Source organism: Alligator mississippiensis, chromosome 4, assembly GCF_030867095.1.
Source record: "Alligator mississippiensis isolate rAllMis1 chromosome 4, rAllMis1, whole genome shotgun sequence".
In the NCBI taxonomy this organism is placed as follows: Eukaryota; Metazoa; Chordata; order Crocodylia; family Alligatoridae; genus Alligator; species Alligator mississippiensis.
Genome location: NC_081827.1, coordinates 156,702,560 through 156,822,149, shown reverse-complemented (window position 1 = coordinate 156,822,149; position 119,590 = coordinate 156,702,560). Strand labels below are relative to the sequence as shown.

The 119,590-nt window shown below is 46.6% G+C and overlaps 3 protein-coding genes and 2 long non-coding RNA genes across 7 annotated transcripts; 1 reads left to right on the top strand and 4 right to left on the bottom strand.

Annotated features, from left to right (window-relative positions):
* Positions 1–2,826: 2,826 nt before the first annotated feature.
* Positions 2,827–27,330, bottom strand: METTL2A (methyltransferase 2A, tRNA N3-cytidine). 2 transcript variants are annotated; one of them, XM_006276997.4, is made up of 9 exons: positions 27,171–27,324; positions 23,948–24,039; positions 13,695–14,068; positions 11,993–12,042; positions 11,415–11,475; positions 9,856–9,995; positions 7,200–7,306; positions 5,367–5,432; positions 2,827–3,985 (listed from the first exon to the last, which is right to left on the bottom strand). In XM_006276997.4, exons 1-9 carry the CDS (start codon positions 27,269–27,271, stop codon positions 3,813–3,815), a joined length of 1,164 nt encoding a protein of 387 aa, XP_006277059.1. In that variant the 5' UTR covers positions 27,272–27,324; the 3' UTR covers positions 2,827–3,812. The 2 variants fall into 2 exon arrangements, 1 of the variants encoding a protein (XP_006277059.1); XR_002094516.2 differs by having other exon boundaries at positions 3,896–3,985; positions 7,169–7,306; positions 27,171–27,330.
* Positions 27,331–28,161: 831 nt separating this feature from the next.
* Positions 28,162–76,479, bottom strand: EFCAB3 (EF-hand calcium binding domain 3). Of its 2 annotated transcripts, XM_059726834.1 has the most exons (22): positions 76,410–76,479; positions 75,750–75,854; positions 75,030–75,101; positions 73,072–73,164; positions 71,559–71,630; positions 70,737–70,841; positions 69,853–69,957; positions 69,148–69,219; positions 68,005–68,109; positions 57,202–57,306; positions 56,578–56,652; positions 55,614–55,718; positions 55,019–55,090; positions 45,421–45,523; positions 43,754–43,827; positions 43,075–43,218; positions 40,390–40,461; positions 39,582–39,708; positions 39,145–39,356; positions 33,660–33,844; positions 29,317–29,439; positions 28,162–28,644 (listed from the first exon to the last, which is right to left on the bottom strand). In XM_059726834.1, the coding sequence occupies exons 1-22, from the start codon at positions 76,450–76,452 to the stop codon at positions 28,357–28,359; spliced, it is 2,457 nt and encodes an 818-aa protein (XP_059582817.1). In that variant the 5' UTR covers positions 76,453–76,479; the 3' UTR covers positions 28,162–28,356. The 2 variants fall into 2 exon arrangements, with proteins under 2 accessions (XP_059582817.1, XP_059582818.1); XM_059726835.1 differs by lacking the exons at positions 70,737–70,841; positions 71,559–71,630; positions 73,072–73,164; ... (1 more) ...; positions 75,750–75,854; positions 76,410–76,479 and adding an exon at positions 70,145–70,211.
* Positions 45,500–48,491, top strand: LOC132250295 (uncharacterized). The gene is made up of 2 exons (XR_009461972.1): positions 45,500–45,568; positions 46,793–48,491. It is a non-coding gene; the product is annotated as an uncharacterized LOC132250295 (long non-coding RNA).
* A 20,343-nt stretch (positions 76,480–96,822) lies between the features above and the next one.
* Positions 96,823–100,520, bottom strand: LOC132249882 (uncharacterized). Its single transcript, XR_009461362.1, has 3 exons — positions 100,443–100,520; positions 97,927–98,031; positions 96,823–96,884 (listed from the first exon to the last, which is right to left on the bottom strand). It is a non-coding gene; the product is annotated as an uncharacterized LOC132249882 (long non-coding RNA).
* Positions 100,521–100,942: 422 nt separating this feature from the next.
* LOC132250078 (uncharacterized) lies at positions 100,943–108,016 on the bottom strand. Its single transcript, XM_059726250.1, has 4 exons — positions 107,956–108,016; positions 102,154–102,225; positions 101,280–101,423; positions 100,943–101,001 (listed from the first exon to the last, which is right to left on the bottom strand). Exons 1-4 carry the CDS (start codon positions 108,014–108,016, stop codon positions 100,943–100,945), a joined length of 336 nt encoding a protein of 111 aa, XP_059582233.1.
* Positions 108,017–119,590: the final 11,574 nt, after the last annotated feature.

Genomic DNA, 119,590 nt, shown 5'->3' with positions numbered 1-119,590 from the left:
GACTTGTTGGCTTTTGGAGCATGGGGCCCATCTTTGGTCCTTGCTGGGCACTGTCTTCTCCTCTAGGTTTTCCCCAGATGTTCAACTGCAGAATGCTTGAAAGCAGTTACTGACTTCAATCCATCTCTTTTGGATTCTGAGGACTCTTTCTGGTAGTGACATCCTGCCACTTCTCTTCCATGCTCTTTAGCCTCTTCTGTGCCAGCTTCTCATAACTCCTATCCAAGAAGTCTTCATTTTTCTTGAGAGCACACACCATGGATGCCTGTGTCCAACTCTTCAATCTTTTCTTCCAAGATAAACATTAACTTACACTTAGTACAGATGGAGTAGCCTCTACTTTTTGGGAGGAACACAAACATGGTGCATCCCATGCAAGTAATGATTGCTGATCCAGTCTAAGTTTATGCTTCCTATACTCCCTGGAGGACACCTAGGTTGTAGAAAACAAAGAAACAAAAAAAATAATAAATCACCCCCTTCCCCTGGCTCTCTCCTCAGGCAAACTTTATCTGTTTGCAAAGGACTGCTTTTTATAAGTCTGTCTGGCTCTACCCCTCATTTAGCTAGACCAGCTGCACCTGAAGCAAAGTACTCTACACAGAGCTGCAAGCACATATTATCAGGCAATCACTAATTACAAAACAGGCAGTAATCTACATAGGGTGCTGCACAAAGCTATCACTGGTGGCTGTACAGACATGGTTTAACAGATAAACCCAGGTTTCAAATAGGAATCCATAGTGTTAAAAACATTCTAACTCGTGATCTTCCCGAGTTCTCTGCAACAGAAAATTTGCTCTTATTTTTATGAACTCAAAAAGACAAGTGAAAACTAAGAACAGGCATTTTTTGAAGGATGCCTTGAGTCTAGAGAGTTTGAGAACCATTGCACTAATCAACACCACAGAGGAAGCTAATAGAGGGAGTTTGCCTGGGGGGCTGAGACAACAGAAGAATAGTAGCACTGTGGTGGGATTATGTGGGAAAGGCTTTGCTGGGAGCTGGTAGTTGGACAACCTGAAATTTTGGGCATCTGATTTGTGGTATTTGTAGTGCCTTCTTTCTTGCGCCTGTGCCAAGCAGCCACTTCTGCCTCCATGTTGTTCACTGAGCCACTAGTTCCTCTGTACTAGCAAAGGACAGCCTTCTGTAAAACCAAACACACAAAAAACTCCAAGAACCTACTTCCAGACCTGGAGCTGAATTACTTATATTTAAAAGACTGGAATATTGAACATCCTCTGTAGGCTACAGCTTTATAATAAAGCTAGTCTGTGGCATCATCCTTCCCTTTGGAAAACAACCCCAAGAGAGAAAGTTGTGCTCTTTTCTGCGTTTTAAAATCTCTCTGAATGGAAGAAATTCCACTTGCTTACCTTCACCCTTTGTCTTTGAAAGAACAGGAATTTTGAACCTAGCCTTCTCTCTACCATGAGTGTGGTTTTGGAAGCTCTTTCAGTTCCTAAGAAAAGGGGCAGGGTTGTAGCACATCTAATGAGGGCTATTTTCCAAGCTGTTTATTTGGGTATGACAAATACATCTATGAAAATCCTCAACTTAAAAATAAATAAAATGGCCTCCCTCTCTTACTTTACCAGCACATAGGGAGACTTCAGGGTCACCCTTACAACTACAAGGGCATACTCATTCATGGAACCTTTCACTCAGCAGAATTGCAGATCATGTGGGGGCTGCGTCATGCATTAACACTACCAGTTGCTATAGAGGGTAAAAGGTCAGATGTCATCCCATTTCCAGACACTGGTTCTTGTTAGATCACTGACAGCTAAATGAAAACACACCTTCATGAGCTGCTGTCTTCCTCCTGGGCAGTACTAATAGCTTATGACCATATTACTGTTAAACTACACATATTTAATAGATTTCATAGACATTAGGGCTAGAAGGAACCTTGTCAGATCATCTGGTCCAGCCCCATGCCCAAGGGGCAGGAAGTCAACTGGGGGCAGAAGACCCCAGCAAGATAATTGTCCAAGTGCATCTTGAATGTGTCAAGTAGGTGCTTGCACCACTTCTGGGGGGAGTCTATTCCAGACTCTGGAAACTCAGATGGTAAAGTTATTTCTAATGTTCAGTCTAAAATGGTCTTCCAGAAGTTTGTGACCGTTGGACCTTGTGGGAGAGCCCTGGTGAACAGATGTTCTCCCAGGTCCTGATGAACACCCTGATATACTTATTGGCTGCCACCAAGTCCCCCCTGAGCCTACACTTAGCCAAGCGGAAGGGTCCTGTGCCTCAGCCTCTCCTTCTATGGCCTGCTCTCTTGACCTCTGATCATGTGTGTGGTTCTCCTTATATGTCATGGAACACAGGTACCTGTGATCCCACTGTGTACCACAATGTGGCTTCAGCCCCTGTCCTTTTCTCCTTCCAACTCCACATGCATAAGGCACAGAGTAGGCACTGCAGAGAAAGTAGGTTGTGGGGGCCAACAGAGATGAAAAAGGGAAGAAACAACTGGTACTCACATGTGCTCCAGACTTCCTCTCCAGATCCCCCTCCCAAAGCTACTCAAACCATTTTTTCTTTTTAAGCGTAGCTCCCTTTTGCTGAGTTTTAGAAACTAGCTTTAAATTCCTGCCTCCTGACCTTCCCCAAAGTATTAGTATGAAAACCAGCCCCTAGAAGCAATGGCTGTTCTGTCCTATGGTCTCACAGCAGATGGGAAGCATGTCTCTCACACTGCACTCTCTCTGTCCTGCACTCAAAGATACTCAAACTGATCCCTGCAGAGAAACTGCACTGAAGTCCACTTGCTTCTGTGGAAGGCTTAAATAGTATTGTTGAACTTGGTTGAGAAGCTTTACCACAAATTAAGTCTTTTATTACAATTCTAATACATACTGTACCACACCATTTATTAAAACAGATTAGAGAGAGTACAAACATTTGCTCCCAAAAGATGGCATACATTTTTTGCTAGCTTTAACACCTTGTGGAAAGTTTCCATTATGAAGTTAAATAAAAGATATAATTCACCAACTGATTGTCTTAAAGGGTGGAAGGTGAACCTCTGAGCTGGTTTACATTCAAAGATGTGAATTTACAGTGTTCCAGCTACTCTGCACTCACTGCTTATGTGGACATTCCTAGTGCACACAAAGTATGAATTTACTTACTCCCCTTTCAAAGGTGACTAAGAGCAGCCACGTGGGCAGTTAATGTGGAGTGGCTAGTGCACTGTAAATCCACACCATGCATGATAACTTCCTTGTATAGATAGGCCCTAAATTAGCCACTGCACAGGGCTAGAATGTATCTGCATGCCCGAGGCCGACTTACATCTTAAAACTTAATAGACAACTCCTCTTGTTGTAGCTGATCTACAGTTTATGTGACTTTGGTCTCGGACACATGGAGCAGCATAATGACAAAAAGGTGATGTGGGGCAAGAGCCTGGGAGACAGGCAGTAGACATGCCCCCCACTGTCTTGTGAACTTCTGAATTGGCAGAAACGAACCATATTCCCTTGTTTCAAGGCAGAGATTAGTTCTGCACAGGCTCTATAAAAGACACTCTATGACCACTATTTGGGTAAAATTGTGTCACCAATAATTTTTAAAAAGTCCAGCAGCTAGATATTTAAAACACTTATCCTTTGCCTACTTTTAGAGCATCCATCTCTAGCACACAACTTCCATCTTGCCCATACAATGTGTATACTTTAGACATGTTGTACATGGTACAAAGAACTAAAATCCAGTCAGTTGCAACAGTCTTTCCAAGCTATGTTGCTGCACAGGAGACCAGCAAACCTAGACACAGGGCACATGACAGGTGATCTTCCTTAATGAATGTGCCCATTTGGCTCATGTCCTGGGGAAAGGGGCTTGCGGTATTTGCACTGGATCCACACTCGATACATTGCCACTTGCTTCCCACGATTCACTTGCAGGCGCCGATCAACCAGATTCTGGACTTTTTCCAGCCCGGCCGTTGTGAAGAGAACATCCAATTCATCTATGAAGAGTGGGAGAAGGTGGTTAAGAAAGCAAAATGTTTTCAATTGACACTTATTTTCATTATGGCCTAAATTGCTCTAAGTGGGGGCCTGCAGGAATCTTTAATGGTTAAAGACAAGCCAGGGAAAACACAGTGTTTTTATCCCCTTAGTAAACAGACAGCACCATGTGAGACAAGGCTTCAGCAACATAAGGAATTAATTCATGCTCCCTATACTGTCTGATACCCTATATTTAAATGGATGAGAACATAGGACTTTTAAGGTTAGGGATAGTTGAACAAGAGCATGTTTTTAAAGGGGTTTGATTAAGATGCTAAGTACCTTCAAATGTTCCCAAAGTCCATGGGAGTAGAAGATGTTCAGCACCTTCTATTCAGAGGACCAGGCCTATGCTTTCGAAGCCAGAGGTTTAAGCCCACGATCTTGTATATTTGATAGGAATGCTATTCATGATGGTTCATTTATAAAAAAATCCCAGAAAAGCTGCACTTGTGGAACAGGTCAATCTGGGCATCAAGTGTTTTCAAGGCCGGAAAAGTATTTCAAGCCAAACAACAAGGAGGATACATTCTAGATCAGGGTGCCCCAATACACTCACTGCATGCAAAGTCAGAGACTTGGGGAGCTCTGAGAGTGTGCAATTTTGTGTTCTACAGCAAAGGGCCTTCTGCTCTTATCAGAAGCCTGCCATGTCATAGCATCTGCCAATTGCTTTCTCCCTTTTATAATAAGCATTTTATGTTTATTCAGCAGCAAAAAATAAGCCCTGCAGTGTTAAATTTTATGGCTCATTCAAGTAGAACCTAAAGTGATCTTTATATATTTGAATAACTTCTACCATTGCAGGATTGGAGGTGGTCACTTTAGTAACTTGGCTGTGTTTGTTGAAGGATAGAAAAAAAAACACCTCCACCAATCACAAGGCAGCAGGCAGTGTTGTTCTGCTCGAGCCACTGAAGCTTAGTGATTGGAGTAGTGTCTAGTATCTTCATGTTGGGAAAGGCAGAAGATAAGGTTCTAAAAAGGATGGCTCCTCTGGCTCCCCCTTGCCAACCCATCTGCATGCGACTGTGGATGCAGCTCCTCCTCCCCAGGGCTCCTCAAATTCAGCCCCTCCAAGTGCAGCAATCATACTGGTTCTACTGAGTAAAGGAAATGGGGAAGGATCCTCCCATTAGAAGGAGGAATGTCAAGTCTTACAAAGATCAGCAAGGACCAGGCCCAGATTTCCATGCAACTAACAAACTTTTAATGCTTCAGACCTGTTCAGCAAGGGTGCAGTATTGACAGCTGCCTGTTTCAGGGGGTTGCAGAAATTCAGGATGTGTGGAAACAAGGAAGGTAATGAGATCAGGAACATGGTGTATGATCTCCTACCTTGTGTGAAGAAGTAAACTCTGGTTCCATCTCCTCTCACATAGAAGTTGTCAGACAGACACCGACCTGGGGGGCAAGAGAATTTTAGAGTTTTACTAAACTAAGTCATTTTAAAATCGGCAACAATGACGACTGCCAATCAACTGCATAAGGAGACAGAAGGCAAATTCCAGCCTCTACCTCCCTTCCCCTCCTCAAGTGCACACTCCACAGGAGGGGACTTGATCAGTATCACGGCGGGGTCCTGCAGGAGGGCCGTGATCTCCTTGAGGCCCCCACTCCGTGTCAAGTCGGCCCAAGGGCACCCTCTATTCTCGCCCACCACGTCTTTGCTCTTAAGTTAAGTTGGGAGGATGCCTTATACCCTCTTGGACACGTAGACTCCTGGACCCCTCATGGATCTTGTCCAGCACAAATGGGTGCTTTGGGGCACCCTAGCCTTATGGGCTACGCATGGCTCCAACCTCCCCTGATACCACGCCCCAAGCCTCGCAGATGGGATAGATGTTGGTTTGTCTTTCTCTGTACACTGATGCCCCCTCCTGGGGCTCTCCTTGCCCACTCCGGGCTTTTGCTGTGCCATCGCCCTCTCTCGGGGCCTTCTCTGCGCTGTTGCCCCCTGTCTGGGCCTTTTCAATAGTGCCCCCTTGTGAGGCCTGCTATGCCCTTACTGGGGCTTCTCGATAATGCCCCTCCTTTCTGGGGCTCTCTCTGTGCCCCCACTCAGGCTTCTAAAATGCCACCCCCTTCTTTGGGGCTTTCCACGCCCACACCTGGGCTTCTAAAGTATTGCCCCCTTCCTGGGGCTTGTCACGCCCACACCGGGCTTCTCCATGCTGTCGCCCTCTCTCGGGGTCTTCTCAATAGTGCCCCCTCTCTGGGGCTCGTCATACCCACACTTGGGCTTCTAAAATATTGCCCCCTTCCTGGGGCCGTCACGCCTGCACTGGGGCCTCTCAATTGTTGCCCCGCTCTGGGGCTTGCTACACCCACACAGGGGTTCTTAAAAAAAGGCTGCCCCTTCTTGGGGCTCGTTGTGCCCAACTTGGGCTTCTCAAAGTTGCCCCTCTCTAGGGCTTGCTACGCCCGCACTGGGGCTTCTCCCAAGTGCCCCTCTCTATGGCTCGCTACGCCCGCACTGGGGCTTCTTAAAAAGGCTGCCCCTTCCAGGGGCTCGTTGTGCCCAACTTGGGCTTCTCAAACGCCCCCTCCTGGGGCTGGGGTCTAAGCCCCCGTAAGCTGCGCCCTCACTGGCACCGGGGTCCACCCGCCGCTGTGGGTTCCCCCTGAGTACGCTGTGCCCACTCTGGCGCTAGGGCCCCCACACCACTGTGGGTCCCTATAAGTATGCTACGCCCACTCGGGTGCTGGGGTCCTCACCCTCTGTTGTGAGTCCCCAGTGAGGCCTCCTCCAACCCCTATAGCCTCACCCAAACCACCAGTCTAATAAATAACAACACCAAAGCAAAACCACAAGCCCCTAGGCTGTAACACAAATTGAAGCCGCCTGGCTATAACTTAACACCACGGCTCAAGCCTCCCAAGCTGCCTTCTGTAACTCTGCTCCTAGTGTCATGGCTGAGAGAGCCAGGCCCTGCCTCCTACCGGCAGCTGACTCTCCTTAGTTGCCCCGGCAACCCACAGCTGTACTACCTAATCACCACTAGGGCTCCTTATGCACTGCCAGAGCTTTTCCTCTGGCAGTTTTCCCCTCTCTAGGAGCGGGGCAGCAAGGTGCGCCGTGACAATCAGGCTGTCTCAGACAAAGAAGTCTCCTTTGTAGAGACGCATCTACTACTTACGTAGAAATACTCCACAGGAGATGAGAAATACCTTTCTTAAATCGGAGCTGGGCCAGGTCATAACGACCATAATCTCGTAGCAATATCATTCCTCCAGGTTTCAGAAGCCGGCTCAGTCTGTTAATAATGCACTGCATCCTGGGAAAAGGCAAGCAGTAAAATTCACCTGTCTTTGGTAATGCTTCCTCCATCCCCCATGAGTTTTCCAAAGATGCAGGTTCAGTTTTGTTATGTTTATTGTTTTAGTAAAAAACTCTCATTTGAAATGGTTCAGTAGATTTAAGGTTTGCAAAGGGGTCTATAGTAGGCATATTAAGACCACAGTGGCTTTGTTTTAAGCTAGGGGTCAGCAACATTTTCCAGCATTTAAAACTATTTGACTACATAATGCTGACCAAGAACATTAAGAGAAATTAAATTAGGTCTAGAGTATAGATTATAGTGAAGCTAAGGGATTAAGTTACATAAAACAGACTAGGCTGAAAGTGTAGAAGGAGTGTTAAAGACACTGAAAAGTTTAGAATTGATGTGGCATGTCCTTGATAAGTAATAATAAGTAACTACTACTACAGCTGAAGTTTTAAACACGTTTTTCACTCCAGGTGCAAGATTCTTTTAAAATGACTGATGCATTTTGACACTTAATATAAGTGTCAAGGCCTCCAACTTGAAAGGCACCCTAGCACTATCAGAGTTTATGCTCAACTGTTCACTGCTTGAAATGCCTAATTAACTATATTTTGTTGAGGCGATGTACTGCTCCTTATGATTTGCTATCCTTTGATTTTGCTATAAAACAATAAACTTTTAATATTAAGTTAGAACTATTTAATAAAAAGATTTCCAGAGATGTTTCTTTTCTTTTTTTTTTTTTTTAGGGTCTGAGACAAAGTTTTCTTAGAGCCACTTCAGGTGGAACCTGGTAAATTAGCAGTGTGAATACTCAATTAAAATTATAGAGAAAAAAACCAGAGTGTCTGAAACTGCAATTGTGTTCAGCTGTAGCTGCTTCGAACGTCAGGTCTAAGCTGCAGCCAAAATTTACTAAAATGTAGATTAATAATGCAAAGCAGTTTCCTAGCCTTTTTAAACAGAATTTTCCCATTTTGGGAAACACACCATGCATATATCCATTGAGCTTTGCCACATGCCATTAAAGGGCAAATTATCTTAGTTATACAGCTTCTACATGACCCCATCCCCAGCTCTATCTGGTCCCAGCTCCATATTTGCCAGACAATTAAATGGCGCGAACGCAGATTTACATCCTCCCAGATCCAGATGCAGAGGGTTGTGCAGCCTGACCTCGATCCATTTGACTAGGGCAGGGTGGAGCAGCCCCAATTTGAATGCAGGAGAGGGTGGGGAAGAGCAGTCCGATGCCATGCACAGATTTGGGGGGGGGGGAGAGAAACACACAGATGGACATCCCCCCCAAGCCCTCCCGGGGTGTGCGCAGCGGTGGGAGCTGCCTCCCCATCCTTGCACCCCCCCCAGACGAGCTGCGGCTCCATCCAGCACCCCACCTCAGCTGTGCAGCACCTGGCCTTGCCCTAGCCCTACTCCCTCCCCCCTCACTGTGGGGGCCTTGATCTGCCCCTCCCTGTCTCTTCCCACAAGAGACTTACTACCCGGACCCTGCTCTCCATGCTCCTGGGCTGTGCTCCTGGCCACCTGTGTGCTGCGCTGCAGCTGCATGCATACATGGGGCATTTAATCAGCATCATTATTGGCCACATCAACCAAAAAAAGCCGACTGCCAATACTGGCAATTTTCCTTATATCGGTGTCAATCCAATATGGGACCGATGTATCGGTGTACCCGTAGTTGCATCTCTTCTTTACCATGAGAAGCACTATACACTTGTATTAAAAAACGTAAGATCTTTTTGCCACCTGAACACTTCTTTGAGATTGAAGCAGTGTAGTACTTGGCTATGGCGGGGGGAGGGGGAGGAAAGAGGGAGAGAAGAGGGAGAATGGGGACAGAACCAAATAAATTTAGGTCTAAAATGTAGGCCGTATACTTTCATAGTTCCTAAGGGCTGGAAGGGAGCTTACAGATCATTGGGTCCAACCTCCTTCCCCCCTCCCCCCCAATACTCTTTACTTTAAAACGTCCTTCTTTACAAGAGGAATCAGTTAATTTGCTGTACATCTTTACTGAGCATGTTCCCTGGAGCATGACCATTGCAATTTGGCGAACCAGGGAACCCAGGACTGAAGTCCAGCCTGCATCCAGGCACGGAGGAAAACCAGTAGTAAAGGCTAGGTAGGTGGAACCTGGGAAAATGTATATGAAAAACAAAAGCTTTGCAAAGTCTAACATGAACTTTTCATAATATAAGTTATCAGCAAAACTCCTGATCTGGATCCAGACATTCCTCAGAAGTGTCTGGAACCCAAATCTTGGGGAACTGGTCACAGGTGCCAAAAGCACAAAATGACTGCCCATAGAGCAACGATTGTTGAACCTGAATGAAATGCAAAAAGAAGCACGTAGGCTGAGTCCTTGAATTCAACATTGATTTCTTTCTCCTACTTTTTTTCATCTGACAGTATTGCTTGACTATCCCCCAAGAAGCAGTGGACTTCATATATGGTCTTTTCTTCCCTCCAATCAACGATACATTTACTCTATCTATTCAAGCAGAGAACTACTGGCATAACAACAGAGACTGACTTACTTGTCTGGGAGAACAGCTGAGAGGACAAAAATGAGAAGGACGACATCAAGACTTTCCTCCGGCATTGGGTAAGGACTTTGATCATTGCACAGATCATGAACAAAGGCAAAACAGCGTGAAGAATCATACTCCGCATTGTTCTGTAATTAAAGGTGACAGGGACACATGCTGTAAGACCCAAATACTAACATTATGGCTATGTGGTCTCCATTTTGCTCTTACACATTACAGCTGAAAAAGCCAAAGGCAGTGAAATAAGCTGTGTGCCTAGAGCTACTAAAATATTTAAGTGATGTGAGGTAGGGGGAAAACTATGAAATATTAATAAGCACATGTGAGACCTCTGTTAGAGCAGTGATTTTTAACCTTTCATTTGCAGGCCCCTAAAAATTTTCAAGTGGAGGTTTGAATTGTAACTGTGGGTATTCACATATTTTTGATTCATTGTAGTAATCTTTTTCACAGACTCCTCAGACAGTCTGCAGACCCCAGGTTGAAAACCACTGCATTAGAGCCTTGACCTGCTATAGTTTGTTTTTCACTACTGCCTATAAAATAACAGTGCTAAAACTCAGGGACCAGTGATGGGTATAAGGACACATTCTCTCTTAAAATGACCAGGGCTAGGAAAGAGCAATTTATACCATTAAACTAGAACTCTTTACAAGATACAAAAGGTTGAGGCTAGTACTTACTCCACTGAAATCAAAAGCAAAAAACTGATCAAATCTCAGTAGGGGAGGACTGAATATTTCAGTCAAAAACACCAAACCTGAATTTCTGAAGTTATGTTCTGAAAACTGTATTTAGGTCCCCAAATAAAAGCAGCCTGTTTTTCAGAGGTGCTGAGCAACCACAGAAGCCACAGAAATGCACAGTCTAGTCAGCTTTATTTAGCAGCTGTTAGGTACGGCTGAGAATTAAATGACGCAGTGAAACAACTGCTCCTTGCTGCTGTCCTTTTTTTTCTTTATCAGTACCTATCATTGCACATGGACTGATAAATTCAATACTTTGTTTCCAAACTCTGTTCTAAACAAAGATCGTCAGGATTATCTACCATTCCACTGCTAATCCTTAACCCCCTCCCATTCTAGCCAACTAAGTCAGCATCCACACTAACATCTCTCCAGTTGCCTGTGCAAAAGCAATTAAATGCCATTTCCAGAACTGTGGTGATATCAATGATACAAGTGAATCAAAAGACCATTAAGAGCCGGAGACTGGAAGAAATGGGACTTCAAATGGTTTCAGACTTCAACAGCACCTGGTGTACAGCATTTGGTCTAGAAATGTGATGCCAGCAACAGGGGAAAGGAAAAACAAGCTGACACCCAGAACCAATGCAAATACTGTTTTTTGTTCTGCCTCCCTTCAGTCCCTGAGGTACCAGTGATCTGTTCCTCTGGTTTACTTGCACTAGAGACAAGAGCCAAGCATGAACAAGGTGCTAAAGAGCTGAACTGGTGAAGGCAGTGCCAAGAGTAGATCTCTGCAAATGCTACGAAGAGTTTCAACTGTGATTTCAGCTAGGATTTATGCAATATTATTAAGTTTACCTGGACAAGATCCACGGCTGTGGTGGAAAAATCACAACAGTAAACAAAGAGTCCTGGGTCACTGAAATAAATACAAAAGAAACAGGAAGGTTATTTTCCCCAAAAGGTGCTCAGCATAACTTCTAAGCTAGGAGGATGATTCACGGACAGATCACAGCTTTGGAATGTCGAAAATATGGAATCCTGGGTTTTATTCCCAGGGGCTTTTACAATATTTGGTACATCATTTTCCCCCTGCATGTCTTAGTTTCCTGTGCATACATTGTTGGGAGTTTAGAAGGGAGGAGACAGATTAGGAAACTTGTGTGTAAAATCCTTTGACAACCACAGCTGAAAGGAGGTAAAAGATATCACTGCACTCAGTTTTCTGCAGTCCCTCAGCAGCCTTTTAACTACCAAAAGTTATCGATAGAAACTACCACTGGATGCATTGTTTGTGTTTGGGCTCCTTCGTTGTGAGGTGAATCTGCATATTAAGAAGAGGCCACACACAAAATCCTTTCTAGTAATCTTTCAGTGGTCTGCTTGCGATGCAGCAAAAAAACCCAAACCCACCAATCCCCGTAGAAGCTGCTTACTTGTTGGTTTGTAAAATTGGGAAGACAGTATTTCCAGCACCACAGCCAACCTGTAGAAAAAGAAGCCAGTTATACATCTTTGTTGGCTCCCTTCACCTAGTTTACTATCCATTCTTTGTGAATGTTTCAAGGGATCCCCCAAGTTGTGGCCACTAAAGGAGGACTCCAGTGACCCTTGTGGACCAGATACAGACAGCACCAAACACCTGACACTCCCATTAGTAATAAGACAGTAAGATGCCGGGCCCCTTTCAAGATCGGGCCTTATATTTTGGCTTCCATAGGAAACCACCAAAGTAACTACCCAATTGTAGTAGAAGGCAGACAATCTTGTGTGAACTGTTGCTATTGCTGAAAGCGGTTATTGCTGGAATCCAAAGCATAACAATCAGTATGAGTCACTCAACAGCTTCAAAGGCCAGGGGTTACTCAGTTTAATTTCCAAACAAAGACAAAGAGGGAGGGTGAGAGAGAAGGAAGTTTGCTTTGCTCTCATTATAGCTGCACCTTCTTAATTCAGTCTCCTTTTCTGGACGCGTCTCCCTTAAACGTAAGCCTGCCATGCCGCTGCCTCTTACTACCTTTACTTCTTCTCTGAAGAAAAGAAGATGGGCCGCAAAATGTATTTTAGAGCTTTTATCCTTGTATGTTTAGGAAATTGGTGGAACAACTGAAGTAAGTGGAATGGAATGTACCAGTGGAGGTCTGAATGAAAGGGGGTACAGTAAATATCCAGGCGGGATATGCTAACATGATCTAATTGCATGGACGATTTGGCAAGTTGTTCATTACAGGGCTTTGGGTGCTGGGATCCTGCAGGGAGAGAGAAAGGTTTCAACACAGCAGATCACTTTTACACTTATGTGCAAAAACTAACCACAGGTAGGTGTTGGTCAACTGTACACAGTACAAGACTTGGGGCACAAAATCAGTAAACTTGGCTCTAGCATAGCAATCCTGTGAAATCCTACAGCCTATTGTGGGACCTCCTTATGCATCGTTCTGAGAGCTCACAATTGGCCAAGAGCAATTCAGCATCAGTGCGGAGGCCTATAGCATTCCAAACGAGCTACAGATTTTTTTTTTGCAATTATTTCTTCCAGAGTTTTATGCCCCTCAAATCAGTCACAGGATCATGGACAGAGGGAAGCTTTATGAACAAGGCAATGAACTAGCTTTCTACCCAAGTAAAGGGTATTTTAAAGAGCTGTTGCTTTCGTACTGGATAGTGATAACATGCCATTTTGAATCTCAGATACCCGACTGGGGCACAGAAATAATAAAAGCCCAAGAGGTTCAGTTCAGTTCAACATACCTTTTTTGTTTTTTGTATCTAACAACTTTGTTGAGTTGCTCCATCAAATTCCCCCTCATTCTTTCAACTCCGTTTGCCATGCTACATGAGTCCACTCCCTTCTTTCAGGCTCACTACTGATACCAAGTCTTTTCTTTTGCACCTTTCTGAACCTTCCCATCCTATCAGGTTTCAGCTATAAACACAGAGCTCTCCCTTCTTACCTATGCTAACTCTTCTCTCTCATTAGTTCTGTACAGAGTTTGGGAAGAGATGTGTTTAAAAGATGGTGTAACAAAGTTGTAGTGATGACCTGACAGTTTGAAACAGGAAATCCTGGCAAATAGAATCCAAAATAAAATTTAACGCAAATGGGAAATAGGTTCTTCTTTCATTCTTTGCTTTTACCTCTAGTATACAGTAAGTTGCCGATGATCCTGGAAAGCCACCATCACTTAGGCTGAGCCCACTCAGCTTCTGTGTTGCCTTCCATTCTGTGCAGGATTCATGGACATTACTACTACTTTTCAGCGAGCCGATTGGATGACCTTGTGCTCTGGTTTCCCATGAACAGAGTCCATTTTCACAGCTTTCCCGCCCCAAGTTTCTGGATCTTTCAGTTTTACCATCTCTTTGTACAGAACTCACAGCTTGACTCAGGTTGTGCTTTGGTGCCAGCTCAGGAAATTCAGTGAAGAGCCAGTGTCTGTCCTTGAAGAAACCATTTTCATGGATTTTATAAAAATCATTCCAGTATTTACTAGCACTCAGCTCATATTCTTCTGTAAATGAAAATGCAGAAAGACTGATAGTCATCAAAGCAAAGTTCTTAGTTTGCCATTAGTTTAAACAGGGGTTGCAACCTACATTCTGGATTTAGCAAACTGTGCAGAAAATTGGATTATCTATTGACTTTGGTTTTCTTGCATGAAAAATGATCGTTCTTCTCCTGAACTACAATACCATGCTACCACATTAATAACAACAAAGTGGGAAGAGGTGGAATTGTCCGTCTTGTAGCTGAATTTCAACAGAGAGGGAGAGAGAGAGAGGGAGAGAAATGACCTATCTGCAAAAGGCTGGAGGGAGGCCATTTTAGTCTTATTTCTGTCTCTGTCAGTAATACACTTTTGGAACTAGGTGAACTCAGGGCTTTGCTCTGAGAAGTGCCATTTGTAGAGCACTCAAATCACTGAAGTTATGTTTTACAGAAATATTATTATAATAAACTGTCAGCACAGGACTGCTCCCTGCAGTTATTTTCCACTCTTCTGTGCATTTTAGAGCATCAGACATTGATGAGAATACCAAAGATGGCTAAGAGAAACAACTGCTTCCCATACCTCCAGGTACTGGGGGAGGGGTTGGACAGATGCACTGAAAGAACAAGACCTGGGCAGCAAGCATCACCACTTTTAGACTTTGTGGATACATTTGAAAAGCAAGCCATCTCTTTGAAGGAAGGCAAATTATAAAATATGGAGCAAGAACTGAAAAGACTCCCTCTTCAGGGGTGTGGGATTGAGGTGATCAAGCTGTAATGTGCTCAGAACCAGCTGTGGAATTTTAACCACATGACTTCAGAGACTTCATACATGTAATGCAGCTCTAGGGGCAGCTTGGGGAAGTAACTTCACATGCAGAGTTGGCTGGCTACTTCCAAGAATGGACAGTCCTTCACAAATGAGGTTTTGGCAAAAGCAGTTCTAACTTTCTGTTGCAGGGAAAGACAACTTAACTACAGTGTTCTTAGGTTTGTTGACCAATTACAAGTGCTATGGTCCAGGGCCAGAGTTCCCAACAATCTGACAGCCCTTACTCATCTCTGGACAGTGAAAATTTATTACTGAATCTAGAAGATTCACATAGACTTAAGATTACCCATACTCTTACATAGCTGTCACTTAAATTCTCTACCATTCACCAATAAGAGTAGGATTAAGCGGAGAAAAGGTGGGCAGACATTAACACTGATAAGCCAAACCACAGCAGAAACAATACAAATGGAATCTCTCCAAGAAGTATACGGCTGTTTAAGAGAGATCTGAAAGAGGGTAATAAAAGGAGACTGGAAAAGTCTGTAGAAATATACAGCCTACAGCCTCTGTCTAAAAGGAAGCTCAGTCAAAGGAAAAAATGGTTTTGGCAAAGAACTGAAAGTCAGTTCTGGGAGTATTTTTAGTAGGATTTATCCCCGGAGCACAAAGAGCTAAATTTAAAATAATCTTTACCTTTATCTCAGTTACAAGGATTTGTTCCTTGTAAAAAGCCATGTCCTCAAAACCTAAGTCAAAAGAGATTTTAATATCTGATGTTAGACTATAAGCATAGTTCTTTGTGCTGCGATCCCATCAAGCCCTCAAACGAAATAGGATCAAGTCAGTTTAATATCATATTTACTTGAATACAAGATGACCCCCCTCAACAATTAAGATTCTATACATGGTAAATATATAAAATGTTATAATTTTCCAGATATAGAATCTAAGTATTGGAGAGTTGTTTGAATCCCCTCCCTGGACCTCCCTGCCTGTTACAGCAGGGAAAGCAGTGCTGGGGCAGGGGTGGGGGAGAGTGTCAGGTGGCCCCCTTGCCCTCTGCCCCACCCACCTCTTCCTTCTGTAGCCTCCCTGTATGCCTGCCACCTGTACCCCACCCCCAACAGCTCTGCCCCTACCCCTACTTCCCCAGTCTCTGTCTTCCCCCGCCACAAACCCTCCCAACCTCTGCCCCTTCCTTCCCCTATTCTCATTTCTGCCTTTCCCCCTCCCCCATTTGCTGTCAGATGCTGCTCAGGCTGCTCAGTCTTTGTCTGCAGGGTTGGCACTATTAAGTGGCTCAGCAGGCGAAGTAGTTTCTATGTGCTCCATGCATGAGAGAGATCTCAACAGTTGCGAGCCAAGCGATGCCTGACAGTAAGGGAGGTGGGGGAGAAGGGGGGCAGAGGCTGCAGAGAAGAAGCAGAGGGATGGAGGGCAGTAGGTTATTGTGGGTCTGACTATCCCTGACCTGGGCTCAGAGCTAGAGTCAAAGCTGTAGCAGCCCTGTTCCACTTTGTATGGTAATGCAAGATGAGGGGCCTTCTGCACCATTTTGATTGTGGGAAAAGCCTCGTCTTCTATTTGAGTAAATACGGTACTTGCATGAGAAAGATTCAAGGAATACTCATGTGCCAGAGAAGTGGTATTGTTCATTTGATCACTGGTTGCCTTCCTCAGTGTCACAGCAGGGACACAGTCCTGCTGGAACTGGAAGTGCCATCTTTCAGATGATAAAATACAAGGTCCTAATCCTTACTGGTGAGTGATCTCACCGTATACTTGTACAAGTACAAGATGCTAATACTAGATCTCATCAAGATTCAAACTCAGTTATTTACATTCCGATTCCTGCCCTGCCCTGTAGTGCAGTTTTGCTTTATTATACTGAACAGCTGCTATGTTCTACTCCAGATGTGCGGTAGCTCTCTCTAAGCTTTAACTACCTCAAAGGGATGGTTTGTGGCCTAATGCATCTAAAACACTAACAGCTTCGGTTTAAGAAGTACAAAAAGTATTAGTAGCAACAAAGCGCAAGAAATCAAGGACAGCTGACAAGTACCACTCAGAAAACAGACTAAGTTTACAATGGACTATAGTAATCTGCTAGTCTGGCTTCCTACACAACAGAAATCTGAAGAATCTTTCCAATAATTCCTGCCCCAAGATCAGATATCTTAAAAATAGCTTGTTTAGCCATCATTCTAACACATGGGGACATTGAGGCATGAAATGTATTTCTGGAAAAGAAAGAAGGGGTAAGAAGCTCCAATTGTTCTGCTCTCCCTCAAAGTCCAGCCTACAATCCCCACTGCAGGCTCCAGAGAAACCTCCTGGATTAAATCTGTCCCTAAGCAAAAATAACTGTTCAGAGAAGAAAGGGATGGGAAGTGTAGGGATGAGATTCCCTGGAGCCAATCATAGGAAGTTAGGGTTGCAAGGGATCTCAGGAGGTTACCTACTCCAATACACTGCTCAAAGCAGGACCGCCTCCAACTATATCATCCCAGCCAAGGCTTTGTCTCACTGGGATGTAATGTCCAAGGATGGAGATTTCACAGCCTCTTTGGGTAGCCTGTTCTAGTGCTTTGCTACCCTCCTAGAAAGAAATTTTTGCTCATATCTAACCTAAACTTCCCTTGTTGCAACTTGAGACCATTGCTCTTTGTTCTGCAAATTCCATCACTGAGGACAGCTTAGCTTTATCCTCTTGACCATCACTTGGTAGAGCTCACCATCCAGCGAAGGGTGGGAAAAATATCCAGTGAGGCTAAAGTGTTAGACTTCAGAAGGGCCAACTTTAGTAAACTCAGAAGGCTAGTTAGTGAGGTGGCAGAACTCAAGAGCATTGAGCAAATGGGAATTCAAGAGGGTTGGAGGTTTGTCAAGGGAGTGATCCTTGGGGCACAAAAGGAGTCTATCTCCTTAAGCAGGAGAGGGGATAAGGAGATAAAAAAGCCCCCTTGGCTGAACAGGGAACTCCAGGAAAGGCTGGGGGCAAAGAAAGAGATTTATAGGCAGTGGAAGCAGGGGCAGTCACCAAGGAGGAATACACTTCCCTGGCATGCTATTGCAGGGAATCAGTTAGGCAGGCCAAGGCAGGACTGGACTTTAGGCTGCTACAACAATTAAGGACAATAAAAAGTCCTTCTAGAGATACATAGCGAGCAAAAGAAAGGTGCAGAGTAACATAGGGCCCCTGCAGGACAAATCAGGATAGTTGGTGGTTCATGCAAGGAAAAAGGCAGAGCTCTTCAATGAGTTCTTCGCTTCAATATTCCTTAATACTGATCAAGACAATTCCCCCACCTTGAGCATAGACCGACGTCCAAAAGGCACCAGACCGCCAAAGGTTAGTGCTGACTTAGTTAAGGCGCACTTGGAGGGGCTAGATGAGCACAAGTCAGCTGACCCAGATGACCTCCATCCATGGGTGTTCAAGGAATTGGCCAGTGTCATAGCTGAGCCGCTGGCACAGCTGTTTGAGCACTCATGGAGCTCCAGCCAGGACCCTGAGGATTGGAAAAGGGCCAATGTGGTGCCCGTTTTTAAGAAGGGGAGAAGGGATGAGCCAGGTAACTTCAGGTCAGTCAGTCTTACCTCTATCCTTGGGAAAATACTGGGGGAAAAATAAATAAATAATTGAAAAATCAAAGACTGCATTTGTGAAGGCCCAGCAGGGGAAATGATGCTGAAAGGAAACAAACCAGCATGGGTTCATCACAGGTAGATCCTGCCTAACAAACCTTATAGCCTTTAATGACCAAGTCACACACTGCCTTGACACAGGAGCTGAGGCTGATGTCATCTACCTGGACTTTAAGAAGGCCTTTGACAGTTTCGCACCCTATTCTCATAGGGAAGCTAGCAGGCTGTGGAGTGGATGCTTACACAGGTCAGGTGGGATCACACCCAGAGAGTGGTGGTGGACTTGTTCTCGGCCTAGAAGGTGGTGGGCAGTGGAGTCCTACAGGGTTCGGTCCTTGGACCAGTGTTATTTAATATCTTCATCAGCGATTTGGACGATGAGGGTGTGGAGAGCACCCTCTCCAAGTTCGCAGATGATACCAAGTTATGGGACAAAGTTAACACACCGGAGGGCAGGGAGCAGATACAGGCTGACCTGGACAGGTTGGACCAATGGGCAGAACGAAATTGGATGCAATTCAACGAAGATAAATGCAAGGTACTCCACCTAGGGTGGAGGAATCCCCAGCACACCTATAGGTTGGGGGATGACCTCCTCAACAGCTGACAGATATCTTGGAGTCACAGCTGACTCCAAGATGAACATGAGCCGGCAGTGCAATGAAGCCATCAGCAAAGCCAATCACACCTTGTCGTGCATTAGCAGATCCATGACCAACAGATCAAGGAAGGTTATGCTCCCCCTCTATGCAGCATTGGTCAGGCCGCAGCTGGAGTACTGTGTCCAGTTGTGGGCACCGCAATTCAAGAGGGACACGGAGAATCTGGAGAGGGTTCTGAGGAGGGCCACTCACATTAGTGGCCTCTGTGAAAGACCCTACGAGGGGAGGTTGAAGGATCTGGATCTCTTCAGCCTTCACAAGAGACAGCTGAGGGGAGACCTTGTAGCTGCCTCTGTAAGTTTAATCAAGGGAGGACAATAGGGAATTGGAGATGCACTATTTACCAGAGCACCCCAGGGAGTAACTAGCAATAATGGGTGTAAACTAGTGGAGAGTAGATTCAGGTTAGACATTAGGAAGAAATTTTTTACAGTAAGAGTGGCCAGAATCTGGAATGGGCTTCCAAGAGAGGTGGTACTATCACCTAACTTGGATGTCTTCAAGAGGAGGCTTGATAGACACCAGACTGGGGTCATCTGACCTTGGTCCTCTTTCCTGCCAGGGGCAGGGGGTTGAACACGATGATCCTTTGTGGTCCCTTTCGACTCTACAATCTATGAATCTTTGGAACCACTCTTCAGGTAGTTAAAGACTACTATTAAATCCTTCCTCAGTCTTCTCTTCTCTAGACTAAATAAGCCCAGATCCCTCCACTTCAGTCATGTGCCCCAGTCCTCTAACCATTTTCTTTGTCTTCCACTGGCCTCTCTCCAATTTCTCCACGTTTTCTGTAGTGGGGGCTCAAAACTGGACATAGTACTCCAGATGTGGCCTCACCAGTGCGGAAGAGAAAAAAAAAAAATCACTTCCCTCAATTTGTTGGCAATGCTCCTACTAATGCAGCACAGTATGCTGTTAGTGTTGTTTGCAACAAGGGCACACTGTTGGCTCATATTAAGCTAATTTTCCACTGTTATCCCCCAGGGCCTTTTCTGGGGAGCTACTGTTTAGCTAGTCAGTCCCCAGCCTGGACCAGTCCATGGGACTGTTCCACCCTAAGTGCAGGACTTTGCACTTGTCCTTATTGAACCTCATGAGATTTCTTTTGGTCCAATCTTTCAAATTGCCTAGGTCCCTCTGAATCCTAGCCTTACCCTCCAGTGCATCTATTAATCCCCCCATCTTGGTGCCATCTGTAAACTTGCTAAGAGTGCTCTCTATCCCATATTCCAATCCCTGGGGCATGGTACTTGAGACTTGCTGCCAACTAGACTTTGAGCCACCGATTACTACCCTTTGAGCCTGACAATCCAGCCAGTTTCCTACCCACCTTACAACCCATTCACCCAACCCATACACTTCCTTAGCTTGCTTGTGAGAAGGTTGTGGGAGACTGTAGCAAAAGCCTTTCTAAAGTCAAGGTCTCCCTACATCCACAGAGCCAGTCATCCTGCCATACAAGACAAGCAGGTCAGTCAGGCATGACTTGCCCTTGGTGAATCCATGCCAACTGTTCCTAACCACCTTCTTCTCCAAGTACTTAGAAATAGATTCCTTCAGGATCTGCTCCATGATTTTCCCAGAGACTGAGAAGAGGCTGGCTGGCTTGTAGCTCCCCATGATCCTCCCTCTTCCCTTTCTTAAAGATGGGCACTGTATTTGCCCTTTTCCAATTGTCCAGGAATAATCCTGATCACCATGGGTTTTCAAAGATAATGGCCAGTGGCTCTATAATCACACTGGCTAACTCCCTCAGGTACATTGCATCAGGCCCCACTGACTTCTAAATAGTCCCTAACCTGTTCTTTTGCCACTGTTGGCTGCTCACCTTCTCCCCAAACTGTGCTGCTAGGTGCAAGTCATCTGGGACCTGATCCTGCCTATGAAGACTGAGGTAAAAAAAGGCATCTAGTACTTCAGCCTTTTCTGCCTCATCTATCACTAAATTACCTCCCCTATTCAGTAAGTGACCCACATTTCCCTGATCTTCCTCTTGCTGCTGACATACTTGTAGAAACCCTTACCCTTCATGTCCCTTGCTAGCTGCAACTCCAGTTTTGCTTCGGCTTTCCTGATTTCACTCCAGCATGCCAAGTAATACTCTTATATTCCTCCCTACTCATTTCTTGTAAGCTTCCTTTTTGTGTTGTAGCTCACTGAAGAGTTCCCTGCAAAACCAAGCTGAGCATGTATGGCAGAAGACCATCTTCCTGCCCATCAGCTTGGTTTTATTCTTGCACCCTTAGTAAGGTTTCTTTAAAGTACAACCAGCTCTCCTGGATTCCTTTCCCTCTCAGCCTGGCCTCTTGGAGGAGCCTGCCCATCAGTGCCCTGAGCGAGTCAGTCTGCTTTCCTGAAATACAGGGTCCTTACTCTGCAGCTCTCCTTCCTTCCTTTCCTCAGGATCCTGGGTATCATTTCAATCAATTAATTATTAGCTTCCAGGAGGAGGACAAGAAGTCATGCCACTTCTATGTCCACAGCTAGTTTATACATGAATGCAACTTACCCTTTCCTTTAAAGCAACTTGCAAAGTCCTATCTGCTTCACAGTATACTGCAGCTCTAGTGACCAACAGCCTGTCTGCATTGTATTACTCTGTACTGTAAGTACTCGTGATTTAAAATACAAACTTTCAAGAGAGTGGCTTTGAACTAATATTATGGATAGTTCGTACTACATATAAGTAGGTGCCAAAGCACAGCTCAAAAGTGTGTTTATGGAGTACCTGTGTTAAAACTTCTAGTAGTTTCACAAAAAGGTAATGCATTAATTCTGGATGGACTAAGTATATGGGTACTATATACAAATTGCGACAGCCATGTTTAATTTCAAGGTTATTGTTTTCTAACTTGCTCTTCACTTCTATGTGCTCAGGGAGTTCAGGGCCTGAGAGTAAGGAGAAGGGAAGGGGCTGCCAGGGAAAAAGTTGGGGGGGAAGCAGAGCCAAGAATTGGCCCCTCCCCCACCTGCAGCTGGCATTTTCTGGTGCAGCTGCTCATAGCTTGTGTGGGACTGCTCTGGGTCTCTGCGACATCACCGCTGCCTCTAGGCTGCCCCATGGGGCAGTGGTGACAGCACAGAACAGATGCAGGGCAGCTCCCTGCAGGCACCAAGCGACTGCACCAGGAAGTGCCGGCAGTGGAAGGGAGAGGGGCCACTTGGCCTCCATGCTGAGCTGCAGTTTCTCTCCTGTGCTGCCACCGCTGTGTCTGGGCCACAGCGCCAGCTCTGGGCTCGCCTATCCAGGCTGAGCAGCAGCAGCAACTGGGTAGAAACTGCTGCTTGGCACGGGAGAAAGCAGCCTCTCCTCCTTGCTGGGCAGTTTTTGGCCCGAAGCATGCGTCGCACCGCCCTATGGCTCTGTCACCACCACCTCTGGGCTGCCCAGTGTGGCAGCAGTGACAGTGTAGAGCAGTCACAGGCAGCTCACAGGTAAGGTGGAGGGGCAACTTTCCCCCCATGATGAGCAGCAGTTTCTGCCCAGCTGCCGCTGCTGCTCAGCCTGGACAGGCGGGCTCAAAACTGGCATGGGGCGTGCGGCATCTCAGTCGCATGCACTGGTCCTTGCCGCTACTGCTGCATGCCCAGGGCAGCAGGACATGCCACAGCTGGACGATACAGAGTGCACTGTGGCTGTGTGGTGTTGTTGGTGGCAGGGATGCACCGCAGAGCACTTGAGCTCTGGGCTGTTGTGGGGCGGGTGCTGATCAGCTCGAGGGGCTGCGCGCAGGGAGTTCCCATGCACACCCCACATACCCGGAAACCCTTCCTGCAAACCCCACAGATACACCCTCCCCCACAATCACACACCTCACAAATACCATTCCCACACATCCCCACAACCCCTCCCACACCCCTGCACATCCCACACAATATACAAGAGTAAGACTGCATTTTGAGCTATTATGCAATCACTTCTACACATACGGCACAAACGCACACAAATCCAGAGAAAAATATATTTTTTAATTAAATTAAAATATATTATTATGGGTGTTTGATTTTTAGTGTATAATTTTTCCCCCCGTTCTAAGATGGCAAACCCTCTACCCCAAAGGAGTACTTCCCAGGGTAAGGGGAGGGACTTCTGGTGACAAAGATCAGAGGGCAGGACTTCAGTTCCAAAAATTGCGACCAGTGGATGAGACACCTGTCAAGGGGTGGGGCTACCCATGCAGCCCTCAACAGCTTGCCAAAACTCGGTAAGCGGCCCTCCGCCCAAAATAATTGCCCATCCCTGGTCTAGAAGATTCCATTAAGTATCTCTGTGATGCTTAGTTTCAGTTCTCAAACTATGGATTTGTCTCTCCAGAGATAATATCCTTGTTAACAGCAGTATACGGAGATGAGAGAGAACAGACCCGATTACCCATCAGCCCTATTGTCTCTCTGCAAGTTTGTGTACACAGAGCCAAGCCCTTACTTTTCTCTAAAAGTGCAAAATTTCAATAAGTTAAATGAATAAAGGATATCAAACAACAAGAATGCACTTTTTGCAGAAAACAATTATTAAATTGAGGCTTCCTGGCAAATGATTTAAATCACGATTTAAATTAAGTTTAATTTAAATACAATCTACTCTGGTGTAGATCTACTTCTACTATCTAATGGACTAAGATACCAGACAAGTCTGAAATACATCTGGGAGGGATGTATTAAGACACGTAGCTTTTTTAGCCTTGGGCACTTGATAATGTGCTCTTGGATGAATTTTTTTGAAAATAAATTAAGCTGTGTTTTCAGCTAGAATTGTCAGCGGTTGTATTGCTGAGTCAAGATTTTTAAAAACAAGAGCTTAATTTATAAGTACCTTGTTTATCTGGTGGCACGAACTGAATGCTATTATCTTGAACTTTTCTCCTTGCACTGGCTTCTTGCTCCTCGGACCACTCTACATTATCCCTGTTGGGAAAAATCAGATGAGCTACCAGGCCAGGAAAGTTAAGCTAAACCAAAAATAGAGAAAGCCACAAGCTATGTGGAAACATTTCAACACCAAGCAAAGTTAGAGAGAGAAACATCCTTAATTAGTCAACAAAGGGAGCATGAGATGGCTCACTCAGGTGCAATAAAGCTTTTATTTATTTATTTTTAAAGGTCACCAGTTGAAATATGGGCCTGCTCAGTAGTAATCTATCATTTATCACTTGTTGCAGATCCAGGTTCTACACTGTTTTTGTAAAAACATCCAGTTTCAATGGATGGAACTCCACAATATAAAATTATCATCACATTTGACATCATCAGGCCTCCTTGTGGACAAAGCAGGAGTACTAAGGATTGACTGGACTCTGTCATGTATTAAAACTGTATTTTTTTTAATCAAATCCACAAGATACCAGCTGGCTGGAAAGCACAAGTTGAAACTTCTGCCATTTACGCAGATACCAAAATAGGTTCTTCCACTGGGTATTTGGACCAAGAGCCCCAAAAACTTTGATGTTTATTTCACAACCTCAGGAAAATGGCATGGTAATATCATACATAGATTTAATGTTAAACAATACGCATTTCAATAGGCTAGAGCAGTGGCTTTCAATCTCTCTTCATTTGCGAACCCCTAAAACATTTTGAATGGAAGTGTGGACCCTTTTGGAAATTTCAAATGGAGGTATGGATGCCTCTGAATTCTAAGTGTGGGTATTCACATACTTTTGATTGATTATAGTAATCTTTTTCTGACCCCTGTGACAGTCTGCAGACTTCTAGGGGCCCATGGACCACAGGTTGAAAACCATTGTGCTTGAGATAATACCAGGGAACAGGGAAGCTTTAAGGCATTAAGAACACACTAACTCAGGGGTGGGCAAAATATGGCCTGCCAGGCCATTGTATAGGGCCCACAGGGCCGCTAAAAATTTTAGTAAATTAATATTTATTTGCTCCTTGCTGCCTGTCAAAGATGACAGGAGCCAGGGGCAGTAGGACCCAGGGAGGGCCTGCAGCAGGACCCAGCAGCCCAGGCCCACCCCACCCATTTCCCTGATTCCTACCCCGCTCCAGCATCATGTGGCTCCCAGATGCATCACCGGGCCAGGAGCACAGGACCATGCTAGGTGGGGGTGTGTGTGTGTGTGTGTGTGTGTGTGTGTGTGTGTGTGTGTGTGTGTTCGTCCCACATGCACCATGCACCCCCTCACACTGCCATACATGCAGACTCCAACCCCCCCTGCTCATGCACCTCAGCCACCCTTCCCCCCAAGAACCCCATACCCGTACTCCCCACATATCCACCCACATGCTTCCTCATCCCACATGCCTATACCCACACCCCCACAATATACAAGAGTAAGACTTCATTTTAAGCTAGTGTGCACTGCAAATGCATGTAAATCAGGTCAACATATTTTTTTTAAATCAAATTAATGAATGTTGTAGATGTTCGCTTTTTAGAATATAATTTGGTATTTTTCTGGTTCTGAGATGGCAAAACCCCTTGCGGAAAGGAGTACTTCCAGAGGCAAGGGGAGGGACTTCTGGTAGCAAAGGTCAGGGTTTAGGGGGTAGGACTTCCAGTCAGAAGATGACCAGGGGGCAAGGCACCTGTCAAGGGGTAGGGCTACCCATGTGACCAACAGCTTGCCAAAAGTGGCCCTCTGCCCAAAATAATTGCCCACCCCTGTACTAACTGCTCTGATGTGTATATAAAGCTGGGCAAGCATTAAATGGGCCATATTTGCTTGCTTGGTTGCTTCTGAATTAAGAACTTTGAAAGATGAAGATACGGGCTATTCTGGCTTCAGCTTGGATTTAAAAAAATATTTACATTTAACTATGACTTAAAAAACCAAAATGGTAATTTTCTAGGAGTCCCTTAATTTTGTCAGAAAGAAGTATTGAGGATTTACTTTTAAAAGGTATCTTTGATATCAAATAATTCCTAGCTGCTTATATAAACTACACACAGAAATTACTTCACCCACCACAACTTAGAAAGGTCTGGGATGGAACTCAGAAGCTTTAAAGCTAAGTTGAAAGGTATTAATTTCAGTCCTTGTTTTTTAAAAGTGCCAGGTACCTACAGTCCCCGCTAAGTCCACCTTAAATTGTGGACACTTAACATTTCTGGAAAATAACAAAACAAACCCCAGAGCCTCCTGCTGTTCCCAAGAGATGCTTGTATTGTTCAACAGCATTCACTTTAGAGTAGTTTTGATGTCCTGCTGACATGATCCCTAGATAGTTCATGCATCAGCTGCCAGGGCACTTGAAACATCCAAAACATTCTAGAAGCACCAAATGTTTTAAATGCTCTACAACCATTTATTTGCCATGACAAACAACAGTTCAGGATGAAGAACAATGCATTTGATAGGGAAAAAAAACAGGAGGAATTTGGGAGTCAGAACGTTAACAGCAGAAAATAAAATCCAGAAAGCACATTGAGCGCAGTATCTCAGCCCTTTACTAGAAACGCTGTAGGACTTCAGTGCTACACATCCCGAGACCAAATACTCCTAGACTACAATGGGCACTGACATCGTCACAAGCTGGAGGCAAGCGCTCCATCGCTGAGCCCTCTACGACCAATATTGAACCCCAAGAGACAGTCCTTTCTATCGTACTCCTGCAGCACAGGAGCGCCTCAGTCTTGAGCAAGGGCGCTGGGTCATCTAGTGCCACCAGCTAAGGTGACCCCTTGTTCCCAATTGGGTGGGACAGCCCTGAAATGGGAACTTCAAGACCCTGCCCCGGGCTCTGTGACTCCCAGACAGCATTTGTCCTGGATTCCCAGCATCGTGCGGGGATCCAGGTTTTCAGAAAAACATGGGAAGCGGGCGTGGGGCAGTCACGCGCGGGTCCTCCGGGGGCGGGGGGAAAAGGCGGCTACCTGCGCATGCGCGCACTCCTAGGGGGAGGTCACGTGCCCCCAGGGGCGGGGCCCCAGAGTTTCTTGCCTGCCCACCCGCCGGCTCGGGGGCGGCACCAGGCGCGCCACTTCCCCACCCCAGTCCAGGGGGCGCCCAGCAAACAGGCCTCTCCGCTCGCGCCAACCAGACCGGCCCGGCCCAGGGCGGGGGCAGCGCGCTCACCAGGCGTTGTGTTGGAAGAGGCGACTCTGATCGGTCAGGAGGCGGGTCCCGAACTGCTGCCGCTTTCCCGGAGCCGCCCCCGGCTCGCAGGGCACCGCCATACCCGGCCGCGAGACCCGGAACCGGAAGCTAGCGCGATCTCCCCACGCCCCCTCCCCGGGCGAGACGGGCACTGGCCGCTACCGCCGCGGGGTCACGTGGCCGGGGGCGGGGCGAGCGAAGAGAAAGGGAAAGGGGAACCGGAAGGAAGGGGGCGGGGCGCTGGGCACGTGGTGGTCGCTGCCGGCTCCTCTCGCGGGCCAGTCCTGGAGACTGGGCGGGTGCGGAAGGAGCCGCCAGTTACAAGGCAGCTGCAGTCCCAGAGCCGGGCTCCTCCCTGCCCTCCCGGTCTGTGGGGACCTCGGAGCTGGCGGTGGCTGCAGATGAAGTGCGGGCCGCACGTGAGCGGGAAGGAGCCGGGTTGCGCCGCGCCCGGGGCAGCGGGATCCCGAGGTCAGGGCGCGCGGCCGCGCCACACACCAGCTCCGCTGTAATGCCGCACAGCTCCGCCCGTCTCGCGCTGCGGGAAATCCGAGCCGCGCCGCGCCGCGTAGGGGAGGGGAGGGGAGAGACCCCAAAGCAGCCTGCGAGGCGGAGCACCGGGATGCCCGGCGCCTCCAGCCCCCAGAGCTGAGGCTCCTATGCTTGGAGCTGGCTGTAGAGAAGGAACCGAGGTGGGCAGCGGAAAGCTAGGTGCCACTTCCGATTTCTTACCCTACTCGGCAGCATTGGTGAGGCATAGAGGGTGCACCCCCTCACAGAAGCACTGCCAACAGCACCTGCAAGCAGCGGCCACTCAGCATGCCCCCGCCACTGACACCACCAGCAGCATCTGTGGGCGGTCGCTGATTGCTGCTGGCGGCGTCTGCCGTGGTCACCAACCGCTGCGGCCACCTGCAGGAGCTCCCCGCTCCCCGCCAACCCTGCCTGTAGGCAGTCACTGTGCCCCCCCCCCCAGCCTCCAGGGGCACCTGTCATTTGTGCTTGCCAGTATCCAATCCAAAGGGGAAACCTTTCCCTCTCCCAGCCTTCGGGGCTGTGAGCTTAACAGCCCAAGACACATACAAAAAACTGAGTGTGGTGAGAGAGAGAGAGAGGAGTCAACAGCAATGTTAAGAACATGTGGCAGCCTGGTCTTTTTTTTTTCTCACTGCTTTTCTCTTCCTTTCCCATCCTTAATGCCAGCTTCTGTGGAGAAGGCTGAGGAGTGTTGCCTGTGGTACAGCTTGTTATCATACTTTCGAAGGTCATTGGGTGTCACCAGTTCCTGGCAGATGTTCCATGACCAGGAGTAGGTGGAGAAAGTGTGATAGAAGCTGTCGTTTCCTGCCTCTAACCCAGTCTCTCTGCCATGTACTTTCTGCCACAGTTTCAATATCCTGTTCCTCTCCTGGAGTGCTATCCCTTGCCTGTACGTATCAGTTACCTGCTTCACCTATGGAGAGAAGACAGAAATTGAAAGAGGCTGCAACACTGCATTTATTCACATTTTATTCACCTTACCTCTCCCTGACATAAGACATGCATACTTTTTTCAGAAGGTGGAACGAAGAAGACAAATGTCTTGCCAGCAGTTTGAACACCCAACCTCTGCAGTAGGGAGAAAAGCAGCCTGTTGCTGCTCTGTTAACCCCCTAACATCTGGCTGGTTGTGCACAATTCCTAGCAGCAGCAGCAGTTTGGGAGTGTTCCTTCAGCATGTGCAGGGTTATTTTCCCTCTCCCCCCTCTTCCCCCCCCAAACACACACATTTACACCCTTAGGTGGCTGCTGGGACAGACTTGTTGGTATTCACTCCAGTACCCCACTAGTGAGAGACAAGGTGTCCCACTTCCAGCTTCCTGAATGAACAATCTCCTTTATCTGGACTGAAACCAGCACACTAGAGGCAAAAGGGATGCCATGACCTACCCCCAATCCCTAGAGCTAGCCAGTGCATGGAAGAAGAGAATGCTGAATTAAAGAGTTTTTGCAGGAGCCTGAGCCTAGCTGAGTCTGAAAATAGCACATGGGAAAGAGGGCCCACAGCATAGTGCTCATCAGGCATAGATTGAAAAGGCAAGGGGTGCTGGAAGTCCTCAGGAGAGGCGTTTGGTTTCACACTCACATTTGTTCGTATCTCGTTCAGGTTTTCCATAGTCAACCAGCGTTCCTTGTCCAGCAACTGAGGGCTCAGACTAAGGGAGGTCCGCCGTTCTTGGAAGTCATCAGGAGGTTTGAAAGCAGTTGCCTAATTAAAAAAAAACAGAAGTAGGTGTTTATCTACCCTTGGTCCTAATGCTTTTAGGAACAACAAAGCCCTCTCTAATGCACCTAGGCAATTGTTTATTGTTGTGTATTTGGGGAAATCCTTAAGTGAAGCATGAGATTTGACTAGTCCTATTTTAGCAATGCATGTTCTCAATTACACTGGTGTCAATCCAGACCGATTCTACTGAAGTCAGTGGAGTTGCTCTCAATTCATGCTGGAATAATCAAGATAGGATTTGGCCCTAAGCACTTTCAATGCTGACGTATGCCAGAAATACTTTTAATAAAACACAGACTGATGGCTCTGAAAGTGTCATTCCATGTTATTAAACATAGCCAGGGGTTCTCATAAAAAACAGTTTGGGTGAGTATTGTAGGGGAGAATAGAGAATTAGATATGCTTGTGGAATGGCCTGTATGGTCTCAGAGAGAGGTAGTTAGCCATGTTAGTCTGAAGATGGTCAGAAGGAAGGGAAGATATGCATCTTTATGACTAACTAAATAAGATTTATATTGAGAGCATAAGCTTTCATGAACTCAAGTTCATTCCTTCATTATTGTATGGCCTCAGTTATTTGATGCTGAGATTGGGACCTGAAGAGCCTAGGGCTGTTCTCTTCTCCAGCATTTAAGGAAAGGCTTATTTCTCCAGATATCCCACCCAGACAGCTGCAGAGGCAGTTCTGCTATGTTTTCTCCCAGAATCTTCTGGGAGCAGTGACCATAAGATGAAGAAGATCAGAATCCTGAGGAAAGTAAGGTAGGAGAGCAGCAGAGTAGGGACCCTAGACTTCAGAAAAGCGAACTTCAACTTGCTTAGGGAACTGATGGTAGGATCCCCTGGGAGGCCAAATTGAGGAGGAAAGAAGTCCAGGAAAACTGATTGTATTTTAAAGAAACCTTACTGAGGGCGCAGGAATGAACCAACTTGATGTGCAGGAAGATTAGCAAGTATGGCAGAAGACCAGCTTGGCTTAGCAGAGAACTCTTCAGTGAGTTAAAACACAAAAAGGAAGCTTGCAAAAAGTGGAAATGGGCAAATGACTAGGGAGGAATATAAGAGTATTGCTTTGCATGCAGGAATGAAATCAGGAAGGCCAAAGCAAAACTGGAGTTGCAGCTAGTGAGGGACATGAAGGATAAGGGTTTCGACAAGTATGCTAGCAACAAGAGGAAGACTAGGGAAAATGTGGGTCCCTTACTGAATGAGGATGGCAACCTAGTGACAGATGACTTGGAAAAGCCTGAAGTACTCAATGCCTTTTTTACCATTGTCTTCACAAGCAAGGTCAGCTACCAGACTACTGCACCTGGCAGCACAGTATGAGGTGGAGGTGAGCAACCAACAGTGGTGAAAGCAGGTTAGGTATTATTTAGAAAAAGATGGACATGTACAGGTCCATGGGGCTGGACACAATGCACCCGAGAGAGCTGAGGGAGTTGGCTGATGTGACTGCATACAAACTTTCTGTTTTTCTCACCAGCAAACAGCTCACTGGCCATCCTCTTTGAAAACTTGTGGCAATCAGAAGAGGTCCTGGATGATTTGAAAACAGCAAATATAGTGCTCATATTTAAGAATGAGGAGGAGGATCTGGGGAACTACAAACCAGTCAGCCTCACCACAGTCCCTGGAAAGCCTGTGCAGCAGGTCCTCAAGAAATCCATTTCCAAGTACTTGGAGGAGAAGAAGGTGACTAGAAATGGTCAGCCTGGATTCACCAAGGGGAAATCATTCCTGACCAACCTGATTGCCTTCTCTGACAAGATATCTGGTGCTCTGGATGTGGGGAGAGCAGTGGACGTGATATACCTTGTCTTCAGCAAGGCTTTAGATACAGTGTCCCACAACATTCTTGCAAGCAAGCCAAGGAAATATAGGTTGGATGAATGGACTGTAAGGTAGATAAAAACTAGCTGGATTGCCAGGCTCAAAGTATAGTAATCAATGGCTTGATGTCTAGTTGGCAGCTAGAATGAAGTAGAGTGTCCCAGGGGTTGGTCTTGGTGCCTGTTTTGTTCAGTATCTTTGACCTGGAAGATGAGATGAAGTGTACCCTCAGCAAGTTTGCAGATGACACCAAGTGGGTGGGAGTATTAGATACACTGGATGGTAGGCCTAGGATTCAGAGAGACCTTGACAAGTTGGAGGATTGGACCAAAAGAAATCTCATGAGGTTCGATTAAGACAAGTGAAAAGTCCTGCACTTAGGTTGGAACAATCCCATGCACCAGTACAGACTGGGGACCAACTGGCTAAGCAGCAGCTCTTTAGAAAGGAACCTGGGGATTACATTGGACAATAAGCTGAATATGAGCCAACAGTGTGTCCTTGTTGCAAAGAAGGCTAATGGCATACTGGACTGTATTAGTATGAATGTTGCCAGAAGATTGCGGGAGGTGATTATTCCCTTCTATTCAGCACTGGTGAAGACACATCTGGAGTGTTTTGTCCAGTTTTGGGCCCCCCACTACAGAAAGGATGTAGACAAATAGGAGAGAGTCCAGTGGAAGGCAGTGAAAATCCAAATGGGGCTAGGGCACATGACTTATCAGGAGAGGCTGAAGAAACCGGGCTTATTTAGTCTGGAGAGGAGGAGACTGGGAACACTTTCTCACTAGGAGGGCAGTAAAACACTGGAACAGGTTACCCAGAGAGGTTGTGAAATCTCCATCTTTGGAGGTTTTCAAGACCTAGCTAGATCAAGCCTTTGCTGGGATGATATAGTTAGGGATGGTCCTGCAGGTGGTTAAACTAGATGACCTTCTGAGGTTCCTTCCAACCCGAATTTTCTATGATTCTATTATTTTGCTTTCAGGCTGCTAGGACTAAATCCATCCAGTTTATTTAGTCCCTTAAGAAGTAGAGAAGCAAGCAAGACTCTGGTTCCCTATAAGAGGAGCTACCATTGTTATGTGGAACAGTCACTCAGAGGCACTGTGTATCTGGCTTTTTGGCCTTGTAAAGGGGAGAACAATTCTAGGCATTTTGGCTGTGGTGAATGCCAGGTGTGCAAACCACAAAGATGCCCCATGACATGTTAATCTTGAATGGACTTACAGCCATGCCTGGTGTATCTACATGTTCATTAATGTGTTTTTGCTAATGTGCGTTATATTTAGTACCTCCATTGTAAGGTACTAGAAAAAAGTGTATTAGCCTATTTTAATGCCCATTAGTAAAAATGTACTATTTGTGACATTTTAAAATTGGCTAATGTGCATTAAAGCGCACATGTAGACACATCCAGTAAGTCCATTGCAATAAGCACACATTAAACTATAGAGTATCCAAGGTCTGTTTAAAGCTAAGGTGACTCTTTATAGATAAGCATGATAAAGACATGCTAGTGTATGTAGTGAACAGAACTCATGGGAGTGGTGTGGTCAGCCTCATATCTGGCCATCTTTGGTTCTGCTTGATGACTAGCTACTCACTCAGAGATGCCTGACAGGCCAGTACTAAGCTTGGAGAAAGAGTCTTTCTCACATTTCTGGATTTACCAGAAGCCCCCTTAAGGGCTCTGACACTGTGGTCTTGTACTAATGAGTATGCATTGAATAACTGCAAAAACATCTTTTGGACACAGAGGCTTTCTCTTACAGGGAACCAGATAGCATTTTTCCAGTTACCTCCTTCAGAAATTAGTCTAAAAAATTTAAAGGGAAGCTAAACTGGTGTAATTTGATTCCTTTTCAGCACATTTAGTTGTCTACCACATTGCTATAGGCTTCTGTAGACACACACAGACTTACTCCTGTTTCATATCATTGAATCTGGCTCATGAAGTGTAATGCATTCTAAAGTTGGTGAGAAAAATGGGAAGTTGTAATGGGAAATTGTAAGAGTGTGTGTTAAAGCAGCCCCCAACCTACTGCCACTTACATGAGCTTCCAGCTCCCTAGATAAGATGCACTAAAGTAGACCTTTAGATATGAGTAGGGATGTCTAAAAGAATGTGGCTAGGATTTTCGAAGAAGTGTAAGGCTCCTTTGAAAATCTGATCGTCTGAGCCTAACAGAATCTAAGTTACACCACCTTCCATATCACCTTGCAATAGGTCTCAGGTGCCTACATGCCAGTTGCATGCCAGGCATGTTGACTGCACAGATTTCAGTGGGAATGTATCTGTGCCACAAGGATTCAGACTTATTTTTGTGCCTCAAAGGTCATTCCATAGTTAAACTGCTTCTGCTCACCTCATGCACCCAGTTTCTTTTATGAAAGAAGTGGTTCTCAAAGGATGGTATCCTTTTTTTCCTCCTCTGCATCTCCAGCTTCTGCAAGTCTTTTTTTGGCCTGGTCTTTGTCACACCATCTCGATTGGGAAGCAATGGGAAGATGGGTACTTGTGCATAAGGGCTGTTTGAAGTGGAAGTACATGCTAACAAAAGGAAGAAAAAGACTGGGTGTTAGTAATTGAGCACTGCCGTCTGCTGTTTAGCTCTTAGCTCTTCTTACTTTATGACCAGTCCAACCAACTCTGGACTGTGCAAGTCCTGAGATCGCTACTACTCACCTTCCTCCTCTCTTTGTACCTTGCTCTCCTTAAGACAGAAGTGTGTACTGGCAGAGCAGACAAGCCAGCTTGCAATGGTACTAGAGATGTTGGTTCAAGCTTTTTGCTAAAGGCGGCCCCATGCCAACCCAGCTGTACACAGTTATGTAGTCATTTGGGCTAATGAGTCAAAGATGGCTAGATGTAATTGTAGCTATGTCACTTGTGTGCTGTTGGCTACAAAAAATGGCCTGCCCTCAGCAGGCCGGGCTAATAGGTCATCCAGGCTCAGGCAGTCGGGTCAGTAGTATCTGAGTTGGGGCGCACAACTTTAGAGACCTCAGGGCCTAATTTTCAGATGCATTTGAACCCCTACTATTCCCTCTGAAGCCAAAGCAAGTTGGGGATTCTTAGCTTCTCTAAATAATCAGGCCTCCCTATGTCTAAAGTTAGGAATCCATAAATGGAGGCACCACAAATTAGAGAATGCTTCTGAAAATGTCTTAATCAATGAGTTGTTATAAGAACTAAACAGATAGTCTTTTGTAGCCTGTGAGCTGCTGTACTTTGATTTGCCACAAAGAGGAGCTAAACATTATTTAAGGCTGGCTTGGCTAATCTGATTGTTTTAGACCAGGGCAGGGCTCTCCAACTAGCAGCCTGTGGGATGCATGCTGTCCCCAAGAGCGGGTCCCTATGTGCAGGAGTGTGCGCTTGTAGAGGCACAAATAGTAGCACAAATTTGTGCTGCTGCTTTGTGCCTCATCGCATGCCTCTGCATGTGAGTTTTGGCGTGCAGCAAATTGTCCTGGATAGGGGCTGGGGAGGCTGGGTCCAGTACCTGTGCTGGCCTCAACAGTCTTACCTGGTGGTGTGCTGGAGCAGCAGGGGCAGCATGGAGGCTTGGCCAACAGCCAGAACATTGCTCTGGGTGGCCTGGTCTCCATTTGTTCTGGTGCACACTTTTTTTGCATGCATTGTACCACTTCTTATTCTGGTGGGTATTTTGCTACTGGGATTTCTCAGTAGCAAATTTTGCCACCACACTGCAAGTTTGCAGCATGGTATATGTTTTCATGTTCCCCATGTATGGCTTGTGGCACTGTGGCAGGGCACTGTGGGTGCCTGCCACTTTAAGGGCCTGGAGCTGGCAGCTGCCAGGTGCCTGCTCAGGGCGGCCATTTTGGATCTGGGGCTGCCCATATGGGCATTTTGCTGCTGGAGGGCAGGCAACAGCACTGCCTGGCCAGAGGGCTGCTGGGATCAACTGGAGGTAAGGGAGGAGCTGTAGGGGATGGTCAGGAGTTTCCTGGTCCTGGGCATGACTTAAAACTGCACCCTGCTGGGAGTGGGTGGCCTGGTGGGGCTCCCAGTGGTGCAGGAGCTCCCAGGAAATGCCAGGCCAGTTACCACCCTGGTGAAAGGCAGGTTGGGGTGCCTTAACCCCTAGCCCCCACAACTGGGTGGGTCACCCCTTCGTAGGGCCTGGAGGGTGGACCCCCGGAGAGAGAAAAGGCCATAGACTCAGGCCTGTCTGGACTTCCCCTGACTGGCCCATGCTGGGGCCAGGACCAGAAGGGCGGGGGGCCACTGCGAGGAACACCCAAGAGCTGTGCGCCTGGGGTTTCAGCTGGCCTGGAGGTGGGCCAGGGCTAGTAGCCAAAGGTCCTGGGGGGACCACACCTGTAAAGGGAAGCGGTTCAGGGAGCTATGCTGCCCAGGATGAAGGCGGATGAGGCCGCCTGAGGGGAGGAATTCAGGCGGGGGTCAATCAGGAGGATTCTGGGGCCTGGGGGGGGCGGTGATTATGATAACATCTGGATGCCATCTGCTAGGCTTAGGCTGCGGTGTAGGGGAAGAATGGAGCCACAGATACTGCCCCCTGGCATCGGTGCAGGAAATAGGCAGCCTCCCATTTATTAACATCTATGAATTAATTCCAACAAGGTGTGGCAGGCAAGAAGGTGGGTGGTTAGCCCAGAAACAAGTGGGCAGGCCACAGGGGAAGTGGCCCCGAGAAGGCCCCCTGTTACAGGCACCATAAAGGGGTTTGTGGTGCCACGAACTGCAAGGCCCTGCAAATGGGTATACCAACCCCAAGGGATTAAGTTGCAGCCCCTGGGCTCCTGGTCCAGGCACTGCTCCCCTTTGCGATCCTGCTTTGATGCTGGAGTCCCTGAACTCCCCTCAATCTTGGAAGTAGGGCAGAGCAGGGTGGTGTGGCTCATGGGGCTGCAGGAGCGCATGGTCAGAGAGCTGCTGGGGACCACATTTGGCATCTGCACCACCATGGTCAAGTGGGAGTCACTTGCCATGCAGCAGGTGAGAGCCACGTGGCAAGACTGCAGCGCACATCACATCTGCGCGCGCAGGGGGCCCACATGGTGTGGCATGTCCATGCATCGGGGCCATGGGCATGGCAGAGGCTCAAGTGATGTTTCAGAGCTTTTGCTCGTGGTGCTTTGGGTGCTTGTGGTGTGATGGGGGAGTTGAGGCTTATGTGACATGTCAGGCCCAATACAAGGTGGTGGTGGTAGTCAGGGAGACTCATGTGGCACAGCGTGGGACCTGTGTGACATATAGCCCTGGGGGTGTGCAGCTTGTGTGGCATGGCTGGGAGGCCAGCAGTCCGCAGCCACTTTGAAGTCGGGCAGCCCTGCTTTAGAGTGGCAGTTCTCAACGGTTATAAACTCAAGTCACCCCTGGTAAGACTTGAGGCACCCCTTGGAAAATCTAGCTCTTATCTATTGCTTGTTTTTTGACTATGGAACAGTAATAGAGCAATTGTTGAGGGGCAAACAACTTGAGAATGTTTTTGACACTATAGCTTCCTATATTGACACTTTTCCTATCTTGCAGCACCTGAGGCTACAGTGGCACCCTGGTGGAGAATTACTGCTGTAGACCTTAATGGAGTGATAGTGCAATCCCTTAGATTAAAATTATTTTTTGCCACATGGTAGTGCAGAACACTGCCTCATGTTCAAGTCTGGCAGTTCATAACTGTTAGTTTGACTTGGACCCAGTCTAGCTAGGAAGGTGGTTGTTCCCTTTAACTCCATTCAAACATTTGTGTTAATATACAGGACAAGGGCACAAACAGCACGACTGCAGACCCTACACTCTGGATTGAAAGTGGCATTATCAATGGTGCCATGTCAAAACGGCTGGATTAACCTATGCAGATTGGACCCAACTGACATTACAAGGTCACTGGTTCTCATAATGCTCACTGGACTGTTTGTGCAGCCTCTTCTCAAAACATCTTATTGTGACTTTTCAGAAACCCCACCCCCAGCTATATATGTTCATTGCTGCCCTGCCCAGACACCTACATAGCAGTGTGAAGAAATCTGGTTCCCTGCACTTCTGGTCTAGGTCTGACTCAAGCCTGGAAGAACAGAATGGTCTAATAGAGTCGGGTCTTGGACTGGTACATGGCAATACTATACACTTATGCAAACTGTTATCACTCTTTAGCACCTTGGCTTTCTTGCTTGATATAGTTTTCTGTTTGGCACAGCCAATGAATGGTATTTTGGGGAGACTGCCATTTATTTTTCACCCAGTTTAAAGAAGAGGCAAACCTAACAATGGTAGTGCTCCATGTTGGTGGAGCTTAGAGTGCCCCAACCCTGTTTCTGATGCAGATCCTGACTAGATAAGTTGTCTGGAGTTGGGAAATCCAATTCAGTAGTTGGTTCTGAAAATTTGGGCTGAAATGACATACCTGAGATCACAGTGAGTCTGTGGCACAACCTGGAAAAGAATCCAGTGTCCTGCACTTGAAATATATGTTTATGCTCCCTCCTATTATTCACACATCTTGATATGTGAGTGTTAACAGTGGCTATTTTGGGTACAGGTAGATACTTTGAGTGGGTTTACCAACTGCTAGCTGTGAAAATTTTTTGCTAACCAGGGGCTTCATTCACAGCCTGCTGGAGTTTAAGGAAAGACCTCCCTGTAACAAGGGACTCAGGTCCTATTACTGTAAAAGGGCTGAAGGGTCAGCAAAATCTGAGGCCCCTTTAAGAATAGGAGTTTTGCGGCCCAGAGGGGTAGCAACTCAAAAAAGGAGAAGGTAGCACCAAAAAGGGACCAGGAGCTCAGATCCCCAAGACTAACTGGAAAGGAATCTTTGGTCTGTAGACTGCAAGGGCAGGAAAAGTGTAGTACTTACAGTAGTAGGCAGTCCTGGCAGGGCAGCTGCTTGGGCAGCAGAGCTGCCAGCTTCTGGGAAGAACAGACTGCCAGGCAGTGAGCTTCATGGAGGCTGCACTCCTGACCAAAAGTGAACTGCAACCAGTATCAAGACTGCTTAATGATAAGCAACTAACTCAGGACCATAGACCAATGCTTGTAGAATTGGCTGAGAGTGATAAGGCTCTAGCTGAAATAATGGAAACCCTTGGGCCAAGGCTGAGCACCAGGGGTCAGCTGACTGATGGGGGACAAGCTGGCCAATATATAGGCTTGTCCCAAGGCAGAAGGGAGTCACTGTGCAGGAGGGGCAAGGGAGCCTCCCTCTTGTTAAGTGTGTGTGCCTGGAAGAATTAAAATTTTGGTTATTTTGCTTATTTTTATTTAATGGGGTTATATTTTTGTTAAGAATCAGTTTGACCAGAGTGGTTGAAAATGGGTGGTTTGGAGGCAGCACAGCAGAGTGCCCCAGAGCCTGCTGAAATGGTTAACCCTGTGAGGGTCAGGGGCTGGGAGAGGGATAGGCCGAGGCCAGAAAGCCAGACCAAAACTAGTGGGCGAGGGCTAAAGACTACAACCAGAGAAATGTGGGCTAAAGCTGAGGGGTCTGAAGCCTAGACAGACTGGACAGAGCCCGAGCAGCAGAAACTGGTGAGCCAGAAGATTATGAACAAGTACCGAATAACACATGCAAGGCATAAGTATTGCTGGGGTCATGGCTGGAGGGCACAATTAGTTTCCCCAATCAGTGATTGGTGCCCCAGAGCACAGGCAAACAGTGAGGTGGGTACATGGAGAAACTGGAGAGGAAAAGGTTAGCATGGCCACAGCAGTCAGTGGACTTGAGTCAGGCAGGGGAAGAAGACTTCACCTTTACTTCACTATTTGAATAGCTGTGAGATTGGACCTTGCCTCTTTGGCATTGCCAGCAAAGCCTTGTTCAGGTACATAACAAAAGTGACTGAGCTTTGAGCAGTCCTTACCTCTGAGGGTTTCAACACAGCTTTCCAGCTGCTTGTTGTTCATGACGGGAATGTGGGCAACCTTTGTAAAGGCACATGTGGGGGATGCAGCACCTTTTTGATGACCCTGGTGTTTTTTGAGTTTGTGGAGCCTTTTATCATGACATATAAAGCTGTCCATGACCATCCAAGCTTTCTTGCTAGTGCAGTCCAGGAACTTGTTTCTGTAGTAACTAGAAAAGAAAAGATGTTACCAGACAAGACAGCAGTGCCCTTGAGTCTCATTTCCACCTTACTCCATAAAAGATGTCCAACAAAGGAGGGAAAAATAGAGCAGGTATCCTTTTTCTGTTTCCAGAAAGGCTGACAGGTGGACAGAGCTGTATGGGGCACAGATATGCCTATGACACTAGAAATGACCCTCTCTCCAGATTTTGAGGGAACTTTTACCCACTCACCTGACAATCTCAAGCATGGTCCTCCTGGACAAAGCTGACTTTTCCATCAGCTTTGACAGGACTTCAAACATCAAGATTCCTGTGGCATCAACTAAATTGAAGCTGTCCAGACTGCCTTTCTCAGGAGCTGTGTGGGAGAAGCATATGGGTCAGAGCATTCAGTCTACCGAGCCAGCTCCCACCTTTGATCCCAGGCAGTAAGGATCTAAGCCAGCTCTAATATCACCAGTGACCTCCAGAATGGTTTTGTCTGAGCAGAGTGTGGTGCAGGGGCATATTTCCCCAGCTGGAAGCACTGCTGTGAATGCTAGCTGTGTTTTTAGAAAAGGATACTTCTCACTGAGCTTTCCCATCTCCCAAGGAAGCATTGTCTTTCATTATTTCCGCATCCTGCCTTGGAATTGGCAGGATTTGGCCCCTGGTATTTTGTATACTGAGCCCAGCCCTAATTAATCACATGCATCCTGATGATCTCAATTTTGGTCATACTGCCTCTTCATTGTGCTTCCTCCTACTCAACCTAGCAGTCATAGGAGTGGTATTAGGGCCTCCTCTTTTCTCTGTGCCTTTGGGTTCATAGGCAGGAGTGTAGCAGCTTCCTCCTCCCCTGAGCTGGACTGATGAAGACTTGGAAAATCTGTATAGCTGTTCCTACCCAGGGGAGTTGTCCATGTGCACATTTTTCAGGGAACCCCAGACACTGATGTTCTGTTAATTTCAAATTGTTCCATGATTTCTTGTCCTGAGCTAGCATAGGCAGGAAGCTGATGGCCAGTTTCATTAACTTTGCAGGGTCTGTCTCGCTCACCTACAGCCTGGATGAAACGCTTGGTGTCACTAATAATGGTCAGGAAGTCCAAGAAGTTCACCTTCCCATCCCCTGCAATGTAAACAATATATCCTATTAACAGCACGCCTTTCAGCCTGGGAATGGGGAAAACTGATCCTTTCACTGACACTGGAGAGGGGTTTGTTCATAAGATCTATGCTAAGCATAAGTGCACAATTTCCCCCAATCCGTTGGTTACAGACATGTGTGGCCAACATAGTTCTCAAGTCAAATCCCCTGTTTGCACTGCTCAGAGGAGTTCATTATTAGTGCCAGCACTAGTGTGTAGCCAGCCTGCCTCTGACCTCAGTGTCCTCAGGGCTTGAAGGTTGGGGTGTGGAAGAAAGAATCACAGAAAGGGGCAGGGGGAGGGGGGCTAATTACAAGGGAATAAATCCCTAATGAATCCCAGTTTGAAATTTTGATCAACCCAAGAACATTGCATTTGGTGCTGAATTGTGGCTTCAAGCCACTTGCTGTATTGACAAAGATGAGGAGGAGCCCATCTGTATGAGTGAGAAAGAGTTATTACACTTTAGTGGCCTAGAGAGTTTTCAGAGGGACTTATCTCTGTGATGTGGACCTCCTTGATAAAGTGCTTTGAGATCTACTGATAATAAGTGTTATATCAGAACTAGAAGTTGTCACTGTTATGGCTGGCTGAGAGAGGATCCCTTTAACATGAGCAGGAAGACTGTCTTTGCAAGGGAGGGGACTGTGGTCTCCTTAACTAAGCTCCTGCCTCTGGCAGACATGAGATCTCACTTTTGATATAGCAGTGTTAATACAGTTTCTCTCTCCTTGCTCTGAACTGTCATATTCTGTCACAAGGTGCACAAAGATAGATGATCTTAGTGTTAAGGCACTAATCAGGGACTCTGATTTCAGCTTTATTTCAGAATTGATTTAAAGCTTTTTGGCATGTCACTTGATTTCTCTTTCCCAGTTAAAAATAATCATTCCTTCCACTACTCTGTCTTGCCTATTTAGATTATCAGCTCCAGAGGACTCTCTCCTGGTATGTATAGGTATGAGCCCTGCACTCCAGTATTGAACCCTTGTGAATGAGATCTCTAGGCACTTCTGCAGTATGACAGATGATACTGATTTTTAGCCTAGCCTGGGTGTATCTACACAAGATACTTTACAGCGCAGTAAACTAATCTATTGCACAGTAAAGCATCACTAGCTAACTGCATAGGAGCTAAACTGCGCAGTAGATTAGTCCAGGGGTTGTCAACCAGGGGTACATGTGGGTGGGCAGGGACAGAGCGTCACCACCCACCACCTCATGCCACCACCTTCCAGGAGTAGGGCTGGGGGAGTGGTGGGATGAGGGCTGCAGCGTCCCTCTATGGACTGTACAAGTGCCACCTGGTTGGCCAGACACGTTGGGGAGGGAGGGGTGGGGGGCCGCGCAGGGAAGCTCGCACCATCGCCACCACCCCACGCTGCTGCTGCTCTGCATCTGGCTATGCACCACCCACCCATCTCCATGTTCAACTGCGCACCACCTCCCCACCTCCGCTCCGTGTCTAGCTGCTGGGGGTACACTTATTAAAAAAAGGTTGAAAACTCTGGGATTAGTCTAATGTGCAGTTTTCTACTACCTGTGAAAACAGGTTGTATATTTACCACACAGTACCTAATGCACAGTTATTGCTCCCAGTCAGCTCAGGTAGCAGGGGGTGGGAGAACAATACCCTCCCCCCAGCAGCTGCCAGGGTGGGCTCCATTTGTGGAGCCTGGCTGGGACAATGTTCCCCGACCCTGGCTCCACGATCAGAGCTGGGACTGGGACATTGCTCCCTGCCCCCAGCAGTTGCGTGCTGTTGGGATGGGCTCCAATCTCAAGAGCCCAGCTGGGACAATGTTCCCCTGCCCCAAACCAGGGGTGGGAGCTGCCTGCTGCCAGGGTGGGAGGACATTGTCCTGGCTGGGCTATGTAACTGGAGCCCACCACAGCAGCAGGCAGCTACCGGTGGCAGGCAGCAATCTCAGCCCTGGCTGCCATTGTGGAGCTTGGGCCAGGAAATGCCTGCTGCCAGGCTCTCTGATTGGAGCCCACCTCAGAAGCAGGCAACTGCAGTGGGCAGGAAGGAATCTCCCAGCCCTGGCTAACATTGTGGAGCTAGGGCTGAGAGCTGCCTGCCTGAGGAGAATGCCCTGTCCAGCCCAGAGCTGGCTGGGACCTGACCCAGAATGGGACAGTTCCCAAGCTGCACGGGAAAGTCCCGCTAGGCACAGGGCTTGTCCCCATATGCACAGAGTGGGAGAGCTCTGCAGCAGCAGCTGTCTCCTGGCCCTGTGCACATCAGGACCCCTCCTGATGTGTATGGCGGCCAGGAGACAGCTGCTGCTGCAGCCAGCAGAGCATTCCTGGCTTCCTGCGCAGGGGGACTGTCCCCACGCTCCCTGCCAACCCCCAGACTAGCAGTCAGGGGGAGTCTGGAACTCCCTCTGGCTGCTGCAGATCTGCAAATCTGCTCCCAGGAAGGAGCACATGTACATATGCTCCCTCGTAGGTTTACTGCACAGTATTTTTACTGTGCAGTAAGTCTAGTTGAGTTAATAGCACGTGTAGATGCACCCACTGTGTATATGCTGGTAGATTGAGACAACAATTTTTCCACTGTGGAACAAGTGAATATCATGTACACTTACTGTCCACATCAGCATATGCCAGCTCATCATAGGCTTCTTGTTCAGTTAAATTAAGCCCAAGCTTCTTTGTAGTCATCTCCAACTCATGTAGGTCAATGGTGCCATCTGAGTCCTTTGTGAAGAAATTGTAGGCATCGTAGAATGCTGTAGGCAGACAGTTAAAGCACCACAAGATCAACAGATAAGGCTAAAGGGCTTCATGGCCTATGCTCTTTTTCGAAGCAGTTGACCCTAACAACTAGAAGTGGCCTGGAATGACTATTAACTACTGTTAACTACTGTTAATAGTAGTTCCAGGCCACTTCTAGCTGCTAGGGTCATTCACTTTCAAGTTAGAATTATGAATCTGAGGAAGGAAAGTGCAACCCTAAGTTTAAGACTCAGGGATCAGGTGGTCTTGGTTCAATTCTGGTTGTACCACAGGTGTCCTGTGTAACCCCAGGAAAGTCCCTTATTCCCTCTGTGACTCAGGTCCTATTTGTAAATGGGGATAATGATATTTTCTTTCTCTTTCTGGTTTCTGTGAATTGTAAGATCCTTGGAGTAGGGATGATCTTTCACTTCTTGCATGAACAAGCATGTTGAGACCATGAAGTACTGCCATGATAGAAAATGTCATAGTTATCTCACAGGCTAAAAAACAAACCTTACACAGGAGGTGATAACTAGGTAAAATTACCTTCTAGTTGGTTCCTGGTCATATTCTTTGCTGCTTTGCACTTACTCCTGTCTAGGAGGATGGCTGATAATTCTCTGCCATGTGACAGTAAAAAAGGAAGATGGACAATTAAAAGCTACAAACTGACATTGGCCCACGGATACACAGCTCCCACTGATGGATCAAGAATTTAGGGGAGGATAAAAAGCAGAATGCAAACTCTTGTCTCAGTTGTGCTGATATGGTCTAAGAACAAGATTACATGTAACAATTAGACCATGTTAAGGACACTTAAAACTTGAAGATAGTGCACTAAGGCTTGTTAACAAGTGCTAAGTGGCTGTGTGTCTTAAAGTTACACCAGTTCTGGCAAAGATTATCTTTGAGCTGTGTTACCTAGCTTCTGGATTTTCACCTGAGAGAAAACTGCCAATCTGCAGAGTCCTCCAGTATCCCAAGAGGCATTACTCCCAGGTGGACTAGATATCATCCAGGACTCTATGGGATTGACAGCTGGAAGCCGCAGGTGAGTGGAGAGGGAGGGTGAAGGGGTTGGGGGTGGGGCAGGAGTAGAAAGGGGAAGAGGAAGGGGAACAGGGGGAGGGGAGTTGCTGCTGGGCTGTGACCCCTTTTGGCCCTAGATCGCAACCTGACCACCTTAATTCCCTATTCTGCCACCCATATTCCTGCTCTGCTGCCCCAATCACCCCTACCATCCTCCAGTTTGACCTTCCACCCCTGGATTGCCACCCTGCTGCCCTGATCAGCCTGAGTGTGCCAGAGGCATTGGTGGGGAGGAAGGGTCCCCTTCCCTGCCTGCTCCCAGATTTTCTGCAGACTGCGTTGCTCCTCCACACCCAGATCCAGTCCTAGTGGATCCTGCAGCTGAAGTGGGGCAGGAGAGGTGAGGAGCTGCTGGATAGCTGCAGAGCTCTGGGGGCTGGATCCAGGTACACAGGGGAGGTGTGGGCAGCAAGGAGCAGGCAGGGAGGGGAAACCCAAGCTGCAACCACCACTACTGCCATCTTTGGGTTGATTGTGGTGGCAGAGTGGCAATCCAGGGATGGAGGAGCTGATCAGGGGGGCGATCCAGGGGCAGAGGAAGTGATCGAAGTGGTGTGGAGGGCCTTTCTCCTTCTTCCCAGCCTATACTGCAGCTAGAGAGCCAGTGAGTGTGGCTAGCATGGAGCAGACTTGCAGTCCCTACCCATGCCCCTGCTCACCAGCCCTTTTGCAGGCAAAACTGAGCAGTACATGCTACACATATTAACCCTTAGGCTAGGGACAGAAATTGCACATAAACCAGTGTAAGTGACCGGAAACCTGTTCAAAACTGTAACACAACAGAAGTTCAGTACACATAAACTGCTTTCAAAATGGCCCAAACTGGTTTAAGATGAGCCTGGATGGATGTAGTATCAGACTTAACTGATTTAAATTAAATCAGTTTATTGAACTTTTGCCCCAAATCCCCTCCAGATTCAAGTTAACTCACTGTCCCCAAGCATCCCAAGATGCTTTGCATCTCCCCTGTAAATTCCCCCCACAGGGTGGGTGGCCTAGCTTTGTCCCAAGCTGTCTGCTCCAGTGGAGCAGGGATGTGTGCTTTAGGATGCCCCCAGCTGGGCCACTGCAGGCATGTGGCTGCATTTCCAAAATCAAAAGTGAATGTCTGACTCCATACTCACCCACGTATCTTTTTTGGCAGGGGTTTCAGCATCATTTTCTTTGGCATGGATTTCAACGTCATATCTGTTTTGGGGGTCTGGTCAAAGTTTGGCCCAGGTTTCTCTGGCATGAAAGACAAATGTGCAGTGGGTTAAAAATGATCTGTTGGTAAGTAAATATATACAAACAAGCAAGTAAGCATCTGTTTTTTGGGAAGATGGTATACGCTAGGAAGGTGAGGTCTTTTCTGCTGCCAGATGCCAGGTCTCCATTAGGAGGTTCTGTTGTTGTAGCTGGCCTTGTGTACCACTATGGTGGAGGCAGCCCAGTAACACAGACAGCCTCAGATAGTCCCCCTGTTCTTTTCTGGCTGCCTCACCTCCTGGATTGATACCTTCATTTGACTTGCAACTAGGAGCACAAGGATCCTCCAGGACCAGCAACTCTCAGGGTGCTCCTGGTGCTCCAGAGCTGTGACCAGATCCAGCTCTTACTGACCCTCATGATAAGAAGTCCAGCCTGCCATGATGTAGCCAAAGTAATGGCCTGGGCACTGCCCCAGCTGGCTTGAGTATGGTCCTAGCCCAGGGCAGGGCAATTATTTGGGCTGGAGAGCCACTTAGGGTGTTTTGGTGAGCTGTTGCAAGGGGAGGGTGCTGACCTGACCCAGTTCAGCAAGGAGATGGTGCTGATCCAATGCAGAGGGAAAGGCGGGGGGAGAGACAATTGATCCTATCCAGCCTGGGCTTGTCAGCCTCGTGACCATTTCTGGGACTGCCAGACAGAACAGGCAGGTGGGTGAGGGGTCACCATAGAAACTGGCTTGGGACCCATGCAGGTAGGGTGCATTCAGCTGGGCAGATGGGATGGGGCTGCAGGCAGGCAGGGAGTAGCATCTGTGTGCGGGATGGGTGGGTGAAGCTGGAGCCGGGATCACAGGGCAAAGACAATGCAGGGCCTTTGATAGATACAACCATCAGAAGGATTAAGGGCTCTTGAATACAGAAGGGATAATCCCACACACCCACCTGGTCTACTACCTAAGCAACCATCTAGGAGGCCATGTGACTCAGGTCTGCCCTGCAGACATGGTAATGATTATGTGCCACACCCCTGGGCTTCCAGGTCTGGATGGACCACCCACCCATGGTACCACGGAGGTCTTTACCCAGACAGAGACTATGGTCCCAGTCTCCACACAGACAGAATCCTTGACTCCAGGCTGCAAGGTCTGCCTGGCATATCTGCTGGGGACTGAGAGCTGGGGCACTGGCACCCCCACTTGTGGGATATGCTTGCTGGTGGAGACTGGAGGGCCGGGAGCTTCAGGGGGAGGTGAACAGGGTACAAGTTATCAGGGAACACAAGGCAGAAATCAACGTGTATTGCCAGGCCCTGCACCCAGAGAAGGACACTGTGGAAACCAGGCAGAAGAACGGGCTTGCGCAAGATGACCCAACCAACAGTGGGTGTAAGTTGGTCACTTCAGGCCCGAAGCCATGAGGCGCATCAGTTGCTCCATCAATAGCCCTGCACAATTGCTATGAAGCCGTCACAACATGGATGGATGGGGCATCTGTGTCTTCTGCACTGCAAACAGGATGGGAGCAGCTGCCCCCACTAAGGAAGCAACTAAGGGTGATTGTCATGGGAGACTCCCTCCTGCGGGGCACAGAAGGAGCCATTTGTCATCCAGACCCTCTTGCTTGAGAGGTCTGCTGCCTTTCAGGAGCCAGGATCCAAGATGTTACGGAAAGGATCCCTAAGCTGGTCCATCATATGGACCACTACCACATGTTCTTTGTCGATGTGGGCACCAACAATATGGGAAGAAACAGCTCTGGGGGAATCACGGGTGACTACAGGACCATGGGGGCAAGCTCAAGGAACTAGGAGCACAAGTGGTCTTCTCAATCATTCCACTCAGGGGCTGAGGCCAATGAAGGGAGGAGTGCATTGAAGAGGTCAACCAAAGACTTTGCAGATGGTGTCACTGCATAGGCTTTGGATTCCTTGACCCTGACATGCAGAGCAATGGTATTCAAGAGATGGTATTCACCTCACAGGCAGAGGGAGGAAGCTCTTTTCTACTGTAGCAGAAAGCCCCCTTTTCCTCTTGCCTGCATTTGCTCTCCCCTCTTTGGATATGTTTCTCTTTTTCTACCTTTTCTTCCTTCCTCTCTCTTTCACTTTAAGATAAGGAATTGTGTTTTAAAATTTGTATGTGTGCATTTTGTATCTCCCCTTGTAGTTTGGTATTTTTATCTATTTGTGTGCCATGGCATTTGTAGCTTATATTTTATAGTCCTCACCTTTCAACTTTCAACTGAATATGTTTAGTTTCATAAGTAAATTATACATTGTAACAATGTTAACAAAGGCAGGAATCAAACTGCCCTTCCCTGTATCAGGCTGGCCTCTGAAAGAGTGAGTGAATCAGTGATTGAATGTGTAACATAGTAGCAGGCAGCAATTATCACCTGGAAGCTGCAGATCAACCAAGGGAAGAACTCAATAGAAGACAATGTAACAACGGGGAAATCTCTAAATGTCACTGATCAAGGACTAGAAGCCCTGGTCTGAGTTAATCAACGCCAGAGACCAACTTTTGGGCTGAATATCTCCAGATCGACCACTTGCAGAGCCCTATTCTAAATTCATCAACGGACTCCCAAACCTGCACGTACATGCGGACGACCCCTGGGGCTGACAGATGTTGTCCAGTAGCCACCAAGGGGGGGGGGGGGAAGTCCCACGAGGGTCAATGACCCTTGGATTGGGCAAACCTGAAAACTAGGGAGTCACCAAAGTCTGCCAGGGACAGATAAAAGGCAGTGAAAAGTGACCCTCAGTGGCGCCCTCCTGATCTCCATCTCAACCAGACCTGTCCAGCCAGAAGGACCAGCTGGCGATCCCCTTCTGGAAGATAACACCACGCTGAAAGAAGCCTCAACAACAGACTCCAGCGCTTGTAGGATAGGTATACCTGACTCTGTAGCCTGCTACTATGTGTGTGTATGTGTGTGGGGACCAGCCCCAAGGTTTATGATTACAGTGTTTCAATCTGCCTAATAAACTAGAATTTTAAGGATCCCGAGTTGGACATTTGTAGCCAACACTACGAGAATTGCTGACTTGCTTAGGAGGGCTTTAAACTGGGCATGTCTGAGGGAGACCGGAGAGGTTCCACTGTTACACATGAATCCACTGCTGTACATGAATCCTCTTCTCATAATGACTTGTGAGAGGGCATCAACGTATTGGACACCCACGTGAGCACCAACACCCTAAGATACACACATAGTGCCAGAAAAACTGAGGCAAACAGCGGGGAACTTAGGTGCCATTATGGGAATGCCAGAAGCATGGGCAACAAACAGGAGGAACTGGCTCTCTTCCTGGCAGATGAGGAATTTGACATCATTGGGCTGATGGAGACCTGGTGGGATGAGATATATGATTGGGCAGTGGATATCGAGGACAATAGGCTTTACAGGAAGGATTCAGTTAGGAAGAAGGGAGGAGGAGTGGCCCTCTACATGAAGAGCATTACCTCTCCCTGCAGGTCAGGTTTGATAGTGGGGAGAGGTCCTTCGAAACCCTCTGGGTCAAGATACAAGGGTGTTCAGGAGAGGAAGACCTGATGGTGGGAGAATACTACAGACCTCATTCCCAAGAACAGGAGAATGATCAGGCATTTTCCAGGTAGCCAGAACTAAAGACCTGATTGTCATGGGTAACTTCAACTACCCTGACATCTGTGGGGAGAACCATTTGGCTGGCTCCAGCAAGTCAGCCAATTTCTTGGCAGCTATCAGTGACCTGTTCCTGTCACAGGTTGTCGAAGGACTGACTAGGGGTAAAGCCACTCTGGACTTAGTACTTACCAAAGGAGAGGACATGGGAGGGGACCTGAGGATTGGAGGCACTCTGGGTGACACTGATCATGATCTGATTAGGCTCAACATCCATCAGAAGGCCAGGATCCCAATTAGTAGAACAGAAGTCCTAGATTTCAGAAGGGCAGAGTCTGACAAACTCAGGAGGTTAGGCCCCCTGCGACCAGTGACTGGATGATTTGGGAGTTCAGGAGAGATGGTGGCTCTTCAAGGGAGCAATTCTCACTGCCCAAAAAGAGGTCATTCCCACATGATCAAGGAGTGGGAAAGAAGCCAAGAGACCTGCTTGGCTCAACAGCAACATTAGAGAACTTTTGAAAAAGGTTCAGCAACCAGAGAAGAGTTCACTTATATTTATCAGTGTCTGCAGGTATGAGATACAGAAAGCCAAGCCAGGCATAGAGATCAAACTGGCATCTGAAATAAAGGACATCAAAAAGTCCTTCTACAGGTACATGGGGACCAAGAAAAAAATTGAGTTCCACTGTGGGACTCCTACTGAATATGGAGGGACAGCTCACAGCTGACCCCCATGAAAAGGCAGAATTCCTAAATGAATACTTTACATTGGAATTCCAGAAGGCTAATAGGAGCTGTGCACCCATTCAGGGGCCTAGAGAACATGGAGAAGCCTACAGACAACATCAAATCAGTCCTGAACAGGTGAGGGTCCTCTTAGAACAATTGGATGTTTTCAAGTCTAGTGGGCCAGATGACCTACATCCAAGAGTCCTGAAAGAACTGGCTGAACTCATAGCAGGGCCTTTGGTGAAGATATTCGAAAAGTCATGGAACTCAGGGTGGTCCTGGATGACTGGAAGAGGGCCAATGTGGTGCCCATCTTTAAGAAAAGGAGGAGGGATGACCCTGCAAACTACAGACTGGTTAGTCTGACTTCGGTCCTTGGAAAAACTTTTGAGAAAATTGCTAAAGAGGCCATCAATCACAAGGTTGTAACTGACAGGGTATTAAGAAACAACCAGCATGGCTTTGTGGAGGGTAGAACATGCCTGAGAAACCTGGTGTACTTTTACAACAAGGTAACTAACCAGCTGGACAAGGGTCATGAGGTAGACATCATTTACTTAGATTTTAGTAAGGCCTTTGATTCTGTCTCCCATGACAATAAAACTGGAGGGTAATGGCCTGGACCAGCCTACAGTGGGTGGATAACTGGCTTAGAGGCCGGTCCTAGAGTTGTAATCGATGGGACGGCCTCATCCTAGAGGACTATCTCCAGTGGTGTTCCACAGGGATCAGTGCTTGGACCCGTGCTTTTTAACATATTTATTAATGACTTGGATGAGGGGGTGAAATGCTTTATGATGAGGGTTGTCAACTGGGGGTATGTGTACCCCTAGGGGTACTTTGAGAGGTCCCAGGGGGTACACGAGTATGGGCAGGGATGAAGCGTTGTCACCCTGTGCTGTTGCCTCATGGGAGCAGGGCCAGGGCAGGGTGAGAGGAGGGCTGCACAGACGCCATGCTGCTGCTGCTCCGCTGCTCACCCCCCCTCTGCTCTGTGTCTGCCTGCTTGCCACCCCCCCAGTCCGGCTCTGCATCTGGCCACTCACCACCTGCCTCTTCCCTCCCCCCCCCCCCCCCGAAGGGGTGCATTTATTAAAAAGTGGGTCACCGGGGGTACACTTATTAAGTTGAAAACCCTTGCTCTGTGATTAAGTTTGTGGACAATACTAAGTGGTGGAGAAATGTGGGCACACCAGAGGATAGGGCAAGGATCCAGGACAACCTAGACAGATTGGTTCTGTGGGCTGATCAGAGTCAGATGAGGTTCAGCAGGGAAAATTGCCAGGTCTTTCATCTGGGTAGGAAGAACCTTCACCTTAACTATTGGATAGGTGGCAGCCCACTGGCTAACACTACATCTGAATGGGCCCTGGGGGTTACAATCGACCAGAAAATGAATATGAATATGAGCCAACAGTGTGATGAAGCCACCAGCAGGGTGAATTGAACTCTGGTGTGCATCAGTCGATGTGTTACCAACAGATGCAAGGAGGTGCTTCTCCTTCTCTACTCAAGTGTTGATGAGGCCACAACTGGAGTACTGTGCCCAGTTTTGGGCACTGCACTTCAAGAAGGATGCGGACAAACTTGAGAGGGTGCAGAGAATGGCCACCCGCATGATTGGGGGCCTGGAGGATGGGCCCTATGAGGAGAGACTGCGGGAGCTGGGCTTGTTCAGGCTGGGTAAGAGGAGGCTGTGAGGAGACTTGATAGCCACCTACAAATATGTCAGGGGGGAACACCAAGATCTGGGGGAGCAACTCTTCAGGAAGGCAGCCCTTGGAAGGATGAGGACCAATGGTTACAAACTAACAGAGGAAAGATTTAGGCTGGACAGAAGGAAGAACTTCTCCATAAGGGTAACTAGAATCTGGAACATACTCCTAGCAGCTGTGGTACAGTCACCATCTTTGGAGGTATTCAAGAGGAGGCTGGATAAGCACCTCATTGAGCTAGTTTGAGCTTTTTAATCTCCTGCCTATGGCAGGGGACCAGACTTGATGATCTTACAGGTCCCTTACAGTCCATTGACTCTATGAAAGGATATCAGTCATTGCATCTCAGGATTCTTTTTCAAATGGATCAAATGCCCTTTAGTCACAGGTGTAGTGTCTGATGTTTTTGAGCAGATGCACTGGCAACAATGTTTGGGCCATAGAAACATATATGCCATACTCTGCACACTACATTGTGATATGCCCAACACTCACTGTTAACTGTAGAATGCCACTGGACCTCCTGCAGCAACTTATTAGTTAAATGTATCCCCTTGTTGGCTAGAATAGAGTCCAGGTCATTGATATCCATCTTTTCCTCTTAATAATCAAGCAAAATTAAATGTACCAATGCTGTGTACGTTACAAAAACTATATAAAATTATATGCATGGTGCTGTATATACCCATTCTGGAGACACCTTTTATCAGCATGGCATGTGGCATTATCTATCTACTTCCAGAGACAACAGTGATGAGGGCCATGTGTCAGATAGTCTATTTCAGGTACATACCTATAACAGATAGGCTAAGGACAAGGTTGAGAAAGAGGGACCATCTTTAGCTGCTATAAATTGGCAATGCCCCATGGAAGCTAATACATTAATGTTGATTTACATTAGATGAAGATCTGGCATCAGCTGACAGACAAACAGACTGAATTTCTTCAACAAGGAGAAATGCAAAGTGCTGCACCTAGGGAGGAAAAATGTCCAGCATACCTAAAGCCTAGGAAATGACCTGCTTGGTGGCATGGAAGCAGAAAGGGATCTTGGAGTCCTAGTGGACTCCAAGATGAACATGAGTCGTCAGTGTGACAAAGTCATCAGAAAAGCTAATGGCACTTTATCGTGCATCAGCAGATGCATGACGAATAGGTCCAAGGAGGTGATACTTCCCCTCTATCGGGTGCTGGTCAGACCGCAGTTGGAGTACTGCGTGCAATTTTGGGCACCGCACTTCAAGAGGGATGTGGAGAACCTGGAGAGGGTCCAGAGAAGGGCCACTCGTATGGTTAAGGGCTTGCAGGCCAAGCCCTATGAGGAGAGACTAGGGCACCTGGACCTCTTCAGCCTCCACAAGAGAAGGTTGAGAGGCAACCTTGTGGCTGCCTATAAGTTCATCATGGGGGCACAGAAGGGAATTGGTGAGGTTTTATTCACCAAGGCACCCTTGGGGGTTACAAGAAATAATGGCCACAAGCTAGCAGAGAGCAGATTTAGATTGGACATTAGGAAGAACTTCACAGTTCGAGTGGCCAAGGTCTGGAACAGGCTCCCAAGGGAGGTGGTGCTCTCCCCTACCCTGGGGGTCTTCAAGAGGAGGTTAGATAAGCATCTAGCTGGGGTCATCTAAACCCAGCACTCTTTCCTGCTTATGCAGGGGGTCAGACTCGACGATCTATTGAGGTCCCTTCCAACCCTAACATCTATGAATCTAATGGGGTCAGGAAGGAATTCATCCCCTAGGTCAGATTGAAAGAGACTGAAGGGGGGTTTGTTTTTCTCTATAGCACAGGACACAGTCCTTTTTTTAGTCTCTTTTGAGCATGTATTAACAAACTACTTCCTTGCCAATGCAATGCCAGGGCATTAGCACTTCCCTCGTCTCCCCTGCAACCTCTGGCATGTTATGGGGTGTTTTTGGTGTTCTTGTGCCTTGTTGCTGTGTGTGAGGGTCATACAATCGTTTTGGGGATTTCTTGGGTATATGACTACCTGTAAATGCATGGTATTGGACTTGATAGCCTAGGAGGCCCTTTCTCATCTTAGGTTCTTATGTTCCCAGTAAAGCTCTTGCTCACCTTTTACTGAGGACCGGGTCTGAGTTGGTCTCACTCCTTGAATGAATTCACTCAAATTCATGTTCCCCTCAGCTAAAATGGAACACATAGCAGTGGCTGGGAAGAACAAGACTATGAAACTAAAGAGCAGAGGGAGACCAGGGAGACACTCACTATCAATAGTCACAAACTTCAGGGCTTCCTGCATCTCCTCACTGGTTAAATAGATCCCCATGTCAGCCAGAATGGAGTCCAGGTTACGGATATTGACTCTGTCTTCTTAAGTAGAAAGGAAATGTTGGGGTTTGACCTCTACACCTTCCCTATTCCCCTAATCAGCACCCCAGAAAGGGAAATGGTAAGGACTGTTTAGACTTTCTGGCATAACACCTTTGATATGTAATTGTTATCTAAAGCCTGCCATTCAAGCAGCAACATCACAAAAGCTGCAAATCCTCCTCTCAAGGATGCTGATGCAAAACACTAATGTCTCGACCAAAGCTAGAACTTATAAACTAGTTTCCTTTTAGGCTTATCTCTGTGATGCACTTACTTTGCCCCCCACTGCTAAATTATTGGAGAACTTCACAATTTTTAGTGTAGTCATCCTCATAATGTTAGGGCAGTGCTATTCTCTCCATTTCACTGACGGGTAAGCAGAGAGAAACCAAGATGTAGGTAGGCACCTAAATGCCTACAATGTAATTTTGAGGACTTCCTAAAGTAGTTGAAAAGTGGAGCTGCTGCCCACAGAAGGAGTGACTTAAAGTTATATGACCACAGTCCATATAGAAGTATCTAAAATCAGTGGCATGGTTTTTAAAAACTCTGAACAAACAGCAGCTCCTGATGAACTTAAGGGGAGTTTCTGAGTGCTGAGCACTTTGGAAAATCAGTCCGTTTCACTGGGGTGCTTAAATGAAGTGTGTGGGGGGTGTACACCAGGGAAGAAGAACTATTTAACCTAAAAAACAATGTTAGTACAAAGAACAGTGAGTATAAACTGGTCATGAATAAATTTAAGCTGGAAATCAGAAGACAGTGTGTAACTGTTAATCAGGTTCTGGAATAGCCACCCAGTGGAAGTAATAGAGACAAAAAAAATCAGTTTTTAAGACGTTCAATTAGTTTGCAAAAGGGATTCTCAGCCATGGTGCCTATAACAGCAGGACACTGGCCTAGATGAATGGGAAGTTCCTTCCACTGCTATGTCCCATGTTCCATTAGCTGCAGAGGCAACTAAATGCCAGTTCTGGACCAAAACACATCGTAGGGGACCAGCTGGGGATAACAGACCTGTTCTTAGCAAGTAAAGGACAAAAAATGTGCATCTCCACCTTCCTGAGAGCACCGGGGGGGGGGGGGGGGGGGCACATCATATACAATGGCTGCAGAGAGTCTTTGTTCTCACATACTTTTGATTTGGGATGGTCTCTGTGTACTCATCATGCTGTTCATAAATGTGCTCAAGCTGATTTTGTCATCTCCTGCAAGGGAAAGCACCAGTCAGAGGCAAGGGCTAGGAACAGGCGTGAAGCAGGGGCAGCAGCTGCTGGAGTTAGACTGCTGGGTTCTGTTGCTCTGGTGTCACAAAGCTAGAATCCCTTGTGCACAAAGGAAGAGGCCAGTAGGGGCAATGGTTCAGTGCTGACTCCACAGCACAGATTCCTGTTTTGAAGGAGGGGAGGGGAGGTGGCAATTGGAAGGAGTCTTTAGGTTTTGGTAATTTCTAGTTGCTACCAAGAATATATAAGCAACTGGCTGCAAATGAAAGCAGCCTTTGGGTCTACAAAGGAAGATAAGCTGAGGTGAAGTAAACAGATTACAGTCAGGATTTTAGGTATGCCCAGGCAGTAACACCAGGGAGAAGCTCCCTCACTACACTGCTCCTCCCCACACCCATGTTGGCAGCACGTACCTTTCCTGTTCACCTGGTCTCACACCCTGGGGCTCTGACAAACCTTGGGTTTCCCCAATGAAGACAGTCATAAGGGCAGTGGAAAGGCTCACCGTCCACAGTGATGTGCTTCAGTTCCTTCTGTATCTCCTCACTGGTTAGATGGATCCCCATGCTGGCCAGGATGGTGTCTAGGTTACTGACATCGACCCTGTCCTCTATTGAAAGAAGCACTGTATTGGAAACCATTACAGTTTTAATTTTCTTTTTCCATTTATATGTTTAAGTATCATCCTAAACAACCAAGCAAGGCAATAATCCCCCAGGTGCAGCCAGGATGCAAAGGAGCTCTTGGAACACAGAGAGAAAAATGAAAACAAGAATATTAAAGACATTATGTCTTTCTGTAGTCAAACTAACCTGAAGATCTGGAAGCACTTCAAACACACAAGTAAAATAAAACTTCCATGCCCCCTATGAGGCCGGGCAGTATTAGCATGGTTTTATAACAGGGGAAACTGAGGGAGAGAGGGATAAGGTAATTGGTTTAAAGTCACCATATATGTGGACTGCAGCAAGGAGGAGAACAGAAGCCTGCTGTCTTGATTCTATATGATTGTGAACTGATTCCTGTGTTCTATTCTGAAGAAACCCTTGCGTCCTTAATTAATGGTTCTCTCTTAGCCCAACTTCTCCAGATTTGTATCCTTCAGAGTTTATTAGTCAGAAGAAATATTGTTACATACAAAAAACCTCTGGGGACAAGAATGGCATGAAAGCCCAAGTGCTGAAAACATTAAGGCATGTGCTTAACTTTACCCTAATGACTTCAAGGAGAATGCCTATGAGTGAAGTGAAGCATGTGCATTCTTGCAGGACCAGGGCTTTCAAAGTCAGAGAGTTAGAGCTAGGAAATATGAAATTAAAGATGCCAAAATTAAAGATCCTTCCTTCTTTCTCTTTGTGCGGCTTCAGTACCAGAGAGCTTTAATTATATAAAACCACACTGTTGCTTCCAGAGGACTCCTGGCTCATTCAGTGTACTAAGGATCTCCCATCAGTCTGTGTTATACTCACTCTCTCCTTCAACAGGTGGCAATTTCTGGACATCCCTCAATCCCTTCATCAGTTCACTCAAATTCACCTTTCCATCTGTTGTAAGGCAAAGCACAGCCAAAGTCAGGGAAATGATAGACAGACTAATGGACAGAGAGGGGGAAAGGAACTAAGCTCAGTGCTAAAACTAAGCAGAGTTGCCGGGAAAGGAGATGTTTTTTCTAAATGATGCAGCCATCGCATCCTTGAAAGGTGTCAGTGTGGAGAACATGAAATTAAAAGGGCCAGAGCCTGTTTCCCTTTAAAATGGGGTGAACTGAAGTCACTGTATGTTGCTTTTGTTATGAGTGCAAGTATATTTTCAGACCATTTAAAGATTTCCCCACCACCACCCCTGCACTACCAAGAAACGTTAAGTAAAATATAATTAGTTATTTAGTCCAGTGGCATCAGTGCTGTTATGCCAAGTTTACACCAGTTTAGATGGTAGCAGAAGACAAGCCTATGATGTTATTTAAAATGGATCAATTGTCTCTTATACCTGACTGTCATCTGACAAGCATAAAACACAAGCATAAGCAGGAATTTCAATGCTGTTTTCAATCACCACTCCCACTTTACCAAAAGAGGACTGGAAACACCAACCATCAACTGGCGTATGTTTCAGGGCCTCCTGCAGCTCCTCATTGGTCACATAGATCCCCATGCTGCTCAGGATGGAGTCCAGGTGCTGGATGCCGACCTTATCTCCTAGGTCAGGTGGGGAAGGCATTAGTCAGTGGGGAGATTTTCCCAGGTAAGAGGAGAGTGAAGATGGAGCAAGGGGCTTGGGGTGTGACATGTGCACAGAGTTTACAATCCCCTTCCCTAAACCCCCTCCTTGAACCACTTGTATCTTAATTGCCACTTCACAGAGTTTAGTCAAGTTTCAGGCCAGCAGGGACCATTAGGTCATCTAGTCTAAATTGTTTGTCGAAGGCCATTTAGTTTCTTTCAGACACTCCTATATTACTCCACAAATCTTGAGTCAGCCCTAGGATCATAGGAAAGCAGGGCTGGAAGGGACCTCATTAGGTCATCTAGCCCAACCCCCCTGCTCAAGGAAGGATTATCCCAGCCAACCATTTGTCTGACCTGCTTTTTAAACTTTCCAAGGATGGAGATCCCACAACTTCTCTAGGCAGCTTGTTCCAATGCCTAACCACCCTCACAGGGTATTGTTACACAGTAACTTAAAGATGCATTAAGGGCTCTTAAAGCAGGAGTGTCTACACATGACAGCAGGAAACCACATGCTAAGGGCCCTCTGAATAGTTTAAAGATAATCCCCTTTCATCAAGGATTATCTCTAACTGGTTTTGGGCAGTTTGTGTTGCAGTCACGTATGACTGCTCCACAGGTCCATAATCAGTTAGGAGTGATTCTCCAGCATCCCAGGAGGCACTGCTCCCAGCCACTCTATCTTTTCCAAGTGACAGTGGGTGCAGTGGCACCTAAATGTAAGTGTAACCTGGGTGGCAGCCCAATAGTTGCCACCCCTGCCCAATATCAGGGATGGTGTGGTGAGAGTGGGGCAGGGCTTCCGGCCAGCACCAATTTACTTTCCAGCCGGCCCCTGCTCCCCACAGAGCAGCCCGTGGTCCCAAGAAGGTCTAACACTTAACTGATTTAACTATTTACACTTTATTTACAAAACAAGAATAAAAGGAAAGGTTATTTACAAGTGAACTTAAATGGCATAACCAGGATCACAAAACAAACCAGAATGCATTAGTCAACCTTTGACTAAAGAACCACAGGTAGGGTAACTGGCAGCTTTCAGCCACTGCTGAGATGCTACAGCAAGGAAGCAAGGTGCTCGCTCCCAGCAACTCCAACAGGCTTCCCAATAAGCGACAGACTGCAAGTGTAAGCTCTTCTGTTCTGCAGCGATCAAATTGTACCAAACCCCAACCCCTCAAAGAGGCTGAAGGGTGACCCACTGTGGCAACCAAAAAGGCAAGCAACAAGCAACAGAGTAGGCTCCTGCAGCAATCGGCATGACCCAAGCACAAAGCTCAGGGACTCCATCCGATGACAATCAGCTGCAGAATAAGGGACAGGACTGAGTCCCCTCTGGGGCAGTCAGTGGCAGAGGGTCAGCAGCACAGGCGGCTCCCAGGGGTCACTGCTCTAAACCCCTGCTCCAGATGACTGGCCAGGCACCCCACACGCCTTGTGGCTCGCCAATCCCGCTTCAAGTGCCAGCCTGCACCCCGAGCTCCCAGGGACCCTTGTCTTGGCACTCCGCTGTTCTTCAGGATCCCAGTGCCTTGCCTGCTGCTGTCCCGCTTCCCCAGGGAAGGGAAGGGGTTTCCTCAACTCACTAGATTAGCTCCCTGCTTCGGATAAGGATGCCGCCTGCGCTCCTGGTAGCTGCTGCTTCTCTGCAGTGGAGTGGGGACTGACTGCAACCCCTAGCCCCTGGGACACCGGGCACATCCAGCACACTGCAATGGGGCCTTGGGGCACCAGCTCTCGGCCCCAAGTCCTGGCCGCTGCTCCCTTCATTGTCCTCAGTCCCTCAGGACTTCCTCTCCCCTCTCCCTCTTTCCCTGGGGCTCCTCTCCTGACCCCCTGGCTCTCCTGGCTTACCTATGACCCTGTGGCCCGTCACTTGTAGCTGCTGATGCTGTCTCAGGGTAGCAAGCAGGGAAAGGGAACCTGCTTGCCTGGCTGCCACCACAGAGCCACTGCTGCTCTCCTGGCAGAGCTCAGCCTAGAGTGGCAGCAGCAGGCAAATTCCCCTTCCCTGCTTGCTCACCTGGGACAGTGCTGGGAGCTGCAGGGCATGGAGTGGGCATCTGGGATGTGTGCTTGATCTGGGGGGGTGGGATGCTGGTGGGGTTGTGCAGAGCTGGCTTTAGGGAAAATGGTGCTCTGGGCAAACTTGTATATTGGCACCTCCCCCCAAGTCAGTGGCACTGATACAGGCAGAGGCAGGAAGGCAGGGGCATGGGGTGCAGGCTGGCAGAGAGATGGAGTGGCACAGTGCATCAGGCAGGTGGGCGGATAGGCACTACTGTTGTTGTGCATGAGCAAGGTGGGCAGACTGGAGCAGGCCCCACACCACCCGCACATTCCCAGCCTGACTCTTCCTGAGTAGTGGCTGGAGGTGGGGAGCAGGCTGGACTGGGCACCACTCTTCCTGCCTGGGGAGGGGATCGGCCAGGATAGAATGGAGGGAGATTGCTGCTGTGAGTGTGGGCTGCTCACACAGGTGTGGACACGTGTGTGTGTGTGTGTGTGGTGCCCCTCCGACCACAGCACCCTGGGAGCATTGCCTACCCCTAAGGTCAGCTCTAGGGTGGCAGCAGCAGCTGGGCAGGCAGGTTTCCCTTCCCTGCTTGTTCCCCTGGGGACAATGCCAGCAGCCACAGGTAAACTGAGGATGAGCTGCCTTTACACCCTTGTTGGGGCTTTGACCTGCTTGGCCTCTGTCCCTTTCCTCTCACTGGTCCCCTTAGCTAGGCTTATGATGCCAAACCTCACTTCTAGGTTCCAGCCCCTGTCTTGCCATTCTGGCCTCTGTTTTTACCCTTCTTGGGCTGCAGACCCCTGGCCCTGGCTTTCACCTCTCTCGGGCTGTGGTTTCACCCTCCTCAGGTTGATGGACCCTGGCCCTAGCTCTGCCACTCATAGGGCTGAGGTCTGGCCCTCCTGGTCTCAGGCTGATTGCCCTGAGCCCCTGCCCCAGGCAGGGCTCAAACTCACCACATGCCACCCAGGCAGCACTGGGATGTTCTACCTCCCCTTATAATCTCTTTGATCCACCGGTATAACTTAACCAAATAGTAATCCCTCTGGCTGCAACACAAACCTTCCCTTCTGGGCAAACAAATGCTATGAAAGGAAAAGCCCTTTTTCCAGTCATCTGAGGACCTTGCCTGACCTCCACAAGCTCTCAGAAAGGATAGCTCATGGCTCTGAGATTACCTCAGCCATTTCCTTCAATACTCTCAGGTCCATCCCATCTGGCCCTGCTGACTTGAAACCATCTAGCTTCTCTAAGAAAACCCTAACCTGTTCTGAAATTAGTCTAGGCTTTTTGTCTCCTTCCTCATTTCTGCTGACAATTGCACTTGTCATCTGGTAGCTGTCCTTGTTTATGAAAATTGAAATAAAAAAGGCATTAAATACTTCAGCCTCCTCTGCATCACCTATGAGCAGACTGCCTTCCACATTCTGTAAGGGACCTACGGGATCTCCGATTTTCCTTTTGCTTTTGATATACCTATAGAATCCCTTTTTATTGCCTTTTATGTACCTTGCCAGCTGCATCTCAAATTGTGCCTTGGCCTTCCTAATTTTCTCCCTGTGTACCTGTGCAATACTCTTATTCTCTTCCCTAGTACTATGAACAAGTTTCCACTTTTTATAGTATTCCTTTTTGCATTTCATCTCCTTGAAGAGATCATTATCTAGCCAGGCTGATCTCCTGTTGTACTGCGCATTCTTCCATTGCATCATGATAGCTTGCTCCTGTGCTGTTAAGAGAGCCTCCTTAAAGGACAGTCAGCCCTCCTGGACTCCTTTACCCCTCAGAATTGCGTCCCAAGGAATCCTGCCTACCAGGGCCCTGAGTTTGTTAAAGTCTGCTTTTCCTGCTGAAGTCCATTGTCCTTATTCTGCTGTGTTCCTTCCTTCTTCCCTTTAGGATCTTGAACTATTATTTTGTGGACACTGCCACCACAGTTACCTTCCACCTTCACATTCTCAACCAATTCCTTCCTGTTTGTGAGCAGAAAGTCAATGATCCTCTTGAAACCAAAATTTTGGGACTTTCTCAGCCTTACATCAATACCTATAGTCTTTTATCACACAACTGCCCAACCAGACCACAGCTCTACTGAGCATGCTCAGTGGTTTGGCGTATGCTTGTATTTTCAAAGCTGAATCCCCGATTGCAAGGATGTGGTTGCATACGTACCATTTAGGCCAAGAGAAATAGGATTTATCCCTTGATCTTTTTAGGCCTTTGTCAGCAAGGTTTAAGCCTTCAGCATCATATCTTTTCCAGCTATATGTATCTGTCTATAGCAGGGGTGGGCAAAGTATGACTCATGGGCCAGAGGCCCACAGCAGACTTCATTTCCCAGCAGCCCCTGCCTGTATTGCTGCAGCTGGTTTCCATGGAAACCCCAGCAGGGCAGGGCCAGGGGTCCCACAGAGACCAGCAGTGCTGGCAGCGCCTGCAGCTGGGCAGGGGGCTGCTCCGGGGCTGGGATCTTGTGGCAGTGACACTGTGGTCTGGAGCTGGGGTCCACTGCGCTCCACTGCCCACATGCCTGGGACAGGGGCGTGCAGGCAGTGGGTCGTGGCTCTGCCCCAGCTCTGTACCACACTGTCACCACTGCAAAATCCTAGGCTCGGCCATGGAATAGCTCCCCACCCAGCTGCGTACCATGCCAGCACTGCTGGGGCTGGTCTTCACAGAAACCCTGGCCCGGGCTGTCACGGTGCCACCACTGCTGGGGTCTACATGGAAACCAGCTACAGTGACGTGGGCAGGGGCTGGAAATGGAGTCTGACTGTTGGCCAGATCTGCCATTTTGCCCACCCCTGGTCTATAGTCATGAAAAAATCCCTTGTCTTCAGTTAGCTGTTAAATTGAGCTCTTAAAGCCTGGCATGATAAGTCTTGTTCTCCTGCCCCTGACTCATTACTCTGGTCTCTGTGAAGTGTGGACACAAGAACTAGACACAGAATTCTAGCGGCAGTGTTACTCATGCTGTGTAAGGAGGCAGGATCACTTCCTTACTTTGACTTGGGATTTTTTGGTTGTATGAACAGGGAAACAGCATTAGCTCTTTTGCTGTCGGATTGCCCTGGCAGCTTAAGTTGAAGCAATTATCTTTTACAGTCCCTGAGTCCTTCAGAGTCCCTACTCTCCTAAAAGACTGTTGTCCATTGTGTAAGTGCATCTTACATTTTCAGTGCCCAGATATATTACCTTGAATTTGGCTGTATTAAAAATGCATTTTATTGAATTTTGAGCACTTAAGTGGGTGATTCAGATCACTCTAAAAGTGACCTTGTCCTCTTTGTGTTTTACCACCTCATCAATTGCCATGTCATTGTCAAGCTTCATTAGCAAACTTTGAAATTATCATTTCTGTGGTTGATAAAAATGTTAGTGTTGGACCAAGAACCTGTCCCTGGGGTACTTTGCTAGAAACCTGTCCCTGGGGTAATTTGCTAGGGCCTCCAATGGCTTCCTTACTTTCCTGTACACTAATGCTAGGAGTTTGGGGAATAAACAGGAGGAACTGGTCCTCCTGCTAAAAAAAACCCAACTACAATCTCAGGGATAATGGAAACCTGGTGGGACTCCTCCTATGACTGGACTACAGGTATAAATGGCTATACCCTGTACAGGAGAGATCCTGCTGAAAAAAGGGGAGGGTGTGTAGCTCTCTATGTGAAGGAGAACTATATGTCCCTACAAGCTGAGATTAGCACCCAAGGAGGATGCCTGGAGACCCTTTGGGTTAGAATATGAAGGGAACATGGCAAAGGGAATACAATGGTAGGACCTCCAAATCAGGAACAAGAGTTTGACCAGGAATTTGCCAGGGAACTGGCTGAGGCTGCATGCTCTCAGTGCATGGTTGTCATGGGAGACTTCAACTACCCAGACATCTCATGGGAAGAACACTCAGCCAAATCCTATTGATCTCAAAGCTTCCTCACATGCATTGATGAGCTCTACCTGTCTCAAGAAGTTTATGGGCTGACAAGAGGTAAGGAGCTACTGGACCTAGTACCAGCCAGAGGGGATGATCTAATCAGTGACCTAAGAATTGAAGGGAAGCTGGGTGACAGTGACCACAAGTTGATCACTTTCACTATCCATCGCAGAGCTGGCAAGTCAGCCAGTAATGTAGTAATTCTCAACTTAAGGAAAGCTGATTTTCATAAGCTCATGAGGTTTGTTCTTGAGGCCATGAGAGGGGATTATTTGACAGGCAGGGGAGTTCATGATGAGTGGTTGCTCCTTAAGGAAGTGATCCTAAAAGCACAAGGGAAGTCCTTCCCAACCCATAGGAAAGGTGGTAAAAGGGCTCAGAAACCCGCTTGGCTCAACAGGGAACTCATGGACCTCCTACATCTAAAAAGACAGGTTTATAAAGGATGGAAGACAGGAAAACCACTAAGGCGGAGTATTCTGCACTGGTCCGCACCTGCAGGGAGTGAACTAGAAAAGCCCAGGCTGCAACTGAACTCCAACTGGCTACATGAATCAAGGGCAATAAAACGACCTTCTTCAGATATGTGGGGAGTCAGAAAAAAAACAAGGGCAACATTGGACCCCTGCTAAACCAAATGGGGCAGCTAATAACTGACACTCAGGAAAAAGCCAATCTGCTTAATGATTACTTTGCGTTGGTCTTTCATCCACCCAAAGAGATCACCCTGCCTGACAAGTTGCAGGATGAGCAGGGTAAGGATGAATATATGCCCACCATTGGTGTTGATCTTGTGAGGGAGCATCTTGAGAGGCTGGACCCCCACAAATCAGCTGGTTTGGATATATTGCACCCAAGAATGCCAAAGAAACTGGCAGAAAATAGCGCAACCACTGGCAAGGATATTCGAGAACTCGTGGCACTCAGGTGAAGTACCTGAAGAATGGAAGAGGGCCAATGTGGTGCCTATCTTCAAGAAGGGTAGGAAAGAAGACCTGGGAAACTACAGACCAATCAGTCTGACCTCAATCCCTGGAAAGATCATGGAAAAAATGATCAAAGAAATCATTCTTGACAGGCTAGCAGAAGGCAACATTCTGAAGGGAGAGCCAACACGTGTTTGTTGTGGGTAGGTCTTGGCTGACTAATCTCATTTCCTTCTATGATCAGGTGACATATCACCTGGACAAAAAGGCAGAGGTTGATATCATATATTTGGACTTTAAAAAAGCCTTTGACCCAGTGTCCTATGATGTCCTCATGGAAAAATTGGGCAACTGCAGCCTCAACTACACCACAGTCCGATGGCTGGGGAACTGGCTCTGAGGTTGGACCCAGAGGGTGGTAGTTGACAGAAATGAATCAACATGGCACTTAGTCACCAAAGCTCTGTTGGGTGTCCCCCAAAGCTCTGTTCTCAGACCTGTACTCTTTAATGTCTTTATAAACAATCTGGACACTGGTGTCAGAAGTGGACTGGCTAAGTTCACTGACGATACCAAACTTTGGAGAAGAGTATCCACACTTGAGGATAAGCTGGTGATCCAGGCCAACCTCGATAGGCTCGCAAGCTGGGCGGATGAAAACCTGATGTCATTCAATACAGAGGAATGCAAGGTGTTCCACCTCAGGGAAAAAAAGACACATCACACTTATAGGCTTGGCAATGCTACACTCACTAGCATCACAGCTGAAAGAGACTTGGGGGTCATGATTGACCACAGATGAACATATGCCACCAATGCGATACTGCAGCTGGCAAAGCGAACCAAACTCTGGCTTTCTTCTACTGATGCATCTCGAACAAGACCCAGGATGTCATCCTCCTGTTGTACTTGGCCTTAGTAAGGCTACAGCTGGAGTAGTGCATCCAATTCTGGGCTCCACAATTAAAAAAGGACATGGGGAAGCTTAAGAGAGATCAGAGGGGAGCCACACACATGATCAGAGGGCAGGAGAACAGGCCCTATGAGGAGAGGCTGTGAGCCATGGGACTCTTCAGCCTGCAGAAGCACAGGCTCAGGGGAGACTTGGTGGCAGCCTATAAGCACATAAGGGGTGTGCATCAGAATCTGGGGTCCTGGGGGAATACCTGTTCACCAGAGCACCCCAGGGGATGACGAGGTCCAACCATCACAAACTCCTGCCAGACCGTTTTAGGCTGGACATAAGGAAAAACTTCTTGACTGTCTGAATTCCCAAGGCCTGGAACAGACTCCTCCAAGAGGTTGTGAAAGTACCTATTCTGGACACCTTCAAGAAACATTTGGACGCTTATCTTGCTGGGATCCTTTGACCCTAGCTGACTTCCTGCCCTTGGGGCAGGCGGCTGGACTTGATCTTCTGAGGTCCCTTCCAGCCCTAATGTTCATTAAATCTATGAAATATTCCTCCTTATTGATTTACTCATTAAAAACTACATTTTGAGATCTGCCAGTGATCCAATTTTTAATTTAATATGCATCATATTAATGCCATATAATGCAAACTTTTAAATTGGAATTCCATGTCATTCTGAGTCAAATGTGGAAATCCTGTAAAAAATAAGATAAGTTTGGCCATGAAATACAACTTTGGATGAACTCTACTTTGATTTCCCCAAGTTTTTTGATAACACCTACCCCTCAAGAAACCATGCTGACTAGCATTACATGCATTTTAGCTTCTAACCTTGATGTTAGAGTCCAAGTGACCCATCCTGCTCTTTTATCTAGTACTGACCTACTGGTATTTCTAGCCCTCAAATACTTGAAGGGCTGCCATAAAGAAGATGGAGAATATCTTTTCTCTTTTGCTGCAGAGAATAGGACATGGACCAATAGCTTGAAGTTACAGCCAAGTAGGTTTAGATCAGAAATCAGGAAAAACTTCTTCACTGTTAGAACAGAGAGGCAGTGTAACTGAGTGCCCAGGGAAGTTGTGGATCCTCCATCGCTGAAGGTGTTCCAGAAGAGGTTGGACAGCCACTAGTTGGGGATGATTTAGATGTAGCTGTGCCTGTATTCAACTATGGGTATTTCCCATTCTTCTGGGTCTGCTGATTGCTGCATGGGGCTGGGACAGAATTCCACCCCCTCTGCTATGTGTCAGTGTTTTTCTCAAGCCTCCCTCAAATGCATTGGGTGCTGGCTGCAAGGCCCCAAGGCTGGGGATTTTGATTGGTGTGTGCCAGTGCTCCTGCAGGGACTTAAACTGGAGGTTCCTGCCTAGAAGGTCTCGCTCCTCTACTCAGGGTCAGACTGATCACCTGATTTGGGACCAGGAAGGAGTTTTACACCATGGTCAGATTGGCATGGACTATGGTGGTGGTGGGGTTGTCATCCTTTGTAGTGGGGGCATGGTCCTCTACCTGGGATCCCTTGAACATATATTAACAACCATTTCCAAAAGCAGAACTTTGGCAGCTGTGGTTCCCATCCTTTCCCTGAGGCAGGTTAGGGTTTTATGCCTTGTGTTATGTCAGGGTTGTTTTACTAAGAGGTTAGATTGTGGTTTTGCATAAGATAATTAGATAGGGATGCTCCTGCCTCAGGCAGGGGGTTGGAGCAGGTGACCTATGGAAGTCCGTTCCAGCCCTACCTTTCTTTAATTCTATGATTCAATGACATCAGGCTAACTGGTCAGAATTCTTTGGGTCATACTATTACTGATTTTAGATTTTGGAAATATAGTGGCTGTTCTCCATTCCTTTAAAATGTTCCCAGTTTTCCAAAACTTCTTACAACTTAAAAATAATATCTCTGAGAACTTCTCAGCTGGACCTGGAGATCCCTGAGTGTAGGTCCCATGTGGACCTTATGATTTGAAAATGTTTGATTTTAGCAGATCCTGTCTAACATCCTACTTAGTTATAGATGGCAATGTTTCTATTCTGTACATCACGCCATGTAGCATAGAGACATCCTCCTCCTTCATTCCAGACATAGAACAGGAAAAAAGTGACCTGTGTTTTCTGTGTCACCCTTTAAACTTTACCATCTGCATCCAGTGATGGACCTATATGTGGCCTAGATCTTATCCATTTCCTGATATACCTTCTCTAAAACCCTACTGGTCATTGATATTTAACAGACTCCTTTGGCTTCCCTCACCAGTCACCTAGGCATTTTGACTGTATCATCTGTTCTTTGCCATTTACATCTTCTCTCATATCTTTTCTGCCAAATGTTCAGGTAATAAAACATGAAGATAATAACACATCGGTAATAAAACATGAAGAAAGAGCATCTATTCTCACTTACTCCTCTCCTGGAAAGGTCCCCACACATTCATCACCCTTTTTAGAAACACACTCAAGCCAACACACTGCCATCTCCTGCTAGGAAAGCACCACTCAGAGGCAAAAGTCATAACTTGGCATGGGCAGGGGCAGCAGATGGAGCTGGTCTTGGGATACTGCTTTTCACTGCACCCATGTCACAAAGCCAGCTTGTTCCAGATACCCAGGAATCCCTCTGGACAGGAGAAATTGCCAGGTGGGATAATGGCTCTGTGTGGTCTCCTTGCAGTTCCCTGCACAGAAGGGTACAATAGACTTGTGGGTAACCAATGAACTTCCATCTTGTGGGTATTCTTGGACACTACTAGGAGGGAACAGTCTCTCATACTGTCAGTCTGAACCTTCCATTGGCAGCAGGAGACCAAGCCTCACCCTCTGTGGCTCTGAAAAGGCTTGGGCTGCACTAATGGAGATAGAGAAAATGGTGATGGAAATGCTCACCATCAACAGCAATAGGCATCAGAGCCTCCTGCATCTCTTCCTTGGTTAGATGGACTCCCATGCTGGTCAGGACAGAGTCCAGGTTACTGACATCATCTCTGTCCTCTAAAAAGAAAAGAGAAAATATTAGAATCGTCACCGGTTGCTTCCTTTTTCATCTGAGTGTCTTTCATGACATTATTCCTTAGTGTTCAGCAAAAAGGGGGAATACACTTTGATAGCATGAAGGTGATGATAACGGTAGTACTTTGCCTTTCTGTAGTCCCATCCCTCTGGGGGTCTAAAGGTACTTTACAAGCAGAAGATTGTAATAAAACTTGTTCTCACTTGGGGAGTTAGGAAAGTGTTACAATCCTTTTAGAGTACTGGACACTGAGTTAGAGGCAGATTAAGTTTGTTTGAGGTCAGACACCATCCAGTTATTTGTTTCAGTTTGCTGCAGAGGGAGGAATAGAACCCAAGTTTCCAGGATTCCATATGTATTCTTTCAGTGAAAACACCCTACTTACTAAACTGCACACTGCCTGATGAGCCATCTGGAACCCATAACATGCATAAATTAGTGGTGTAACTAAAGGCAAGATGACTTATTGAAGGGATTAATGTATCCCTAAGTGTTGGTTATTTATGTTTGAAACAATCAGTAACATATCCAAGACAGAAGCTCCTTATCTCTGATAACTTCCAGTATCACATAGAAGTCATTCTGTATCTTTGCAAGCTCAGATGGAGTGTACCATACATTATTCAGCTCATGTTTCTAATAAGCAAAACATGATCAAAGATGAAAGTGGACAGAATGCAGTCTACTAAGAATCCTGTCTATCAAACTGTTCATGGAAATAGAGGGAATCTTTTGTTTCACTATGAAACAGCTACTACAGTCATGATTAGAGGTTACTTCTTTGCAAGACTTTATGTGAGGAAAGTAAGGGATGTGCATGGTTGTAGGATCACGGCCCCATGTTATAATGTTGGACACTCAGGGATTGGGAAAGGCTAGAAAGAAGGTTAGTGGTATAACTTTTTTTCTGGCCATGCAAAGTAAGTACTACACAGACTATGATTACATGATAACTTAATGACACTTGCCTTATTCAGTGCACTATCTACCAACAATCTTCATTTTATGTTCTCACTTACCTTTACTTGTGGGTGATTTCTGGAGAGCCCTCAGTCCCTCCATAAATTCACCTAAATTCACCTTCCCATCCTCTGCAAGACAGAGCACAGTCAGGGTTATGGGAAATAGCAAACTGGAAGTAAAGAACAGACAGGCAGAGGGGAACTGGGCTCAGGAATACAGTTCTTGAGAGTTGCCACCAAAAAGATACACTGTCACGTAAATTGCTTACAACTTTGTTTGTTCTTAAGGCCCAAATGATGGAATCCCTGGCAGGTCCATAGCACTGGCATCAGAAAAGTGAAGGCACAAAATTCAAAGGGCCAGATCCTGCTCTTATTGACATGGATGGGAAACCAGACCGATTCCACTGGACCACATGTCTTTTTATTGCGTAACTCCTCTACACTTATAGTGTCATGAGTTCAAACAGCAAAGAACCTCATTTTAAGACCCCTTTACACTGACATGGCTGAGTAAAGTAAATTTATTAGAAATGAGAATCAGCAATTCAATCCATTTGTGCCATTACTACAGCTTCACACATTGCACAATCTGGGCCAAGGATGTTATTTCAATGGATCACTTGTCACACCATATATTGTGCACACATCACACCCTCATCATCTGACAAAAATCAAAGTTTGGCACAGAGCAGGAGTCTGGTGCTGATTTGCACTCCCTCACTCGGTACCTTATGAATAGAGAGGACGGGGAACACTAACCATCAACTGTCATATGTTTCAGGGCCTCCTGCAGCTCCTCGTTGATTAGGTAGACCCTCATGCTGCTCAGGATGGAGTCCAGGTGCTGGATATCAACCTTATCACCTAGAACGGGTAGGGAAAGTATAGGCATTAGTCAGTGGAGAACTTTGCCTGAGTAAGGGGAGAGTGTAAATGAAGCAGGGACCCTGGGGTGTGATTTGTGCACAGAATTTGCAATGCCCCTCTCTGAACCACCCCAATCCATAATTTCCACCTTTCTCTAAACTTGTGAGCCCATGTTCTCACATACTGTTGGCCTGGGATGGTCTCCGTGTGCTCATCATACTCTTCATAAACATACTCAAGCTGATTTTGCTGTCCCCTGCAAGTGAAAGCACCACTCAGAGGCAAGGGCCAGGTACAGCAGGGTTAAGAAACAGCTGCAGGAACAGGGCTTCAAAACCTGTGGTTCAGTTTTCTTACTTTACACCTCTCCAGTCATGCAAAGAGGTTTCCCTATACCCTGAAATCCCGATGCAGGGAGGAAATCAACAGGTGGGACACTGGCTTTGGGTCACCTTCTCTATTATGGATTTGCCAGGAAATATCAAGCTTTGAAGGGAACTCTGTGCTGTGACTTTTCCCAGCTGCCTCCTGAAGACAGAAGTAGATAGATAAAAATGACAGCATACCTTGTATCTCCTGAGAAAGGTCAGGGGAGGGGAGAGGAGAGGAGAGGGTGAGGTTTAGCAGCTATGCCATGCTCATTCACTACTAGGAGGCAGCAGACTCTTGCACTATTCCTCCCTACCCCATGGTGGCAGCAAGAGAGCTCAACCCCCAGTCTGGGCCTCTGAAAAAGCTCAGGTTTCACTAAAATGCAGGGGATTGGAAATGCTCACCGTCTACAGCAATATGCTTCAGTGCCTCCTGCATCTCCTCACTGGTAAGATGGATCCCAAGGCTAGACAGGATGGAGTCCAGGTTGCTGACATCAACTCTGTCCCCTTTACAGTGGGAAGAAAATATAAGAATTTGCAATGGTGGCATTGACTCAAACCCTTGTTATCTTTGATACTTGTTATTAAGACACTGAAGCCATCCTTTTTACTTGCAAATCAGCAGGGGCTTATTATACACTATTGAGCTTGCATATCTAATATAGTAAGAATTCTCAATATAATTCAGGAAAAGCTAGATGTGGAAACATTCTAAGACATTAAATATTTAATTAGATGCTGTCTTTTACTCTGAAGAAGCCCCTATGAACGTGTTTAAAAATTACTTAGCACCACTGGCTGTAGCTGTGTTTCACAACAGTTCATCATTGTTTCACATGTAGGATGTCACAAACATCCATAATACTATGACATCCAAAAAGTTCTGATAAATGAATGGTGTTAAGGCCCTGATTCTAGGGACACAGGTTCATGCACTTAACTTGACCTGTGTCACTTCAATGATACTAAAAGTAAGTGAAAAGAAGCATGTGCATGCCTGCAGGACCAGGGGGTAAGGTGACAAAGTCAGAGTCAGGAGCTAGGAAATGCCAGAATGGAAGTAGCCATATGACCCTAAGTCTATCTTTTTGTGTAGAATCATCATGAGAGAGACTTGAATTAGATTAAATACATGAACACATAGTATTTCTGCCAGAGGACTTCTGGCTCTTATTCAGTGCACTATGACCTACTGTCCACCTCTATTTTTACATTCTCACTTACCTTCACTTAAGGGTAATTTCTGGATAGTTCTTACCCCCTTCGTAAATTCACTCAAATTCCCCTTCCCATCTGCTGCAAAGAAAAGCAGAGCTCAGAGTCAAAGGAAATGACAGAAAGACACTAAGAACAGGGAGGCATTGTGGAACTTATGTCATGACAAGAGCAAGAAGAAAATGTCACAAAGGTAACTGAGATCTATCTTCTTCTGAAATGGAAAGTTACCCTTGAAAGGGGTCACAAATTTGGGATAAAAAAGTGAAAGAAATGCCATTAAATGGAGCCTGATATTTCTCCCCTTTACGTGTGTATGAGTCTGGATTGACTTTACTTGACCAGATTATGATTTGCATTAAGGTCACTTTCTATTGCTGTTATGTAATATAGAAATATAATTTCAGCCCATTTAAAGGTGATTTTAAAATAACAGAGTGGTTAAAAATTGACTTTGATTTAATAAGAATCAATTGTTTCATCTACTGGTCTCACTGATGTCACTCCAAATCTCTACCACTGTAAGTGGAAGCAGAATCTGGGCTTGGGAGGTAATTTTTAATGGATGTATTATCTCTTGTATATTGGGCAGGCACTGTATCACTGTCATCTGAGAAGCACAAGCATAAGCAGGAATTTTAACTCCCTACTAAATTCTGCTTGTTTCAATTGCCCCAACACTTTCCAAACTGAGAGAAGACTGGAAACATCAATCATCCAGCTGTATGTTTCATGGCCTCCTACAGCTCTTTGTTTGCATGGCTGTTGAGCACCCCACCACAGAGACCCCAGGTTATAGAAATGGATTCCTGGATGCAGACTGGTGTTTCCAGGGAGCTTCTGTGCTCTGGATATTTCCAGCTGCTCCTTTGAGTATACATGGAAATGGCTTCTGGGTATAAAATAGGAAAGGCAGCTAGGAGAAGAGGTTAGTGCTTTTGCGGTACTCCGGCAACTGTTAGATGGAGCAGCCTTCTTCGTCACCCCTCCTTAGTACCATGTTGGCTCTGGAGCTGTCACCAGGGACACTCTTTTGTGAAGCAGGGGTGAGGAAGGGAGGCAGACAGGTCTTCTCAACAGAATAGAACTCAAAATGTTCCATGAGGACTGACAGAGTTTTTGGGGTTTTGGAGGCAGAGCCTCAAGACAATGTAAGGCAAGGACCAGTGGGCTTAGGATCAGAAAAGCAATTTTAATAACAACGCACAGAGTTTTCATTCTGTGATACAAGTGCATGGGAAGGGACAGGATGGAACAGATGAAACCAGTCACATATCTTAGTTAAGATCCTTCAGCATTCAAAGAAGACAATGGGAATCTTCTTACTGACTTCAGGGGGTGCTGAATGAGTCTCAATATAATAAAGAGAAGAAAGGGGCTCCAAGGAGCAGGGAAGGGAATTCCTGACTGTCCACTTATACAGGGGATGAGTTCCCTTATTTGTGGCTAGTATACCTCTACAAGCTCTGGAAAAAAGCATATGTATCCCAAACTAAGAAACCAGGGCAATGGAAATGCTCACTTCTATCTGTGATATGTTTCAGGGCTTCCTGCATCTCTTCACTAGTTAAGTGGATACCAATGTTGTCCAGGTTACTGACATCAGTTCTGTCCTCTATAAAAAGAAGGGAAAATATTGCATCCCATACTGGTTCCTTTGCTGTACGTATAAGTATTGTTCACAGCAACTCAGCTATGTGCTATTCTCTAACGTGCAGCCAGGGTGAGAGTAAGATTTGAACATATAAGGCCACTAATGACAATCCTTCTCCTCTGCCTTTCTTTTGTCCCTTCTGTTGAGGATGTAAAAGCATTTTAAAGATTGAATAGGTGAGGATAAGTATTATCATACTTTTATAGAAGGGGAAACTGAGGCAGAGAGAGATTTAGATGAACAGCTGATGACCACGCCTTGCTAGGTTATTTGCCCAAGAGTTTACAGAAAATGTGTAGACAGAACAAGCTGCCTGAGATTTTGGTCCTGTTCTTAGCTAGAAGGTAGAAGTCAGGGTAGATAGGCATCTATAGACTAATTAAATAAAATATAGAGAGAGCATAAGCTTTTGTGAACTCAAGCTCACTTCATGGGCATCTGATGAAGTAAGCTTGAGTTCACAAAAGCTTATGCACTCTATGTATTTTATTTAATTCGTCTGTAAGTGCATATCTACCCTGACTTCTGCCTGATGTCAGACTAAAGTGGTTATGTACCTCTCTTAGCTAGAAGACTATCCTGCCCTTCATACACTACCTGCTAAGTAATGCCAAACACTTGAATACCATGAGGCACTGTGGATGAATCCAGCTAGTTTCAGGTTCATTTATTAGGTTTGAAAAACTTAGTGCTTGCCTTAGACACAGCCCACTTTTCTCTTTGGATAGTTCTAAGTTGGTATTGCATTACCTTGCTGTTTTCAAGCAGCCAGGGAATGTACTATATGTTATGTAGCTTGTGCATCTATTACCTCCTAACATGACTAGTGAAAAGCAAATCCAGTTTATTAAGGGTCCTGCTCATGTAACCAGTTTTTCATCATAGATAACTGAATTCTTTACATCACTCTCAAAAAGGCCTTGATAAAAAGTTACCTTAGCTCAATTTCTCTTAGCTTTGGGTCCTTGGGAGTTATTGATGCATCAAAAATATTATTATTCAACACAAAAACTTGGGCTAAGAGGACATTATGATGGCTCCAGAAGCACGAACATTAGAATATGTGCTTCAGTTTACTTGGACAAGTACGGTAAATGTTTTTGGTGAACTATTTTCAAAAAAATATAACATGCAGTTCATAGGGAGCAAAAATAATCATGAATTTGAGTCAGATTTGATGAACAGTTTTGGGAAGAACTGGGGGGAAATTTTTACAATTCCAAAATATTTCATTTTAACATTCTTGAAATAAATCTTTCTGACATGTCATTTCCAAGTGGTATTTTTAATGTAAATGTTTAATCTAAAATTTAAAAAAAGAGAAAAAAAATAAAAGGTTGGTAGAAGGGTTATTTAATCCAAAGATTCCATAACACTTGATTTCAGATTGAATGAAATGAATAAAAATAATATATATTTTTTTTGCTTTTGCCATTTTCATGACCTGACACAGTGATTTCTATTTCATTTTCAATCACCTTCATTTTCCCCCCATGATTTTTCAGTTTGGACACTGAACTAGACAATGTATTCTATATCCAGGCACATATATGCCTCATCCCACTAACTGTGAGGTGGCAACTTGAGAGGGAAGCGGAGCATCTGTGTGTTTGCAGAATCAGGGACTAAGATCACCAACTCAGGCACTAAATCACGAGATCCCTGGATAAAAGTCTCTCCCATTACTCCAATTAAACCTCTTGTCTGGATACACTATTAGATGATCTTTAGTTACATGATCATTGCATACTTTTCTCCCCAGAACTTTGCCTTTGTTTACTGCACTTCCATCTAACAGCTATCTGTATTATTAGGATCTCACTCACCTTCAGCAGAGGGTAATTTCTGGACAGTCTCCACTACCTCCATAAATTCACGCAAATTCATATTCCCATCTGCTGCAAGGCAAAGAACATCTCAGGGTCAAAGGAAGTGACAAGCAGCTAGTAAAAGGCAAACAGGCATAGGGGATTTGGCGTCAGTGCTAAACTGTGCAGCAGTTAATGCCTAGCAGAGACCCTTGCTTAGAAATGTCCTCTTTCTTAACAAAAGCTTGATGACATCCTTGAAAGGAAACATGAGGTTTGGAAGGGAAAAGAAGAACATGAAGCTCAAGGGGCAAGGTCCTGCTCCCATTTACACTGGTGGGAATGCAAAGTGACCCCCTGGACTGGATTTTCATTGACACTTTGGTCCATTTACATTCTTTGGCTGTGGGTATGACTATAACTCCTCCCACTTCAAGGCCCCTTTATTCTGACCTGATGGAGTAAAATGAAGTTGGTGTAAATGATAACTAGCCTATTCACCAGTTTTGTTAGGTCTGAGTTATTCCAGATTTGAACTTGGTTAAGAGGAAGCCCCATCTGGTTTTAGAATGTGATTTTAAATGGAGTGATTGTCTCTTGTATCTACTGTGCACATATCACAACATTGCCATCCAACTAGCACAAAGCACAAGCACTCAGACAGACTATTAGTGCTCCTCACCAATTTCAGGCCTTCTTCCCCACCTTACAAACAAAGTGAAGACTGGAAACACCCACCATCAACTGTCATGTGATTTAGGGCCTCCTGCAGCTCCTCATTTGTTAGGTGGACCCCCATGTTGATCAGGATGGAGTCCAGGTGCTGAATGTCAACCTTATCCCCTAGGACAGGTGGGGAAGAAGTAGATATTAGTTAGTGGGGAGCTTTGCCCAATTAAAGCAGAGAGGAGATAAAAGAAAGACTTGGAGGTGTCATTAAATGTCTTATCCCAGGACTAGGGACCTGTAGTACACAGGATTCTTGAGAATCATCCTGGAAAACGATCTCAAGACTAAATCCTGCAAGGTGCTGGATGTCCCTGGTTCCCACAGAAGTGCCCCTATGACCAGGGCCACTGTAGGGATGCTGCCTCTTACTGTCAGATTTTCAAGTGTGCCCGAGAGAGCTGGACTCTGAACTCCCATTGGCTTTCAGGCCTCACCCTGACTTGTTCAGGTGCCTTTGAAAAATCTGAGTTAATAGGCATCCTTGGTCCTCTTCACCCATCAAAATGTTGAGGATTTGTAAAGGAGGGATCCAAAGTCAACAGGATGCATAGAATCTCATCCTGGTGAATGGGGTGGCCTGTTCCCAGAAAGATGCAGTGATCATTCTTTTCACATGTAAATTTTGTCCACCCATTCTTAGCACCACTGGGTATAAAAGCTCTCACTTACTGTCATACTGGGAAGGCCACTGGGTACTCATCACTCTCTCCATAACGTCTTTCAGATCCACCTTTCCATCTGCTGAAAGATGAAATGCAGATCAGAGACAAAGAGGAAAATCAGAGAAAGGGGTCAAGTCTCCCTCACACTTCGGCCATGCAAATGACTCCTTAATGCATCTAGTTGCAAATGTAGTTGACATGCACCTTATGATCACTTTGTATTGCCTTGACTGTTCCATGGCTCAACCAGAGGCTCTAGAGCAGTGGTTTTCAACTTGTGGTCCATGGACCCTGGGGGTCTGCAGACTATATCTAAAGGGTCTGCAAAAGATGACTATGATTAATCAAAAGTATGTGAATACCCACACTTACAATTCAAAGGGGCCTACACCTCCATTAGAAATTTTTTAGACTCAAATGAAAAAAGAGTTTGAAAACTGCTGTTCTAGAGCCTTGGTTCATACTTTTGTGAATTATATGGGAATCTTTCTATTTACATCAATGGCTTTGGATTAGGCTGCAATAAAAAGGAGCAAAAAGATTAGAGTTTGATTTTGATCTTGCCCGAGGTAAATCTGGAATAACCCCATTGCAGTCAAGGCAGGAAGATGTTACAGACTGGGTGTGAAGGAGCCATACATCCATGTTGCATTTCGCTGCTGAAGGGTGCACACTGTTACAAAAGACAGAAATACAACATTCTTTCAAATATAAGACACTCTTATGTTTAAGACATTTACTTTTTTTAACCCCCAACATATGAAAAAAGAGCCTTTCATTAAAGACACATTTACAAGGGTACAGCCTTGTATGCTGCATACAAGAGGTTTTTACTTATATTTAAGACACAGCCCAATTTTAGAAGAAATAATTTGTTTAAACATGTGCCTCTTATATTTGAAGAAATAAGGTAAGAATAAAGGGGCAGGTACATTAAAGCACATTACGGTAAAGAAATAGTAGACTTCAGGGAAATAAGATGTGATGGCATAGGTGAAAATTACATCAGGAAGGTATAAGGAGGTGCTCAGCCTTTAAGGGCTGAAACCCAATAGGCAGGTGGTTAGTATTTAATAGACTGCCTAGCTGGAAGGCGGGAATCCAGCGGCGACTGATGATGTCTAGAAAATGAGGGTGGAGCCACAAAGAGGGTCAAAAGCCCCAGAAGCAGAGCACAGAGCCTGGGTTGCTCCTCTCAAGGTGTGACAAAAGACTGCAGGTTGTTGGTTTGTTTGCATGCTTGGTTATTTTGTTGTTTGTTGTGGGGGCATGGCTGTCCCATGTAAAATAAACTGGCTGGACATCTTGAACACAGAGCTGATTGGTCATGAGAAGGGCTTGGGTGAGTGATGATTTGTGTACAAAAGGCTTAATACAAAGTCTCTTAGAGACTGCATTGGCAGTTCAGACTTAGAAAGGGATTACGAGCTCTGTAAGGTCATGGGAGACTTCAATAATAGTCCAACTTTCCTAATGATAGGATATTTCAATTTTTGTGACATAGACTGCATAATAAATATTACTCATAACAGTAGGGTGAAGACGACTCTGGATAAGCTAGCTGATAGATTTCTCTAAGAAACTGTTGCTGTCCAAGAGGCAAAACTATTTTAGAACTAGTATTGGCAAATAGCAAGGACACTGCAGAACCAGCTGTAGGAAATAATCTGGGGTAAAGTGATCATGAAGTGATTTCAACTTAGTTTAGGGACAAGACCAGATCTTTTACAAGGTACGTGGACTTCAAAAGGGCTAAATTTGACAAAATAAGGCAATCAATTAACAAGAGCACTGGATTTGAAAGCTAACAGACTTAGACATGGAAGCAGCCCAGAACTGTTTTAAGGCAGAAGTGCAAATTAGGGGCTACTACTGGGGGCTTAAATCTCAAGCAAAAGGAAAGAAGGCTACAGACCTTCATGGATGAACAGGAACCTCCCCTTACATGAGCCCTTAAAAATAAGCAGTGTAACAGAGGCTGTTACATAAGGAATCCATCCCTTGCAGAAACCGCAGCAACTTGAACAAGAGGGTTCCTAACTAGAGCCTGGCAAGGGCAGTTATCTGACCAAAAAAAGTAGTTAATTAATTAGCTGTGGGAGGGACTTAAAGGAGCAGAAGCCTCCTGGTTTTAAGCAGCTGCATGGGGCTAAGCTGGCTGTGTGGGGCCACAGCTGCAGGAGGGCAGGCTGGCCCTTGATTGACAAGGAAAACCCTGTGCAGACCTGAGGAAGACACCTAACCACAGGAGGGCATGGCTTCTGGACATACAAACCCAGGGCCTGAGCCAGAGCAGGCGATCAGTCTGGCCCTGCATGTTGAAGGCTGAGGAGCTCCTGAGAGATGCCTGCAGCAGATGGACTAGCAAGCACCTGAGTTGCCCCCAGAGGGAACAGAAGGGGGCTAAGGGCCTTGTAGTACGGTAGTGATCCAGAGCTGGGTAACTTCTTCTGTTCATGTTGTGAATTAGGTGTTAGGCTGGAGGACCAGATTGTGCCTACGGGGGGAAGTTTGGAGGCCACGGAGGGGTGCCTGCTTGGGCACTTGGCATTAAGCAGCCTGGGTCAAGGACCAGAGCACTAAGGACTGGAGAGACAAGCAACCTGGCTCAGGGTCAAGGAGCCGGAGGCTGAGGACTGGAGAAGCAAGCAGCTCAGCCCAAGGTAAGAAACCAGAGAACTGAGGGTGGAGTCGGTGAGGGCAGCCTAGCCTGGGGTCAGGCACCCTGAGGGCTAGGGGCTGGCCCAGAGAAAGACACAGGAACCCAGAGATGCAGAGAACAGACAAGGCTGAGGCTAACAGCTGGGCCTGGATCAGTAGGCCTAGGGTGGAAGCCGGCAGCCAGAGGAAAGGTTAGGGAGGCTAAAGCCAGAAGGGCTGAGGCCTCTAGAAGGGACAGAAAGGTGTTCAGGGTAACATCTGTGAGGCATGAGTGGGGCTGTAGGGGCAGGAGGAGGTCACATTTAACCCTTAAGGTGAATAGGACATAAGGAGCTGGTACAGAGATGGAAAGAGAGAGAGCACCTTAGGCTTACCAGCCTTTGAGGGTAGCCTCCCTTCAAGTTTTATAAGATGTGACAGGTGAGGAACCAGGATGGGACCCTGGGAGGTGACGGCAAGAGCCAGGCAGGGTCTAAGCGAGCACTAGGGGGCATTATGGCATTGGAAAATGGGACTGATCAGCATGGAGGAATATATCTGTGGGGAGAGGTGGACACACCAGAGGGCAGGGAACAACTACAAGCAGACCTGGACAGGTTGGACATATGGGCAGAAAACAACAGAATGCAATTCAACAAGGAGAAATGCAAAGTGCTGCACCTAGGGAGGAAAAATGTGCAGCATACCTACTGCCTAGGGAATGACCTGCTTGGTGGAACGGAAACGGAAAGGGATCTTGGAGTCCTAGTGGACTCCAAGATGAACATGAGTCATCAGTGTGACGAAGTCATCAGAAAAGCTAATGGCACTTTATCATGCATCAGCAGATGCACAACGAACAGAACCAAGGAGGTGATACTTCCCCTCTATCGGGCGCTGGTCAGACCGCAGTTGGAATACTGTGTGCAATTTTGGGCGCTGCACTTCAAGAGGGATGTGGATAACCTGGAGAGGGTCCAGAGAAGGGCCACTCGTATGGCTAAGGGCTTGCAGGCCAAGCCCTATGAGGAGAGACTGGGGCACCTGGACCTCTTCAGCCTCTGCAAGAGAAGGTTGAGAGGCGACCTTGTGGCTGCCTATAAGTTCATCATGGGGGCACAGAAGGGAATTGGTGAGGTTCTACTCACCAAGGCGCCCTTGGGGGTTACAAGAAATAATGGCCACAAGCTAGCAGAGAGCAGATTTAGACTAGATATTAGGAAGAACTTCTTCACAGTTAGAGTGGCCAAAGTCTGGAATGGGCTCCCAAGGGAGGTGGTGCTCTCCCCTACCCTGGGGTCTTTAAGAGGAGGTTAGATAGGTATCTAGCTGGGGTCATCTAAACCCAGCACTCTTTCCTGCCTATGCAGGGGGTCGGACTCGATCTATTGAGGTCCCTTCCGACCCTAACATCTATGAATCTTTCTTTCCTCGAAGAATGCAGGAATAAAGTGAGAATGAGTTCAGCTAAGCCATTGCTCAATCTAACAAAGAATATTATAATAAACAGCCAAAACTTCTTTGGAAGAATCAGGGCCCTTGTATGCTGAAGATGACATGGAGATCATGGACAATAAGGGTATGGTCCAGGAACTGAATGAAAACTTTGCCTCAGTCAAAATCAAGAAGAAAAGGAAATAGAGGAACTTGGTGGCATACTGCATGGCAAGGAGGATGTGACTATAGATAATACCACATCTGAGGTAAGCCTCCACTCCCCCCAAAATTCCTGCCCAGGCATATGCATTGAAGGTCTCGGTGGCCCTCATACATATACCACAATCCAGGAAGATTGATGGTTGCTACATCTGAGGTGGCAGTAAAATCTGTATTACTTGTTCTAACAAGACTGAGGTGGGGTGGGGACAGATGATCTCTACATTAGGATCTTGAGGGATTTGGCACTTGAGATAGCAACTCCTCTAGCATGGATCTTTATCAAATCCATCAGCTTGCTGACAGTGATCTGTGACTGGGGGAGTGAGGGAACAGATGTAGAACCTACTTTCAGAAAAGAGAGAAAGAGAGCACTTTAGTCAATTACACGCCTCTTAGTTTCACTTCCGTGGTACATGAGGTTGTAGATACTGAAAGAAAGAACAGTCAAAGACACGAGAGGAAACGGAAAATGAGACAAAATACAACATAAGTTTATCAACAGAAGGTCATGTCATACTGATTTAATATCCTCCTCTGGAATATAATAGTTTTTTGCATAAGAGCAATGCAATGGAATTAACTTCTTGATCTAAGCAAAGCTTCTGATACTATGCCTCAGGGGAAATTACAAACTAAACTGGAAAGGATGGAGATCAATGCTGAAATTGTGAAATGCATAAGGCAGGGTATCAAACACACCTTCACCCTGGATGGGATCCAGACTGTGGGGCTCCTTGTGGGCTGGGCCCAGCCCAGGGCACAGGGTTGGTTCCATCCCAGGGCATATAGCAACAGCAGCGACCACTCTGGCTGTGACACACACCAACAGCACAGCTCTGTCTACCAAGGCATGCCTCATGCTGGAGTCAGAGCTGCTACTGCTGTTGTTTACTCTGTGCTGATGCGGCAGCTCTAGCTCTGGCTTGGGGCATGCAGTGGGGGTAACAGCAGCTCCAACATTGGGACTGAAGGCCAAGGAAGTAGGGCCATAGCAGTGACGACAGGCAAAGTGACTGAAGGGCAACCAGGGCTGTATCAACTATTGCTTGCCTTCCTGTCACTAATTGTCACATTGCCTGGGGCCCAAGGGCCCTGGATTCTGATGGGCCACACACCCCTGACTTCCAGTGGCTTGCAATAGTGTGGTGGGCTGGATAAAGCAGTTCTGCAGGCCAGATGCAGCCTATAGACTGCACATTTAACACCCTGACACAAAGAGTTGAACCTACAGGAGATTACAGTAAGTTCTGTGAAAAGGAGAGTTTTCTGGCTGAGTACTAGTTTTGTTCCCTGGGGATCAGTCTTGTGATCTTTCATGTTTTGCATTTTTGGACACAACCTTAGAACTGAAACTAGATGTATTCTCATGAGGTTTGCAGATAATGCTAAGCAAGGCACATTATCCAGTCTTCTTCTGTATTGGCAATTATAAAGTAAGATTTAAATCTTGTGGAATGGAGCATTAGTAATGAAGTTTAACAGCATGAAGCTTGAAGTCATGCATATAAGTACCAATAAACAAGGGCTTTGGTTATAAGATGATGCACACAGACTGAGGACAATTGAGGAAGAGGGGAACCTGCATGTACTGGTCAGTCTCAGGATAGGTATGAGCTACTTATGAAAAGGCTAGTGCAATCCTAGGGTATATTAGGTGGGGTATATGCAGTAGAGACAAGGAGGTATTGGTACTGTTGTGCAAAGTATTGGTAAGACCCCATCTGGAGCACTATGGGTGTGTCTACATGCTGCCCTCATCTACATCACTGTAACAGCATGCTGCACCACTGTATGGTGCACTATGGAGATGTAGTGATCATGTGAGTCTACACATGATCCACAGCTACTTCGCTGTAGTGCTGTGCTCTCCCATCTTACTGTGCCACTATGGTGAAGCAGCGGTGAAATCTAATAGTGTGCTATGCGCATGGCGCAGTACATGCAGTTGCTGCACTGTGCTTTAGCACTGCCAAAAGGAAGTGCTAAAGCACAGCACAGTGCAGTACAGTGATGTGTAGATGCACCTCACGTGCAGTTCTCATCACTAGTGTTCACAACAGATGAACTTAAATTGGAATGGGTTCAAAGAAAGGGAACACACCCAAAAATGAAGTCTTGGCCAAGGAAAAGAGGAAATGTAGCTTATGGGAGAACCAAGACAGGGGTGAAAATAAATTATTACATTGGAGAAATTACTTGATTCCTTCCTGGAGTTTTAGTTTAAATCCAGGGTGTCTAACATATGGCCCATGGGACAGATTGAGGAGCTCCACAGGCTAGATCTGGCCCACTGGGTTACCAGTGGGCCAGGAAATCTGCAGGCTTGGCTAACAGGGGCTGTGGCCTGCTGCAGAATTCAAGGCTCTGGTACCCTGGTAGACATGGCTACTGGCAGCAGGGGGATGAGTGAGGGCTATGTTGCACAGCCCTCTGTTGCTCTGTGGTCACCTGGTCTGTTGCTGCTTGTCCTGCTCTTGCTGTGGGGGCTGCTTCTGCTATGGTGGCCACCACTGCCCCAAGTCCCAGATCTGGCTTGGGGCCCAAGTGTGTTCGCACCAGGTTTAAATGACTGAGTTGCCCCGTATCCTGATTTACACCAAGCTCAAATACAAATGTGCACATACACACCCAGCCATGTACACAAGGGCACAGATACACATATTCCCTGGCATAGGGTCCACTGAAAAAAACACAGAGACTTACTGCATTACTTACAACTAATGGTAACTTGTCCCAGCACCTTCTGAAGCTCCTCTGCAGTTAAACAGATCCCCATGTTGGCCAGAGTGGAGTCCAGGCTATTAACATCGACCTTTTCTCCTTAGAGGAGTGAAAAATATTTAACACAGTATAATATCTCTCAGGGGGAAGGTCAGAGCCTTTATACTGGCTCATAACAATAACATGAACTAGTTTTGGGAGGTAAGGGATGTATGTGTTAATTTACTGAAAGGCAATTCCAGGGGCTCTGGGTGTCATTATCCAGCGCAGAGCTGTCAGGGTACTCAACTCCCCGCATACTCCTCCGTTTTTGCTGACAACATACATTTGTTTTGGGTTTTTTTAAGCAGCACAGAGTTGGGACTAGAGGGTTCAAAATATATAAAGCCTGATTTTCATTTGCACTAAGGACTGGTAGAAACACAATTCACACTAAATTAACTAAATCAATTTCTGAACTGATGCAGTTCCCCACTCTGCTCCCCCCCTGTATATGGGCACTTCTTTTGGATTTAAGATGCTATATTCTGATCTAGATTAGCCCAGTAAAACAAATGACTTAGTCTAAATCAGTTTAAGGCACTCAGTCTTGTTGACTGCATATTGGATGTACATTATTTTACTCAACTGGTTGCTAAACCAGTTAAATCAGTGCATGAGCAGTGTGTAGATGATGCCTAACGCTGCTTAACACTGCTCTGGAAATGTAAAAGAGCTTGACACTGATGCCAATTTCACTTAAATTCACATGGAGTGGTGTAAAGCTACTCGGGTGTGAATGAGTATCAGACTGTACAGAGCCCAGCCCTGACCTAGCTGGAGAGCCCTTCTTTCCTGAACCTTAAATCCTGAATCCTGTGCTTCTAATCCTTTGTGAGCTGCACAGATTGTCCTGGCCCATCCTACTTCTGCTATATAGGTGATGGCCTGGTTTTCATAGGTGTCAAGGGGATTTAAATGCACACCTCAAAGCCATTCCAATGGGAACGATGTATCTAAATCCCTTAGGCAGCTTTGAAAATCTTGGTGAAAGACTTCAGATCTGCCTCTAACACACACACACACCCCACAAATCAACTGCACATTAAAAATGTGTAGGTTAAGCACAGCTCTGAGGAGGATCTTGATTTTTAGATCTTGTAAGAACAACTATATACCCAGCAACCCCTCTAATGCTACACTGTGGAGCTGCAAAAACAATGCTGTATGTAGTCAGATGCCATGGTGATGCATCCAGTACAAAAGTCTAGATCAATGGGAGAGGAACACCTACTGCTTTCCTAGCATTTCTGATGCTTGGATCCTTGTGTTATCAATTGGGTAAGTGACTCAAAACTCTTCAGCAAATAAGATTCAGGTCAAATTATTTTTAAGGCAGCAACTAAATACCAAGCAGAGAGACTGGAACCTGTCCACTGCTGCCCAGAGGAAGGCAATGAACATTAAATCAAATGTGGCACTTCATCCTTATCTCCCACTACCTGTCTTCATTTCAAAGTCCTCACACACCTTCAAGTCGGGACTTTCTCTGGGCAGTTCTTGCTGCCTTCATGAACTCAATCAAGTTTACTCTCCTGTTCACTGCAAGAGCAAAAGGTTATAGAGACAAAGGAATGAAGACCAAACAGCATAGTTGGGCAAAAAATTTGTGATGGTACAATTTTCCATAGGAAAAGTCCTGTGTCATCAAAATCAAAGTCCCTTGCAGAAACCTACTAATCAAGATGACATTTTCTATTAGAAACATTTTTGATTTTTTTCATTTCATCTCAATAATACATGTGTTTTATATCTCTCAGATAAAACTGTTTGATTTTTGTTGAATTTCATCTGATCTCATCTAAAAAAGTTAATTAAATTCATAAAGTCCTGTACTTGAGACAGAATAAGCGCATGCGCAAATACAGACTGGGAAATGACTAGCGAGGTTGTAGTACTACAGAAGACCTGAAGGTTATGGTGGATTATAAACTGAATATGAGCCAACAGCATGATCTTGTTGCAAAAAAGGCCAGCAACATCCTGGGTTGTGTTAGCAGGAGTGGCACTTGTGAACAAAGGGAAGTGATTTCTCCACTCCGTTCAGCACTGCTGAGGCTTCAGCTGGAATCCTGTGTCCATTTTTGGTCCCCACACTTCAGCAAGGATGTGGACAATTTGTAAAGAGTCCAGCACAGAGCCAAAAAATGATTAGGGGCTTGGGAAGCAAAACTTATGAGGACACACTGAAAGAGCTATGGTTATTTAGTCTGGAGGAGGGGAGGCTGAGGCAGGGGATTTGATAAAAGTCTTCAAATACCTGAAGGGTGATTATAGAGAGGATGGAGATAGGCTTTTCTTTATGGCAGCAGGGAATATTTAGGTAGGAGGTTAGGACAAACTGTCTGATTATGAGAGTGGTCAGGCGTTGGAATAAGCTACCTAGAGAAGATATGGAATCTCCATCCTTGGAAACTTTCAAAAACAGGTTAGACAGATACTTGGCTGGGATGGTTTAGTTAGGGATAGTTCTGCCTTGAGCCAGGGGGGCTGGACTAGATGACTTATGAGGTCCCTTCCAGCCCTACTTTTTTGATTCCTATGATTTTACAGTTTCGTATTATGTTTGAATTTCACTTCAATATTCTCTTTATAGATTACACTTAATATTTTCTGCAATATACATTACTTGCAATATTTTATATTATTAGGTCTCAACATGATTGCAAAGAAAGAAACCTTTTTATTATATCAAAATACAATGATTAGATATTACCAACACAAAGCAGTGAACTTCAGCCTTTCCAAATCAAAATGTCTTAAAATTTCATCTTGTGTGATGCTAAGATAAATTTTGAAATGTAAGAATTCTTTCCTACAAAATGGACACTCACTTTCTGTCCAGCTGTGGTTAGCAGAGCAGAAAGATGAAAGCCAACTCTTTCAAATACTGGGATCCTCCGCCTTTGAGATGTTGTAACAGGGAGTCAGGGGCTTGTGTTACCTAAAGGGTTAAGCTGCAGCAGAGATATCCCCAGGTTGGGGAAGGCTGTGCATTATGGTCTAGCTGCAGAATAGGACATGGAACAGGGTGGGCTACCCGGGCCATGGCCCAACCAACTTTTAGCTCGTTAATTTAACTAGCTATGCAGTTAAAAAAAATAGCTATACAGTTTTAACTGGAATGACAATTGTACACTTGTGGGTTGTATAAATTAATGTGCTAAAAGTTGGTCGGGTCATGGCCTGGGTAGCCCATCCTGTTCCACAGCCAACGTGCTGTAGGACAGCAAGCAGCCAGAGACCTGTAGGTGGCAAGTGCCTATTGTGGGTCACAATAGCTGCCTAGCAATAGGATGGTAGCACAGAGCCTTGGTTAGGCAGCAAGAACACTGAAGTAGGCTGCTTTGGAGGCTGAGGTGACACGGGTGGGGTCAGTCAGCACAGCCTTGACCAGAAGGCGATATAAGCCTGGGTCTCTGAAGCAGAAGAGCAGCGCAGCCTTGAACCTGGCAGGGAGAGGAGCTCCTGCCAGCTCAGGCTGAGGCATGCAAACTGGAGGCCTTGTCTGGTACTTCCAGGGCTGAGACAGCCAGATGGTGCAGAGGTGCATAGGCGACTGGTGCCACCTTAGTCGGGGGGGGCACATGCTGCCCCCGCCCCCACAAGTGACCAGTCAGTGACCGGGGGGGGAAGGGTGTCCCCTGCGGCCAGTCTTGCATGGCAAAACGTACCAACTGCTGAGCGGCCGCACTGCTCCCGAAAGTGGCTGTGGTACATTGGATGCTTCCACTCCCTGGCTGGCACTCGGGGGGAGGCGGCACTGGTGCTCCCACCTGCTGCCCTCCCTGCCCACTGCCTAAGCGGGGAGCACGGCCTGTCAGGGGGTGCACCAGCACTCTCAGGGGGTGCACGTGCACCCCATACGTGTTGCTACTGGAGAGGTGGCTTAGTAGTATGATGACCCGGAAGGGGTGACTGAGTTTAAAGCTGCTGTTTGTATTTTTGTTCTAGTTTTATATTGGAAGACCAGATGTGTCTGTAGGGATGAAAAAGGAGATCACAGGGGTGCTTGAGGGGCATGCCACGTATTGAGCCCTGTCAGGGGCATGAGGCAAAAGCACGCTGAGGTTGAGAGGGGCCAGGCCTGACTTTAAGAGTGAGGCACAGGCAGGCTGAGGCCCAGAAACCCAGGGCTTGATCCTGAGAATAGGACTATAGGGTAAGCCAGGGGCTGAGAAGGCCAGAGCCTGAGCTCACGGCAGGAGCGGGGAGGGGAAACAGGGGTGGCTGGGGGCCAAGAGAGCCAGAGCCTGAGGCTAGAGGGCACATTCGAGGTGGCCAGGGGCTAACAAGAGGCTAAGACTGAAAAGGTCAGGCCAGAACCAGTGGTCACAGGCCACCAGTTAACAGCCAGAGTAACCTATAGGCTAAGGTCAAGAAGGTCAGAGCCTATATAGGAAGGCAAACAGTGACCAAGTGACATCAGTGAGGCATGGGCATGGGGGCAGCAGAAGGCCATGATTAAGAGGCCTGAGACTTACCATTTGGGCCATAGGTGGTGACCACTGGTTTCACATTGCCAGCCAGGCATCTGTAGGTCCACCGTGGTTGAGAGACGCATGTAGATATTGGGGTAGTTTGGAGTTAGCAAGCTAAGGACCCAGAGACCCTGATGGGTCAGTTAGATTGGTAGTGGACAGTGGGAGAATCCAGGACTTGGGGGCAGTCTCCAAATTAACAATAAAGGAACATCAAGGCATGGCAGGTGGACTGAATAGGGGAGGTTATGTAAAGGACTGGGAGTGCAGGCATGATTAGGGTGGCCCTAGGAGAGCCATGGTCACTCCAGGGCCTGTCCTGTCACAGATGCCATCTTTAAACAATAAGACTCTAATTTTTTTCCAGGTGCCAAGTATCCAGAACTCTTGGTAAAGTTGGCATTCAGTCCCTCAAACTCAAGATGGGCATTCAGTGCTCCCAGCATCTTCTGAAAATTCTAGCCCAAATCTGTGTAATGAAGGAAAGTCACAGAGGCGGATTCCCTTTTGTCTCTGCCAAACATGGCTGTCTGCACTAGTGAAATTAGTGCAATAGTAATGGTCATTTTTACCTCATGTAGCTGAGGATCTTCTCCCCTTCTCACCATTCTTGGGGTGAGTGGAAATAGAGGAGAGCTCTGGGAAAGAGTTCTTCTGAGTCCAATTTGTTATTGGCCAGATTTACCTGTAAGTCTAGTTCTATGAGATGTCCTGGAAGAAGGGCATCCTGGGCTACACCCCAACTGTGGTGTGTAACCACATTGTGTAGGATAGGGAGTTGGGGGGGATCCTGACCTTGGAAGCAATGTTACGAGTAGGGACTTCCCTAAATCATGGTTTCACGAAAACTGTGAAAAATAGTGTTGTTCACAATTGCTGTGATTGCTGGCAAATCCAGCATTGGCCATGACTTCCCACAAAATCAACCAAAAAAAAAAAAAGTGGTAGTGATGTACGGTGAGTGAAGGTACCCTCCACCAATCAGCAGTGAGGGGCAGGGCCACTGTGAAATGCCCACAAAATTGGCTCTGCACTCTGTGAATGGGCCACAAAAACCCATTGTCTCGCTGTGACTTAGGTAGGTCCCTAGTTATGAGGCTGCCTGTTGACCAAGGCTTACAAGGAGGCAAGAAGCCTAAAAAGGGAGACATGTTGTGTTAAGGTCACGAGGATAGTTAATGAGACCATGTGCCCTCAGACATAGCCACTCCTGCTTCCTGCCCCACCATCTGCAGTGCATATTTGTAATTAAGCAACATGCAAGAGCTTTCTGAATTACTCCTCAATGCAGCAGATCTGTCTAGCACACAAAGGAAAATCAGGTTGATGGTGCCACAGGAGGGACATAAGTGCCACAGCCAGAGGGTACAGAGTGGTGGTCAGAGATGGGATCTTGTTCAAATAGGTCCTTGGTTTGGGTACAGCAAGATTCTATCATAAAGACTTACCCGGGTTCTCCTCTTGAAATCAATAACTGTACAGGAGCATGTGTACCTCCAGAGGTATCTGTGATACTCACCACCTACGTTGGTGTGCTTCAATGCTTCCTGGAACTCCTGCTCACTTAGGAAGACCTCCATTCTGCCCAGAATGGACTCCAGGTGACTTACATGTACCTTGTCCCCTTCAATGGATGGAACAAATGATTAAACTCTAAGATCTTAGTGAGGGCTGCCTGAACTGGAAAACACTCCTGATCCTGAACTGATACATAGGCCTGAGTGGTCAGCCAACAGACATGACCACTGTGCTGCATAGTGGATTTATTGAGTAATGGGCCAAATACATGTTCTTGGCTGTTTTGTCACGGGGCCTCACCTCATAAATTTATTCAGTTTGGGTGCAGTCTTTTCCAGTGCAGAGAGCCCAAGGACTCCCTTTCATGTTATTTGGAGAGTTCCAGCTGGCTAGCAATGTTGCCCGGACTTTGTTCTGGGTGCCTCTGCACTGGAGCAGTTTTCCTTTTGTGCAATAAATGGCCAAGATGTCTTAGATGAAAATAACTTGAATAATAATCAGGCAGGACCCCATGTTCTAAAGATGATCCCTGGAAGAGGAATGTGGGTCATCTGGATCTATTATAGCTAAAGGGCCAGATCCATTAACATTCAAGCTGTAGCAGGTCATAAGCCTCTTAGGTGGGGAATGGCCCTTCTGGATTAGCTGGGTTTATAGGTGCTTGCAAAGCCATGCTGAAGAATTGTGGCATGTACACAAGTTCCCTGCAGAGAAATAAATTAGAGCTTAGTGTCATTATAACATGTTTTACCCAATCTCATGGCAAGGCCTTTACTCACTATCAGCCAGGGAAGCTCTCCGTGTACTGATCATGCTCTCCAGAAAGTCGCTCACCTTCACCTTCCCATTTTCTGCAGAGTTAAAGTGCTGGTCAGGCAGAAAGATAGTAATTGGTTCTGAGTAGCAGGTAGGCCAAGTGCCTATTTCTCCATTGAGTACACCTTAAGGGTGGCCCTTGAAGATCAGTGGGCTAGGTTTACACTTTGTGAACCTCTGAGTATCTCTAGGGATATGAGCAGACCTACTCAAATCTATCTCCATTATGGATTGGGCCTATTAATTTTAGAAATGGACATTAACACTTTCATACAACATTGTCCACCAGCCTCTTCCAGACCACCTGATTCAGGCCAGGATGTCAAGGAGACACTAGACAGCCCAGTCCAGGTTAGTCAATGTGGAAAATGGAGAGCTGGAATGACTAAGAGCATCTCTTTATACATAGCAGCTTGATGAAGCCTATGACTTTTCTCACTCTTCCCCAGGATAATCAGGGCTGGAGAAAGTATTTCTAAATCCCAGTGCGCTGTTCATATGTCCATTTCAGTAGGTCATCAGGCCCGGGAACCGGCTTATGGATAGAGACAATTTCACGTCCTCACCAGTGTATCATATGGGACTTCATGGTAGGAGATTCAGAGTAGAGCATGGATCTCCGTTCTTTGTGGGATTTTACTTGAGAGAGGTCCATGACCCCCTCAACACCAGCTTTGTCCAAACAAGACAGACAACAACCACTGGCTGAAAACTATTCAGTGGAAAGTTTTTCAATAAAAAAATATAGCCCTTTCTAAACGTGGCATGGTGACACATCCACTTCAATGATCATTTGGATGGGAAAAAGGTGAAGTGTTTTCTTTTGGCAATACTGAAACATTTTGGTTCTTGTCACTTTGCCGTTTTTATATAATACTAAAACACTTCTGTGTGTCCTTACATCATGCACTGCATTGTGGGTTTTAATTCCCTGTAGAAATCAAAATGAAACAATTCAAAATGATGACACTGGAACAGAATACCTTTGTGACTCCAAACTGAAAATGTGCAATCTTGGTTTCCTAGGCCAGCGACTGGCAACCTTGTTGTAGTAGTGGGCTGGAATGACTCAGCTTGGGTTAGTGGTGGACATTAGGACCTGGCCACCAGCTCTTTCCTTAGCCACAGCACAGGAGAAGCTCTCATTGCCAAATGCAGCCAAAGCCCAATGTTTCTGGGCCACCTGGATCCAGCATATGCCACATAGGGAAATCTGGTTCCCATTTGGCTCTTTGGCCCAGCATTGCATTCCTTGCAAAGCTTACCATCTACTGTCACATACTTCAGTGCCTCTTGGAGCTCCTTGTTTGTCAAGTGGACTCCCATTTCAGTCAGAATTGAGTCCAGCGCTCCGACATAAGCCTCTTTTCCTTGGAGAAATGGAAAGAAATGTTAAAAAAAAAAACCAAAAAAAACCACACTTGAATTTTTCCTAGAATAGCAGTTGAAAGGGCAGCTGAAGACAGCATTTGTAATGGAACTCTGGGGACTGACTCTGCTAATTACCATTTTGGTCTGGTGTGGCTTGTATCACTCTGGGTACTGGACTTCATAACAAGCTAAGCTTAGAAAGGATTTAATCTTGCATTATTGCCATTGTACAGCCAAAACCTGCTGTCCTTTGGAAGGAAAATTCCAGCAGCCTTCAGTGCCGTGTCAGATTTTGGAGATATCAGTGCACAAAGGCTTTGCGGAACTAAGAATGAAATGCAACAAACTGTATTAAGGCACCAATTGGGCTATGCATTTAAAAGGTAAAGGGGAATCACGGGGCCTGACTCTCTAAGAGCACTTTACACAGTGAGGATGGTTCTGCTGTCCCTGCTGTTAACACGCGTGCCAAATGGGTAAAAAAAAAAGTTCCCAGTCAGAATTCCACTAACTCACACCCACTTGGCACCAGTGACTGAATAAGGTGCAGGGCAAGAAACAGGCTCTGTTATTTAAGGGCCCTTTCTATTATTAGAGCTGCATAAAGGGGAGCACATTAGTGTAAGTGAGATATGGACCCAAACTCTTCAATGCAAATGAGTTGCAAAGCCAGTAGGTTTGCAGGAAGTCTCTCAAAAGCTAAAAGTATTAAGAGCTGTAGTTTTCTTAGTGCCCATGGCTTCAGTTCTTGATGAAAGGACATTTTTTGTGATGTCAGTTTCACCATGACATTACTTATCTCCCTTGGGCCAACGGTCTAAGTCAGTTCTGCTCAACCTACAGCCTCTGGGCTGGATCTGACCCCCAAAGCAAATGGATCCAGCCTGCAGCATTGGGGGTCAGTGTCAAGCAGCTCAGCTTGTTGTATCCCTTTCTCTGTCCTGTGCTGCCTGCTCAACCCCTCCACAAACCTCCTTGCCCTGCTCTCTTCCTCTCCCTCTCTGACACTGGTAATAATCACCTCTCTCCCCCCTCCCCACTCTCTCCTCTCCTACTGGAGGGAGTGGTGGACTGCAGTGCAGCCAGGTCACAAACACCAGGCTTAGGGACAGGCGTTACAAATAAACTGGTTTAAGTGATCGGAAACTGGTTTAAACCTGTAACAGAACAGATGTTCAGTACATATAAACTAGTTTGAAAATGGCTGAAACCAGTTTGAGATAAACCTGGTTGAATGTAGTATATCAAACTTAACTGATTTGGCTCAAACTGGTTTATGCAATGTCTGTTCCAGGCCCCTTGCTGGTTTAAGATACACCAGACTCTCCTGGCATCTCGGCATGCTCCCTGGGCTGGGCAGGGCTCTCTGCTCCACAGCAGAGCTGGTTCCTCCCCTTTTCTCCATGGCTGGAGCTCTGGCAGAGACTGCAAACAACAGCAGGGTCTGCCTGGCTTCCCCCTGCCCTAATCCCCCCTGGCTGCTCGCTGCTTAAGCAGGAATCCCCCACTCTCTCCCTCCCATCTCCCACCACACGGACCCCTGCCCCATGGACACTAGGCATGTGGTATGCTAGCTAATGCTGAGAGGTGTCTGTATGCGTCTCCAATTTCCCTGGGTCATGCAATTTCCCTGGGACATGCAGACAGAACAGTGACTGCTTAGGGCTTTTTGGAGCTAATCAACAGGCCAGCTTGTAAGCTGTTTAAGAAGAGTGTGAACTAATGGAGAGAGGCTATTGTTTTGTTACTGTTACAGCCCCCCGCTGGCTTGCTTGCCTGTCAGTTTGGTGCAGACAGTATAAAGAAGCAGGGAGGGAGATTGAAAAGGTCCATATCATTAACAGATGCATGCACTGGACACCCTCCCTCCCTTGCCCCAGAGTGCTAGCTGGGGGCTGGGGTTTGGCAACACTCCCATCCCTTGCAAGTGGGGAAAAGTCTGGGATGGTGCAGGCCTGGCCACCCCCCCTCAGCTCAACACTGTGTAAAGGATGCTGTAGCACCTCCTGGCTTCTAGCCTTCGCCACTGCCAGCATGTGCCTGAATTTCCTCAGTCCAGAGAAAATGTCTGTCTGGTTACAAACTGGTTTAGCCTAGCCAGGTTAGACTAACTTGCAAAGATTCAATCAATTCAGGCTCAGGCTTTGTGAATATCTGTTCCTAGCTTAAAAGGTTGAGTTCCACTGGTTTAAGCTGCAGCTACTGGCACACTTCCTTCTTGTGTCCTTGTGACAATGTATTTAGCAGAATTTCATTGGAACTGGAATTTCATTGGAATCTGACAGGGCCATGCTGTGAGTGCTTCTGCTATGTCCTCCAACTTGCAGCCTCCAGACCGGTGTTTCCCAACCTTTTTCTGCCCAAGGCATAATTACATTAATAAATTTTTTTGGTGGCACGACTGTTAAGGCATTCCCCATCCTCATACTTATGAACTCATTGTAGCTCATTGCTGTAGCAAAACTTGGTGGTACAGCTGTTCAGAAGCTCACAAACTGTGCATCCTCCACAGCCAACACATGAGCAGTAGATGAATTTCCTTCTGCTTGACTGGTTTTCTCTCCCCCATAGCCAACATGTGCAAATCTTCTGCGAATATCTCATTGGTGCAGCTTTTTCGTTAGTGGTAGGCAGCTGGAGAACTTGCTTCTCATTCCAAAATTCTTGTGGCACACCAGGGAGCTCTTCACAGCATACCGGTTGAAAAGCATTGCTTTAGGCTATTAGAAGGGCAGAGACGACAAACTTTCCGTGCCACCAACACGTTAACATGTTACTGAATCCCTCTGAAAATCTTAGCAGATGCCACCTGAGCACGCTTGGACATTATTTTACAATCAAATATAACTCATCTGTAGAAACCCATCAGAAAAATTGTTAGTCCTCATTAAGACAACATTTCAACTTCTAAAATGCAGGCTTTGAGCGAGTACAAATTTCTGCTCAGAGTGAGAAATACTGAATCCAGACAATGCTGGAAGGGAGCTGCAGTCCAGAAGAATATAGCTTGGCCAGATCACTTGAGTGATGCACCTTGTGTAACATACCAAGGGCTCAACATTACAAGAGCCTTCTATAAAAGCAAAGCAACATTATTGCATTCAGGGTTACATTTACAGCCATTTAAGTTCATTTCTGTGGCAGCAGGAGCTTGCAGGGAGCTACAACTATTCACATAAATCCCTCCCCAGCAGCAGCTCCCCATCCCTTTCTGAAGAGGGTTAATAATTTCCCACAGTTCATAGCCAGTGATCACATTTTAAAGCACTCTATTAGCAATGCAGAGAGTTTAGAAAGGTGTTATTTCAAACTCTATTTAGCAGAATTCCTGATCAAAATGTAGCCAGACCCCTTTCTAGAATGGTAAAGGAAGGAAAGAAACTGTCCTGTGGACACAATACATGCATGTGCAAATACACATATACTCACACATGCAACATAATTACACACACACACACACACACACACACACACACACACACACATGTGCACTACATGTCTATTGGCTCCCAGCTGAAGCCCTGGCAGCCTGGGCTTGCACTCCATCCACTTTTCTTTGTGCCTCTTGGTTGAAGTGAGGGCTGCCCTCCCTGTGGATGATTTTGTTGCCCTGGAGAACCACCTCTATGTGAGATGGATTTTCCCTGATGGCTGTTTGCTGTACACACCATTGCCTATCTCTCTAGCCATGGACAGCCAGAAAAGCAGTGGGCCTGGTACCCTACTATCCCTTCCCATGTCCAACAAGAATAGCAGTAGGATCTGCTTTGAGATCTGGCAGCAGCAACACCCAAGTAAGCCCACTTGACTTGTTACACCCTGTGTGAACTGACCACTGCCAAGAGGACTGAAGACCTTCAGTGGCAGCTGCAAGGAGCCCTGGCCACTGGCACCTTTGTTTGCCACTTAGACCTGATAGCATTGGTGGCCTGCCCCTTCGGGAAGGAGGAGGTGGAGGAGATGCTTTTCCATACCTTCCTGGACTTCTCCTGGCTGCAGCTACGTGTTGTTGCCCTCAGCACCCTTCTTGGCATACTGGATTTGGACTTCTCCAAGACTGTACTTTCTTTTTATTCTGTACTGAGCAGCTGAGGGGAAATTTGGGCAATTTCCTGCAGGGCCAGGCCAAAATGGTGACCCTGAAGAGTCTTAGAAATCAGCTTATGGGGGCCAGACTCTGGCAATACCCTCCAACTCTTCTGGTTCCTGGCTTGAGCACTCACCTGAATTTGCATGTCACCTTGCAACAGAATGTGGCCCAATTTATATCATGCTGGGCCATCAAGGGGGCACTCTACAAGGTGGAAGAGGGTCAGCTAGTCCTATTAAATTTGTGACCCTATGAAGAAGGATATTGGGGAAGAAAAAGGGGATAATGGGAGTTTGTAACTGACAAGTGTTTCATGCCCAGCCCCTTGGATAGCTTTGCACTTCGGCACTGTTTTGTTTTTAACATTTGTTATAATAACAGTTTTAAAAAGTCTTATGTATGTAAGCGAGCACATACTCTGTATATATAAGATCACCATTTTGTGGCACAACACAATAATAGCAGCCACTGTGTTTAGGGGGTTGCAGGTTCAGTAATGCCAGTGTTGTCCTATATTCTCAAATGCTTTCCTGTGTAAAGCCCCGCATGGTACAAACTAGGGGTCAGCAACTTTTTTGGGCAGAGTGCCAAAAACACCCACAACCTTCAACTTGTAAGATGCTGGTATGCCAGGGGCAGACAGCAGGGGAGCCATGAGAGGCCTGATCCTTGCTGTGGCAATGCAGCCTCTGCCCCTTCCCTGCTGCCTGCCTCAAGACATGTGTGCCAAGCAAAATGCATTTGTGTCCCACGTTCTGGCACCTGTGTCAGGGTTGTGTACCCCTGGTCCAGACCTTGATTTTATATCCTGGCACTTTCAGTGGTGGCATGTTTGCCTGCACAAGTGCCTCTCAGCACCATGATGGGCACTGGTTCAGTGCTAACTCACAGTTAGCCTTGCAGGAAAAGCCTTATTTAGGAGATCAAAGCACTTATTGTCAAGTAGAGCGAGAACAGATGGAACTGGCTGTATAGGGCATGTATATGGGGACATGTGGCAGGGCTGGATGAACACCTCTACAGCATGTTATGACTTTTACATCCTATCCCTCTTTGAACATCCTGGCATGCTCACCTTCCCCATGGGAGAATTTCCGGAGAGCCCTTACACTCGTCATAAATTTGGTTAGATTCACCTTGCCAGAATCTGTGAGGGAAAGGAGAGTTCAAAGTTAAGGAAGGAAGGAGAAATAAACCTCATGGCCAGCATTTTAAAAAAGGGGTTCCCAAGGTGTCCATAGAAACAGTCCATTTTACACACTGCTAAGGCATATGCACCTGCATTTTGCACTTGCAGCTAACAAGATTCACTGAATCCCAACCAGAAAGCAAAGGGGAAGTGGAGTTGACTGGAAATTGCAGTGTAACTAGGGTGGGGTGAGGGCAACGCCAGCCCCAGTTGCCAATTTAGAGGGGCTGCCACTGTTGCCCCAGTGCAGGGGAGCCTGCACCAGGGTAACAGTGACCAGGGAGCATCAGCCCCTTTGCTACTTGGTGCTCTGCTCCCCATTTACCTCCCTTTCCCCAGGGTTTTGCTCAGGGTGCCAAAGTTGCTGGTTATGCCACTGGCTGCAAGCATGGTCACTGACACTGTGCTAAAAAATTAGAAGTGGGCAAGTTGACAATTAAATGCATCTCAGCCTACGCTAAACCTGAGAAGGGCAAGGCTAAATGATAGGCATTAGAGGCCTGTGCCTACCAAATGTCCCTGGAGTCACACGATTGTATTAGAATTTTAGCTTTCCTAGAAAAAATGCAGTTATAACAAGAAGGCCTAGCAGAAAGTTTTAAAACTGTGAGAGGGAAGTAAATGGTGCAGTGCCACCTGCCCTAGTCTACAGACCACCTAAACTGAGAGAAGGGAAAGATGTAAACTGCCATATTCCTTTCCATGGTAGCACTGTGAGGTACAGTCCTTTTGGGTGTAGCCTCAGGAGACTCTGTAGCGTGGTGTGCCCAGGGCCCTGATTTATATAGAAGTGCCATTTATATAGGGGTGGTGAAGGCTTGTGATGGGTTAAGTCACACTGTAACTATATTTTAGGGATTGTTTGAAGTGTATCACATGTGTACACCCCTCTCCCCATTACGTCTGCATACACCTATATGTATGCACCTGCATACATACGGGTCTGCATTTGCAGGAGACTGCTCTTTACCAAAGGATAAAACATGTTTCTGATGCTCACCATCAGTGGTAATGTTCTTCAGAGCCTCTTGGATCTCCCTATGGGTTAGGAAAATCCCCATGTTGTCCAGAATACAGTCCAGGCTTCGGATGTTAACCTTGTCTTCTTGAATAGGTAAAGGAAAGAAATAATAGGTATCTGTAAAAGTTTCAGGCCTTGGAAATCAGGGTTCTCCTGAAGTGATGCATCAATGGACTGTATAGGATTGTTTTGCTTTGGGTACATTGCTCTGTTTTGTATTACATGATATAGCTTCTGGGTTTAACGGTGGCCCAGGTTATAACCTCACATATTCTAGCAGAGAGGTGGAGTAACCCTGATGGCATTCATAGAGATAAATGAGAAGAGAATCTGTCTATATGCCTTCTCTACTCTTTCATATAATACTGCTGGCATTGTATGCACCCTACAGGTCACTGATATATAGAAATCTTGCTCCTTTTGTAGGATGTTATTCCTTTAAGAGTAAGCCAAACTGGGAAACCTTTCATACTATATATTACGAGAGCTGGCAGAAGAGAATCAAACTGGGATAGGCAGCAGATGGAATCGCCGGCAGGCACAATGCTGAGAAAACTCCATGTAAGCACATGAACTATGCCCAATTTTCTTTTGCCTTGTGACTAATAAAGAAGTTGGGATTGGGCCTGGTAGCTCTTTAGTCTGAACAGTTTTTAAAGTGCCGATTTCCAAATCACCCCTTGTCCTGACAACAGACTAAAAGCCCTGGGAAAGGCAGAGTGCTCTGGTGCAGTGATTCTCAGCCAGGGTGTTATGGCACCATTGGGGTACCCTGAGATCATTTTGAGGATGCCACGAGGTGCCAGACAATGTTAGCACTGGTAGGTGTGCAAACATGATTCACAAGATAAAACCAGAGATTTTAATAGAAATCTATGGTTAAAATATTCTGACCTGCTATAGTCTTTCTGAGTTCTTTGCAATATAATGATTGCATTATTATTTTTCTGTAGTCAAACAAGAAGTGAAATTTTATGCATTGGCATTTTATAAGAGTCTATTAAAGGATGCCTTAAATCTACGAAGGTTGTAGTGGATAGCACAGTGGTCTGGAGAGTTGGAAGACACAAATTCTGTTCCTGACTTTGCTACTAACCTGCTGTGTGACCTACCCTTTGTCTATGGCAGTGATGCTCAACCTTTTTGCCCTATGGGCTGGATGAATGGTACCCAATCCATCTGCAGACCAGATCTGGCCAGTGGGACTGGTCTGGCTGGGCAGAGGTGAGGAGGCATGGCCAAATGTGTGGATGGGGAAAGGGAAGAGGAAGGAGGGGGCAGGGCTTGTCCCCAATTCAGTTGAAGAGGCAGGGGGAGAGGCAAGGGTGTGGCCTGGCCCCAATCCAGCTGTATTGTGCGGGAAGGTAGTGCAGCATGGCCCAGCCTTGATCCAGATGTGTGGGGAAGGAGGCATGGCGGGGCCCTGCCTGGGGCTTGTGAATTTGGAGCAGGGGAGCAGTAGCGGTATTCATTTTGGTATTAATTGCCACTGCTTCCCTACTGCCAAATATCCTGACACATGGGGAACCCCACAGACTGAATACCATGGCTCCATGGGCTGATCACCTCCGGTCTATGGAGACTGTAAACTCTTTAAGCAGCGACTATCTCTCATGGTGTGTTTGTACAGCACCTGGCACAGTGGATCACTGATCTAGACTGTAGACTATGAGTGTCACCTCATATAAACCAGCAGTTCTCAACCTTTTGCACCTTACATCCCACCAACCATTTGGTCAAAAAACCCTGGTCCCACCATGATAAAAACAAAATCCCCTTTTTCCCCAAGAAGTGTATTTTTACATTTACATGCATTTTAGTATGATATTAATCATTATATTATATTAATATATTATCAACCAATTAATTATATTTTCAAATGAGTTGAAGTCCCACTTACACGACTTTCATGTCCCACCAGTGGTTGAGAAACACTGATATAAACAATACATAAATACTCTTGACAAAACACAGCTGCATCGCCAAGAGTGCTACCAAAATTACACAAAATGTAGCTCTGTCAATCAGCTTCTATTGCCAGTTGCAGCTGGCTGGAAAATTTGTGAGTGCTTCCAAATTTGAATGGGAAAATAGCTGAAAGCTTCTTGATGTTCTTTATCATGAAATTATTTTTTCCTGTTTTTCAACCACTTCTAGAGTGGTTCAGAAAACAACCACATTTCAATGAAAAAAAAAAAAAAATCAGGCGAAGACTACTCCTAAAATATCTTTGTTTGCCAGAGAGTTTTGCTTACAATAAAATTTCTTTTGCATCCTTTCCTCTTTAGCAAAACAATAGTATGAGCAAGCAGCATGGGCATATCTGGGCCCAGAATAACTGTATTTACTAACTATTCAATAATATATAAGGTAAGGCAACATACATCCTGACAACTTCTAAGACACAGAACATCCTGAGAACTGTTAGAAGGTTCATTAGCCATTTAAAGGAACACTTCCCTATTTCTGTACCGTACACTGAAGTTTCTACTTACTTTCAGTTCGGGAACATTGCTGACACTTGGTCAAAGCCATCATGAAATCTTCCAAATTCACCTTCCCATCTTCTGCTTGAGACAGTTCAGTTCAGAGAAGGAAAAATGTTGAATAGGTACTGAGTAAAAAAGAGGGCTTCTCCCAAGCCATCTAAGAGCTTTGGATGGTAATTGTCTAACATACTAAAAGCACAGGACCAAATTAATCCCAGTGAAAACATCTTTGACGTTCATAGTATTATAAAAGGGATGAGTTAGTTTAAAAATAACAATGAAGGAAAACAGACATAGGAGTATTCATGGGCAAAGCCACCAGAGCATTACATGGGTTTTATACCCAAGAAAGACCATTGCTATCTATGGAGTTGCACACACATTATGCCAAAATAATGCAGTAGGACTCAGCCATGTCATTTTAGAATGTTTTGGATTTCCATCCAGCCCTGAGATGTGAAGGGCTGAGAGAAAGAAGGGTCTCATATCTGCATCATAACTGTAGTTCATGAAGAGGACAAGGCCATGGCTTCTAGTTCCTCTTGAGGTATCTGCATGTCCTTTTCTACACAGGTATTAAAATCCTCAAGCAAGGGATAGTACACTACATAACAGGGCCATAAATGCATCCCTCATCCAATGAGTCAATTTTTCTGCTAGAACTATGAGAGTGAAGGAATAGATTCAGGATCAAAAAATAGATTCCATTCAATCCAGCCAAAGTGTTTATTTTAAATAAAATGAGTGTCCTCCTGCATACCCTTAATGCAACCTCCTGTGTCTGCAAATCCTTCAACACTCAGTAGCCCTGAAAAAAGACATTCTAATTTTTTAGATGCTCACCTTTACAAGTAATGAGCTCCAGAGCATTCTGAATCTCCTCTGGGGATAAGTGTATGCCCCTACTGCTCATAATGGAATCCAGCTGCTGAATGTCCACCCTGTCCTCTTTGATGGAGCAGATGGCTTTCATGGCTTCTTCCATCTCTGTACACATGAGAAGGTGCCATGAAGTTTGTGGATACAGTGTATTCATAATTGTAAGAAAATCGGAGTGGTTAGAAAAGAAAACAAGCTACTAGGGGCAGGCTGCATCTATCGGGCCTCCAAGTGGACTAAGCACCTAAGTACATTTCCATTCCATTTTGCTTGAGTACCCAAGCATTCATGATTAAGCATCTACTTTTGTAACACATCATCATGACCCTTAACACTGAGTCACAAAAAAACAGCAAAGGGTGGAGGACCCATTCACCTTTTGCATTAACTGCTTTCCAAGGACTTGCACAGGATGGAAGAGAGTAGCATTTAGGTGCTCAAGTCCACTCTTCAAAGCCTTGCACATTAGAGACCAGAACATATGCGACGTGTAGGGAGAGCATGGGGGGGCATGTGCCCCCCCTGACAGGGCCATCCCTGCCGGTGACACTGCTGGTGGCATCTGTGGGTGCTCAACATGCTCCCCTTGACAGGGCCATCCCCACCACCGCCATCTGTGGGAGCTTGCCAGTTCCAACCCGCCGCTGCCAGTGGCATCTGTGGGTGCCCCACCAGACTCAGGAGGCACCAGCCACCCATGGACCAGATTCTATATCAGGTAAGAGTTAGATATGCCAAGGAGATGCTTACAATTCCTCCCAGCATTGTGGACACACCCAGAATTCAACAACACGAAGCACCTGCATCCATCTCTTCTCAACATAAGCTTCTTACTTACCAATGTTTTCGGAGGATTGTTGAGTGCCAGTCAAACCCTTTAAAAATTCTTTAAAATCCACCTTCCCATCTCCTGTGAGATAAGATACAGGTTAGAGAGAGAAAATAATTGACAGGAACCAGCTGGCAAGGAGGCCTCGGTCACATGGATAGCATTCCCACAGTTGGGAAAATAGAGACTGAAGGACAACTGGCAGTGATGGATTTTATGTGATAGCAGCCATCTTGACTGACATGTCCACCTAAGCCGGGGTGGGCAATTATTTTGGGCAGAGGGCCGCTTACTGAGTTTTGGCAAGCCATTGAGGGCTGCATGGGTAGCCCCAACCCTTGACAGGTGCCCAATCCCATGGTCACCTTTCGGGAATGGAATCCCGCCCCTTAGCCCCTGACCCTTGCCACCAGAAATCCCTCCCCTGCCCTCAGGGGTACTCCTTTCAGCAAGGGGTTTTGCCATCTCAGAACCAGAAAAATACCAAATTATTTTCTAAAAATCAAATGTACTACAACATTCATTAGTTTCAATTCAAAAAATATTTTTGTCCCGATTTACATGTTTGTGTAGTGTACATAGAGGTGATAGTATATTAGCTTAAAATGAAGTCTTACTCTTGTATATTGTGGGAAAGTGTACGTGGTAGGATGGGTATAGGTTTGTGGGTATGTGGGGTGTGGGGGAGGGTGTGTGTGTGGGGGGGATTTTTTGGGGGGTAGATAGGTGTGGGGGCATGGGTGTGTGGTGTGTAGGCAGGTATGAGTTTTGTGGGGGACTGTGAGTGTGTGGGGGGCGGGTTGTGGCTTGCGTGGAGGGGTAGGGTTTGCCCACAGCCTGTCCCCCCCTACTCCACCCATGGCAGGCAGAGCCCCTGCCAGTGCTCCTGCAAGCTCAGGCTCTGTGCTCCTGACACTCCTGGCCCTGGCACACTAGTGCAGGTCCTATTCTCCCGCTTGCTGCCACTTGCTCCCTGCCTGCCACTGCTGCCCTTCTCCTGCCACTCCACTCCCACCCCCCCTCACTCTGGCACCATGTCCCAGCTGATCCTGCAGTCCTAGTACTGCAGGTGTGAACTACGTGGTGCAGGAGTGTGGTGGGGGGAAATGGGGAAATGGCTGTGGCAGGTGGGGAAGAAGGGGCAGCGAGCAGGTGCGTGGAGCACAGTGACAGCTGGGCAGGAGCACAGGGTCCACGCCAGTGCACTGGGGTCAGCGCCAGCAGGGCCCAGAGCGGGGCAGCATGAGCGAAGGGTGGTAGGAGTGTAGCAGAAAGCCCCCTTTGTACATTTCCCTTCCGGACATGGATATAACAGAAGCCCCTTCTTGCCTGCACCCCCAACCCCCATTTTGTGCATTTCTTTTCCTTCTTAGTATTGGCAGGTACCTACCACACTCGTTGCATGGGTTTGGCAAGGCTCAGAGCAAGCCAGAAAGCTGAAGTGGCTTTCTGTAGCAGAAACCTAGAAACTACATCTACATATCAATTAAGCTCAGTGTCACTAAAGAAAACAAAAGAACTAAAATATCGACTGCAAAGACTGTAAATATATCCTGTGCTAACCTAACTCACTGCCCCCAGTAGCCTTTAATCCTCACTACCTCACATTGCATTTTTATATATTTCTCACAGTTCATTTTCATAGTTCATCTGTCTCATCTTTACCATGGCATTTTGTATTTTATACTTTTAAACTCTTAAGGAATGTGCTTCCTGTAGAATGAAGTTACATCCTGGACCATTGTTAAAACTGCATTGAAATTGTAATTGTAAAGTGATAAAATCTGTTGAGTGAATGCGAGTGAATGATGCTTATCAGTAGACAATAGCTTAACCAAAGGAGCTCCACTTTAAGCTAATCAAGCTAAAGAACTGATTCCTGGAACTTGAGCACTCACCCTATGGACCATTCCTGTAACCCATGACAATACAGCCATTAAGTTAATAAGTCAAGGGTGAACTCCTGAAACTTCAGGTACCGGCAGGCAGAGATCCCTGTGACTAATAGTTGTCAGGTACTACTCAAGACCCACATGGGACAGCGACCTCTGGATTGGGTAGCCAAGATGATGCTGGGAGATTACACAAGTCTGCCAGAAAGGGATAAGAGGCAGTGAAGCGTGACCTTCACTGGCACCCTCTCATCCAGCACCTGACCTACTGAGACAGAAGGATAAGCAGGCAACCTCCTTCTGGAGAAGACATCACCTTGAAGGAAGCTGACCATCAACAGCAGACTCCAGGGCCTTGGATAGGTAGATATACTGACACCAGTACTCACAATCACTGCAGCAGCCACTACACACTATACTACATAGTTTTGAATGAGTGAGTGCATGCATGCGTGCGCACTCAGGTGACCAGTACCACCCATAACTCAAAGTTTGAATTTATGATTTTATTGGCAACTTCACATCCTGTCCTATAAACTAGGATTTATTATGATCCCGTGAGTTGGTCCTTTGTAGCCAACAGGAGCATAGGTTTGGGCTGCTGGGGCTCTATGAAGCTGGGCTGTGCTGCTTAGGCAGGGAGAGGAGGAAGTCAGCCTGGCTCCATAGAGCTCCTGGCAGCCTGGGCCCCGCGCTCCTGCTGCCCCACTCTGGGCCCTGCTGGTGCTGGCCCTGCATTCCCGCACAGCTGTCACTGAGCTCCGCGCACCCACTTGCTGCCCCTTCCCCCTGCCTGCCACAGCCATTTCCCATCTAGTCCACCCCCCTGCTCAAAGGAGGACCATCCCCAACTAGATCATCCCAGCCAAGGCTTTGTCTAGCCGGGTCTTGAAAACCTCCAAGGATGGAGATTCCACAACGTCTATGGGTAACCTGTTCCAGTGCTTTACCCTCCTTGTGAGAAAGTTTTTCCTAATATCTAACTGTAACAGGAGGGCGGCCTGGGTCACTGTGCTCTCCCCCGCTGCCCCCTTTACTATGTCAAGATACCGATTAGCACCCTCCAATTCTCGCCTGCCACAACTTTGATTTTATATATTTCTATAGGGAGGCTGCCTTCTGTCTTCTTGGCCATGGTTCTCCTGTCTCAGGCGTTCCGTACACCCCAGGCTTATAGGCTATGCGTGGCTCCTACCACCCCTGTACCACGCCCCAAGCCTTGCAGGTGTAACAGACATTGTTCTGTCTCTCTCTCTGTCTCCACGCCCTCTCTGGTGCTTGGGCTCTCCGGGGCCTTCTCTGTAAGGCCGCCCTCTCTCCGGGGCCTTCTCTGTAAGGCCGCCCTCTCTCCGGGGCCTCACCACGCCCGCACTGGGGCTTCTCAGCAGTGCCCCCTCTCCGGGGTTCCTCAGTAATGCCACCCCTCTCCGGGGCTCACTGCGCCCGCACTGGGGCTTCTCAGCAGTGCCCCCTCTCTGGGGCTTCCTCAGTAATACCGCCCTTCTCTGGGGCTCACCGCGCCCGCTCTGGGGCTTCTCCACAATGCTGCCCCCTTCTCTGGGGCTTCACCAAAGTGCTGTGCCCTCACTGGCGCTGGGGTCCCCACTCTGCTATGGGTTCCCTATGAGGCCTCCTCCATCCCCTGATAGCCTCACCCAAACCACCGGTAATAATACAGCAACACAAACACAAGCCTCTTGGCTATAATGTAAATAGAAGCCACCCAGCTATAATCATGCTCAAGCCTACCGGGGATTCTTCATCCCACTGCAGTGACAGATGCTGCTCTTGCATTCAGGCTTGGCTTCTCTTTCCTGGCAGGGAGCTCCTTCCTCCTTGGCTGCTGGCAGGGAACCACCTCTGGCCTCAGCCCCTAGGCTTTATATGGGAGCCAGGCCCTGCCCCTTCTGGTCAGCTGACCTCCTCTGGTTGCCCTGGCAACCCGCAGTTGGGCTCGTCCCTCCCCAGCAGTTTTTCCCTTCATAGGAGCAGGGCACCTCAGTGCTCTGCGACACTAACCTAAACTTTCCTTGCTGCAACTTGAGACCACTTCTCCTTGTTCTGTCGTCTGTCACCACTGAGAACAGTCTAGCTCCATCCTCTTTGGAACCCCCCTTCAGGGAGTTGAAGGCTGCTATTAAATCCCCCCTCAGTCTTCTCTTCTCCAGTCTTAATAAGCCCAGTTCCCTCAGTCTTTCCTTATAAGTCATGTACCCTACCCTCTTAACCATTTTCATTGCTGTCCTCTGGACTTGCTCCAGTTTGTCCACATCCTTTCTACAGCTGGGGCTCAAAACTGGACACAATACTCCAGATGTGGCCTCACCAGTGCTGACTAGAAGGGGATAATCACTTCCCTTGATCTGTTGGCAACTCTCCTACTAATTCAGCCCAATATGCTGTCAGCCTTGTTTGCAACGAGGATTCACTGTTGGCTCATATTCAGCTTATTGCCCACTGTAACCCCCAAGTCCTTTTCTAGAGATCTGCTTCTTAACCAGTTGGTCCCCAGCCTGTATTGGTGCATGGGATTGTTCTGTCCTAAGTGCAGGACTTTGCATTTGTCCTTATTGAACCTCATGAGATTTCTTTTGGTTCAATTCTACAATTTGAGGTCTCTCTGAATCCTAGCCCTACCCCCTGGCATATGCACCTTTCTTCCTCAGACGGGCTTCCCAGGGGATCCTGCCCATCAGTTCTCTGAGTGAGTCAAAGTCTCCTTTTCTGAAGTCCAGGTTCCTTACTTTGCTGCTATCCTTCCTCCCTTCCTTCCTTTCCTCAGGATCATGAACTCAATCATCTTGTCACTGCTGCCTAAGCTGCCATCCATTTCTACATTCCCCATCAATTCTTCTCTGTTTGGGAGCAGCAGGTCAAGAACAGCATGGCCCCTAGTTGGTCTGTCCAACACTTACTCCAGGAAGTTGACCCCAACACTCTCCAAAAACTTCCCAGATTGCCTGTGACTGTTGTATTGCACTCCAAGCAGATGTTAGGGTGATTGAAGCCCCCCATGAGAACCAGGGACAGTGAGAGAGAAACTTCTGCCAGCGATTTGAAGAAAGCCTTGTCCACCTCAGCTTCCTGGTCTGGTGGTCTACAGCAGACACCAACCATGACATCCCCCTTGTTTCTCTTCCCTCTGACCTAACCCAGAGACTTTCGACAGGCCTGTCTCCAGTTTCATACTGAAGCTCTGAACAATCACCTGGCTCTTTTACATAAGGAGCAACTCCTCTTCTCCCCTGCCTGTCCTGCCTGAACAGTTTGTACCCAGCCATGACAGTGCTCCAGTCATGTGAGCTATCCCACCAAGTCTCTGTTATGCCAGTCACATCATAATTCCATGTCTGTGCAAGGACTTGCAATTTTTTTCTGCTTGTTTCCCAGGCTCTGTGCATTTTTATACAGACACCTGAGGTAATAAGCCAACTACTCTACTTTCTCTGGAAGAATGAGAAGGCCTCCCCTGTTGCCCTCTGCTGCTTTTGCTTCCACTAGCTCACCCACTTACTTCAGGTACATGATATTAGATCTTCATTTGAATTTGGTGTGTCCCACCCAGGACCTACACATAAGACCCCCAGATTATGAAATGTATGCAATATTTTAGCTATTTTTAAAAGAAAACTCGTGTGTGTGTGCGAGTGAGTGAGTGTTTATGTATTATTTGCTTTCCAGTTCCCAGCCTTCAAGTTATACTTGATCACAGCTGGGCTTTTTTTCCAGAAGCACAGAGACTAGATATCTACTTTTTAAAGGAAAAGCAGGATATTTGCACAATTACAACACTTCAGGAGCTGGGACCATAAGGAAAGCACAGAATATAGTGAGATGGAAAGTGAAATCCCAAGGGAGAGCAACGCTAATTTGGGCCTGCAAGCTGGAAACAGGTCCCTGGCTGGCCACATGTACTTACCATCCACAAAAACAATCTTCAGTGCCTCCTGGAATTCTTCATCTGATAACTGGATCCCCATGTTGTTCATACAGGTCAGCAGGTCACCCACAGCCACCTTGTCACTTTCAGTCTTGCTGGTGGCCTCAGTGGCATCTTTCAGCTCTGCAGACACACATGCAATGAGCAGCTTATTATTCAGCTGGGGTCATATTTGCCAAAGGAAACAGATGAAAGCACGAATGAAGGCAGGGCAGTGCCAGCAGGAAAAATGTCTGCGTTTTTCTGTTAGAAAGTGGCACAGACCCTAATCTCACTGATGTAAACCACAACACTGCCCTTCACTTTGCTGCCTGTACTTATAATATATCTCTAGCAATAGAGTTGCATTAGCTGATGCTTGCATTAATGCACAGAATAAGGATGGGTGCATACCTCTTATCCTTTCTATAACTGGAGATCAGCAAAGGATGGTTGAGTTTCTTCTTCAAAAAGAAACAGATGTGCATGCTATCAGTAAGTGCTCAGCACCAAACAAACACCTGATGGGCTAAGCTGGGGGAAATCTGGCCACTTGGTGGTGGTGGCCTTTGTATGTGCAATGGAGCTGCATTAGAGCTGTTTAACAGTAATTCTAATTCCTACAAACAGAGCCAGTCCTGAAAGAAGGGCTATGGATCACACTAGCAGCTGGCACAGCCTTTCCAGTGCAGCAGGAATTTACATGAGTGTAAAGTGTTCATTGTGAGCTGTGCACACTTTTCACCCTCTTTGTGCTGACTTCAGTGAATGCACAAAGCATAGGGTGGACTGTGGAGTTGAGCACCATCTCTCTCTGCCCCAGCAAGTCCCCACTCACCTGAAAAATCAGAGAAGTGCTGAGTGTTGGACAAAGCAATCATAAAATCATTGACATTCACTATTCCACCTTCAGCACCATAGGAAATGGTTCAAGATGATGGGGCAGGCCACAGGAACATGGAGAGAGAGACAGACAGAGATGAGCTCAGCATGGAAAGTACTAAAACTGACAAATGAAAGATTCTCAGTTTCTGCAAACCAGTGGAGATGCATAAACTGTGAGGTGGCCAGACTGCTGCACATCAGAGGATCTGGTCCTTCATTGGTTATCTGGCCATTTTCTCCAGTAATTTTAAAATTTGCCTTCTCTGATGATGGACTTGGAAAAAATGTGGCCCATTATTCTCAAATGATCATTCTATCCAGGCCAATAACCCAGGTTGTTCACATGATGCAGACATGGGCTTAGAAGCTGAATTCCTGAGCCTAGATCTGCCTGGCACTGGTGCAAATCCAGAATCACTCCAGGGAAGTTTCAACTGCTAGGCTACACCAGAAATCTCCTAGGGGGTTAACCATGTTGATTTTAATCATTAAACAGGTTTGGATTTGCTTTGACTCACTTTAGTTTGCACCAGTTGAAGTTCCTACACTAAGTTAACCTGCTGTAAGCATCAGTTAGCTTGGTTAAGTGGTTCTACATTAGACTTGCACAGGTTTAACTAGACCAATTTAAAACCAACTGAGATGAAACAGCACAACTTTTCTCAGGGAGACAAGAGCTCACAATACCATCTGAGCAGCCAGCAATCAACATGAGCCGGAGGTCACTCTGCCAGTGGGCCAGATTTCAAACTGATGAAAAAGGTGTAACCCCACTGATTCCAATAACTTCAGTGGAGCTACACCAAATACTACCAGCAGAATCACTCCAAGTCACAATGATCTAAAGCTGCATTCTGCTGTATCTGAGATTCACCTTTCTGTGCCCACATGAGGGATAAGGTATTCATTAGAGACAATGTGAGTGTGGTAAAAGTGACAAATGACAGCCTGGGATGTAATGGAAATGGGCAGTTGAGATCCTTTCTTTACACTTCAGGGGATCAGTTCTATTCTCAGTCACACAAGTGTAGACTTGGAGTATCTCCCTGGACTGCACCAAGACATAACTGAGATTAGAACTTGGCTGCTTTATGTCAAAAGGGACACATGATGGCTCGAATGGTTGCACGCCACTAGCTGGATGCAATCTGGATGCATCCTTACACATGGCAGATGAAGACAGAGAAATGGAAAGCTCACGTTCCAGAGTCACTTTCTTCAAAGCTTTGTGAAACTCTTCATCAGTTAAATGGACCCCCATAGCCTGGAGAGTGGAGTGCAGTTCTGCATCTTCAGTTGTATCGCCTTTGATCTTGTTGACGACTTTAAAGGTGTTCTGTAAGGCTGTGAAGTGTGCAGAGAACAGAGCACTTTATTCAGTGTTTGTCATTATTAACTTATGCTAACATCCCAGATATATTATCTGCTTTCCCATGCTGGCCTCAAACACTTTCCAGCAAAAATATTTTATAATGGAAAAAAAAAAATCACATCATGATTTAAATGAAAACAATCCCAAAAAACAATTGTTAAAAAGACAAAACAAATGAAAAAATACCAACCCAAAACAACCAAAACAAATGTCTGAATCACCCCTTATTGTCATGGGGCCTCATGGGAGCTGTAATGCAGTTGCATCATGTCAACATTCATCTCTGTGGGCTGTATTTCTTGGCTGGCCTATTCTCCCATGCACTGGGGGAGTCCCTGGTCACAGGATATCACTGCCCTTAGCAAGAGTGGGGGCTGTGATGTACCATTGGCAGGAGTTGTCCAACCAGGACACACAACCTGTAGAGAATAGGGTGGCTAGTGCCTGAACATCAACTCTCATGAGGCTCTAGTACAGCATTTCAGAAGGAAAACCGCTTTGGATTTTGGATAAAGTACTTGAGATGTTGATTTTTCGAAAGGTAGGCGAGATGGAGGACAAGTTTTCTAACCATTTCTAGTTGGCTACAGCAAAATTAGCCACTTCATTACTTATTAATAGGCAATAGTATAACATATTACATTTATATGGTATTTTGTCCCCAAGGAATGTGTGTGCGCGCATTTTTTATTTTCTCATAACAAACAAGTCTGATTAACAGCTGAGCAGTCTCAGTTATGCTTCTATCACAACTATAAAATAGCTATATAGGGGGTGGAACACAACTTGTATGTAACAGTACACAATGTAATGCTATTGAACAGAGATTGAAAAGCAATGGAATATTCAATTAAAGCCACTGGAGGACTTCAATGAGGTTAGTATGGCCAAGTACATTTGAATCCGGGCAGGGCAACAGGAGTAACCATGTGCCACTTCACATGCAGCAAAGGCATACGATCATAAGAACATAAGAAGTGGCATACTGGGTCAGACCAGTGGTCCATCTAGACCAGTATCCTGTCTTTGCCAGTAACAGAAGTGGACACCATAGGAGGAGAGCACTGAACCAGAACTATCCAGAGTGATCTATCCCTTATTCAATAACCTCTCTGGCATCCACCATTATTGGTTTAAAAACGCCAGAGGAAACATCTCCAACTGTTCTGGTCAACAGCTTTTAATAGATTTATTATCCATGAATTTGCCTAGACCACGGGTGGTCAAGCTGTGGCTCCAGAGCCACATGTGGCTCTTTAGACGTTAATATGCATCTCCTTGAATCTTTGCACAAGCACACGGCGACCATCTTCCATTTGGAGTGTGCTTGTCCTTGTGTGCTTGTGCAAAAATTCAAGGAGATGCATATTAACTTCTGAAGAGCTGCATGTGGCTCCGGAGCCGCAAGTTATCCACCCCTGGTCTAGACCCTTTCTGAACTTGGCTATGCTACCTGCTTCTACTACCTCCTGTGCCAGTGAATTCCACAAGTTAGTGGCATACAATGTATAAAAAAGGACTTTATCTTGTTAGGTTTAAACCTGCTCCTACTAATTTCAATTGGTGGCCTCTAGTCCTACTATTCTGGGACTCGATGAATAAGAGAGTTTCCTGTTTACTTGGTCCACACCCTTCATGGTTTTAAAGATCTTTATCATACTTCCCCTTCAATCACCTTCTTTCCAAACTGGTCCTAGCCTTTTTTGTCTGTGATGGTATGGCAACTGCTCTCTGTCCTCATGGGCTAATTAGTAATTAGGTGTCTTGGGGGTACTTGGGCTTAACTCAACACTGGGCTACCCCTGGCCCAGGCTCTTATATATTTGTCAGGACTTGACCTTCCTGGCTGCAGCTCTGTCTCTTGGCTGGTTCCCATAGCCTAGGCCTGCTGCACTGGATCTGACTTCTGGGTCTCAGCCTTGTCCCTGCCCTGCTTCAGGCTCTGGGCTCTCTGGCTCCACACTTGGCTCTGCTCTGGGGTTTCTGCTAACTTGCTTTGCCTTGAGTCTTCTCCCAGCACAGCTTAATGTGATCATGTGCCCCAAGGGCACCAACAGGGCCTCCAAAAATCACCTGTTACATTTCCACTCAAACCACCGGTGCAAACTATAACCAAAAGGTAAGTCCCTGGGCTATAACACAAATTAGTTCCACCCTGGGTTCAAACCTAAGTCTAGTCCATGGGCTGTATTCCTCTGTAAATCAGCAGCACCTTACCAACCATTTCCCAGGCAGCTCTGCTGTTGGCCAGGCTCTCTTCTGCAACTTCCAGGTCAGGAGCTCTTTCTTCTCCAGCTCCCAGTGCCAGACTAACCACCTCTAGGTCAGGGGCTATGTTTATACAGCTTCCCAGCCCCAACCCCTGCTGGTCACCTGCCTCCCTGAGCTGCTCCAGGTGCTTTCTGATTTGGCTTGCTAGGGCAGCCCCAGGGTGTCTCCTTGCTGCCAGGTCCTGTGATGTTTCTACACAAGTTTCCAGCCCCTGATGTTGCTGTTGCTGGCTTTATAGTAAATGTTTACTCAAGCCCTTTTCACCCTTAAGTCTGTACCTGGGCTTTGGCTGGTCAGCAGGCCCCAGGGTTTGCTCCCCTTTCTCAGTAATGGGAAAGGGGCCTTGTTACATATATCTGTTCTCCAGACAGCTACACCCCAGATGTTGCTGGCATTATAGGAGCAGTGGGAAGCATGGTGCTTTGTATGCTGTTAATTACCAGTTCCAAGCTGGGCCAGTATATGATCCAAAAGATGAAAGTAGAAGCAGCGGAATATTGGTCCAGTGGTTAGGCTTCTAGTTGGGATCAGAAGCCACTCCAGCTTCTTTCCTTGCTCTGCCACAGACTTTCTCCATGGCCCCAGGCACGTAATTTAGCCTTTCTGTTCCTTAGTTCCTGTCAGAACCAAGTAGTTGTATGCCTATGGCACAGTGGAACATTCCTTTGGTTTGATCCATAGTGGAACATTCTGCTGTCAATCATTCTGCATGCTTGTGCCATAGTGGAAAATTCCATTGGTTTGGTTTGATACATATGGCACAGGGAGAAACTAGGTCACAGCAAAAAAGTAGGTCACAGTGGGAAAATTCCGCTATGTAACTATATGCCACAGTAATGGAAAGTTACAGCTTAGAAAAAAGTTCCCGCCAAACCTTATGCAAACACGCACACCACTATTGGCTGGTTCCAAATTATTCATATTTAGTGACTAGCGATTGACTTGTTAGTCATATAAAAGGTAAATCAGTTTCTGCCCACGTTGGAGAACTCCGCATATCTCTCCAGCTTAGCATGTTGGAGAACTCCGCATACACCTCGGAGAAGGAGAACTCAGAGAGCGAACTCGGAGAGCTCGAACTCTGTACTTATCTCAGAGTAAAACTGGCGGACTGATCACCCACCAGTGACTCCCCGTCACCGACCTACCTGACGTACCCCCACTTCATCTTGCATGCTTGCTCAGCCGTTCACAGACATCTCATCTCTCAGAAAGTTTTCATCTTGTTCGGTTTGCAACTGTAACTAACCTAAGTCAGTTTTCGTCCTGTACTGTGATCACCATCAGTGTAAGTAAAGCAATCTTACTTTAACCAATACACTTCTGTGCCTAGTTCTTCTCCATCTGTCAAAAAGTACCCACCTGATGTTTCGGGCTACTGGCCATAGCCCCGGCCTACCACGCGGCTGCCACAGTTCCCTTCATTTAAAAAGCAAATGATAGCGCTGGTTTGCCTCACAGGGGTGCTTGAGAGGTTCTGATATTGCAGCAATGGGGGATCCAACCATCTTTCTCCTTGACCTATCATTTTTTGATTACAAGCATTTGAACAGAGAATCCCAAACTAGAGAGGCAGTCCTCAATGATGAGTTTGGGACTTTGGCAAATGCATTCACCATGATCTTCACAATGATTTCCCCTTTGGCTTTTGTGACATACTTAACTTACGCTGGTTTCATTCTGAAAGCCCTGGCAGCTTGTAGCCTCACGTGATCAGAACCCAGATCAGAGGCATGAGAACAGGGCTGGTGGCTCTGAGAGTGCTGCTTGCACTACCAGATGAGGTTGCTGCATTTCAGGTGACTGCAACACATTCTATTCTCATCCATAATGACCACCTGCACAGCACACCAGAATGTACTCTCTCTATTACCTCTACAAGTCCATACCCTCCTACAAGGGTTGGGGGAGTGGACAGGACTATGTATATAGAAGAAGTTACACTAAGTAATGTTGTGGCCTCTTTTGGCCTTAAGTTCCATAAATCCATGACAATGATGCCATCTTCAGATGTTAACAACAGCGGAATCATGGAGAAAGCATTAAGGAGACAGTGATAAGTCAAGGCTTGGAGGGAAGAGGAAGTGCAGTGCAGTGATTAGGGCACTAGACTGGGACTCAGCAGAAGTTGTTCCTGTTTTGTGTATCCTTGGACAAGTCATTTATCCCTTTTACTACACTGAAGCCCAGAAAGGTTAAATGAACTAATTATCACAGGAGGGGCTGCGGGATAATGGTATTGCAGATCGGGAGGTTCTTTGATGATCAAAATTTTTCAGACTGATAGACCAGCTCTGTGCCCTAGTTAAATGGTATCTGCAGATTAAGCCTCATTCTCTGTTGTGTTGGTACAGTCACACAGTTGGGCTGGGCCTACATATCTGGATTAAAAGGTACAGATGCAGATAGGCACCTTGTTAATGGGTTTCAAAGCGCTTCACAAAGGAGACAAGTCTCATTACCCTCATTCTACAGATAGGGACACTGAGGCACAGGAAAGGGAAGTGACTGGGCCAAGGTCATCCAGAAGGCCAACAGTGGAAATGTAATCCAGGCCTCCTGCATCTTAATCTAGTGCTCTACTCACTAGACATTCCTGCTACCTATATGTTAGCTGTCTCACTTAACTACCAAGAATTCCTGAAATTAATGGCAGGTATGGAACTGCCTGTGCAAAAATGGAGGCCAAGCTGAGGCCTCATTAAGAAGTGAGCTCCCCACATTTTTAAGCACGTCCCTAGGCATTTTCTCATTCTTTTTTCCTTCATTTACTTTCATCATTGTTGTCTTTCAGGCCATCAGCTGAGGCCCTCATCACATCTCTTACTCCCTTGGATCCTGCAGGATGAAGAGCAGCACAGTAATACAGAGAAACCCTTGGGCACCCTACCAGCTGTGCCTAGAACTAGAGGTGACCAAATCACACCAGACAGAATTCATCCCTAAATCTCTGTCACTCTGAAGTAAGCCCCTGCTTCCAGGAGGAAGAAGAGGAGGTAGTGGTCATGCACATGTAGTCAGGCAACACAAAGGGAAGAACAAGTGTGCGCACAGGAATCCAAGTGAAAGGTGAAAGACTGAGGGGCATAGTATGGGTCAAGCAAGGGGCTTGACAGCAAGCTTCCTGGGCAAGGTCCATTTCTTTACACTGTTTGTACAGCACATAGCATCTGAGACTCCTAAGTGCTATCACAACAGAAATAGATCTCAGTAATACTACAGATGAGGCCTCATCACTTGAGCCTAGAACAGGCATGGGAGGGAACAACTGGGCACAGGCAGGAAGACAGAATAGCAAGTCTGGTGGGTATTTTCTTCACTAGTCCCCAGGGATGGATTGGCAGGACAGAAACCTGGGATGCTTTGCTACAAGCAGAGGATGCAAGCAACATGCCTTCTTCTCCTCATAGGCTTCCTTGTCTGTCTGCTAATCAGCCCATGCTTGTGTTTCACTGTGCACAACATTTAAATTTGTACCCAGACGGGCAAAAATTCAGACCCTTTGCCAGAGCAGTGGAAATGCTTCCAGTCTGTTGAGTGCGATGGGACAGCCTGCTGGCATCCAGAGGCAAGATCTATCTCTACCTGTGCACCCAAGTGCACTTTGGTGCCTAAATGTGATTCTATTCCATGTAGCTCCAGTCCCTGAGAAACACAGCTAACACAAAAGATGGCTGGGCCCTCCTCTTTCTTGCTGCTTTGACTCAGTCTCCAGGCTGAGGTGACAGTGTGTTACAAAAGTAGGAGTTTTAATGTTTTTTAGGGGCTCAAGCAAGTTGGAATAGAATTGCACTGGGGTGCTAAGCTGATATAACAGGATCTGGGCCTAGAATTCAATGCTCCTGCATGCATCTGTAAATACTCTCACAGCAGGGGTAGGAAAAATGTGGCCCGGGGGGCTGGATGCGGCCTGCCAGGCCATTCTGTCTAGCCCATGGGGCCCCTAAAAAATTTAGAAAATTAATATTTATCTGCCCTGGGCTGCCTGTCATGAAGCCCTCGATGGCTTGCCGAAACTCAGTAAGTGGCCCTCTGCCCAAAATAATTGCCTGCCCCTGTCTCACAACCTTCAACAGGGCTACTTATGTGTTGAAGTGTGTGGCTAGACTAGGGCCAGAGGGTTTGGACAGTTTTAACTCACTGAGCTTCACTATGCTCCTGTGATGGACAGGAGGCAATGTGCCCAAGGTCATATAGCAAGTCTGCTGAGGATCTAGGATGGTATATGGGAGCCTGTCTCTAGCTCCATTGCCTCACCCCTAAGCACTGCTTTCTTCCAGGCCAGGCAGTTGACTTCTTCAGGGAACATACACTACAGGAGAGTGTTTCCAAATAAGTAGTCTCCATTTTGCATTTAGGCCTGTGAGCAGATGCTGGCTATGCACAGGACATGCACAAGCATGTCCTGCAATCCTGTTCTATATCATGGCTTGTAGCCATCTTGCTTACCCTTGGCTGTAGTGGACTGCTGTGGTACCCTGTCCCCTTCATAGGCTGAAGGGGGTTCCATGTCCTCTAGCTCTTCTGTAGTCGTAGTCCTCACCAAAGAGTTCTTGTGTGTGGAATGCCTTTTGGAGGCTTCCCAAGATTTCTCCTGACTGCCTTCAAAATCAAATCTACTCAGGCGCTTTTCCTGGAAGAATTGGACACTTGATTTTTGGTCAGAAGACTTGACTGATTCCCGACCATTAGCTTTTGGTAAGGAATAGATGTCCTGGGAGAAACGAGTCCTTCTCCTGCTCTTTTCCTTTCTATTATCAGTGTCAAACTCATCCTGATGCTTTCTGGGTTTCAAAGTATCATAGGCATTCATGAAATCTGTGGAGATGAATGGAAAATGCATTCAATTCAGTCATTCATCATTGCTGGTATCAGACATTGCTTAAAAAGGACACCAACACAACACTCTAATCGTACCCATGTCTTAGTCATAGTCCAAGGCTATAGAGGTCTGAGTCAAAAGGCAGGAGAGCACTCCGGACAGGAAGATAGTCTACTGGCCTGCAAAGGGGATTTTCCCAATAGATCTCTGTGATGGGAACCTATGCCTTCTCTGAATACTGATAAGGAAGGAAGTGGAGACCTTGAGCAGAAGCCTATGGGGCTATACAGGAACAGGCACACAGGAAAGCCTGTTTATGGGACTCCCTGGAAATTAGGTGGGAGACCTCTGAGAGAAGCCATATCCATCCAAACTGCTGGAGGGCTTGACTGCAGCCTGCACACACTTTCCCTTCTCAGATGTCATGTGTCTATTCCAGGGGCCACCCTAACTTGCAGTAGGCTAGGTCACAAATTAGAGGCATCAGACTAGAGATGGGGGGCAAGGGGGCTCATGCCTCCAGCCACAGAGAGGGGAGCTGAAGCAGAACTGCTGCTGTGAGGATATCACTGCCAAGAGCCATGTTAACTTTTCCCTGACCCTGCAGTTTTATACGATGAGTGAAGATCCAAAACTCTGAATTTGTTGGCAGCTGCAGGGCTGCGCAGAGCACTCTGCTCTTTGCCTCCAGTCCATGGCTTCCCTTTATTGAGCGCCTGGGGCTTATGTGCCACACTCAGCAGCTGCCCATGGAGCGGTGAGTTGGCCACCCCTTGTCGATTTCTTTGGCTGTGCTCCAGGAGTTTCCCAGAGGGTGCAAGTTACACCTGCAAAATCTATAGCTGTGCTCTTCTGCCAGGGGTTCAGCTGCAGGTGCAAAGTCAAATTATTTGTGCCCTCTAGCTGCGGGAGGGCAGGTGCACGGACACCAGTGGGCAAAGGTGTTGAAACCTATGTAATCAGATTAACACCCACTCAGAGTTCATTTTTTCCCTGTTACAAAATTTGTCCTCAGTTTGTTTGTAACTGGGGAAAGCCAGGTCTCAGCCCACCTGAAAATACTGCCTATTAAGGCTCCAGAACAGAGTCCTGGAGAATCAGAATCATAGGGCTGGAAGAGTTGGAAGGGCTCTGCAGGGTCATCTAGTTCAAATCCTGCATAGATGCAAGATGTGCTGTTCCTAAACCATCCTTGGAAGATGCCTGTACAGCCTCTTCTTGGAACTCTCCAGTGAAGGAGATTGCCCAGCTCCCCTGGGTTGCTTGTTCCCTTGTTCTTAAAGTCATGGAATTTTTTTCTTGGAAAAAACAAAACAAAACTCGTGCATGTGAAATTCATCCCTGTACAGAGCCAAGGCAAGAGGTTTGGATTCTTTCAACCTCAAGCCAAGCCAACTTTAACCTGGTTGCGTCCCTCAGAGAGCAGGCAAGAGAGCAACAGGAGGAGGTGCAAGGCTCTGAAGCACCCTCCACCATGAGGACTTAATCTATTCAGTGCTGGAGAAGACCTCTAGGATTGTGGAGGAAGGACTGCCAAAGGTGGTGCTAGACAAAGAAGAGGACATGGACTCCCAGGAAGCTGGAAGCTTGTGACTTCTGGCCCCAAGCACAAATCTTTATCTCCACTTGCAGCAGTTTGCCTGGAGAACAGATATGGAGCCCTAGGAACAGACAAGGAGGATTATGTTCTGTTGGTGCAGGAGGCCAGGCCATACATCCCCAAGTTTGGAAGAATCAAAACCACTGCCACCACAAAGATGTGATGGGTGATGGTAGTTAGAGATTTTCTTCTGTGGGGCAGATAGAGGTATCCATCTGCTGGCCTGACCTGTTGTCTTAGGAAGTCTGCTGCTTGCCTGGAGCCCAGATCCGAAATGTTATGGAAGGATTACTGTGACTCATCTGGCCTTCTAACTATTGCCCCATGCTGCTTATCCATGTGTGAACCAATGATACTGCCAGGGGAGACCCCGAAAAGATCAAAAGTGACTACAGGGCTCTGGGTGCAAGGGGGAAGGGGATGGGATCTCAGGTGGTATTCTCCTCAATCCTTCCAGTCAAGGGGAAGGGCCTGGGCAGGAGCGGACACATCCTTCAGAGCAACGTGTGGCTGCACAGATGGTGTTGCTGGCAAAGCTTTGGCTTCTTTGACCACAAGATGTTGTTCTAAGAAGGATTGCTAGGAAGAGATGGGATCCACCTGATGAAGACAGGGAAGAGCATCTTCCCAGACAGGCTTACTAGCTTAGTGAGGATGGCTTTAAACTAGCTTGGGATAAATTGGG

Coding starts and splice junctions, on each gene's coding strand:
- METTL2A (XM_006276997.4), bottom strand. CDS start 27,271: ATGGCGGTGCCCTGCGAGCCGGGGGCGGCTCCGGGAAAGCGGCAGCAG. Junction 14,069..23,947: donor CGTGCCACCAGATAAACAAG/GTACTTATAAAT, acceptor TTTCATTTACAG/AAGAATATGAGCTGAGTGCT. Junction 3,986..5,366: donor AGTTTACTTCTTCACACAAG/GTAGGAGATCAT, acceptor CACTCTTCATAG/ATGAATTGGATGTTCTCTTC.
- EFCAB3 (XM_059726834.1), bottom strand. CDS start 76,452: ATGGAGAGAGTGATGAGTACCCAGTGGCCTTCCCAGTATGACA. Junction 75,102..75,749: donor AAATCACATGACAGTTGATG/GTGGGTGTTTCC, acceptor TTTGCCTTGCAG/CAGATGGGAATATGAATTTG. Junction 57,307..68,004: donor GATGCCTATTGCTGTTGATG/GTGAGCATTTCC, acceptor CACCTGACCTAG/GAGATAAGGTCGGCATCCAG.
- LOC132250078 (XM_059726250.1), bottom strand. CDS start 108,016: ATGGGGATCCAGTTATCAGATGAAGAATTCCAGGAGGCACTGAAGATT. Junction 101,424..102,153: donor ACAATCCTCCGAAAACATTG/GTAAGTAAGAAG, acceptor TCATGTGTACAG/AGATGGAAGAAGCCATGAAA. Junction 101,002..101,279: donor GGAGCTCATTACTTGTAAAG/GTGAGCATCTAA, acceptor ATACCTGTGTAG/AAAAGGACATGCAGATACCT.